Source organism: Monodelphis domestica, chromosome 2, assembly GCF_027887165.1.
Source record: "Monodelphis domestica isolate mMonDom1 chromosome 2, mMonDom1.pri, whole genome shotgun sequence".
Taxonomy (NCBI): domain Eukaryota; kingdom Metazoa; phylum Chordata; class Mammalia; order Didelphimorphia; family Didelphidae; genus Monodelphis; species Monodelphis domestica.
In genome coordinates this window covers 164,151,331-164,266,807 of record NC_077228.1, presented here as the reverse complement: position 1 = coordinate 164,266,807, position 115,477 = coordinate 164,151,331, and the positions used below count along the sequence as shown (strand labels likewise).

Sequence of the window (115,477 nt, the reverse complement as noted above, 5' to 3'; positions counted from 1 at the left end):
GTAGAAAGAGCAATAGATTTGTAGTCAGAAGATCTGAGTTCAAATCTCTTAATACTACTTATGTGATCTTGGGTAAGTCACTTAACCCTTTTGCCTCAGTAAATTCATTTATTTTTAAAATAAGTTTTTTAAATGTCTTTTGCTCTTTATATCACTATAGTTTCCCTCAGTATCCTTCCATCCTCTTTACAGAGAACTATTTCATAAATTTTTTAAAAGATGAAGACAAAGAAAAAGAGGGAAAAAATCACCACAACCAATTAGTACACTGGAAAACTCTCAAAACAGGTGCAGTGTGCAATACCTGTGGACCTCGGTTGTCTTCTCATATCTCTTTTTTTGAGCCAGTGCTTGTTTGTAATTTTGCAACACTCATTTTTGATCCATGTGTATAATTATTTCCATTTACATTATTGTAGATATTATTTTGTCTCTTACTTTTTTTCTGTATCGTCTTTCCATCTTCTCTATGGTTGTTATTTCTTACAGCAATCCATTTTAGTCTTGGTAAATTTAAATTTAAAATTGTGTGGAGAAAAGAAGAATGAAAGATAGCATGGAGCTTTGAGAAGAATATTGAAAGAGTCTGGACCCCTTCTCAGAATAATGATTTTTTTAAGTGCAAAAAATACAAGGGAAACCAATTATATTTAAATAGTCATCTGTCTATAGCTATACATAAATACAGAGACATATTTACACACACACATATATATGTTCATATATCACAGATTACAAAACCTTGATCTGGGGAATGGGGTTTCCTGTGCCAAAGGAACATGAAGAATATCAATAGAATTGCTTTGGTGAATGAATCAAATTGGAAAAAATACCATTTTTTATTTTTCAAAAATGTGCATTTTATATACATACATGCAAATACATATTTAAAACACATAGACTTTTATTGTCTCCTCTTCCTCAGCCACACTATTCTAAATTTTCTCCCTCCTCCATCCATCAAGAAGGCAAAAACAACAAAACTTATGACAAATCTGTATAATCAGGCACAAAAAAATTCGTTAGCCAGGTTTCCCCCCAAAAAAGCAAGGAAAAGGAAAAAATGCTTCAATCTGTATTCTGAATCTCTCAATTCTCTTATTGGAGACTGACAGCATGTTTCACCATGAATCCTTTGGAATCATGGGTTGATACGTTGATCAGTCATTGAGGAAAAAGATACCTTTTGTATGAGTTCAAATTCCTATGATATAATGAAAGGAGCACCAGGATCAGGAAACTTTGGTTTGATTATTGGCTTTGTTGTATTTTTATACTGTGACCCTATGGTCATACAGTCTTTCTGAGTCAGTTATTTATAAAGGAGGATGTTTGGCCAGATGATCTCAGATGGCCCTTCCAGTTCTATATCTATGGTCCCATGATTCCTTGCATGAGTACTCTCTGCCAGTGCATAGTAGATCTTTGCTTCCAAAGACTCACTTGTTACTTTTGGTCTCTTACTCTTGGAACTGGGGCCACTTCAGATTTTGCTGCTCAGACCCAGCTTTCCTACTGCATGGAACAGTCTTTGTTTTCAGTGCTGGGGGGAATTGCCCCTGTCCTACCTTTGGTTAGGGTGGGGGTTTGGAAGAGGCTCTCATTGATGACCCCTAAAGCTGTGACTTGGCTAAGTTCAGATAGTTAATGAGAAGCCAAGAGAACTGCAGTGTCTTTACTGCTGGCCAGTCTAATATTACTCTACACTGTCTACCAGACAATATATTTTAAGTAGCCTACATTCTGAAAGAACTTGAAATACGAGGTGATTAGGGTCCCTCATTTCACCGTATGCCAACCTCCACTGAAATTGGAGTGCTAGGTGGCACAGTAGAGTGCCAGACCTGGAGTCAGGAAGACCCAAGTTCAAACCTGGCCTCTGACTGTATTAGCTGTGTGACCCTAAGCAGGTCACTTAGCCTTTTCTGTTTCCTCATCTGTAAAATGAGCTAGAGAAGGAAATGGCAAAAGACTACAGTATCTTTGCCCAGAAACCCCAAATGGAGCCATGAGGAGTTGGACTCGACGAAAATGACTGAATGACCAGAAGCTTGTGTTGTTTCTTCCCTTCCATTTTGTTTGTCAGTTAGAGGTAAGATGGGATCTATAGTAGGATGGACTTCTTGAGGACTCAGCTGAATTAGTTTCATTCTCTGGGTTCTAAGACTTCTAGAATAAAGAGGCAGCATGATGTAGTAGATAAAACAAAGGACTGGAATTCAAAACATAAGGGATCCAGTTAAGTGCCTTATGTAAGGCACTATGCTAGGTGCTGAGGGATATGAAGACAGAAACAAGGCAAATTTTGCCCTCGAGGAGTTTACATCCTTTTTGAGAGATACTATGTGACCAGCTATGGATATATAGCTTCATTTTTCCTGGGCCTCAGTTTCCTCATCTGTTAAATAAAGGGCCTGGATAAGGCAACCTCTACGATCCCTATGATCATCTGTCATAATTTTATGATCAAACATTTTATTATTGTAAGCTTCTTGAAGGCAGGAACTCTTGTTTTTGGATCTCTAGCCTTTTTTTTTTTAAACCCATGCCTTCTGTTTTAGAAGTGATAGTACATATTAGTTACAAGGCAGAGCTAGGTAATTGGGGTAAGTGGCTTACCCAGGGACACACTGTGAGGAAGTGTCTGGGGCCAGATTTGAATCCAGGATTGCCCTTCTTTAGGTCTGGCTTTCTTTCCATGGAGCTACCTCACTGTATCCATAGTCTAGTCTTTGTTTTAAATGAATGAATGAATTGCATGACCTGCTCCTACCATCTCATGGAGAAATATGGTCTTTAAGGGTTTCAATGGTAGTCACAAGTCAGAGGAGGTATACCATGGAATGTACCTTTTGGGGACAGAATAGACTGGGGCTCCAGTTGTTTTAGTGTTGTGTCTGACAAGGCAACCAGAAAAACTGATGGCATCATAAATTGCATTCAGAAGAAGCATAGAAACCAGAAAGAGGGAGGTGATGATTTAATCCAATCCTTGCACATGCAAGGCACTGTGCTAAGTATTTGGGATACAAAGACAGAGAAATCAAAACTTGACCTCTAGGGAGCTTGCATTTTTCTAGACAAGCTTATAATCATTCCCTGGCTCTGGTCAGACCACATTTAGGTTGCTGTATCTAATTCTGGATACCTTCTCTTAGAAATAATAATGGCTGACATTTATGTAGCTCTTTAAGGTTGACAAAGTTCTTTAATATCTTAAATTGGGGCAGTTAGTAGCCACAGTAGATAGAGCACCAATCCTGGAGTTGGGAGGATCTGGATTCAAATTTGACCTCAGACTTTCCTAGCTATGTAACCCAGGATGTTACCTAACTTCAATTGCCTAGCCCTTACTACTCTTCTGTTTTAGAATTGATACTAAGGCAGAAGGTAAGGGTTAAGATATCTCATTTATTTCCAAAAGCAATAACAGAGGCAACAAAGTGTCATAGGTAGGGGCACTGGACTTTGAGTCAGGATGAGCTATGTTCAGGTTCTGCCTCCAACACTTAATAATGGTATGGCCCTGCAAATTGGAACTATACCCAAAGGGCGATAAAAGATTGCCTTCCCTATGATCCAGCCATAGCACTGCTGGGCTTGTACCCCAAAGAGATAATAAGGAAAAAGTCTTGACCAAGAATATTCATAGCTGTGCTCTTTGTGGTGGCCAAAAATTGGAAAATGAGGGGATGCCCTTCAATTGGGGAATGGCTGAACAAACTGTGGTATATGTTGGTGATGGAATACTATTGTGCTAAAAGGAATAATAAAGTGGAGGAATTCCATGGAGACTGGAACAACCTCCAGGAAGTGATGCAGAGCGAGAGGAGCAGAACCAGGAAAACATTGTACACAGAGACTGATACACTGTGGTACAATCAAACGTAATGGACTTCTCCATTAGGGTCAACACAACGTCCCTGAACATTCTGCAGGGATCCAGGAGAAAAAAACACTATCCACAAGAAAAGGACAAACAGTGGGAGTAAAAACACCGAAGAGAAGCAACAGCTTGACTACAGGGGTTGAGGGGACAGGAATGAGGAGAGACTCTAAATGAACACCCTAATGCAAATACCAACAAAATGGAAATGGGATTGAAGCAAGAACACATGTTGATACCCAGTGGAATCGTGCATTGGCTAGGGGAGGGGCGGGGGCAGAGGGGGAGGACAAGAAAAGGATCTTTGTTTCCAAGGAATATTATTTGAAAATAACCAAATAAAACAATGTTTAAATTGGAAAAAGAAAAGGAAACTAAAAAAAAAAATAATGGTATGGCCCTGGCAAAACTCTTGTGCTCTCTGTGACTTAGTTTCTTCATCCTTAAAGAGAATTGTAGTCGGCAGCCTCTAAGGTTCCTTCTACCTCTAAATCCATGAGCCTACGAATTCTGTGAAGTGTAATAGTTAAAGGAATTGTAGAGGATTGAAGAGGTATAGGGATAAGGAAGGTTTTGTAGCAGGGAATGGAGGAGTTGAAGGGATAGTGGGAATATGGATGCTGGTGAGGTAAAAGGAGAGATGCCCCCTGCTGAGAGGCTATCTTTGAAAAATGGAGTTCCCAAGAAATGGGCCAACTATGATAGCCTGAGGGGATGTCTTCTCTATTGATTGATGTTGAAGATACCCAGGACAGGTAAGCATGGACCCTCCCGAGGGGCAAGCTTCCCCTCCCCTGCCCCCAGGTCTCTCAGCAGGGGTCCAATAAGGACCATTTATGGTTGAATGGCTGTCCTTAGGTTCTGCTCCTTCTATATTCCCCTGACATGATAGTCCTCTTATCTGACTGTGGGTTATTTAACTCAAGATGAACTTAATAACAAGTTTGGATCGGGAAGGTATCAGGGTAGAGGGAAGAGGGGTTCCCTATATTTTGCCACTGATTGGGTTTGAGTCTCTCTCAGCTTTTGAACTGAGACCAGGCCTTGCAGGTTGGTGGAGGGTTCCTTTTATTCCTGTCTTTGCTAGTCTATGCTAGCTTTCTTAAGTTCAAAGTCTTTAGCATAGACAGCAAGAAGAAGAAAAAGGTTCTGACTTTCAGAGCTGGTTGGGCCTGCCTCTTTGGGCTACTGCCCTAAAGACTTGGCTTTAAGTTCAAACTGCTCCCCTTAAATCCTTTTGTTCGATGACACGATCACAGGAATCCAAGTAGAGCGAACAGTTGGGGAAAATCCAGGAATAGAGGTGCTTCTATCCAGAGACAGGGAGAGAGTGCTACTTCCAGTCCAAGGGCCAGGAAAGAGAGACCTCAAGAGCAACAGTCACTTTCCCAGTTGCCTCTCCCCCCTCCAACTGTCATCTTAGTCAATATCTTCAGTCCAACATTCCAACTGCTGTGTGTCTGTCTCCCCGCCCCCCCCTCCCCGCTGTCAGTGGCAGAAAGGACAAAAGCTTGATTCAGTTTTCCTTTCCACTATTGGCCCCTTTTTTTTGTTGTGACCTTCCCAAAGTCACTTATATTTATTATACTTACCAGACTACTAAATCTACTTTCTAACTACTCCCAAAATAATAAATTTTCCTTAATTACTCTATCACCATTCTATGCTAATCTTATCTAATCTAAGGAATTCTTTGCAGGAAAGTTTGGGTAAGGATAGTTTTAGGGTTTTACAATAAATTCAGTACGATAAATGTTTGAACAAAACCATTACAAAGAAATTTGAATCTTAATGCTAATACTACTTACTCTTGCTAAGTTAAACATTTTCCCCATTTTATTTATCTATAATTATTTGCAAACTATTTTGTCTATATATATTTCCATTAAACACAATTTCAGCATCAGCTTTATAATAAACAATTAAGTTTACTAATTATCTGCAAATGCATTTTAAGTCTATTTCTAAGTATAACTAACTGTCTATGCTATGCTTAACTTAACTTACTCCTACTCTATTCCCTACTTACAATTATTCTCTAAGTCCCTCGTCTAATCTATAACCTAATCTTATGTACACATATATACATGCTATGCTACTTATTTACAGACTCCATCACTATGTTACTAACCTAATTATAGCATATACATTATTTACAGAGATTATTTACAAAATTTGCACTTAATTTTAAAACAACCAAAATAATTCAGGTACAAATAAGATACAACTATTGGCTATCCAGTGACCATCATTTCTTGTTTGTAAAGCTTGTATATATTTTGTTAATTGACAATCTCCTCTGATCATTGCAATGTAAGCTGGTTTACAAGTCCTTCCTTGCCAAATTGTGCGTCTATATAGCGTCTCAAATGGAGAGATGTGCAGATTTCCACTGGGTCTTGTTCCAAGATGGAACAGAACTAATGGAAGAATGTCTGCCCATTTTAGGTGTTTTTATGCACAAAATTTACCTATTAATGTTTTGATGTTTTATTTAATCTCTCCACTTGCCCTGAACTTTGGGGATGATACGGTGTGTGGTATGTTGCTTGTATTCCTAGATTTTTATAAATTTCATTTAATATTGATTAAAGTCATTCCCATGGTTTGAGTCCAATTTTGTGGGAATCCCAAATCTAGGTATGATTTCTTTTAATAGGATTTTGACCACAAACGCTGTGTTGTTCTTTTTGGCAGGAAAAACTTCTGGCCTAGTGAGTCTGTCTATGATCTATGTCTATGATCCCAAGGCAATACTTAAACCCTTTGTCTTTTGGCATGCTGATAAAATCTATGTGTATGCATTCAAATGGAGTATATGTTAAGGGACAACCTCCTAACCCTTTGGCCTTATAAACTCCTTGATTGAATTGCATACAAATTTTATATTTTCGACAGACTTATGGCATAAGAGGACATTCCAGGTGCGGTCCAAAATTGTCTCACTGAATCAATCATGGCTTGGGTTCTATAGTATCCTTGTGCATGTATTGCATTGCATACATGATAGGATAACATACTAGGCAGGATGGGCTTGCCTCGTTGTGAAAACCATATGCCCCTCATTTGTTTGCCCATAAGTTCTTTATCCATGTTTGAATTTCTCGTTTGTTGTAGGTATCAGTTAAGATTGTCCTTTCAATTAGTGAGAAATTCAATACATGTAGAGGTCCTTCTCTAGCTCCAAATTTTGCTGTAATGTAGGCTCTGTGGTTTCCTAAGGACACATGATCTTTATTACCCATGTGTGATCTGCAGTGGATTATTGTCTCTTCCTTGGGCTGTTGTACAGCCTCAAGAAGTTGCATTAAGCCTTTGGCATATGCGATCTTTTTGCCTGCACTTGTCAAAAATCCTCTATGTTTCCAAATTTCTGCTGTGGCATGAATTACTGAGAATGCGTACTGGGAATCTGTGTAAATATTGATCTATTTATCTTTCCCAATTTGAAAAGCTTTTAATAAAGCAACTAGCTCTGCCTCTTGAGCACTCACATGCTTTGGTAAGGATGCATACCATAATGTCTCTGTTTGTGTTACTTCTGCTGCTCTGGTATACCTTTCCCTGTTAACTATCATGTTCGAACCATCTGTATGCATTTTGATTATGTTTGATGAACTGGGAATGGCTGGCATAAAGCTTTAGTTTATATCTCATGTCCACCCATATGACTGTCCCAGCATCATCTCCTGATTCCAGAGCCAAATTATCCATTGTCTCACCTGTTTCATGATGATAATTCACAGCTTCCGTCTCCATCCATGGCATTATCAGTATTTCGAGGATCATCCACATATCCTTAATAAACCACTAAATGTTCTTGATTGAAGAGTTTGTGCAACTGCTCCTCCATCTCCTGCTTCTCAGCAGTGGATTTCTGTAAGGAGTTCATAGCTTCTTCACCAAACTCTCATTTCAAGGTAGCATTGATTTTCTCTCCTGGACCCACTATCTCCCCTGGGATTGCCCATTCTTCACAGTCTTTCCTCTTGATTTCTATAAATTGTAAGATATTTTCCCCAGAATGAGGGTGAATGACTTTATTTCCACTGTTGTCCTTTTTCCACATAGTAATAATGAGATCTGCAGCATGGTTTTGGCCCCAATGTTCCAAAAGTCCCCGGCCTACCAATCCTGTCCAACCTGCTGGATTTCTAGGTTGACCATTTTCAATCTCATACAAACCATTCTGACTCTTTCGTTCAACACGTCCATCCTTTTTATGAAACTTAGGAGAAAAATTTCTTTCACTGATCTGTGGATCTGCCCACATGGGTCCAGTCAAGACAGAGACTGCAGTATATTCCACAGGATTATACTCCTGCCACTCAACAAATCAGCCCACCTTCTCATTGAGTACTTGACTATGTTCAACTTTTGAACCTGGATACGGTGATGTCCGAGCCTTGTGAGAATTCTCATCAGTACCATTTGAACCTGACATAATGACTGAGCTTAGATGGAATGAACATGATGAAAAGTAACTGTAGAGTGCCCCCCCCCCCACCAGGGGCCAGTCATGTATGACAGGCTCACACTGAGGAACAAGGTAGCTAAAGCTTGGGCCAGGCCACGTGCTGCCAACAGTGTCTTGGAGGCTTTCCAGAAAGCTAGGCTGCTGTGTCCTCCAGCTGCTGCTGTCGCCACTGCCGCCTCCCTAAAAAGGCTCTCAGTTATTTCTTAGTCTTTGGCATGCTGAGCTTTTGTATGATGTCCTCTACTCTTTTCTTAGAAATCTTTCTTGTCCCCTTTTTAAAGATGAATCCTAGATATTCAACTTTAGGCATAATCCATTGTAGCTTTGATTTGGAAACTTTGTGACCTTTCTTATATAGCTCTAGGAGGAGTTTTTATTGTCCTGGTAACAAACTTTAACAGATGGGGATGCAAGAAGAATGTCATTCACATAGTGCACAATTTTCCTTTTTTGAATTGGATGTTCTTTAAATCTTGTTGCAAGATTTGGCAAAATTGGACTATCACAGAAACCCATTGGTAATCTTCCCCATGTCACTGAATCCCATTCCAAGTGAAAGCAAAGATTTTTTTGGCTTTCCTTTGCAATTGGAATGCTAAAATAAGCACTACACAGATCAACAATGGTATAATATCTAGATTTACTTGGAATTTCTGGGATAGTTTTAGATGGTCTTAGAATGACTGCATGGGACTTTTTTACAAAGTTATTTACTACTCTTAAATCTTGAACCAGTCTCCACTGAATTTTTCCTTCAGAGTCACATGTTGCTTTCTTTATGGGTATGATTGGTGTGTTGTATTCTGAAACTGTTGGAATTAAAATGTTCTGATCTAACAAGCTTTGGATTATGGGGTTGATAGCAAATAGAGTAGAATGCTAAAAGAGAAGAAAAGCTTTCTAGCTATGAGGAGTATAAAAAGTAACCTTTTGTACATGTTATATTTAGGCATGGCTTAAACCAAATTAAATTACTGCATATTTTAAATTTATTCATAAAAAATCCTTATCTTCCATCTTAGAATCAATACTGTATATTGGTCCCAAGGCAAGGGATAGGCAATGGGGGTTAAGTGACTTGCTCAGGGTCACACAGCTAGGAAGTGTCTGAGGCCAGTTTTGAACCCAGGACCGCCTGACTCTAGGCTTGGCTCTCAATCTACTGAGCTACCCCGCTTCCCCCAAATTTATTCATTTTTAATATTCTTTTAAAGTTTTAAGTTCCAACTTCTCTCCCTCCCACCTTCCCATCACCCACTGAGAAGTCAAGCAAAATTATATCAATTAATTATATATGTGAAATCATACAAAACATATTTCTATCAAAAAAAGGCAAAAACTCATACTTCAGTTTACTCAGAATTTATTAGTTCTCTCTGTGGAGATAGATGGCAATTTAAAAATTATGAGTTCTTTGGAATTGTCTCAGACCATTATTGATCAGAGTAGCAAAGCCCACGGTTTAAAAAAAAATTTAGCTCTAAATTAAAAAAAAATTTGCTTTCTTCCTTAATTACATGTGAATTTTTTAAACATTAAAACTGTTTATAACATTTTAAAAACTTTTAAATTCTTTCTGTGGGGAAAATATTGCACAGAAAGGGTTTGAAATGTTGGAGTGAAGATTGATGGACAGAAAAGGCAGTTGGAGGAGGGAGGGATGACTGGGAAAGTGACAGTTGCTCTCTAGGTCTCTCTTTCCTGGCCCTTGGACTGGAAGTAGCACTCTCTCCCTGTCTCTGGATAGAAATACCTCTATTCCTGGATTTTTCCCAACTGTTTGCTCTACTTGGATTCCTGTGATCATGTCATCGAACAAAAGGATTTAAGGGGAGCAGTTTGAACTTAAGGCCAGTCTTTAGGGCAGTAGCCCAAAGAGGCAGGCCCAACCAGCTCTGAAGGTCAGATTCTCTTTTTCCTCTTGCTATCTACTGATAGAGACTTTGAACTTAAGAAAGCTAGCATAGATATAGGATAGAAAGGAATAAAAGAAACCCATCACACTCCTGTGAGGGCTGGTCTCAACTCAAAAGCTGAGAGAGACTCAAACCCAATCTGTAGCAAAGTATAGGACAAATCCCTATTCCCTCTAACCTGATACCTTCCTGCTTTGAATTTGTTATTAAATCATCTTTAGTTAATTAAATACAGTCAGATAATCTTTGAAAGGGTGAGGGGGGCCTGAGGGGAGAAAGAGTTTCTTAGGGGAGAAAATTCTCTGTAACTTCAAGTACGCTAAATCTTGAGGGGCCCATCTGTGCTTCTCCCCCTTTCATCTTGTAAGAAGAGTATTTTCTTTTTTTTTTTTATTAAACCCTTACCTTCCATCTTGGAGTCAATACTGTGTATTGGCTCCAAGGCAGAAGAGTGGTAAGGGCTAGGCAATGGGGGTCAAGTGACTTGCCCAGGGTCACACAGCTGGGAAGTGTCTGAGGCCAGATTTGAACCTAGGACCTCCCATCTCTAGGCCTGGTTCTCAATCCACTGAGCTACCCAGCTGCCCCCAGAAGAGTATTTTCTTACAATTCTTTCCCTCTCCTCGCCTTGAAAAGGCAAGCAATTTGATATGGATTTAATATGGGGCAGCTGGGTGGTGCAGTGGATGAAGCATTGGGCCTGGTGTCTGGAAGACCTGAGTTCAAATTTGACTTTAGACCCTTACTAGCTATGTGACACAAGGCAAATGATTTAACCCTGGTTGACTTAGTTTTTCCATCTGTAAAATGAACAGAAGAAGGAAATGATGAACCATTTTAGTATTTTTGCCAAGAAAACCCCAAATAGAGTCACAAAAAGTTGGGCATGTGTGAAGATTGGATTTGGTCTCTCCTGATTGTAACAATGAAGGTACTTAGCTCTTCCTTGATTGTGAAGATTAAATTGTCTATTTTTAGATTTTAATCCCCCCAAATGTAAGCACAATACTTACAGCTGAGTATGCAGATCTACCCATTTTGGATTTTAACTACAAAAAGGTATGAATACCCATTTCATACATTGAGTGGGAGGTCTGTGACCCACGTGTGAAAGAGTGGGCAGTCCTGGAGTGGAGCATCACCTGTGATTGATAGACATAAAAATTTAGGGGAAGTGACGCAAGAGAAAAAGATCTTTAAAAGTGGAAACAGAGATACACACAGATACACTTGGAGTGGAGAGAGATACTTGGAGTGAAGAGACACACTTGGAGTGAAAAGAGACAATAATATGTGAAGTCATGCAAAACTTATTTCCATATTAGTCATGTTGCAAAAAATGCCCACATAGACAAAACCCCACCCAAGAAAAATGAAGAAAGTAAAAAAATATATACCTTTATCTGCTTTCAGACTCTATCAGTTCTTTTTCTGGAGATGGATAGCATTTTTTAAAGTAAGTCCAAGTCATTCACAGTTGATCATTGTACCATATTGGAGCCTCTGTGAATGGTGTTCTGGTTTTGTTCATTTCACTTGGCATCAATTCATAGAAGTTTTCCCAGGGATTTCTGAAACCATCATTTGTCATTTCTTATAGCTCAATAGTATTCCATCACAATCCTATATCACAACTTGTTCAGCCATTCCCCATTTGCTGAACATATCCTCAATTTCCAATTCTTTGACACCATAAAAGAGCTACTATAAATATGTTTATACATATAAGTCTTTTTCTTTATCCATGGATATCTTTTGGATACTGTGTGAAGTAAAATATGTAGGGGACCTTAATCCCATGCACCCCAGTGGAAGGACATAGGAATCACAGAGTCATGTATACCCTGGTACAACCAGTACATGGGGGGGGGGGGCCTGTGTCCTCTAATGTTTCCATGGAGGGAGAAGCTATAGGTTTAAAAACCAGCAGGAGAGACAGAAAGCTCTCTTTACTCTGGACCAAGCTCTTGAACTAACTGGCTCTCTGGGCTTGTTCTCTGGCTGCTCTCTTATCTTACTGGACCATCTCTGACCTAAAGTTAGAAAGACTGAAATCTCTTTTTCTCTTTCTTTTTACTAATAGATGCTCATAAATATTTTATAACAATACAGGCCTAGTAGTGGTATTTCTGGGCCAAAGGATGTATGCAGTTTTATAGCCTGTTGGCATAATTCCAAATTGCCTTCCAGAGTGGTTGAATCAGTTCACAACTCCACCAACAATGCATTACTGTCACAAATTTGCCACATCCTTTCCAATATTTATCATTTTCCTTTACTGTCATATTGGCCAATCTGATAGATGTGAGGTGATACCTCAGAGTTGTTTTAATTTGTATTTCTCTAATCAAGAGTCATTTAGAACATTTTTTCATATGGCTATACATAGTTTTGACGTCTTCTAAAAACTGCTAGTTGTAGGGTTTTTGTAATGATTAAAATAGTTGGGGAATTAAATTGTAGTGATTAAAATAGTGGAAGACTTAAATTGTAGTAGATAAAAGAGTGGATGAGTAAATTGTGACCGCAGAAAATATGTTTTTACTACAGTGTCTTATTTTTAAATCAAATATAAGGTGGTCGCCAGGGAAATATTCCCAATTATGAATATACCCAAGTCAACTGGGTTTTATAGAGATTTTAATTAATTAATACAATGAGGAATTAAAGAAAGAGAGAAAGAGTAAGAAAGGAATAAGTATGAAGGGCCTTAAGCCAACATGGTCTAGACCTGAGTCTTAAGAGAGAGATCAGTCAGTCCTTAATCACTCACCACAAGATCTGTCCAAGCAAGGATTCTAGTGACACCAGGCCAGCATCATCTCAGCTGATTTCACCAGCTCAATCCTCAATCTGAATCTGAATGTGAATACGAATGTCCCTGAGAGAGTCCCGAGAGAGACCCTTCAAGGCAGCCTTTCCCAGCTGACTGTCCCGAGGGAGACCCGAGAGAGACAGAGTTTCCTCAGAGGGAGTTCCAGCCAGAGTCCTCCTCAAAGAGAGCTCCAGCCAGAGACTGTCCCAAGAGCCCGTTTCCAGAGCTCTCTCCCAACAGCCTCCTTAGAGATTGTTTTTTCTTCTTTTTAAGAGCTTGTCATTTCCTTATATAGGGAATTTTCTCCTATGTCACCTTCCTTAAGTTCTCTCATCTACCAATCACAGTAGACGTTTTTCAAAGGACAGACCATTCTTAGTTCACACCTGAGTAGACTAATCTTTTGAGTAATTCATACCTGAGTAGGCTAGAATCTCTGAGTAAGTTTTCACCTCTTTGCTCCTTGTAAGTTCACAAGTTGCCTGACCTTTATAGGTACTTAGCACCCCTTTGTATTATATCCCAAAATAGGCATGGCTTAAGAACTTTTTGGTCTTACTATAAGTATGGGTTTAAGTACTTTTCATTGTTCAGCAAAGAGTTTACAACTTTATCTTCCCCTAGGGCATGCTTAAGTATGGTGAAGTAGAGTTCTCACATTCCTGATCTAAGTACCTTCACTGCCCAAATGGGGAATGGTCTTAACCCAGCCTTATGAAGTAGGGTCTGGGGAATTTTTAAGGTTCACATTTTTTAGAAGGGACCAAAAAAATGTGTGATTTCTTTTGCTGATTTCATTTAGGAAACCCTGCTACCTTCTCTGAACTCATAAGAACCAGATATTTTGTGGGGCCAGTGGGACTTTCTTGCCAGCATGAGATTGGGCTAATGGAAGGATAGGCAAGGCTGTTTTGACACATCATATAAGCAACTGCTGATGAGGCTTGGGCTGGGTGGAGTCTAGTGTGATATCTCCTCTAACTGTAATTTCAATTCCAGCATCAGGCAGAAAATGAACACCTGGCATGTGGGTGTCCTTGGGTCTCTCCACCCCACCTCCCACATATTTTGCAGTTCTGGCCACAGTCCATCCTGTCTCCATATCTGAAACCTTCTACTTCCTGTTCAGTTAATTTCACATATATTTTTAAATGAGTTGAATAACCTCAAACAGGAAAAAAAAGTTGTGCTTAGACTTCAAAGTTACCCAGGCAGAACTAAGAACAATGGGTAGAACTTGCAAAGAAGCAAATTTAGACCCAATCAGGAAAAGCTTCTTAACCAAGATAAAGCTATCTTGGGAGACCATTGGAGGTCTTCAAGCAGTGGCTGCATGGCCACATAGTGGGGATTTATTTTTGTATGGGAATTGATCTAGTTGGTTAACTGGGTTTCTTCTAACTCTGAGAGGCTGTATTTCTATAATTTGGGGCCTCTCTTCCTGTCCTTTCTGAGCAGACTGAAGAAGGGAGAGTTACATTCAGGCTCTGGACCCTCTCCTTAGTGAGAACTGTTTCCTGAATCCTCATCCATCTCAAATGATCATTCTTATCTGGTCATATGCCCGGCACATCTTGAACTGTGGCTCTAGACTTGTAGAATAGAACTGGGACTTTGGAGGCCAGTCCCTCCCCTTCTTCATTTTTCAGAAGATGAAAGTAAAATCCAGAGAGATGCAAAACCTAAACAGCAAAGGTTTGGAATGCACACCTTCATCTTCACTTCCCAGAATCCTCCCCTCCCCCCTAGTTCCGTGTGGGTGCAAACTCCTCTATGACATCTTTCTCCTCTGTGAGACCTAGTTAGTTGTTAGTACTCTTTGCTTGCTTCCTCAAATTACTTTGTATTTATATTTCTGTGTACATGGTGCATTCCCCTTTGAGGCAGCTAGTTGGCAAAGTTGGCACAGTGGATTGAGTGCTTGGCCAGGAGTCAGAAAGACCTGCATTCAAATCTGGTCTTAGATATATTCTAGCTGTGTGACCCTGGGCAAGTTATTTAACCATATTTGCCTCCATTTCCTCATCTCAGGAAAGTCCCTTAACTTCTGTTTGTCTCATTTCTTCAATGAGGATAATTATAACACCTACCTCCCAGGGTTGTGGTGAGGATGGAATGAGATAATATTAGTAAAGCATTTAAAAATAGCAGGTATTTAATAAATGCTTATTTCCTTTTGAAATGTAAATTTCTGACATAATAACTTTTTTTTTTTGTCTTTGTGTCTCTAGCACCTAGAACAAAATTCTGAACTTATTAGATTTGTGATGGGGAACCTTTTGGAACTTTTTAGGGACCCCATGCCATGTCCCGTCAGACAGCGTGGCAATGTTTGCCCCCCATTGTGAGCCATGCCCAGTCCTCAACTGCATGCCCCACCCCCTGACTGCATGCAGGGAGGTGGCCACTGATACTGCATGAGGATACTGTTATGTGCAATTAGAGGAATACATCATGTAATAACTAAACTAAAGCTTGTATGGACCAAGCTGTTATAACTATAATTAATAATATTAATAACACCATGGTAATAGTTATTATAATTAGCTAAAGCTGTCAGGACCAAGCTGGTTTCAGGCCGTGGATTGAAGGCTGGATGCAGTCTAATACAAACTTGAATTTATTATGGAGTAGAGGTATGAAAAGGAAATCAGGAGGTTGGAATAAGGCAAGAAATCTATAAATCCCTAATACTAAAATGTCTAAATAATACAACCCCCCTACACTGGCTCCTCACAGAGTTTCTTCTTTTTCTACCAAGGTAGACACTACACTTAACTATACTCTCTGACTAAAGATGAAATTCTATCTTACTATCTTATCCTAAATTAAATTATAAAATCTTAAATTGATATGAACTCTTTATCTTCAAACACCTCTTTAAGATAATATGTTAAATCAATTTTCAAATATAACTGTCAGTTTCTCTTTACAGAGAAACTGACGCAGCTCCTCTCTCCCTCAACTCCAATGGTCCAACTGTCTGTGTCAGTTCACACAAAACAGCTCTCTAGCTCCCCTCGGGTTCTGAAGAGAAAGGCTTCAGTAAACACACTCTTTCTCTCAGCTCAGTATGAATCTCAAATCTCAAATCAAATTGTCTCAAATAACAAATCTTTGCTGTCAGAGAATAGATCCAGCCACCAACTGCCTCCAAAACAAATCAGAGAGACTGGACCCAGAACTCCCAACTGACTCTCTTTTATGCTAGGACTCTAAAAGAGCTCTCTGCAAGTTCTGTGGGTTCTCTCTGACCTGAAACCTGATCTTAATGAAAGCTAAATAAATTCTTATCACAACAATCATCATTTCCTTCCTGGAAGTGGCAGGGCTCCCAGTGCAATTTCTACACAGTGCATGAGTGATATTAAAAGGAAAAGGGTCTGTGACTTTTCAACCCTTATCAAAGCACTTATACTAGAAGGGGTCTTGATTAAATCTCTCCATCCTGAATGAGCATTATCCCCAGTTTGTTGGGCCTGGGGATATTCAAAGTGAAAGGCTGTTGCTAGAACTGGAGTAGATGCAAATTTCCTGGAAGTCTCAGGCATTTGGGAGGCCTTTGAGGCACCCAGCTAGGCTGTATTCAGCCCCTGCAACAGTGGACAGAGGCTAGAATGCCCCATTCCCTGCATTTGGGGTGGGCCAGCCAAGGCAGGGGCCTCTGCATGCCCATGGAGAGGCCCCTACATGCCATCTTTGGCACACTTGCCATAGATTCACCATCACAGGTCTAGATGATTATAATTCTCTATTTCACAGGACTTATAGGATCAATAAATGTTTGCTACATTTAATTTAAATAGCAGCAAAGCCAAATCTAGGTGCCAGATCTCATGTTTCCTAACTCATTGCTATTTCAGTGATTAGAGACTCTCTTTTCCTGATATTTTCTTGTCTCTCTTGTACTCTGAAGTCCTATGATTTTGGTTCTATTCTGGGAGATGAGCATGAGGGAGTCTGACACCAAATTGCTCCTTGTGGATCTAAAAGGACAAGGTGCTTCAGCCATACCTGGACCCTTGTTGGAAGGTGATGGTTTGGCGTTTCTACCTTGCACCATCTTTAATGTCATAATGATGTCAAATATCTTTTATGGGTTAGGGCCTTATTTGGTAGGTTGAATGGATAATAATAATGTTTGAGATTTGTATGATATTTTGTGATTTATTATAAAGTGCTTTCACACTGGTTATCTCATTGATCCATTGGGTATCTTGTAAGGTTAGGAAGGACAAGTATAATTATTCCCATTTGACAGATGAGGAAGTAGGAGCACAGAGTAGTGAAGCAACTTACTCAAGATCATATAGTTGTACAATCTAGGGATGTGCTGGAGCCAATTCCAAATGACTCATGAGAGCTGATTATTAAATTGTCAGTGTGAGAATTTAAATCTGGGAAAGCTACAATTTTTGGACTTGATTAATTGCTATGTCATTTGTCTCCATTTGAGAAAGAAATGGAGAATTTTTAATAATTCAAATTGAACTTAAAAGTGTGTTATGAATATATGCATTTTTAAATTAAAGGGCTGATTGTTAAACATTTACCAGAATACTTCCAGTTGTACCAAAACCTTGGTTTTCTGATTCCTACTCTGTGCTTCTTCAAATCCCACCCCTAACACTATAGTTATTTTTGTTATCGAGTCATTTCAGTCATGCCTGGCTCTTCATGACCCCGTTTGGTATTTTCTTGGCAAAGGTACTGGAGTGTTTGCCATTTCCTTCTCCAGCTTATTGTACAGATGAGGATCTGAGGCAGATATGTCTAAATGACTTGCTCAGGGTCCCAGAGCTAGTAATTTTCTGACTAGATTTGAGTTCATGAACATGAGTCTTCTTGATTCCAGGCCCAGTGCTCTATTTACTGTGCCACCTTGCTGCCCATTATTAGTTATGCTAGAATGATAAACACTTTACTTTTCTGAGCTTCAGTTTCCTCATTTATAAAATGGGGGAAAAGACACCTTTAGCATCCTCTTAGAAATGCAATGAGATTATTTGTGTAAAGTGAAGTAAAACTTAACATCAGCCATCTTTGTCATTTTATTATCATCTTTATATATTATTATTAATTAGATTTAAAACATTATGGTACCTATATACTATATTACTTATTATTATTATTTTATACTATATCCATGTCTTAGAATAAAGCAACTACTTTATCTCTGTAAAACTCTCTTTTTCCATTCCTAGAAACACAGAATCTCATAGTTTGATTCCCATCTAGGCTACCTCAAAACGGATCAGGAATTGTCTCCATGAACCTCTGACAAAGGTCACTCATCCTTCTGTTGAACACCTGCAAGGATGGGGAACCTACTACCTCTGGAGGCAGTCTTTTCCACTTTTAAACTAATTGGTGGAAGGTTTTTTCCTTACGCTGAGTTGAACTCTGCCTCTCTTCAACTTTTACTCAATGCTTCTAGTTCTACCCTTAAGGGTAAAGCAGGACAAGCCTAGGTCTTTCATATGACAGTCCTTCAAATGTCTGAGAAATCCTACATCACTAGTTGTTTCAATCAAACCTATGGAATGGATGTATTTATTAGTGCATACACTAATGGCTGGCCATTGAATGGCTTTATGAAAACTTCAACAGATTATCAATGCTAATTAATAATCAGGAAAGCAGCCTGGGAGTCAGGAAAATCCTGAGCCCACTCAGGGTCAGCCTCTGACACTCATTGGTCCTGGGCAAATTATCAAACCTCTCACTGATCTAGGTGACCCTTAAATCTCTCCCATGCAGAACAAGAGCTTATCTGCATTGGTAGAGGTGTGTTTTCCCACTAGGAGTTTCCTATATCAGTGATATCACAAATCCAGACCAAAAATAGAAAAGTATTTATATTCTTCTGGTGAATTCTATCTTATACCAAGAAATAAAAATACCATGTTGGTCCCCTACCCTATTTGTAATTTTGAGCATCCCTTGAGGTCTGTCAGTTCCTCAAAAGCAAGGGACCATGTTTCCTTTCCATCTATCCTTTCCACTGACAGTCCAGGCTTCCAGTTCAATGCCTTGTACCTCAGGAAAGGACACTAACTGACCTGGTAGTGGGACGGGGGGTACACACACACACACACACACACACAGAAAGAGAGACAGACAGAGAGACAGAGAGAAAGACAGAGAGACAGAGAGAGACAGAGAGAGACAGAGACAGAGAGGAAGGGAGGGAGAGGAGACAGTGGGCAAGAGACAGAGAGAAAGAGTTGTGAATAAAAAAAGCTATGGAGTAGTACTGAGCCCTGGTTTAGAATTTCAGTTGATCAGGATTCTAGTTGTGACTTTATCATTAACTAACTAACTATCCTTGGGCTGGCTGATAAAACAGCAACAACTCACATTTATATGGTGCTTTAAGATGCATAGAATGCTCCTCCCCCCACAACAATGCTATGACACAGGTGATTCAAGTATCATCCCTATTTTGTAGACTAGGAAACAGGCTCAAAGAGATTATATATTTTGAATTGCTTAAAGTCACACATAGTTAGGGAGTACCACAACTGAGATTTGAATCCAGATCTCCTGGATGCAAGCCTGGTTCTCATTCCATGTTGCTTTAAATGTCTAGGCTTTATTTTACTAACCTGTATAATGAGGGAGTTGGGCTAGAATCAGGGGTTCTTAACTTTTTTGTTTCATAGGTTCCTTTCATTGTGTGTCATAAAGCTCATAAACTCAGAATGTTTTAAAATTCATAATATAAATTACACAAGATTAAAAAGGAAATAACTTATACAAAACATCTCTTTCCATCTATATATATTTTAATGGTATTGTTATTTAATGGTATTATTTCCAACATTTGACTGGCTCCAGTTGTTATGGTTTTTGTTTCTGTCATTTAAGTTTTCTAAAGGATGGATAGTATTTTGCACATCATTTCAGTAATCTCTCTCTATATCTATAAAACCCATACTCCAAGTTCACAGACATTAGGGAAGAAGGTTTCACCTAGATGTTCTCTAAATTCCCTTCTGGGTTTGACCAAATTCTAATTCTATCTCAGACACCTTCCTAGAGAGATATGGTCATTCCCCCCTGTTCCCCCCAACAAACCCTTACCTTGTATCTTAGAATCAATACTGTATATTGGTTCCAAAGCAGAAGAGTGGTAAGGGCTAGGCAATGGGGGTTAAGTGACTTGCCCAGGGTCACACAGCTAGGAAGTGTCTGAGGCCAGATTTGAACCCAGGACTTTCTGTCTCTTGGCCTGACTCAATCCACTGAGCCACACCCAGCTGCCCCCTCATATGGTCATTATTGATGAGCTTCATACTGTGTCTCCATCCAATGAAATTTTATGCTATATTAGGAGGGTCAGATTGTCCTAGAGTAGGGTGAGGTGATAGTCCTGTTGTTCTCTGTATTGACCAGAACACAGCAAGGTTACTGTGTTCAGTTCTAGGTATCACATTTTTATTGTTCAGTTGTTCCAGTCATGTCTGACTCTTAGTGATTCTGTTTGGGGTTTTCTTGGAAAAGAAACTGGAGTGATTTGCCATTTCCTTCTCCAGCTCATTTTACATATGAAGAACCTGAGGCAAACAGTAAAATGTCTCACAGCTAGGAAGTGTCTGAGGTTGGATTTGAACTCAGGGAGCTGAGACTTCTGGAGTCTAGATCTGGCATTCTATCCATTCTGTCATCTAACTGTCTCTCACATTTTAGGAAGGACATTAATAAATTAGAAACTGTCTAGGAGAGAGTGGAATGGTGAAGGGCCTCTTGTCCATGCTATATTTATATAAGATGAAAGAATTGAGATCAAAGACATGGAGAAAAGAAGACTTTGTGGGGATGTGATAGCCCTCTTCAAGTATTTGAAGGGCTGTTAAATGAAGGAGAGAATAAGCTGGATCTCTGAGGGAAGAGCTAGAAAAAGGAGTAGAATTTACAATACCACTAGTAGGTCTGTATCCAAAGAAATTTTAAAAAATAGAGAAAAAGACTTATTTGTATAAAAATATTTATAGCAGTTTTCTGTGTTATCAAAGAATTGGAAATGAAGGGGACGTCCATCATTTGGGGAATGGCTGAATACTATTGTAATAGAACACTATGGTGCTATAAAAATGATGAGGGTGACTTTAGAAAAACTTGGAAAGACCTACATGAACTGATGAAAAGTAAAGTGAACAACCAGGAGAACATTGTTCACAGTAACAACAGTATTGTATGATGAAAAATTGTGAATGACTTTGTTAGCAATACAGTGATCCAATACAATCCCCAAGGACTCATGATGAAAAATGCCATCTGTTTCCAAAAAAATAACTGAAGAGAACTGAATACAGACTGAAACTTACTTTTTTCCCTTTCATTTTCTTTTGTTGGAGTTCTATGCCACAAACTGTCTGGTGTGGAAAATTTTTTAGGGAGACTCAAAATTAAAAAAAAAAGATTAAACACAGATTTTACATATAATTGAGAAAGAATATGTAAAAATTTAAAAAGTAATTTAATCTATATTTCATTGTATTTTTATTTTATGTATTGTATTTTTTGGGGGACAATTAGGTGGAGTATTGGGCCAAGAAGTCGGGAAGAATCATTTTCCTTAACTTCAAATCTGGTTTCAGACACTGTCTGTATGACCCTGATAAAGTCATTTAACCCTGTTTGCCTCAATTTCCTCATCTGTAAAATGAGCTAGAGAAGGAAATGGCAAATCACTTCAGTATCTTTACCAAGAAAACCCCAAATGGGGTCACAAAAAGTCAGATATGACTGAAACAGCTGGACAACAAATTGTATTTTTATTTATTTTGTCAAATATTTCTTAGTTAAATTTTTATCTAGTTCCTGCCATACTTAGTATTAGAGAGGAGCAGGCCATTGTATTTGACTCTTCTGGTCTAGATTATTTGTTCAGAAGTATGCTAATAGATATTTAACAACTGATTCTGAAAAAAGTGTGCCTGAACATATTTTAAGTTTCAATTGCATTATTCACATTTCCTCAGTTCCTTTCTTAAGTTTAGATAATCAATAATAAATTTAGCTCTGATTTGTAGCATTGTAAATTTTTGTAGAGTAAATGCTCATACAACAATCAGCTGTTGGCTAGGTCTAACCCCTTGTTTTTTTCCCATGAGGAAAGTGATTTGCTCAATTTCACATATGTGCAGTTTTAGAGACATGGACATACTTGTAAGGACCTCAAGGCTCAGTGGAATTTCTAGCACCATATTGAGGGGAAGATGTTTTTGGAAGAGTGTTCACCAAATATCAACTTCTTAAGTTCTCAAGAGCAAGTCATTGCTTCCTGTAGCCACTGATAAGACTGGTCCTGACTGGACTGCTCATTCATTTCGCCCACTCAGGTTGTGGACCCTCTTACCCTTAGCAGACCGTTTCATAAATTACTCTGGCCAAATGATTTATACAGTGGTCATCCTTCTGGTGGAGGATGTTGGATGGAACAGTAGATAGAGCACTGGCCCTGGCATCAGGAGGAACTGAGTTCAAATTTGACCTCAGATACTAGTTGTATAACCCTGGGCAAGTCACTTAACCTTGTTTGCCTCAGTTTCCTCATCTATAAAATGAGAAGGAAATGGCAAAACCACTCCACAAAAACTCCAAATGGGGCCAAGAAAAAACAACAATAACAACAACCTTCTGGTTGTAAAAATAGACCCGAATCCAGGACTTCAATCCCCAGAAATCCTTGTTCCACTTCCCCAGAATGCCCTCTAATCTCACTGAATTCTCACTTGGGCCGAGAGCGAGATGGGATATTTAAACCTGGTTGTGAATAGGCTTGGCCTCTTTTGGACTTCTGTTTTGGAGCAGACGTGTCTCTTTCATGATGTGAGGTTATCTTGTCTAGGCCTCTCTGGCCTAGGCATGTGCTTTCTTATTCTGTATTTTCTTTAATCCTTAACCTTTAATAGACCTCATAAAAATATAATACTCCTTGCAGAGAGAAACTAATTTCTATCTGCCTCAGTTTCCTTAAATTTTAATCTTTACATGGTAATGGGTATTTCTGAACCTGTCCAGATTGGTCATCATATGATCATATGTATAGAATTAGAAGGGACCTTAGATCTCAATAGTCCTCCCCTCTTCTTTTAAAGAGAAAACCAGAGCTCAGAACATATGAATGACTTACCCAAGGTCTCCCAGATGTTAAGTGGCAAAACCAAGAAGCAAATTCAGTTCATCTGACTGCAGGTGAAGCACTATTTCTACTACAAGGAAGGAGACACATTTATTAAGCATCTACAATGTGCCAGGTACTAGTTTTCTAAAAACTATCTCATTTAAAAAGCCTTAGCATGTAGGTGCCATTATTATCCTTATTTCATAGTGGAAAAAACTGAGGCAGACAATAATTAAGTGAGTTGCCGTGGGTCTCATAGCTAGGAAGTGTCTGATGTCTGATTTGAACTCTGGTCTTAACTCAGATCTGACCCTAAGACAGTGCATCACTTACATGCAGGCTCTCTAAACCAATATTTTTCAGCCTGCCAGGATCTATTAGAGCATGCATGCCACTAGCATAGACCTTGAGAATGCAGGATTATTTCTGTGTTATCAGGAGACTTGAAGAATAAGGAAGGAAGACTGTGCTTTGTGATAATCACAATTAAGTCATCATTCAGTGACTCAGATGCTGCCCACAACTGTATGTCTACTCTGCCTTTAATGCAGTTCCAGTCACAGAGCCAACATGCCACAAGCCTCAGCTTTCCTCCCTAGCTATTGCTTACTCTACCCTCTAAAGCAATGTGAGGGAGTCCCTTTGTCACCCTTGCTGGTCCCCACACCCAAGGGAAGTCCCTTTCTGTCTCTGAGGGAGAGCAGAGAATAGTGGGTGGTGAGGAAAGTACCCTAGAAGCAGCATGGTTTATAGGAAAGTATCCCGGGAGAGACAAAGTCCGAGTTCTTAGTTTTGCCATTAGTAAGTTATGTGAACGTGGGCTTCTTTGGCTCTCAGTTTCCTCATCAGAAAAAATGATAATAATAAATTCCTAACTGACTTCATAGGGATGTTGTGAGGCTAAAATAAAAAAGTGTTTCAAAAATGACAAAATACTTTACAGATGTCACGTATAAAATATACCTGCAGCTAGATGATGTAGTGGATAGAATGCTAGGCATAGAGACAGAAGGACTTGAGTTCAAATGTGATCTCAGATATTTACAAATTATATGACTTTGGGCAAATCACTTAAACCTGTTTGCCTCAGTTTCTTCACCTGTAAAGTGAGCTGGAAAAAGACATAGCAAACCATACCAGTATCTTTTTTAAGAAAACCCCATATGGGGTTATGAAGAGTCTGGCATGACTGAAACAACTCAATGACAAATAATAAATTAAGAATGTTGATCCTTAAAAATCTAAGAACAGGGGAAACTAGCTAGCACATTGGATAGACTGCCAGGCCTGAAGTTGGGAGGACCTGGGTTCAAATGTGACCTCAGATACATCCTTGCTGTGTGCTCCTGGGCAAGTCACTTAACCTAGCCTAGCCTAACCATTGCTGTTCTTCTGCTTTAGAATTGATACTGTCAGAAGGTAAGGGTTAAAAAAATTAAGAACACTTTTCAAATGATGTTATTTTGAACACATATTGAACACATGCTCTCTCTAAACTAAGTAGCATAATTTTTTTTTTAAACCCTTATCTTCTGTCTTGGAGCCATGAGATGTAGAGCTACTTTTTTGCTGAGACCATTTCCTCTCACCCAGTCCAGTGTAGCCCCATCCCTACAGATAGCCTAGTGATCCCACACCACCCTTTGCTTGAAAATGAGACAAATCACAGGGCTGAGAACAGGGGTCAGAAGATCTCTGTTCTAGTCCAGAGTATCTGTTTGTTGTAGGATCTTGGGCAAATCACTTAATATTTCAGAGCTTCGATTTCCTCATCTATAAAATGGGGTGAAGACAATTTGTTCTATCTATCTCCTAGAGGTGTTGGAAGCAAAGAACTCTGTAAATAGTCAAGGGTCACCTTCTCTCCATCAGTGAAGGTAGGTGGTCCAGCCCCAACTCCTTTCAGGGAATATATTTGGAGACCTCTTTGTCCTTGGAGGATATTGTAATGTGTGAGGCATTGCCAATTCTGACAATTACCGAGTCATTTGAGAAGACAATATTCCTCCCCCTAGTAAGCACAGAATGCCCAAATGGCCTACCTCTAGTTGCCAGGATCATATCTGTCATGAAGGCTTTAAATGACAGCAGCACCAACTGAGATTCTAATATGGGATGGGAATATTTTGAATTTGCTCCATTACCTGCCATTTTGGGATAAGGCAAAGGAACTGACCAATAGTTTGACTTTGGTCAGGACATGGGAACCAGAACTGAGGGATTTATGTACCCAGGTACCAGATCTGATCTACCTTTTACTTTTACCCTCATGACCCAGTGTTTTCAGAGGAAACAGCATGACCTGACTATCTTAACATAATCACCATCCTTCAGTATTGTAGTATACTGTGTGTACACACCAATAAGCACTATTTATATGCATAACTCAGATCCTTCCTCTTTCCTACAGCTAGCAAATTCTGCCTTCTCTTCTCCTAATCCTTGTGATTCAGAGTCACCATCAGCTGCATGGAAAACCCCCTCTTGTGATGCCATTTCTTCAATCTTTCATCTCCATTTATTTCAGCCCTGTCTCTACCTAATTTCTGGCCTCTCCTATCCTCTCTTCCCAGTGTTATAGATCTCCCTTTCCTTTGTTAAACAAAACCCAACTCCTTTAGAAGAAGGGGTACCAGTTTCTCAGATTCTATGCCAAACATTCTAATGAAGATCACATTATTTCCTCTACTTGCCACTGAGTGGAAAGAGAGTGTTAGAGAGGAGAAGATGTGCGGTGAGAAAGGTGGGGAAGGGCATGCTGTACTCTGCTTTTGAATACCTTTATCCTCCCACCCTTGTACCATTCACACCGATATGTGAATCTGAGTTACTAAGCTAACTCTACATCACTCCCACTACCTGGCTCCATTACTCCTTTGTTGTTGTGGTTCATGTGATTCAGGCATGTCTGACTCTTTGTGATATCATTGGCCATTTCCTTTTCCTGAATACTCTCTTTTTTTCTGGGGTTTCATGATTGTACCCTCTATTGTTTTCCCTCCTGTGTGTCTTGCTTTCCTTTGTTGACTCATCATTCAGATTGCATTCCCTACTTGTGACTGTACCCTCAAACTCTGCTTGGGGTGCTCTTCTTTTCTCTTTCTCTATTCTTTCTTTTGGTGACTGTATCAACTTCCTAGGGTTGTATTGATGAGTATATAGCACATGTGCCAGAAGGGTATGCTCCTCTCCCCCATCTTCACACACGCCTGAAAAATTTCTCACTTCACCTGTCCTTCTGCCCAGCAGCCCAATGAGAGCACTTCCTCACTCTCCTGTCTGGGGTAAGGTGGGGAGCTAATACATGTCATGAGGGTCTTGATTTAGGCCCTCAGTCTCTAAAAGGTTTGTCATTACTGTCCTTGGGTTTAATTATCATCTCTGTGATGATGACTTCCACAATTAATTATCCAGTTCTTCTCTTGAGCTCTAAGTCCACGTTGCTGTCTACCATACATTTCAAACTGTAGGTTTCCTAGACATTTCAAATTCAACTCTTCCAAAATAGAACTTATGACTTGGCCCTTTAAGTCCATCCCATGTCTAAAATTCACCATTTCTCTCAAGGGTATCATCATCTTTTCAGTCTCTCACATCCACAGTCTTGGTATCATTCTCAACTTCTTGTTCTCTCTCATTATTTATTTTTATATTTTATCTTGCCTTTCCTACCTTGATGACAGTGCTCAAATATCTTCCTTTTTCTATTCATATGCCACTGATTTAGTCCAGACCTTCATCACGTTTCACTTGGATTATTGAATTGTAGTCTTAATTGGCCTCCCTGAATCAATCTCTCCTCACTCCAGTTCTTTTACATAGCAATTGAAGTGATTTTTCTTAAGCATGGGTCTGACCATATTACTTTCCAACTCAATAAACTCCAATGGTTCCCTATTGCCACTAGAATGAATTATTAAAAAACTACTCTCATTGACTTTTTGTTTTTTAAAACTTTTATTAAAATTTTTCAAAATCTCATTGGCTTAAAAAAATCCTTACTTTCTATTTTAGAATCCATACTTAGCATCATTTCCAAGAGAGCAAGATAGAAGATTATAAGGTCTAGGCAATGGAGGTTCAGTGACTTGTCCAGGGTCACACAGCTAAGAAATATCTGAGGCCAGATTTGAAATCAAGATCTCCTATCTCTAGGGTGGCTTTCTATCCACTGTGCTACCTAGATGCCCCTTTCATTTACTTAAAAACAAACAAACAAACCAACCTTACCTTCTGTCTTAGAATCAATGCTCTGTATTAGTTCTAAGGCAAAAGAGTGGTAAAGGCTAGGCAATGGGGGTTAAGTGACTTGATTACAGACCCACAGCTAGGAAGTACCTGAATCCAAATTTGAAGCTAGGACCTCCTGTCTCTAGACTTGGTTTTCTATCTACTGAACCACCTAAATGCCCCTCTTATTGGATCTTAAATTTTTTCTCAGTTTGACCTTAACTTACCTTTTTGAGTTTCACATATTATTTTTCTTCTCAAATTCTGTGGCCTAACCAGAATAAATTTTGTGCTGTTTTTCCTTACATGGGACATTCCATATCCTATCTCAGTGACCTTGTGCTGATTGTTCCCTTTGCATGGAATGCATTCCCTTCTTGGCTCCTCTTTGTTGTTATTGTTCAGTTGTGTCTGACTCATCTTGACTCCATTTTTTTTTTTTGTAAAGATTCTGGCGTGATTTGCCATTTCCTTTTAGCTCATTTTATATTTGAGGAAACTGATGGGGAAAGGGTTAAATGATTTCTCTAGGCCACATAGCTAGTAAGTGTCTGAGACCAGATTTGAATTCAGAAAGATAAGTCTTCTTGACTGCAGATTTGGCACTCTGTCTGCCCCACCCAACTGCCTTTTCTTTTCTTTGTAGAATTCCTTACTTCCTCCAAGTTTTAGTTCAAGCAATCTGGGGAGCCATCATACCCTCACTGTCTGACAGAGTCGCAGTCTGGGAAATGGGGGCTGCAGAACAGCCTTCAGAAAAGATGAGGCACCCACTGAAACCCCTCTGTGTGACTTCTCCCTCTAACTTCTCTTAGTAATGGAATTGTTGTGATTATTGGTCTCTCCCCAATATAGGAGAAATAATATAAGAGCAAATATTTATAAGGTTAACATACACATATCCTACTTTAAACCCCCAGATTATCACCCTAAAAGGATTACATTCACAGAATTAAAACCTAAAGATCATAATCCATTACCCCTCCCTTTTGTCTCTTAGTAGAGGTACACTTAGATGTCCCACACCCACTGTTAGCCAAACACACAAGCTACTGACACACTTTACTGCTTTGTTATGTTTACAATAACCAGGCAACTTTGCCAAGTACCTTAATAAAACACGAGAAAAATGCAACTTGGAAATTGGGGAAAATTCCAATTCTGGTTTGTCTTAAATTACCCTCTAACCCCCTACCTAGCTATGAAATGTTTTGTTACCCATCTCCTAAGTAATTGTGATTGATTGTGAAAGCTGATCAAAAGCAACAATGATTCTCCTAGCTGGTCATTCCACAGGTCAGGAGGAATTAACCTCCAGATCACCCTATCCATGTCATTTATCTCCATTACAAACTTCTCTGTTGTAGCAACATAGTGAATGATCACAGAATGTTGATTAAGTGATTTGTTAATGTGTGACATATCCAATTATCTGTAGAAGATTATATATGTTGAAAAATGATTGTGTGCCAGAAAAGCATGTACTCACTGAAGCTATATAACAAACATAAACCCTGGGCTATGACACACTGAGTGATGCCTAAGCACAAGTCTGAGCACTCAGTCATCTCTCATCTCTTATTCACCTGACTGCTCCACCTAGACAGAAGGGCCCTCCTCCTTGAGAGACTGCAGGCTTGGCTCTCAAAAAAGCACTATCTTCTATTTGAAAATTTTCATGATCACAACTGCTAGTGCTTTCCCTCCCTAAACTACCTTGTATTTCTTTTGCATTTATCTGTGTATATGCGTATATGTATATGGACCAATCCATCATGATCATCAGATCCCCATTAGAATGTAAGATATTTGAAAGAAGAGACTGCTTCATTTTTCTTTGTATCCCAAGTACCCAACATAGAGCTTGGCATATGTGCTTAAAAAATTAACTGATTGAATAAAATCTTCTAGACTTGGACAGTCCCTTCTTCTTCCTCCTTTCCTATGATTTAGTGTTTAAAATATCAATTTTTTTGTTCTTTATAGGCCCTTGCTTCACTTGCCCCTGCTGGTTCCTGGCTTCTTTCATCAACTTGTCTATTTGCTGGTTTAGAGTTTCCCAACCTCTTTTTCAAGATCAATGTCTTTGATTTCCCCAAAGTCTTTCCCACTAAGGGTGCGGAATGACCAGGAAGTTATTAGGCAGTGGGTTGGGGTAGGACTGGGGAAGAGTGAGCTGGGGAATCCCTATGAGCCTTGGAGAAAATGGTGATTAGGCAGCACATCCACTTTGCAAGATTTGATGAGCTAATGATTTGATGACTGAGTTAGAGAAGACTTGCCTTAGTATTCTAAAAATCCCTTAGGACCTCAACTGGTACTCTATATAGCAATACAACTTTAGCTCACCTGTTGGTGTCATTGCGAGCTTCTTCCACACAGACAAAGGGTTCTTCAAATATAGAGAAGATCTCCCAGGCAAGGACTGAGTCAAAGTTAGACAGGCTCTTCTTGGGAAGATAGATATGTTGTCTGTCCTGATTAACCTTTTATGACTGGGTTTTGGATTTAAAATGCTCATTTTGCTACTTTTTTTTTTTTTGAGTTTTTGTCCTCTATCCCCTGAATGATGAGCATGATGATGCTTGGTATAGTACTCTTATAGTTACTGGAAAAACATGCAAGTAGTACTAGTTCTATAGTTTGCTCATTTCCTGGCTCAGAGGAAATGCAATAAATACTTATTGAATTGAATTGAATTACAAAGAAAAGCCACACAGCACTTCATATCAATCTTGTGAGGTTGGTTGGGCTAAGCATTATCTTGTCCATTTTAAAACTGAGGAAATTGAGACATAGATATTTTAAAAATTGCCTAAAATCATCCAGTGAGCAAGTAATAGAGTCAAGTTTTGAACCCACTGATGTCAAAATTTATCCATTTAGTCCTAACCTTTACCTGCATTTCCATTTGCCTCCTGGACATCTCCACTTGGCTATTATGCCAGAACCTTAAATTCTATATGTCCAAAATTGAACCATTATTTTCTCTTTAGTCCTGGCCCTTCTTTCCACCTTTTCTATTTCTCCGGAGGTCACCAGCATTCTCCAGCTCAGTTAGTTTTGAAACCCAGTGATTATTTCTTTTCTTTGCTCCTTACCACTCACTCCAATCAATTCTGCTGCTGTGGTATCTCATTCCCTTCCTCCCATGTCCCTATTACCACCCTAGTTAAATCCCTCATCATCTTTTGCCTGACCTACTATAGCATCCTTTTAATTTGTCTCTCTTTGCTGACCTATTGTCAAAGTAATCTTGAATCATAAATTTGGTTACTTTACTCCTTTTGTTTAATACTCTTCAATATTTTTCCATGGTCTATGGAATGAATACAAATTCCATGCTCTGGCATTCCAAGCAGTTCCTAATTTGGCTTCAGCCTATTTCTCCAACTGAATTTCAGGGTTCTTTCCTTCACACAGTCAGTCAAACTACTTCTTTTCACTTTCTTCTGCTTTGGCTAAACTGTAATTTCCCAATCTCATTCTGCCACTATCACATGACATCTTACATTCCTGGAATGGACCCTTCCAAGGCCATCTATTGACATCCTCTCCATGTTTCAAAGACTATTTCTTTCATGAGATTTTCCCTAATTTCCAGGACTCAACTCTTTCAAGACTCTGTTTGATCTTTTAAATATTCTTAGTAATTTCCTAGTTTAAAGATAGTTTAATAATAATAATAATAAACATAAACATTTCTGTAGTTCTTTTAAGTTTGCAATGGGCTTTATAAACAAGATCTCATTGTATTCTCACAGCAAGCCTGGGAAGTAAGTGCTATTATCATCACTATTTTACAGATGAGGAAACTGAGACAGACAGAGGTTAAGTGATTTGCCTAGGGTGGCACAGTTAGTGTCTGAAGTAAAATTTGAAGTCAGGTCTTTCTAATTCCAAGTTTGCATGTTTCAATGCATCAATCACTTGGCTGTTGGCAAATATTTGTGTATCCTCTATTTTTTAAATAGTTTTGAAGTCCTTTGAGGGTAGGCACATATTATTTAGTGTCCTTTTCATTCTTATAGTCCCATTCCTGTGACAGTCTCTTCCACATGTAAGGTGCTTAAAAAATATTTGTTAAAATAGACTTGAAAGAAGCAAGATGCATGACTGGTATAGAACTCCTAAAATTTTTTTTTAATTTAAAAATTCATTCATTTATTTATTTAATTTAGAATATTTCCCCATAGTTACATGATTCGTATTCTTTCTCTCCCCTCCTCCCTTCCCCCTTCCGTTAGCCAACAAGTAATTCAGCAGGGTTTTACATGTACCATTATCATATAACTCTTGAGCATTAGAACAAGGGACTATGACCTGGATTTTATTATTTACTAGTCACTTACATTTTCACTAGATTAATTCAAATTGATTCCTGAATAATAATTGTGAGGAACAATTTTGAAAAGTTCTATGTAAGTTGCTACCTACTAATTAAGAGGAAATCATAGAGACCTTTGACTGTTGCTTTAGTTTTACTCCAAAGTTTACCTATATGGATGGGACTCTTTCTTTTTCCTCCTGAGAGGTAATATGAGTACTGGAAACAGCACTGACTATGGAGTGAGAAGGCTTGCATCAGAATGGCTTCTGGGAAGATGGAAGACTGAGAGATCTCAGGAGAGATATTCTAAGTGACCCTTTTAATAGAAACTGTAATATCCTAAAAGAAGAAAAACTATCAGAACCTCAAAAGAAAATCATTTTTTTGAAACACTGAAAGAAATGACAAGAAAAATATATTCAAGAGAAAACAGCAAAGAAATTCCCCAGGATACAATACAATGAGAACCACAATGAAGGAACTGAAGGCAGAAATGAAAATAACAAAAAAAAGGAAATTAAAAAAAAGACATGAAAATAACAAAAATATGCCAAAATGAAGTAATCAGGAACTTGATTACAACTAAAACATTTCAGGACGTGATGATGATGAAATATCAACAGAAATAATAAAAATAGTTTTGTAATGAATTAATTCATTGGAAGACAACATAGAAGAGGGGTAACAGAAAAAGGGAAAAAATAAACCCTGGAAACAACTAGAAAAGAATTTGAAAAATATATATGGAGAAATGATGAAGAATGAAGAACAAGGAGAGAAAATTTAGGGATTTTTTTGCTTCTCCAAAATGGTGAAGAAAAGAATCTGACTACTGCATTTCCTGGAAGTCTTTCAGGATAATTGTTTGGAAATGTTGGAAAAACAAAAGAGATTATAAATAGATGAAAGTTGGAATGGTGCTAGTGAAATAAAAAATTCCCTTTTGAAAAAAAAAAGACCTGTATTAAATACTAGTTCAGCTACTTACTATTTATGTGACCTTGGGCAAGCTACTTAATATTTTTTAGGCCTGTTTCCTCATTTAAAAGAAATGAAGGAATTGGACAAAGTACTCTAAGGATGTTTTCAGCTCTATATCTTTGTTCCAATAATTGTGGTTTTCATTGGTGCTTAGCATGGTGTCATGCATACAGTAGACACTTAATAATTTTTTTTTACTTATTAATTATGACCCTAAACCACTTAGTCTCTCTGGGTCTTAATTTCTTCTAAAATGAGGGTGTTTAACATTCCACCTAAGTCTCAATCAGTCTTGGATTTTAATGGATATAATATATAACACAACATAAAAAGAAGTATGGTTTCTAGGATGGTTCCACTGTACTCTATCCTTGGCAGACCTTTGGAAGCTATACTTTAAGAAGGATAAAGATAAACTGGGGAATATAGATGGCAAGACAAAGGAAAATGGCCTTGAGTCTGTTGTGAAGATCAGCTGAAGGAAAATGGAGTATTTAGCCAGCAGTAGAGAAGACTGGGGAGATGGGATGTGATATCAATCCCCAAATATTTGCAGGGGTATCATTTGGAAGACCGATTAGACACTTTGCTCCAGAAAGTAAAATGAGGAGCAATGTATGGAAATTTCAAAAGGGGCCAATTTGGTTTCATTATCAGGTAAAATTTCCTCATAATTAGGACTATCCAACAATGGAAGTGACTCACAGTTATGATCCTGGGTGATCTTTTTAATTTCTCTGTGCTCAGTTTTCCCTTTATAAACTGGGGAGTAACAAGAATGTCCTGTTTTCTCTCTACTACCATTTCCACAGAGCTATGGAGATGAGATAACAGAGAAAGGAGGAAAGTAGTTTGAGCTCTTCAAAAGAAAGAGGCCACATAAAAGTAAGATGTTATTATCAGTAACAGGGCTTACAGTGCTATTCAGGTTTCAGTTTCTGGAATGGGGTAAACAAAGCTAGACAATTTTCTGGGTTTTTTTTTTTGGTTGTTGTTCCTTGAACTGTAAACCCTGTAACTGTGACATTAAAAATAAACAAATCCAAACTATGCTTTGAATCTCTGACACCTGGCACAGTGCTTAGTAAATGTTTGTTATTGTTACTGTTTTTTTTTTTAATTCTCCTGTTGAAAGGGAACAGTATGTTTTGTTGATCTCTAAAAACACAAGCTCACAGGACTGTGCCTTCTGATCTGGGGGCCTCTTGATCCTCAGAACTCTGATATGACTGCCTTTCAGGCAATCACTCAAGACCAGAACTTTCATTCTTTCTTTCTTCTTGCCTTAACTCCCTCTAGCTATTTTAAGCTGATCGTATCTAAACTAGACAGGAGGTTAAAAAAAAAACAAAAATGAAAAAGAGAAACTATTTCTAACTAGGGTGAGAATTGGGTGCCCTGGTTCTGGGCTGGCATTGGGATTATATTTGGATTGTGCACTGAGCACAGGTTGGAGAGAAATGATGCTTGAGCAAATGGGTCATTGATGAGAAGTGAAATTATGCTCCATTTACAAGGCATCTCCACTCTTCTCCCACCACAGCTTTCCACCTCAAAGCATTTGAGAATACTCAGTGAAATCACTGAGCATTTTGGGTAGTGGAGATTGTGACTTGGTGGTGGTAGAGGGTCATGATGCTCCTTTCTCATAGACTAAAAAAGTACTTAATGAACTGTAATGCATGACTAGGAGAATGGAGGGGAAAACAGAAGAAGGAAGTGAACAATGACTCACAAAAGACAGCGGAGAACTCTCCCCTTCCCTCTTCTTTCTAAAGGGTTACTTTCCACCCTGCTCATTATATTTCAAGCTTTCCTTTCCAATAAATTAACATCTTCCTTTTGTGAGAAGGGTTTATTTCCCCCCTTAGCCATTTCACACTGTGGGGTCCTTCCTTCCCATCCTTGTCTTCCTCCTTTACTCTGATTAATTCTCTTTTCCTTCTCAGTGGTTCATTTTAAGAGAATTTCCAGAAACTGAAGGGAAGTTAATATAGTCCAGATGTCTTAAATTCATCAGCTTCAGTCAGTAAAGAATTAGGAAGCAAGTAAAAAATAGTTGAGTTATTGAAAAGGTAGTCATACAACCCTTCTGCTAAGATTCTTACACTTTACTCTCAAGTTGACATTTAGCATTTTCATCTAATTTATATATATATATGCAAAATAATTATATATTCATCTGATTTACATGTAATTCTGATAGTCTCAGTTTTTTTTTTGCTTTATCAAACCATAACAGATTATTAGGACCCAATAAGAAAAGGAGAAAGATGAAGGCTCAACAACAGGTATCTGGACCAGTGATAAACTGGACGGATAAGGAAAAGTCTGAAAAAAAGTTCCTGGGAGGAAGGAATGAACATATATAAATGATCTCTATGGTTTCTTACATGTTTAGTTCCTATAATCTTTTAAAAGACTTTAATGAAGGGCAAGATGGCTTAGTGGATTGAGAGCCAGGTCTGGAGATGAGAGATCCTGGGTTCAAATTTGGCCTTAGACATCTCCTAGCTGTGTAACCCTGGGCAAGCCACTTAACCTCAAATGCCTAGCTCTTACCACTCTTCTGCCTTTGAACCAATACTTAGTATTGATTCTAAGATGAAAGGTAAGGATTAAAAAAAGACTTCAATAAAAATAATTTAAAATAAGTTTAGCCTTCTGAAGAGGTAAGTTCCAATTATCTTGAAAATTCTTAGAAGGCGCATTTCCCTCTATTACCTCATCTTTGTCCCTTAAATGAGGAGTTACTGGGATTATTTTGTACTTTTGATAAAGAAGAATTAATTTTCATCCTAAATTTGATTCCATGCATTGAGGGAAATAAATATTTTCATTTGACTTCTGCTGTGTCTTCAGGTTCAATATATGTGAAAGAGTTTTTGTCATTTTTGTCATCCAAAATATCCTATGTCCTCCGACCATTTCCCAACTTCTATCATTAGCATAATCATTCTAATCATCTAGGCATAAAACTTTTGAGTCACTGATGATTCCCATAGTCTTTAGTCCCAAGTCACCAAGATTCTTATTTTCTCAAAGTCTCCTTGTCTATTTGAAATGTGGACTGTTCTCATCAACTCATGCCTGGATTAATATCATAGACCCTAACTGGTCTCCTAGAAAATTTAAAGTTTCTGAATTTTCCATATTTTTAATCCATTATGTATTTCCATCGCCTTAAATTCATCTTCTTAAAACATTACTTTGACAATTTGAATCAGTTCAACAGTATATCAAACACCCTGTGTTTAGGGTAGAGTCCCAGGCTAGGTTCTAAAGATACAAAATATGGATAAAATATTATCCTTCCTTTCATGGAATTTAGTCTCGTGGGGGAGGGGTGGTAAGTTACAAATGCTGATAATTATGTTACATGACAGGTGTATTAGAAAGGTACAGAAGAAAGTCCTACATGAAGTTTGAAAGGGAAGATAATTTTAGACCAGTAGGATCAGGACAAACTTCCCAGAATCAGTGGTATTTGGGTAGATCATGGAGAATATTTAGAAATTCAAAAGACAAAAGGAGAGAGGAGGGAGGGTATTCCAGATATTGAGAATGACCTGTTTGAAGGTATAAAGGTGCAAGACAGACAAGAGGAGGCAAGGGATAGACAATAGTCTAATTTGACTGTAGTATAGAGTACTTGAAGGAGAGTAATATGGAATAAGACTAGAAAAGTAGGATGGTCCCAGGTTATAGAGAGCCTGGAATATCATGTCAGAGGACTTTGAATTCTACAGGGCCATGGTGACAAACCTATGGCATACATGCCAGATGGGGCACTCAGAGCCCTCTCTGTGGGTAAGGGCACTATTGCCCCAGCACAGAGTTCACCAGAGTTCCTTACTAGAAAGCCAGAGGGAGTTGGGGTTGGGCTGTTCTTCTCCCCCTCTCCACCCATGCCTGAGGATACCATATCACCCGCCCCTCTAAAAGCTTCACCATCACTTCTACAGGGTATGTGATAGGGAGCCAGGGAAAAATTCTGAGCAAAGGAGCAATGAGACTATGTAAAAAGGAAGATTACTTTAGTAGCTATCTGAAGGATAAGACTTATGGCAGGGGTACTTAACTTGTGGTTTGTGAACTTATTTTCAAAATATTATGATAGCTATATTTCAATAAAGTTGGTTTCCATTTTACTCCTATATATTTTGTTTTCTTCATTTAAGAATATCTTTCTAGGAATGGTTCCATAGACTTCATAATGCCTTTAAAGGGGTCAATGACATGAAAAAAAGTTAAGAAAGAAGAGATTATGGACATGGGAAGATCTTTAGTAAGCTATTGCAGGAACCTAGGGAGGTAGTAAGTAATGAGATCTTGCATATTTGTGATGGTGATGAGAACAGAGAGAAAGAGATGATTGTGAGAGTTATTATGGAGAAAGAATCAATAGAAACTAGTGACAACTTGGACATTTGAGTTAAGGGTCAAAGACACCACCAAATTTCAAACATGGGAGATAAGATGAATGGTGGCATTATTGATGGAAATAGTGAAATCAGAGAGAGAGGAATGGACTTTTAAGGAAAGATGATAAAAAGTTTAATTTTGGGCAGAATTTAAAGCATTGGTGGGATATATATATATATATATATATATATATATATATATATATATAAGCAAAATGCTCTGTAGTCAGCTGGAGTTACAGTTAGGACTCAAAAGAAAGGTAAGGCTGGAGATTTGGTGGTTGTCTATGGAATTACGAATGTCTACTGAATAATGAATGAATTAAAAAATGTATTAAGTCATTACTATGTGCATAGCACTGTGTTAAGTGTCCGATAAACAAATAGAAAAGTAGGAAAGAACCTGCATTCAAAGAACTTAATTCTATTTTTAAAAAATTATTTTAATTTATTTTATTAAATAAATTACATGTAAAAAAATTGTAATGAAAAGAATTGAGTTCCAAATTCTCTCCTTCCCTCCCTCCTGTCCCACCCCACTTCTTGAGAACAAAAGCAATTTGATAGTGATTATATATGTGAAGTCAAACAAAGCATATTTCCATATTAACCATGTTGTAAAAGAAAATACAAACAAAACAATAAAAATAAAGAAACTAGAAAAGAATTATATTTCAATCTATAATCAAAGGCAATTATTTCCAGGAACTCACATTCTAAAAGAGAAGACAGTACATTTGGAATGTTTCACTTGTGTCAGATGGAGAGGTTCTGTGGTCCTTAGGGGACAGTGGCCAAGCAAGTGGTAATGATTTTTCTTTAATATGTGTGTGTACGCACACATACAAATATCTGTTTTCAATGCTGAATCCTTTGACAATGTCAAGGACTTTGGTAGTCAGAATGTTGTTTTCTGGGTCTTCTACCTGCAGGAGCAGTTGCCTGACTACATCTCTGCAAAGGCTGCTTTCCAGGATAATGCCTGAGGGCACTGGGCTAGAAGCATTGCTAGTGAATTCTGGGTTGTTTCCAATGGGGTCTGAAGGGAGATTGTGGTCAAGAGAGTGGTAAAGGTTTGACTTGCCTGACACATGGTGTCTTCCATATCTCTCCCAGGGTGTTCTGCTGCCTCAGTGAGGCTAGTTTACCTGCCTTATGTGTGGTAGTTCAGGAAATGTTTGGCTTCTTCTCCACAGGAGTTGTTCCCTGGAGGGTGACTTTGAGTAGTGGGCTAGAAGTAGGACTGATGGTTTGTGGGGCATCTCCATTCCCAGGGCTTTTGTGCCCATCTTCTCCTTGGTGGCAGTTGGCACAGGTCTGGAAGCTGGTCCAGTGTTTGGGGGCCCTACTATTTCCAGATCTCTTTGGTTCAGGGTCTTGAGTTGTCTCCATTGAATTTGAGGTGAGATGGTGATAAAGGTGGTGATGATTTGGCATCTACTGCCTCCTCTCTCTCTCTGGTGTGGTGCCCTGCTACTTCAGCTAGTCTGGCTTGCCTAAAGAAAACAAACAAATAAATGTAAGTAAAGTCCAAATTCCTCACCTTACACCTTATGACCTTTCCTAAATTGGTCTCATCTTTCTTTTTCTATGACATTTCTCACCATTTCTCTTTGTGAACCTTTTGCTTCAGTCAGACTACCACCTTATTATCCCCAATACAGTATACTCATCTTTGCTCCAATTTCCTATGCCTCTCACCTCCTTTTGGTTTATGACAGGCTTATCCCCATTTCAAGACCCATTTGAAAGACCTACTTCCCCAGTGGTTTCTCATAACCTTTTCAAGACCTTCCTCTTCTCCAAAGTCCCATGGACTCATTGTTTCTACTACCCCAAAATCATTTAACTTTTTATGATCATACCCCACTAGCCTGGAAGTTCTATGAGAACAGCAATTGTATCTTCTTGGAATCTCTCAAAAGCTTTAGACTGAAGGTTTATTATTTGATTGATTGATTTTGATTGGTTTACTTTATGATTTACACAATTTGTATTTCCTACAGAACTGAGAAAATAGAAGATGGGGTGGGGTGGGGTGGGGTGGTGGTCATGTTCCAGGATCAGGTGTTGCCCCAACAGACATGGCAGAAACTTAAGGAGGAGAGGTAGTCCAAAGTGATAGGAAGGGCTTTATTGAGGTCTTTATTGACTGTAGAGTCCAAAATCTGAGAGAATATAAAAAGGGACATCATTTTTGACTTTGTATTTCCCACAACTAACAGCTTGGCATGTATTATGCACTTAATAAATACTTGTTGAATGACTGAAGCTGGATAGGGGTGGCAATTGTACCTGATAATGGGCCTAATGGCTTATGTGAATTGAAGGTTTGACTAGGGTATAAAACTGTTTCAGTGGATGGAAGAGATTGTGAGTGGAGGAAGATAAGAGGTTGTAAGAAAATAGAGGGAACCTCAAGCTTGAAATAAAACATCCTATTTATATAGCATTTTACACTTTGCAAAATATCTCCCATTTGTAGCATGAATGATCAAGGAGATTTCCTGGATTTGATGATCACCCACCCCAGAATTCCCATGGAGCTGGGCATGCATGTAGGTTCTTATTGCTTTGTAGATACAGTTACTGTTGTTGTTAAGGTTGGGAGAGAGGGAAAGAAATCCCCTCTCCTTGCTGAAGTCTAAAGGAGAGCCGGTGTTGGCTATATCTTGACAAAGAGGTCGCCTCAAAAGAGGCCAGAAAGGAAGGGACAGAGAATAAATATTTATATTGCCCTACTATGTGCCAGGCACTGCTCTGTAGTTGTCTGTCCTTCACTGTTAGAGAAGACCAATGACATCATGAGAGTGATGTTTTGACTTGCAAATGAATTGGATTTAAATGAAGCTGACTTACACAAAGCTATCAGTCTCACTCTTTTCCAGACTCAGTGGCAAAACAAAAGTCAAGATGACTGGTAATGGTCAGGATGCAGTGGATGACCTTGGTATCTTTGATGTCTGACCAAGCTTTAGGCATTCCACAGTGCCTGCTTCAGCCACCTTCATGGCCACTGGGACAAATTTTTCTCATCTACCCATTCCTCTGGGAAAAATCTTCACATGATTGGGGTAGACATCCCCCTAAATAACTAATGGGATTGAGGCTTATCAGTTACCTTCAACCTGGTTTATTCTGTCTATATGCAAGGATAGTTTTGACAGGGTGTGGCTGCTATGAATACTACAGCTTCCTAGATAGAGTCCCAGGTGAGAGATGTACACTAAAGGTGATCCCTCAAACCTGAGATGCTAGTCCTTCCTGAGCCTCCCATACACCTAAGAGTATGTGCTAAGTGCTTTTACAAATATTATTCCATCTGATCCCCACAACAACTTTACCAAAAATAGCCTTTTCTCAATTCTTATAGGCCACAAAAAAAGTGGCTTTTCTTGGCTCAATAGCTAATCCTCTTTGCACAGCTCACAGTCACAGGGACACACAAGAACTAAACAGGAACCTCTGGTCATGCATAGCCTTTAGCCAGAATACAAAGCATGTATTCCTTCCCATGGAGTCAAAGCATATCTACCCAGCTCTGTGAAAGTTGCCCCAATTGAGCAGATCGAGGGCTTCCCCATGATTATTCTCATTATACACAAATTATCTCATTTTATCCTCCCACAGCCCTTCGAAGTAGGGACTGCATCTATTTTTACCCTCCATTTTACAGACAAGGAAAGAGGAGCTAAGAGACTTGCCCATGATTGCAGAGGTAGTACGTGTCAGAGGCCCGAGTTGAATTCCTGTGTTCTCATTTCTAAGTTCAGTTTTCTTTTCAGCCCACTTTGCAGTTTTGATGAGGTCTAGCCACACCAAGGTGAAGTGGAACTCATGATTAATGTGAAGAGGAGGAGGTCTTTACAATTTTGAAGGCCAAGGAAACAGGAGGCCGGGGTACATAAAAGCTCACTAATGGGGATGTCAGAGTCTCTGAGGGGAATTCCTTGGTATGAAGGGAAGAAAAAGAATTCATACCAGGTTCTGTAGTCACCAAGGTGGAAATGCGTCTTAGAAACCACAGTCAACAGAAGCACTTGGAAGAGGAGAGTAGATTTCAAAGGATGAAAGCAGAAGGAAGGCAGAATATTGGCTCAGAAATGACACTTCTCATGGAGGAGAAGACCGGTTCTCCACTTTTCTCACTGAATGGGTAGGAGTGGGAGATGGCAAGACAAATAGGTGAGAAGGTGACTGGGATGCAGAGAAGTCTTCATGGAAGAATGATGATTTCTGGGTCCCCTGGTTCCATGGTGTTCTCAATGGGGAGCAGTTTCTGGTTCTTTTGAATCCTACTCATCTTGACTTCCATCAGTTAATTTGACAAAGAAAAAGTCGTTCAATAGTCCTGCTATCTGAAATGTATCTTGGCTCAGCATTGAAGAGATATTTCTTGGTTTAATTTCTGGGAATGAAGCCATTCCTTCAGTAGGAGAACCTAGATATCATGGTTTATTTTTGAAGACAGGGAGGATAATGCTAGCTCTCCAGAGTTTGCTTTTAGTTAGCAAGAAAAGTTGCTGGGTTTCCCATCATATGGAGGGCAACTTTTTCCATGGATAAGTCTGCCATCCCTTCCTTGCTAGAGTGGAGAGGTAGAGTGAGGCAGATATTATAGGATAATAGAATTAAGAGCTGGAAGGGACCTCAAAACATCCAATCCACCTCCTTCTTTTAGAGATGAGGAAACATTTCTGGAGGAATGAAATGATACTCTTGCTTGGTTCTTTAGATGTCTTTGCCAGAAGGAGTTTCAGGAAGAATGGCTGCATTCTTCTGGAAGAAAGAGGAAGACACATGAAATATTAATAGGAAGCAGGAACAATGTAATTCTGATCCCACTTGTTCTTTCATAGCAAGAGAAATATAGAGTCAAAGATAGATGGTATAGACCGTTGAAATGTGTAGCTGAAGTAGTAAAATATATCAACCAGGAAATGTATGATTGAGAGATGAGATTAGTTGGTCATGTAGCAAAAATGGGGGAAATCAGGCAGAAATTTTCATTGGCCTTCCCTCTCATTGGTATTCTGGTGAAGTTAATGAATCTTTTCACTTCTCAATGTTCATTTCAATTCATCTGAAGAGCATTTAGGTTGCTGATTGACTTGCTTTTCAGTTCTTTTATGAATAAATTCCAAGAAGACAGTCTGAGGCTGGGGAACATGGGCTTCTTAATACATTAGCACATTGACAAAGATGCTTTCCTTCAGTGCCACAGACTGTCATTGATCCCATTTTATTGATGGATAAATTAAGACTAGAGAGGGAACATGATTTATCAAAGATCATATGATGAAGATGTAAGTTGACTCAAGTCTACAGTCTCTACTACATTTTCTAGATAACATTGAGGGTAGGGAAGAAAAAGTTTTTTTTGTTTTGCTTTTTATTGGGGGATTTTTACAAAACTTTCCATCCCTCTCTGCCATATGATTGTTGAAGTTGCAGTACATATTTCTCAACCTTCTTTCCCCACAATGACACATGTGATGGCTTGGTGTTAACATAGTTCTCATAAGCTCACACAAACAGATTTAGTCAGAAATCTTTATCACAAGATAGATAAACATGGATCCTATGCAATATTATTTGGTTCAGGTTGCATTTAACCTAGAATACACTTCATAATAGCATTATAAACAAGGTACTTGTTTAATAAAAAAAACGCTGGTGGTTGAATCAGAAGACTTGGGTTCTAATTTTGGCTCAGTATGACTTCAGGCAAATTATTGGCCCTGTCAGTTTTATCATACATAAAATGAAGATAATTTTTGTACTACTGATTTCATAGGAGTTGTGATGGTCAAATGGGGTAATGGATTTGGAATATTTAATAACCATTAATAGATAATACTTCAGTATAACCATGGCTTTGTCATTATGGGTCATTCTTCCACTGGTGCTAAACACAAATCGTTCTGCTCAACTCTCATCCATTTTCTCCCATGAGTCTTCTGCATAGGTTATACTCAATGTACTAGAGGTCTTTGCCTGGGTCTTGCAATATTCTATAGCTATTAGTGCAATACTCAGACTATCTTTAGAATATTTCCTGCTTTTGCTATATGACCTGCAGACTTCCTTTTCTGATCATTTATTTCCTGGGTGATACTTTTTTCCCACTGAGAATAACATTGTTTATTATTACTAAAAAACACATTTTGTCTTAGATTCAACATTAAGTATTGATTCCAAGGCAGAAGAGCAGTAAGAGCTAAGCAATTGGGGTTAAGGGACTTGTCCAGGGTCATATAGCTAGGAAATATCTGAAGCCAGATTTGATTTCATCTTCCTGACTCTAGGGTTAGTGCTCTATCCATGGTGCTATCTAGTTGCCCCAATAACATAATTTATTAATAAGGGCATGCTCTCTACTAATAAAGGATCATTCAAGATCATGGATAGCTCTTTCAAAGAACCTTGCTCTGTGAGCCTTGACCCTCTCTTTCATAGGGAGAAATGTCTCTCTGATTGATCTGACAGTCCTTCCTTTGGAACTCCATTGGCAGTCCTGATTGGTGAATATTTTGAAAAAGAAAGTGGACTTAAAGATCTCAACTCCATCTCCATTACTTTATTACAGGTGGAGTGGAGTGGTATTTTTTTCAGGTGGGTAAGTCCTACTGCTTCACCCTATTAGGGAAATGTAGCCAAATTGCTCTTCTCTGTTATAAGAAATTGAATGTCAGGGAGCTTATTGCAAACCAGCTTCTTTTAGCAATCTTGGACAGAAAAATATAAGTTGTCTGGATCATGTTTTCAGTGGTTCTTTCCCCTATTGTGGACCTCATCATCCCAAATCTAGGTGATATGTTTAGTAAGTACAAAGAGGGCATATGCCTTCAAATGCTTTAGGGAGAGTGCTCTTATTTATAGATAAAAAAGAATGTCTGCTCCTTGACAAACAAAAGACAAAAACCCTCTTCTATTTAGGAATAATTACCTTAGCTTGGGAACTGCCTAGCCTTGGGAGGCTAGAGTTTGGGAAAATTAATGGTTTCATATAGAAATATTGCTAATAAATAAGACAATTCAATGTTAATTTTTCGCAATTCCTCCCTCTGATATGTTGGAGGACACGGTATGAATCACAGATACGACATTTATAAATTTCAGGGCTCACTTATCAGGATACAAAAAGACCTGAAGGCACTATCCATTTCATGGAGGGTTTAACTGTGAGGCTTGAGTGTTTTTTAACATGATGTTAAAAAGTAATTGATTGATGAATTGACAGAAAGCTGTTAGGAGATGCTCTCCTCTGGCAAGTGGGTCTTACAAACAAAGGAAATAGCATTGCATGGGGAAGAAATGAAAGGAATGGATAACCCAACCCCTTCTATTATTATTATTATTTTTTTTAAAACCCTTACCTTCCGTCTTGGAGTCAATACTGTGTATTGGCTCCAAGGCAGAAGAGTGGTAAGGTCTAGGCAATGGGGGTCAAGTGACTTGCCTAGGGTCACACAGCTGGGAAGTGGCTGAGGCCGGATTTGAACCTACCAACCCCTTCTATTATAATGAGAAGAGGTTAGGAATTTTACCTACTGTTATAGTTCTCAAGCAAAAACTTAAATAGATCTCTTCAATTTTCTCCTTTAAAATATAGTCAATTAAATGTTTGATGAGTTTTAACATTATCAATAGTATTATATATTATATATTTATTATATTAAACAATATAATAAAATGTATATCAAAACACATTATTATATTAACATAATAAAATATATTAATATATTGGGTATACATTATATATTTATATATATAATATATTATATTTATGTTATCACATCATTATATATTATATTACAGTCAGTATTACATAACAACAAATTGTTTCATCATTTTCATAAAGTTTAGTCAAATAATTTTAGAATGAAATAATGCTTCAGAATTAGATTTAGAACTAAAATTAGAATAAACGTTCAGAACAATGATGTTTGAGAATGTTATAACACATGATTATCAAGGCCGATAAAATAACTTCACAATTTTCCAGATGTGCACATATAATGTATATATTTCTATTCACCTTCTTTTAAAAATTTAATTTATAAGCTAACACCATTCATATTAAAGAGTAGCTGCTATTCTACAGCACATCTTTATAACAGTTTACCATATTTTACATTATCATAAACAATATTATGAAATTGAAATATGAAACAAAGTCCATTACCAATTTTCAAATAACCTTAGGCAAAATTGCTTCAACTTAATATATTTTGCATTTTTATATCCCATATAAAATCCTGTATAAAGTTATCCATTATGAAGTAACTACATTCCATTAAATCAGTAATAATAAGGGGCAGTTAGGTGGTTCAGTGGATTGAAAGCCAGGACCAGAGATTGGAGATCCTGGGTTCAAATCTTGTCTCAGATACTTCCTAGCAGACCCTGGGCAAGTCACTTAACCCCCATTTCCCAGCCCTTACCATTATTCTACCTTAGAACCAATACATAGTATTGATTCTAAAATGGAAAGTAAGACTTATTTTGAAAAAAATTATTAAAAAATAGTGAACATTTATATAGTGCTAACTATGTAATCCTAACAAGAACTCTGGGAATTGGGTGCTAATATTTCCATTTTTTCCCTTTAGATAGAGGTGAAGTCACACAGTTATACCTTCTCAAACTAGATTTTGACTCAAACTGAATCCATGCATTTCCTAGCACTATCATTTTAATGACAAAATTTATTAATATTAATTGTTTTAACAATGAGTTCAGATTTACCAAAATTATAGCCCAATAGAACACACTTTTCACACAAAATCTAGTAAGATTACATATAAGTATAAGATTCAGTACCAAATTAAAGCTGGATTTATAATCACTAATGAAATTTAAATCTGTTTATCCAAGGGCCATTTACTATTAGTTAAAAATTGAATCTGTTTTCTTTCATATCCTGATATGATCCTTCTCTTAATAATCACATCCTGGATTGTCTATAGACATAACCCTTTACTCCATTGATTTCTAATTTCTTTTAGCCATTTTTTTTCTTATCTGCCTTTCTAACTTTGGTCAGAGTTACAAAGGGAAGGGAGACCCTTTCATTTTAAAAACTTTTTGGTTCTACTCCAAGTTTTCCCCAAATTTTCTAGTTGTCTTTCCTCCCTGTTTGTTATGAAAATCTATCCCTATTATCTACAACCAGCCTGGACTTAGAGGTAGTGGGGGTGGAGTAGATTATCCCACCTGACTGGAAGTTTACATAAGTTGATTACCCCCCTTCTGTTTTTTGGGAGTTTTTTCTAAGTCTCCTTTTCCATTCCTAATTTTTTACCTCTTTATGTTATCCTGAGGGCATACAGCTTTGCCAATTTGAATTTACACCTGCTATTATTAGATTTGCTTAAAGTCTGTTGGGCTGAATATAATAAACCATTGCCATTTCGTGTCCTAATTTTTTAAAAATTTCTAACCCTTGCAGAGAAACTCTAAGAAAGTCTAATCTGATTCTGACAGACTGGCCATCCTGAAACCCTTCAGTGGGTTCATAGGACAAAAAAAATTTTTTTAAAGTGATTCTTAATTTGTATGATAAAATAGAGCACTGAAGATAATAATAACCAACATTCATCTAGTGTCTGATATACATTATGGGACAAAGCCCTGTTAAATGAAAATTCCATGCAAATGACTTCACAGGACAAATTGACTACCTGAAGCTTATCTAATTTCACCTGTAGCTCTGATTGAAAAGTTAGACAGGATGATTAGAGATCAAAATTGTATTTCACTCAATCTATGGTTTTTAAAAATATTATTTTTTCCAGATTACATGTTGATACAATTTTTAATACTTGATTTCTGACATTTTTTGATCCATACTCTCTCTCTACCTTTTCCTTCCCCACCTTCCCAAGACAGTAGGTAATATAGTTGTACATATGTTATCATACAAAACATATTTCCATATTTGCTATTTTGTAGAGGACACAAATCACTTACACTAGAGAAAAACTCAATACTACCTTGATATAGAGAGCTGGACTGGATAACCTCCAAAATGGCTTCTAATTCTAAATCTATGAAGTTATTAAGTGACTTGGCATTAAGTGGCAATATTGGGATACAAACCCAATCCCTCTGACTTCAGATTCTCTTAAAATAATACCCATATTAATTATCAACAACTAATCATTTCATATTTGAAAATTAGACAAAATGTCTAGACATTTGCTGTTCTATTTTTCAATGAAGTCTTGTTTACTACTTCAGGTGGGTTTTGGTGTGTTTTTTCTTCCTTTTTTGAAGCAACTGTTTTATATTAGTTCATTTTTTTGTTTGGAAATGGTGATATCTGATCACATTTGTTCCTTTATCCTTTCCCCATTTTGTGGTACAATAGCTTGGAATTGTTCTAATTCATCTTCATATGATCTTTTTATCTTTCTTCTTTCTTCTAATTTAGTACTGATTCTAGCATTTGCATTAACAAGTTGATGGTCTGGCTGTAGGCTAAACCCTAAAATGAGAAGCTTTTCTCCCTTAAAGACAAGGACAGATTAGAAGCATCTGCCCTATCATCAAGGTCACCTCAAGTGAGTTCTGACTCAGACTTTTTCTCTATTATTTGTATACAAGACTGATTTGGCTGATAGGAGGAAATCTGTTCAACAATATATCTCTCAATGTGATGGCTTATAAAATTCCTTTCCCTGGACCTTATCCAAATTATATGAGAAAAACACAATTCAGCAGATAAGAATAAATAGTATATACCTTTTTAGACGACTGGATGGTAGAGTAAATCGTGAGGGAATTTTTTCGTTCTGAGACATTAGAACTTTCAGCATTTTCCTGTAAAAGAAAAAAAAAGCCTGTTTAGGTTATAAGGAATAAGATAACAGTGGCATTTACATATGGATTTCAGATTTCCTGGATAGGTGGTATGACAAAAGTGGAGAATTATTTGAATCAGTGGGAAATGTTATATTCCAGACCTTCTCTGTGTGCCCTAAAAAACCCCAGAATTTCTTGAGTCTTAAACTTTGTAAGTCTTTGGGGGATCAGGAATGGAGAAGGAAATGAAATGCCTCCTATAAATAGTCCACAATGGGTCAATGAAGGGACTAATAGGAGAAAACAGGAGTAGCAGTAGTAGGAAGAAAGGCAGCATAGCTGTAGTGGAAAGTACATAAGGTTTCTTGTTCATTATTTCCTCATCACCCATCATCCATGATACTAGTTTTTAGAGTTTTCATTTATCTCTTCAAATGAAGATGACTATATCACTATCCTTTACTCATTATATCCTCCCAGAGGACATAAGCTTCTTGAGGACAAGAACTATTTTTCATTTTGTCTTTGTTATGCTGGTCTCTTGGTGTAGTAGATCCTTAATTTTGTTAGTTTGGATTAAATTTTACCTTCTCTAGTTTCTGTACCTTGTAGGCTCTTAATGAATATTTAGTGCATTATAGATAGATGAATGAATGAATGAATGAATGAATATGGGCTACTTGAAAATAGCACATATAAAGCAAGAGGACAAGAAGCTGAATGAGTCCTGGTAAATTCATCTCTCCTTGGGTTATTCCTTTCCTAATATGATGTATTCCTGCCTCTTCCTTAGGCTAATTCAGTAACTAGGATCAAGTTGCCTAAAGAGGAGGCAAATGAATTCCATATCATTCAGTTCTTCAACATTCTTATCCAGGTGAAATCTGTTCAAAATGAATATTATTTTAAAAAATTAATATGGTGGCTGCGATATCTGAAGCAAATGAGTTTGAACCCCATGAAAGTTGTAACCTTTCTGAGCCTTAGATATGTCTTTAAGACTTAGATACTAAGTCATAGGAAGGCTAGGAAATTTACACACCAAAGAAATCACAGATCCTTGATGAATGTCATTTAAGTTACTTAATTGGGAAGAAATATCATAGTTGAATAATATAATGCCTAGAGGGTCTGTATGAAAGGGCATGTTCTTACTAAGTCCTGTAAAAGATAATCTAATTAAGCAATTTCAGTTTATACTCATTGTGTTATGCCTCTGTATAACTGTATATTCTCTGTATGTAACCCTATTAGATAATCAGTATTGTAATGATAAGCTATAGTCATAATAGATTTAACAGTAAGAAATAATTTCAATGATTAAGTGAGTAAGTAATTTTTTTTATTTTGTTTTTTTTGTTTATGAGTATTAATAATCAGTAATTATAGTGTATTTAAAATAAATAATAGAATTCTCTGTAGATATTCTTGCCAAGGGAGTTTGGGCATGCCTTCAGCATCCTGGAACACATCCTAGAGTTTACAAGGTAGCAAAGTCTCACTATCTCATTTGCTCTGAAGCTACAGAATAACATTGCCTATCCTCATTGTTACCAAATATAGAACGGAGGGGTATGAGATATGAAAAGATCTGACCTTCTTGCCAAGAAAGACTTTATTGTCAAGAAGGTGTCAGCTTTCAGGAGAAAATTGGACCTTCATAAGAAAAATCCCACCTGGTAGACCTTCATGGCAAGAAGGTACCACACCTTCCAAGGGAAAAATAGGCTTCTTGCCAAGAAAGACCCCACTTGCTAGACTGCACCTAGACTGAATTTGTGTAATGTAGCTTGGGTATAAATATACTTCAAAGCTCAGTCTCAGGTTATATTAGGGTGGCCTGCAGACTACTACTACTAATAGTAGTAGTAGTCTCTCAGTAACCGAGGATGACGATTGTCTTTGTGCGTTTTCATCTATGATAGATGAGTGTGCACAAAGACACGTGTGTGTGAAGGAGATTTAAGTGGAAAAGCCGATGCACAGAGACAGTCCCACTCTCTCGTCCTTGGAAGCCTGGGTCCAGTGGCACGAAAAGTCGTTACACCTGGAGACTTCTTCAGCTGCATTGGATGGCCGTGTTGTCTTTTGTGCTCCAACACGCCCTAAGCACTCCACAGTGCTTTGCTGCATCGCCATCTCAACCGTTGAACCTTCTTATTGGTTTCTTCCGTCTGTTCAGCAGAAGCAGTCTTCACATGCTGGGTGAGCAAAGCCCTGGTTCACCAGGGGTCGACGACCCGATGGCTACCCTCACAAGGTTTAGCCGGCCTGTCGAAGCCGTTGCCCGGGGTGTGGCCGCTGCTGCATGCTAGCAGCTACTGGGAGCCACAAGTGAGAGCTGGGTGTCAGGTGGGGGTCAGAGGCTGGAGAGCTACCCTAGAAGGGCACGACAAGCCCTCCATACCAGAGATACTACCCCTCTCTGAACACCCCATATTTTGTATTTGAACCCTAGACTTCAATCCCCAGAAGTCCTTGGTATTTCCCAGAATTCCCTATAATCTCATCTGAGTCTCCACCTGGGCGAGATCACAATGAGTATTTAACTGGCTCTCTGCCTCAGATGCTCTCTTCCATTGAAGTGATGTAGTGGGTAAGCTAAGCATGAGGGTTTCGAATGGGCTAATCAGCCCTAGGCTCATGTTTTCCTTATTTTGTATTTTTTTATTCCTTGATTTCTAATAATCCTTAATAAACCTCATAAAATATAATATTTCTATTACTAGAGACTAAAATTAATTTTTACATCATTCTTCACTTCCCATCTTAAACCAATGGGGAAAAAAATTAAAGGACAGACTGATATTATGTTTACACTGTGGCAACCTCCTCCTAGGCCCATCTGCCATTAATATTCCTATACTACTTTAAGCATTCTCCTCACAACCCTATGGAGTATTATTATTCCAGTTTTACAGATGAAGAAACAGACTCAGAGACATATAGGGATCTGCCACACATGCAAGGACTAGCATCCAATCCTAGACTGCAACCCAGGTGTTCGAACTCTAGAACCAACTCTTCCTACTTCCTATACTATAATGACTAACAAGTTCTTAAAATAGTTTTAATTCTTATACTAATTTGTGCTGAAACTCTTTCCCACCATCCCTATTGAACTAGTGTGCCTTTTTTATATATAAGACAATAGTCTTATCTGGCTATCTATAAATATGATTAAATGTGGCTGAGGCTCATAGCTTGTTGATATCTGATTGATATACAGATGGGTCATAATAAAATTCAGTTTCACTTAGAAGTTTGCTTCCAGGATTTTTCTTTTATAATTGTTAAATTCTCTCTCGAAGGATGCCTTCCAATTACTTTGTATGTGGTTTGCAAATGCCTATTTATTTATATGTTGCCTTTTCCTTTAGAATATAAGCACTTTTTTTAACCCTTAATTTCTGTCTTGGAAGCAATACTTCCAAGGCAGAAGAGTGGTAAGGGCTAGGCAATGGGGATCAAGTGACTTGCCTAGGGTCACACAGCTAGGAAGTGTCTGAGGCCATATTTGAACCTAGGATCTCCTGCCTCTAGGCCTGCCTCTCAATCCACTGAGTTACCCCACTGCCCCCTAGAATATAAGCACTTTAAAGGCTGTTTTTGCTTCTCTTTGTATGCCTGGCACTTAGCACAATCCCTGTCAAATAGTAAGGGCTTAATAGATAGATATTTGTCGAACTACAAAACAATAGCAAATGAATGTTGCCTAATTATAAAGAACAGGCTTGTTATAAGAGTATATAAAGAGACTTGTATAAAAGAGACTTGAGAAAAATACTTCCCCCCTCCTTCACTTCATATGCGGAGTGTGTGTGTATGCATGTGTGTAACAGCCTATGGGTGTGGAATAACAAATATTTCTGATTTTTTTGGGATTGTGTTGAGTAATTTTGCTGGCTTTTTTTCCTTCTTTTTATTTTAAATAAATTCTTTTTTATAAGACATCTCTCAAATGAGAGAGAAATATACAGGGGACAACTTAGACAATGTAAAATAAAAATATATCAACACAAATCTACTTTTTAAATGCTGCTTGTTTGATTCTAGGAGCGGATTCTACTTAACATTTATTAAATATTTATTACAAGCATTTCACAGGGTACTTCATGTTTTTTTTAGCTAGAGGAAATATCTGCTTTTTCACTTTCCAGAGGAATCCCTGGAATTCTAGAAACCTGATCTCTGCTAGGTTCTGAAAGGAACTTCTGGTACATAACCTAGAGCAGTGATGGCAAGACAAAATAACCACAGTTTCATGGAATGTCAAAGCTGGAAGGAACCTCAGAAAGCATGGAATCCTGGGATCATCTGTCTAGAACTTGGGAGGGACTTTGGAGGCTACCTTTTGCAAGTTTTTTATAAGAAGAAATGGAGACTTAAAGAGAGTTGGTCATAGTCACATAGCTAGTAAGTGGCAAGATATGGGAGGAGAAGGAGAAAATGCTGTCCTTGTCCTCAAGGAGCTTATAATGTAGTTGGGAGGAGACATAACACTTATGAAGCAGTCAGCAGAATCCCAAAAGGAAGCATATAATCATATTTAAAACTATGTGGTACAAACTAGAAGCTCTATAGGAAATCTGGGGAGGGGTCAGGGTAAATTGCAGTAGTCTCAAGGGACTTTGCTGTCTAATGTACATGATCTAGGTCTAGGATACCTTGGAGTGTGCTCTCCCTGTTCCATTTCCTTTGCTAGTTGGCTGAATTAATAATATGATTTTGTTAAGAGGTGTCAGTTGGATGGCTGAAAGGACTTACCCGGTTTGGATGATTCACTTGTGCATATACTGTGACACTCTCCGTGGTAGTCTCTGTTGACACAAAGGACTGGATCAACAACACAAAGACTTTCTGATCCATCAACAAAACATCCTACAGTCTTGAAGACTTCCTACCCAAAGGGCATTGGGTCTAGAGTCAAAAGAAAACTTGACTTGAAATCCGGGCTCTGACATTTACTGTTGCATGACTCTGGGCAAGTCACTGAATTTCTCTAAGTCTCAGTTTTTCTATATGTGGAACAGAGATGATAATGATACTTGTACCACCTCTGCCTCATAGCTCTATTGTAAGAAAAGTGCTTTGCAAACCTTTAGGTACTATATAAGTATAGTATGCCATCTATATGTTTAAAAGGGATAGCTAGGTGGCTCATTGGATAAAGTACTAGCCCTGGAGTCCAGAGGACTCATCTTCCTAAATTTAAACTTGGTCTAAGACATTTACTAGTTGCGTGACCTGAGGCAAGTCACTTAACCCTCTTTGCCTCAGTTTACTCATCTGTAAAATGAGCTGGAGAAGGGAATGACAAATCACTCCAGTGTCTTTGAATCCCAAATGAAGTCATGAAGAGTTAGACATAACCAAAATGACTGAACAATAACCACCAAAGTTTGATAAGTGTGCCATCTATGATTTTACCCAAATTATACATAAAAATGTTGATGGGAACATGACCAAAGATGTAATCTTGGTCATGCCACTAGAGACCTTCCTCTATTTAATATCAGTTGATCTTTTAGGGTACTACCATTCAAATAGCTACAAATCCATGGAAATGTTCTGTCATCCAATCTATATTTCTTCATTTTTTATACTTAAGGATTTTGTGACTTTGTCAAAAGGCTTGCTAAAATCCAGGTACATTTTTCTCTCTCCAAGTTCTCATTTCATGAAGCTAGATATAGACATATGAGACTCTGAGCTAAGAATAACTAGTTCTGAGTGAGGTGGAATAGGGCTCTGTGGTTCTCATGTGATGTATTTCTCCTGATATACCCCAGAATAATTTCCACACAATTACATGTGACTCAGAGGCATTCTGTTAGCTGTGTCACTAACATTTCCAAGTCCTCATTAAGTGATTCTCTAATTGTGGCTTGGAACAAAGAGTTAGATAGGTATGTTCTCTGCCCTCTAGGATAATGGCCTAGATAGGTGTGTTGGTTCACCATGAGTGGACTCCAGGGGGATCTCTTTTGGTTCTGTTCTAAACTTATTGACTATATTTAAATTAGTGGCAGGATATTCTCCAATATATTTCCATTCCTTTTTTCCCCCCTTATATTTCCAAGAGCTGGTGTATTCATTGAATCTCAGAGCAGGAAGGAATCTCAGAAGTCATAAAATCATAGATTTTGAGCTGAAAGGGACTTTACAAGCCATAAATTCCAATTCCTTCCTTTTACAGATGAGATAACAAAGACTTACCATGGGGCATAAACTAGTAAGTATCAGAGTAGGATTTGTACCCATGTTTCTCTGACTCCAAATCCAAGCTCCTTTCTACTACCCCATAGATCATTTAGTCCTATATGTCCTGAATAAAAAGACCTTCTATAGCATCTCAAACAAATGGTCTTCAGCCTATATTTGAAGATTTTGAATGGTAGAAAATTCATTGCCTCTTGAGGCCAACCATTCCTCCTCTGTTTGAAGCTCTGAAATGCATTGTGATTCCTTTGGTGGTAGGCTGTGATCCTGGAGCAGCTATGTCTCTCAGTTCCTTATTGGGTGGGAATAGAGACACTACAATGCAGTCCAAGTATTTAGTAGTATGTATTCCATGTTGCTCCAGAAATGCAGGGATAACACATTCTGAGAGTATTGCTATTCTGGACCTTCTTGTGTTGAATTATCAGAGGAATAAGGGAAGAAGACGACTCTAGAAGCATCTCCCAACATTCCTGTCATGGACTGACTTAACCATCAATGATCACTGGGCAGCTAATGATATCATAATGACAGATTAAAACTATTGCAATGTCAAAGAGTGGCAGAGTTGGAAGGATTTTTTCTTAATGCCTGGGGAAAATTGAGGGAATTGAGGGGATTCAGCCAGCAGTTAATTGTGAGAACTGAGTGAACCACACTGATTCCATCTTGTGACTCAATTCTGGAGCAAGCTCTGTTCTAGAAAATTATGAGTCCAGTCCAACGTCTGTCTTCTGAGAAAATTTTATTCAGTTGTGGGAACTGGGAGAAAATGGTATTTCTTTGTTCAAATCTAGACATATATAGGTAGGAAACTGGACCACTTCTAACTGCTGCTTGGAGATACTTAATTAAGGCCCTAAGATTATGCCAACTAGAAACTCAGATCCCAAGATTAATACCAGGAATTTTCACAATTGTCTATTTCAAGTAACCTGCAATCAGACCCCAAACTTATCAGTGAATGGTTTTTGCTTTGTTCCTTTGATTTTTTACAGTTACTAGTGGGGAGTGGATCACCTTTTTTTCTGCATTCAGGAAATTGTACCTGTTTACTTTCCCCCTCCCGACTTTGAAAGTCCCTAATCATTCCTCAAATTAGAAATCAGATGTCCTAATGTGTTTTCCTTTTAATTAATTAGTCTCATTTGAATAATTCTTTATGATTGATAAAGGCCTGTCTTCCCCTGTTTTTAGGTCTGATTTATTAGGCAATTAGCATGCATTGCTTAATAAATAGAAATTCTTAGAAGCTCACACCTTTGTTTCCTCAGTCATTTCATCTTTCATCTACCATAGGTTTTAAGTTTCCTCATCAGCAGAGCAGAGAAGATAAATCTGCTCCTATTTGGGAGTATGTGACTGAAGAGAAACCAATTTCTCTTCTCTTCTCTTCTCTTCTCTTCTCTTCTCTTCTCTTCTCTTCTCTTCTCTTCTCTTCTCTTCTCTTCTCTTCTCTTCTCTTCTCTTCTCTTCTCTTCTCTTCTCTTCTCTTCTCTTCTCTTCTCTTCTTTTCTTTTCTTCTCTTAGGGCAGGATCCAGACTTATATGTAGCTCCCAGTTTGGAGATTCCTTCTACCACTGCAGATCAACACCTGGACTGTAATTTATACTTTTAGTTGTCTGAAGACACTGAGAAGTTAAAATATTTTCCTATTGTCACACAACTATTAAGTGTTATAGGATTTAAAACTAGTTTTTTTAAGCCCCCTACCTTCTGTCTTAGAATTAATATTAAGTACTGGTTCCAAGGCAGAAGAGTGGGAAGGGCTAGGCAGTTGGAGTTAAGTGACTTGCCCAGGGTCATATAACTAGGAAGTGTTCAAAGTCAAATCTGAACCCAGGTCTCCCCATCTCCACGCCTGGCTCTCTATCTACTGAATCACCTAGTTGCTCCCAAACCAGGTTTTATTGACAACAAAATTCTTTCCCTTTGCCATTAGTACTGACACTGTGTACTAAAGTCTTTGGTACTATGATCTCATGATCCTCTACCTACAGAGTACCTCCTTCTGCCTCTTTCATTCCCTTGTTCCACTAGGCAACAATTCAGTAGTTCTTCCTAAGAGGGTCAATCCAAGTAACTCAGAATCTTGTAACTTACCTTGTTGCAGAATGTGATCATTAAAGACCTGGAAGAAACCTGAAAAGATAAATCCAGAGATTGAAGAAAATAGATAGCTAGACAGATAGACAAATAGATAAAGTACCCTCTTCCCTAATTAAATATCTCTTGCACAGGATGGGAAGGAAGGCAGGGTGGAAAGGTGAGACAGAGTATGCTGGACAAAAAAGTCCCATGTTTCATGGGATGTCTGTCCAAGGGAGAGAAAGGATGATTCCAATTTTCAATAGTCATTGTGAGTCCCAGAAACCATATGAACAGAGGAGTCAATTTATGAGTTTATTCTGTGAATTATTCAGGGGGATGTATGGGGAGAGAAGACCCAAGATTGGTCCCTAAATCAGATTGATAGGTTTCATTTGGGGGTAATATAGACATGAATGTAGAGCCAGGACCTACATCACTGAAATCCTGAAATATTCTGGGAAAACCAACTAGTAATACAGGTTATAGAAACTCATCTTTTAAGGAAATCTTACCTTCTCCTTTTTTCTTCCAAATAAACACCGCCACTATGATGAAGAAAGCTATGCTCAGCAAAACTAGAATTATAAGTCCTATTCCTATAATCCAAGCTGATGTTCCTTGAGGATCTGGAAAGGAAAAGATAATATAAGTGGTATTTTAGACACTAAGCTGCCTCTGGAATTTTCTCCCTCTGAAGCTGACCATCTTGGTGATGTGGACAGGTTGTATTAGGGATGGTGGTGAGTAGGAAGCACATATCAGGTAGAGTTAACCTGGTGGTACCTGGGCAGAGCTAGGAGATGTGTTGTTCCTCCTGAGATCCTTGTCTTTGAGTTCTGTGTGCTGAAAGGCTATGGGTTTGTGGAGGTTAGGGAAAAAGATATTGGGGCAGAGAAGAGAATAGGGTTGGGAACACAAAACCTGCAATGTACTTGCTCTGTTCTGTTGGGTTCTGTGTTTAGGGAGCTCTGGGAAGCACTATGGGCAGTAGAAAGAGTATTAGATTTAGAGGCTTGAATTCAAAGCCTAATCTTCAACTTCTCAGGCATATGACCCCAGGCAAATCATTGAATCTTTCTGTGTTTTGTTTTGCTCATCTGTAGAAAGAAGAAGAGAGGTGGAGTTGAGGTTGAAATGGCTGATCTCTAAGGTTCTTTCTCTCTAAATCCTATGATGCTATGATAATCACTTTTTTTGAAGGATAGATTGGGAAGGAGGTCAAACTGTTTCCTAGAGATGTTCAGGACTTCCCCTGAGACTCCTGAAGAGACAGGAAGGGTTACCTGTACAGAGCTCCATAGAAAGATTTGCCCGGACACTGTGATTGCTGACAGGATTTTTGACTCTGCAGATTAAATTAGGCTCACTTTCCCCAGATCTCCAGGAGACTGTGAGGATGGGTCCCTCTTGGAGGATCTCCTCCTCTACACCTTTCAGAGATATCCAGTTGTAAGTCACATTTTTCTCTTCCTTTTTCATATGACACAGCAGGCTGATGTTACAGGTACCATTCTTAGACAGTGTATCATTTACTATAACTTGAGGTTTGCTCAGTTCCTCTGTGTAGGGAGAAAAGACATGACATTGAGGACAGTAGATTAGCACTGTATAATAAATAACTCCATTACTCCATGGCATAAGTATTCTTCCTGATTCCTTTGGAGTAGGATACTATCTCCCTGTGAAGGTTCTATGAATGGCTATATATCGTAAGATAGGTTTAGGAATTAATGACTAGGGGCCTGAGAGTTTGCTGCTACCAATGTTTTACCAAGGAGTGGTATGGCAGAGGGATCCAGAGTATACCAGAAGACCAGAGTAACCAGATCAGAATAACCAGAAGAGAAGACAGAAGGAGGAAGAAGAAGAAAGTTGAAGCTAGGATAGTTTGTAGTGAAAGTGGAGATTTCTCCAGAGATTAGGCTTGAAGACTAGAGAGGGTCATTTTACCTGGCTGGAGCCATCACTAAGAAATTTTACATTTAGGGTGGCTCCACAAACCATGATGAGATCTAGCAGCATGGAAGGTGACCTCAGTTGGAAATAGTGTGGGTGGAGAGGAGTAAAAAACTATTAAAAGGAAGAAATGGAAAGGAGATAGGGTGGGGAGGAAAGAAATCTTGGGACATCACAAGGGGAGGCTTCTTTTGCTCTCCCCAAGGAAGCAGACTATTTGGCAATCTATTTTAATCAATTATTCTTTATAGCTGCTAATGTCAGTTAACCCTGCCCCACCAACCCTCTTTTTTTAAAATCCTGGTCATTTTTAGATGTGCTGTATTGCTTAGTGCAGCATAGTTAAACCCCTCTTCCTAACTCAAGTCTTACTTAGCAGAAAAACAGTTGAAAAAAGTGATTGATAAAGTGACCACCTCCAATAATTTTACATTCCATTCTCATAGTTCCCTTACTGTAGACCGAGACAAAGGAATTATGGCTTGTTATCTCTTCTCTAGGTAATGGTTCTTACAGTCAGTTTGCACCCAGACCATTGTGTTCTTCTTCATTAATATTATTGCAGTTGTGCATATTGTTATTTTTATTCAGATAATTTTCTTAACAGTTGACAACATCCAAGAAACTTGGTTATTACTCAGTAAGTGGTGGTGGTAGTAATTTGGCAACTTTTACTGCAAATTATCCACAGAACCAGAAGGAACATTTTGTCCAATTTTGTCATTTTACAGAGGAAGGGACTGAAGTCCTAGAGAGAACAAGCAATGTGATCAAGTTCTCCTAGGAAGGCTCTTTGAAGGAAATTGAGAGGACCTAAGGTGAAGTCAAATGGAACACAAATCTCAGACTCAGACTGTTAGAAATGGAAGGGACCTTAGAGCCACTTGGTACAAGTACTCTTTTATAAAGGAGGAAACTGAGGCACTGAGTGTCAGAGTAGGGACACTTCTAGTGAACTTAAAAATAGATTATTGAAAGATCTTATCCTTTGGGGGAATAGAAGCATGAGCTCCTCCAAGTAGCAGTCCCTTGTCTCATGACTGAAGACAAATAACTGAGCAGCGAATGGGACCCCTTGGTCATTCCAGGTACACTCAGACCCCAAGCTCACCCATGTCTCTGGAATATGAAACATTCAGATATATTTTTTTAACCATTCCCTAATACATGAGTACCCTTTTAGTTCCAAGATTTTGATTACTAAAAAAAGATGCTATAAATATTTTATATATATGAATTCTTTTCCTCTGTCTTTGATCTCTTTGGAGGTATATACCTAGTTGTGGTATCATTTTGTCAAAGGGTATGTATATTTTATTACTTTTTGGCCAGAATTCCAAATTGCTTTCTGAAATAGCTGAACCAATTTAAGGCTTCACCTACAATGAATTAGTGAGTGTGTTTCCTTGCCTCCCACTTAATATTTATCATGTTCCTTTTTTTGGTTATTTTTGTCAATCTGATGGGCTTGAGGTAGAACCCCAGAGCTCCTTTAATTTGTATTTTTCTAATTTTTAGTGATTTGGAATTTTTTTTGAAATATGGCTGTTGATAGCATGATTTCTTTCTTTGAAAACTGCCAGTTCATATATTTTGACCATTTATCTTGTAGTAAATGGCTCTTGTTCTTATAAATTTGAGTCAATTTCTTATATATAACATATATGTGTATATTAGATATGAGATCTTTATCAGATAAACTTGCAAAGACTTTCCCTAGTTCCTTGTTTCTCTTCTAATTTGAACTGTATTGGTTTTCTTTGTGTAACAACATTTTAGCTTTACAAATTCAAAACTGCCCATTTTATCTACTCTGATTCTATCTACCCATTATTTGGTTATGAACTCTTTGCTACTACAGATTTTGGTTTCTTCTTTATTCCTCTAATTCATTTATAATGTCACCCATTATGTCTAATTCATTTCCAAATATATCTGCCACTCCCCATAAAGCCCTTTCTTATAACAAATCCTTAAAAAAAAGAGAAACAAAGACTGCTCAGTAAAACTAACAAATGCATCAACTATATGAAAGTATTTGCAATATTCTACATTCATAGTCCCCCATTCTTGCAAATGAAGGAGGGAGAGCAGAATACATTTCTTTTTCAAAGTAATAGCAAGAAACTAATCTTAATGTTTATGCACAAGGAAGACTGGATTGCTATCCCCCTAATACATATTAGTTCTTTGACCTTAGGCAAGACACATCCTCTCAGTGCTTCCCAGGCCACTCTCTAAGACCACACATTATAAAATAGATGCCCATGTGCATTGGCACAGAATTTTCTCATCAGGATTTCCTTGTTTAAAAAAAACAACAACTTTATTGAGACAATCATACTGAAGACATTATAATTATATATAGTTAAGCTTCATATTGTGACTTACCATAAACATGTAGTTTGTAATTTTGAATTAAGGGTTCAGATGGAAAGGAATTCTCGAAGGTTATTTGCCCCTTATAGTAATTTTCATCTTTTATTTTTAAATTATTGATTTGCAAGGAGTAGTTTGATTTGAGAATTTCTAGTCGATGATCATATTGAGGATCAGTCACTATGAAAGTGATGTTCTGTCCATTTATTTGGACAGTGGCAATAGAATTACTAGAAAGCCAGACAATGTTTCGAATCTTCTTGTCTGATGTGATCCTCAAGGGAAGAATGACTGACTTTCCCACAGTCCCTATCACCATCAATGGGACTTCGTTCTCTTTGGAGACTGCTTCCCCTGTAGACAGACATAATCAAAAAATTATAGTGACGGTCTCCCTTCCATTCTCCCCTCTCATTCTCTGTTCCCCTCTAAAACTTATGGATTATGGATGTAATGGGCAGAGATAGGTTTGGGGCACAGAGTTTTGGTTTGGCTTTGATGACAGTAATTGTAGAAACCCCATCTCCACTTTAAATAAATAGGAGCCACTGGTCTATATTTTTATTTGACTTATTTGTGTTTCTCATAATTTCCTCTCTTCCCTTGATCCCGGTGTCAACCTCTATGTCATTTAAATTTTTAAAAAGAATAATTAGAATTTATGTAGCATTTCAAGGTTTACAAAGCACTTTATACATGCTATATCATTTGCTCCTCTTAAGATTTTGAGGGAATTGAGTGCATTGGAGCAGCAACTAGTAGTGGGAACTGCAGGAATTGAGTGAACCACGCAGACTCTATTTTGTGACTTAATTCTGGAGCTAATTCAATTCCCTTTCTATCCAATTATGGGTCTCATCCAACTTCTGTCTTTTGAGAAAATTTTAATTGTGGGAATTGAGAGAAAACTGTACTTCACTGTTTAAACTCAGCTCTGCAGGGCTGGGAACCTAAACTACCCTCACTTGATGTTGAGACCTTTTACTGAGAACCTAGGTTATGCTGATTAGAAAGTGGGTCAGATCCAAAGACTGATGCAGGGAGTTTTCTCACAATTGTACATCCTAGGCAACTCAGATGTCATATCTGAAAATAGACCCCATACTATCAATCAGTTATTGTTTTCATATTCCTTTGATTGATACTTGTGGGGAACGGGACACCTCTTTTTCTAAATTCAGGAAACTGTACCTGCTCATGCTCACCTCCCAACTTGAAAGTCTCTAATTTTCCCTCTAATTAGAAATCAGATGACCTATTGTATTGTTTCATTTTAATTAATTGTTCTTATTTGATTATTTTTAGTGTATAAAAATCTTTCTACCCCTGTGTTCAAGGTCTAGCCCTAAGGTGAGGAAGGGACCTGTTCTTAATTTGTTAGGTGATTGGTATGCATTGATTAATAAACTGACATGATTGGAAGATCAAACCTTTATTTCCTCAGTTATTTCTTCTTTCACCTGCCACATTTGGGAAATAGATGTTATAATTATCCTCATTTTATTGATGAAGAAACTGAAACAGAGAGAAGGTAGGTGACCTGCCTGGAGTGACCCAGCTAATTAAGTGTCTGAGGCAGGATTTGAGCCCACATCTTTCTGGGCTAAATCTAATGTTCTTTGTACTGGACCACCTACATACTACATACTGATCACATTTGGTACCTCTACTTCTTGATTCCCTAGGAATGAGGTATGAGGCAAGAACAACATTGGCATCAGAGATAACTACTGATTAATTTCAATTTAATTGCAATTTATTGAACATCTACTGTGTACCCAGCATTATTCTAGGGGCTGTGGAGAGTAGAAATGACAACATCCTTGTTTCAAGCTGAGGCTAGAAGAATAGCATACATGAAACACATGGGAAAAATTCTAAGGCAGTATCTTAGTTAATGTATGAAAGAAACATAAATACTGATGAAATTTAAAGTACAGCCAAGTTCACTATGGTCTGTGATTAGTCATAGAAGGCCTCTTGGATGGATGAATCATGAATTGGTCTAAAGGAAAATGAAAAATTGGTGCTGGGCAAAAGAAAAGAGGAGAAAATTCACCATGATCCTTTGTTCCTCCAGTCACTGAACATTTTCTTAGCAAAGGGCTTATTCAGTGAAAAGAAGAGTCAATCATTGCCCTTAAGACAGGCTCTTTGGACTGGATGTTACTAAAGTCTTGGAAAGGCCAGAAATGAAAACTGAGGGCTAAGCCATTGACACATACTGGCTGTTATTCTGAACTAGTCATTCAACCCCTTAGTACTCTAGGCAACCATATGAAACCATAAGTTGAAAAGAAGGTATCTATCTACTTTGATACAGGAAGTTTCCTTGTCTAGGATTTCCCTGTATCAAAGAAACCAAAGCTCTAGTCTCTAACCTGATTCTAATCATTGATTTCCTTCATTCTCTACCATACACAAGGCACTGAAAGAGATACAAAAAGAAAAGACAATGCCTCTGCCACTGAGGAGCTCATAATGTAGGTGATAACATATGGGCACATATAATATGGATGGTATACAAGAGAAGGATAAAGGGTTCTAAGAACAGCTGAGGGAGTCATCACATCAAGCCAGAGGAATCAAAGACGGTTTTACAGAAGAGATGACATTTGAGTTGGTCTTTGGAGGACAAATAGAGTTGGGCCTTCCTTTTAAGTATGGGGTACAGTGTGATCAAAGGTGAAAAGCAAAGGAGAAGGAAAAGAAATTCCTATAACTGAGGGACTCAGGGAAGGTTTTGTTGAAATGGTGGTACTCGATATGAACTTAGAAGGAAGAAAAAGAATGAGATCAAGATGCAGAAGGATTGAATTCTAGGCATGGGTGGCACTTTATGAGTGTGAATGAAGGCTGGAAAAGGAATGTTTGGGGAAGACCCAATAATAATTCACTATAGATTTTATGAGGGAGTAATGTAAAGTAAGTTTGAATAGGTAGATTGATGCCAGATTATTCAGGGCCTTGAATACTTGGCTAAGGAATTTGCATTTTAATCTGGAAAAAATAGAATGGTGGAAATTAAGTTAGGACGAACTAACTTTGATGATAAGTTATATCATAATTTTTCAGGGGGTAGTTATGGTTAAACCAGACTTTTCCCCCTTCCCCTTTTATTTTAATGTTTTTAGTTGTTTCTTGTCTCCTCACATAATAGGAGTACTTAAAAATGCCAATGGATAGATTTGGGAATGGATTCAATAAATAACACCTTGTCTTCTCATCAAATCAAATGCTGAAAAACACAAATAAAATCATGGACTGGGGAAACTTGATAACATATGGCAGCCTATGTCAAAATGAGAACATTTTAGCATCCCCCCCTCCAGTTATCAATTGAATTTATGTGTTGTACTTAACTAACATTTGGTTGATAATGGAGTTGGGAACACCACAGAATGGATAAGAATATCTTTCATACAAGGAAGGTTTGAGAAAACTAACCAAAGTGTTTATGGCCCAGTCATTAGTGGTTTTAAATATACTTCAATAAATTTGATTCTGGATATGAAGGTTTCATGTATGGGTTGTATTTTTCATTTCTCTGGTGTGCTGACAGATTTGTCACATTGAGAATGCATTTGCCACTATGTGATGAGATATGGACAGGACCAACTATTCACTTCTCCAGTTTCTGAAAGTAAATCCCACAAACCCATAATGCTTAGGAGTAGTCATCTAATTTTTTCATGAAGAGTTCCAATAATGAGGAGCCTATTTTTTTTTTTCCAGTGGCAGCCTGCTCTATATTTGGATAGCTCTAATTATTATGTTTCATATCCAGTTTAAGTAGAAACTATTACGTATTGATTCCAGATTTGGCCTCTTAGGTTAATCAATACTCTAATCTCTCTACCAACCAACAATTTTCAAATAAGGATCAAATATACTTAGCATGCTTTCTCTTCCACATGTTAAAAAAATCCTAATTTCTGTCAACCAATTCTCATATAGCATTATCTGAGAGCATGGAAGTAGGAACTGAGGAGGTATTTATGGAGATATGTGAAGTCTTGCAAATGGCATTGTGAGGACTGGGAAATAGAGCTGATAGATAAAAGGTCTATTGAGAAACAGTTAAGTTCAGCTGAAGTTTTGAGGCATCAGTTTATAATGGTGAGAATTAGCCCAGCATTGTGACTTTTCTTAGCAATGATCTGGGTGCTGAGGACACAGAGATGAAAAATAATAGTATTTAGCATGAATATATTTTAGTATAATAGAGGAGCATATGTATAAATAGATAAGCATGATATCAAATAGAGAAAAGATCCAGAAAAAATGCCCTAAGAAGGTTTGAGGAATAAGGGATTCCATTCAATTGGTAGAATCAGGGATAAGTAGTATTCTAAGCAGGTAATTAGCTAAGTACAAAACATCCTTGAGGGACTAATTTGACTTATCCAAGTTGGGTGAAGATTAGACCTCAACTTGTCAATTTGAACTCAGAAAACCTGAGGACTCCACTTAAAAGTCAGTTGAGAAGCTGAGGTTCTAGTTTAAGCCTGCCAGAGCCAAGCATTTATTTCTGTAGATTTGATGGGGACATAAAAAAATTCCTGAATCTTTAGGTTTGTAGGGAATTCAGGAGTCATATAATCTCAACCCACCCTGAATAGAGTTTTCCCACAATATTCCTGAAAAGTGGTCTTTTGGCCTTTGCTTAAAGACATTTAGAGAATAGGAGCCCACTACATTCAGAGGCTGCCCATTCTACTTGTAGATAGCTCTAATTTTTAGGAATTTTTTCCTTACATTAAACCTCTCTTTTCCTCATTTGAATTTCCATAGGTTTCTTCTAGTTATACCCTCTGTGGCCAAGCCAAATAAGTTCAGTCCCTCTTCTAGGTGAAAGCCCTTCAAATCAACTTAAGAAGAGATGCTAGAAAAGTCAGTTTCTAGAGATTGTAGGATGTGACATGTAAAGATAGAACTATCAGCTGTTAATGGGGTTTTAGTGGGTATTACACCTCCACATGAAGGGAGAGTTGTTCCAGAAGGTCCAAAAAATTACTTAAATTTGTGGAAGTGGCACGAAGAGAGAGAGGACTTGCAAACCAGGTCATGCAAGAAACTAGGCTGGGGACCTGTCTGTCAATCAAGATGAAGATTCCAAATGGAATGTTCCCAGGAGGAGTCAGTTGAAGCTGTCCAAGAGAGGAGAAACTAGGATTCTGTCTCTCTCTCTGGGGTTGAAGCTGACTAAGAGAGGAGAAACTGGGATTCTGTCTCTCTGGGGGTTGACTGACCAAGAGAGATTTCCTTGGTTTCTGGCTAAAGAGGGAAGAAACAGAACTGATCCCTATTAGCTTCTGTCCCTGGCTGAAGGACCCTTGTGGCTTTGCTTTGGGCTCTCTGTCCAAAGGGGAGAGACTGATTTTTCCTGATCTAGGCAGAGAGAGACCTTGGTAGTTTTTGAAAGAGTCTGGAGTTAGGCTGAGAGACCTTTGTGGCTTTGTGAATTGAAAGAAGAAAAGAAGACTTAACAGTTATCCTCCATCTCTCTGACTGTCCTCCTGTCACAGCTGTGACTTCCCAAACCCTCATAATCTTCATTTTAGATTAGGGAAACCCTCATCCCTCTCACCTCAGTTTCCTTGTTCTGTTATCCCAATAAACCCTTTACCTGAGAAAAGAAAGGAAGAAGTTTTTCCTCATATATATCAGTCAACTCAGGGGGGAGGGGCAAAGCCACAAGTTTCAGAAGAAACTGGGAGGGAGAGGGTGGAAAAGGGAGGGAGTGAAGGGAGGAGGAGGTTAAGAAAACTATTGATTCATTAGCCATCAAATAGTGATCAATAGGCAGCTCCAGAGTAATCCCCTATAGCAGTATCAATCTCTCTAGCAGTGTCTCTCATCTCTATCTCCATTGTAACTAAGCAGCCTCAGGAGTCCTCATACTAGCCACTCTCTAGTCACAAGGCAGAGTATCCAGTCAACAACCAGACATACTTTCCACACAGATCATCTTTTTATTATAATAAAAAGTTATTTTTTTATTTTTTATTTTATATAAATATAAATATATTTTATATAAATCTCTCTCTCTCTTTAAAATATAAAATATAAAAAGCACCCCATATATTAAAAAAAAGCACCCCAAGTCTGACTGTACCCCACGATCCTTCATCAGTGTGTCTTTTGACAAATGGAGATAGAAGAAATAGTGAAAATGAGGCTGCAGTTGAAAAATAATAGAAAAACTTGGGAAATAGTGAAAATTCAGTGCAAGAAGGTGACTGTGAATGATAACCATTGCAATAAAGCAAGAGAAAAGCTGAGACAGATTAAAGAAAATGAGGAAGAAATTAAGGAAATAGCAACTCAAATAGTAAATGAGATGAAAGACTTTGAAATTAATGACTTTGAAATCATTCACTCAGATCATTCTTAGAGAACTTTTTCCAGTGTAGAGTGGATAATGGGACTGAATAAAAAGAAAGAAAGAGTCACAAAATCTCAAGCTAAAATTTGTGACTGATAGAGACACATAATTTCAATTCCCTAAAGGTTACTGTTGCTAATGACAATGCTTTAAAAACATTCACAGATGAAGTCCCACCAAACTTAGTTAATTTTGTAAATAGCTTTATGGCACAGGTACCCTTAGAAAATACGTCTAATTTGAATCCAGAAGCTAGTACCTTCCATCCAGTACTGAGTGATATAGTTGCCATTCACAAAAAACACAAATAAAGCTTACTTGTATGCATGAAGAAAACACATGTAACCTTACTTGCAGACATGAAGAAAGATTGATAAATTCTGGCATTCATGAAGATTCTATCTTACTTCCATGCAAAAGTAACTTTCACTCTTGCTTGCACATACATGTAAAAATCTCACATGAATTCATGTTCGTGGTTTGTTCAAGTGTTCCCGGTTCCTGACTGATTTTACCAGTGGATACTGATTTGAAGAACACTTCTTCAATCAAAACTGGGTGATGGCAACTGGCATGCAGATCAGATGAAGGACCAGAGAGGAAGAGAGAGTTTCTACAAGCAACATGAATGGACATGGAAGGACTTTGGAAATTTGAAATTTTGGAACTTTTGACCATGAGGATATATAAGAATGTGTCATACATGTGAACATCACATATATATGCATGCACATCCTACATAGCAAGGGAAGATATTTCATGGAATGGGTAGGTATACTACAAGCATAGTTGCATGACAACAAAAGACACACTGATGAAAATTTCTGTGGAAAATTCAAACAGTTAAAGATATTTCTTTTCTGCATGAGTTTACACAGAAATTTAGAATGATGTACATAGGGAAATCTGTACCAAGTAACTAATGAACTAATTTTTGAATAGTTTATTAATATTCTAACTACTAACATAGTGACAGCCTAGTGAATTTAAGTCTTAAGAAAATAGACATAGATGTTCTGAAGTATAGCAGTAGATTGCATCATAATGGTAGATTAGCATTTGTTAGTAGTAGAATATTTTACTTAGTGATTGTATAGACATTAGGAAATAGGACATTTGCATATTCTTAATGTTAGTGGAATTGTTGAGATGATTTGAACGTTGTTAATTGATTTGTTGTGATGTAAAAAAATATGTTCATGTAATTCCCTTCCCTAAACCATTTTCCTATAACCCATTCTTAGCTTAGCACTGGGTAGGCAGAATAGCTAGGATGAGTTAGGATTTTGTTATTTTGGGGGGTAAGAGAATATTTAAGATAAGCACAGGGTGAAGAATAGATAATTAGAATTATTATACAGGTAAGTATCATTGAAAAAAATGCAAGTTGCAATTTTTGTTAAATAAAAGGGGGGATTGTGAAAGAGAAATTAAGAGAGAGAGAGGATTTTCAGGACAATCCAGGCATGCAGACCAAGGTGAAGGACCTGATCTGCAAAAATCAAGGTGAAGATTCCAAATGGAATGTTCCCAGGAGGAGGCAGTTGAAGCTGACCAAGAGGGAGAAAAACTGGGACTTTGATTCCTTTCTCTGGGGGTGACTGACCAAGAAAGGAGGGAAAAACTGGGACTTTGGCTCTGGGTTTTTTTCTGACCAAGGGAGGCAAGCCTGGCTGAAGGGGAAAGAAGCTGAACTGATCCTATTAGCTTCTATTCCAGGCTGAAGGACCCTTAAAGGGGGGGGGGGAGAGACTTCTGGAGTTAGGCTGAGAGACCTTGGTGGTTTTGTGAATTGAGATTTAAGAGTTATCCTCCATCTCTCTGACTGTCCCCCTGTCACAGTTGTGACTTTCCAAACCCTCATAATCTTCATTTTAGATTAGGAAACTCTCATCCCTCTCACCTCAGTTTCCTTGTCCTGTTATCCCAATAAATCCCTTACCTGAGAAAAGAAAGGAAGCGTTTCCTCATAAATATCATAGTCCATTCAGGGGGGAGGGGTGAAGCCACAAGCTTCAGAAGAAACTGGGAAGGAGAGGGTGGAAGAAGGGAGGGAGTGAAGGGAGGAGGAAATTAGGAAATATATTGATCTGCTAGTCATCAGTAGAGATCAGTAGGCAAACCCCAGTGCATTCCCCTGTAGCAGCACCTCTCAGTGTCTCTCAAAGTCCATCTATCCCCATTGTAACTAGGTACCCTCAAGCGTCCCCCTACTAGCAGCTCTCTAGCAGCCAGAATATCCAGTTACAACAACCAGAAACAGTTTCCATCACAGATTATCATTTATTACAAATTAAGAAGGTGCCTAAGCTCATGACAACAAAGCACATGGGGTTGGGTCTCATGCCATTGACATCTGACATAATGATTGGAAAAAGTCCAACAAGAATTCCTAGAAGAGATAAAAAATATTCAAAATAAAGTAACAGTGGTAGATGAAAAGTTAGGTTAAAAAAAAGGGAAGAAAATGATGGCAGAAAAAATCAACAGTGTGGTAAAAGAGGCACAAAAAGCACTGAAGAAAACTACCTCTTAAAAAAACAGATTTGACCAAATGAAAAAAAGAGGCAAAAAAAAAATCTCACTGCATAAAATAATTCATTAAAGATTAGAATTAAGCAAGTGGAATCTAATGACTCTCCAAGACATCAAGCAACAATAAAACAAAGTCAAAAGAATTAAAAAAGTAGATGACATAAAATATCTTACAGAATAACAACTGTTCTGCAAAATAGAGTGAGAAAAGATAATTTAGGGATTATTGGATTACCTGAAAACCATGATCAAGGAAAGAACTAAGATATCTTATTTCAAGAAATATGAAAGCAAGAAAGACAAAGAAAGGAAGGAAGGAAGAAAGAGAAAGAAAGAAAGAAAGAAAGAAAGTAAAGAAGCAAGGAAGGAAGGGAGGGAGGAGGAAGGAAGTTACCAAAGAAAACTGACTCGGTATTTTAGAACTAGATAGTAAAGTAGAAATGGAAAGAATCTACTGATCATCTCTTGAAAAAGATCCCTAAATGAAAACCCCTAGAAATCTTGTAGTCAAATTCCAGAGTTCTAGATTAAAAAGAGAATATCTCAAGCAACCAGAAGGAGATTATTCATATTCTATGGAGAAATAGTAAATATTACTGATTTAGCAGATTCTACATGAAAGGAGTAGAGGACTTGGAATATGATATTCCAGAAGGCAAAAGAGCTGAGATTATAACAAATATCACCTACCCAGCATAAATCTTCCCAGAAAAAAGTGAATGTTTAATGAAATAGAGAACTTTCAAGTATTCTTGATGAAAAAACTAGAAGTAAATAGAAAATTTGACTTTCAAATATAGAATTCCAGAAGACCATAAAGAGGTAAACAAGAATGACACTCCATAAAGGACTCAATAAATAAGGTAAACATGAAGGTAATAAACATGAAAGACAAATCATAAGGGATTCATATTTTTCTGTATGGGAAGACAATACATTTATCTTCTCAGAACTTTATTGTTATTAGGACAGTTAGAAGAATTAAACATGAAAAGAGTATGAAAGTGAGTAGATTATATTAGTATGATATAGAAAAATGAATAGGCAAGAAAGAGTTGTACTGGGGAAACGGGTAAAGGAGAGGAAGAATAAGGGAAATTAATTTCCATTAAAGAGGTGCACAAAGAAGAATTTTTACAGTGGAGAGGAAAGGCTGGAGGTGGGGCAGACAATACTTGAACTTCACTCACATCTAATTGGTTAAAAAATGGAAAAAATATGTTTATATATTCAACTGGTAATAGGAGCAAAACATTTTAAAGACAGGACAGGAATGAGAGAGAGAGAAAGAGAGAGAGAGAGAGAGAGAGAGAGAGAGAGAGAGAGAGAGAGAGAGAGAGAGAGAGAGAGAGAGAGGATAATTAGAAGAAAATAGGATGTTGGGAAATGCAAAGTTAGTAATTATAACCGGGAATGTGAATGAGTTATGACAAGCAGAGAGAACAGAATGGATTAAAAACCAGAATCCAACAATAAACTAATAAACTTTAAAAAAAAATTTTTTTTAAAAACCCTTACCTTCCGTCTTGGAGTCAATACTGTGTATTGACTCCAAGGCAGAAGAGTGGTAAGGGCTAGGCAATGGGGGTCAAGTGACTTGCCCAGGGTCACACAGCTAGGAAGTGGCTGAGGCCAGATTTGAACCTAGGACCTCCCGTCTCTAGGCCTGGTTCTCAATCCACTGAGCTACCCAGCTGCCCCCACTAATAAACTTTTTTATAAGATACATAATGAAATAGAGAGTCACAAACAGAGTTAAAATAAAGGACTGGAGCAGAATTTATCATGCTTCAGCTGAAATAAAAGAGGCAGGGATAGCAAAAATGACCTCAGAAAAAGCAAGAGCAAAAGCAGACCTAATTACAAGAGATAATCAAGGAAACTATATTGTGCTAAGAGCTAGCATAGGCCATGAGGTAATTAATATCAATATTAAACATGTATGCACAAGATAGCCTAGCATTCAAATTCTTTTTTTTTTTAAACCCTTACCTTCCATCTTGGACAATACTGTATTGGCTCCAAGGCAGAAGAGTGGTAAGGGCTAGGTAATGGGGGTCAAGTGACTTGCAGGGTCACACAGCTAGGAAGTGGCTGAGGCCAGATTTGAACCTAGGACCTCCCGTCTCTAGGCCTGGTTCTCAATCCACTGAGCTAACCAGCTGCCCCCCATTCAAATTCTTAAAGGAAAAGTTAAATGAATTACACAAGGAAATACTAAAATTATACTAGTGGGAGACCTCAACTTTCTGCTCCAGAACAAGAGAAATCTAACCATAAAATAAGATAGATGTAAAGAAGATGAAAGAATCTTAGGGAAGTTAATTATGATAGATTTCTCAAGGAAATCAAATGGGAATAGAAAAAGTATACTTTTTCTCAATTGTACATGGCACCTTTACAAAAACTAATCATGTATTAGGGCATAAAAACCTCATAATTAAAAGCAGAAAAGCAGAAATAATAAGTCCACCCTTTTCAGATCATACTGCAATATAAATTACACTTGATAAAAGATTATAGAGAAATAGATTAAAAGATATTTGGAACTAAATAATCTAATCCTAAAGATGAAGGTGTCAAAGAACAAGTTATAGATACAATCAATAATTTCATTAAAGAAAATGACAATGAGAAAAACTTCCAAAATTTGTGGAATGCAGCTAAAGCAGTAGTTAGGGGGAAATTTATATTTCTAAATGTGTACATCAGTAAAAGAGAAAAAGAAAAGATCAATGAACTGGGCATGCAACTAAAAAAAAGCTAGAAAAAAATAAAACTTCCAATTAAACCCCAAAATGGAAATCTCAAAAATCAAATGAAATATTAAAAAAATTGAAAGTAAAAAATATATTGGAGCTGGCTTTATGAAAAAAACCCACCAACAACAAAACCCCAAACACAACCTCCTAGTAAAAGGGATTAACCATTAGTTCATAGACTTAAAAAAAAGAAAGCTCAGTTACTAGTATCAGAAATGAAAAAGGGTGAATGCACCACCATTATAAAACACTTTTTACATAAATATAGATCTAAACAATTAGAGAATTATGAATTGCTCATAGGTAGATCAAGCCAATATAATAAAAATAGAATTAATTCCTGTCTTAATTTATTTATTCAGTGCCATACCAACCAAACTGCCAAAGAATTATTTTATAGAACTAGAAAAAATAATAACAAAATATGTCTGGATGAACAAAAGGAAATCTGTTTTAAAAAGGTGAAGAAATGTTGTCCAGAAATTCCAAGAAAGCTATATTAAAAAGCTGTAATTGTCACATGAAATACTGGTTAAGAAACAGTGCTGGATCAACAGAATAGTTAGGTATTGTTATATTAAAAACTTATAGGGAAGGTTTTAGGGAAAGGTTTCAGGGAAGGGTAATAGAAGATAACAATAATAAAATATATAAGACTTCTGGGTAAACATGGCTGCAATCTAGATGCGAATCACTTCCTCTCCCCCGGCACCTAACGAAATAGACTACCTCAAAAGAGTATAAAAATCATCCTTGGAAGAATGGAGGGACTCCCCAGTAGGTCACAGCAATGAAGGTACGTGGGATTTGAACATTTCCACACTATAAGAAGGAGAAAAAGTGTGCACAAAAATGTGAACTGAGCTGCCTTCCCCCACCTTACTTACGGAACCAGAGTAGGGGCCAGCGCGCTCACTGGAGACAGCAAGTGAGTGAGGAATGTCTCTGTCTGGGGAGGCACAACAGGGGTCTTTGGGATTTAATGAGGACTGCCAGGGAACTACTCCTCAGGGCGGTTTCACTGGAGAACCCTGCTCACTGGAGAACATGGAGACTGTGAACACTATGGAGACTCTAGAAACTGTAAAAACTGCCTGAGGCCAAAGCTCCGCTCCTCACTTTAGTGAGGGGGGGCATGCTAGGGTACTTGGAAACTGACAGGGGCTACCAGGGAACTACCCCTCAGAGGGGAAACTCCTGGGTACCAGAGAGAAGAAACCTCAGAGCAAGGGGGCAGGAGGGCACACTAACAAAAAAAGCTGGGAAGAACCAGCCTGAGGCAAAAAGCACCACCACTTAAATCCACAGAAAACCCGCCCATATCACCCAGACCTCCGACCAAAAAGGAAAGGGAAAACCACCAAAGGGATGGCTCACACTGCCCAAGATCAACCCTCTAAGAAAAAAGGGGAGAAAGTGACTATTGAAAACTTTTACGGGGGGAAAATCCAAGCTACAGACGAAAAAGAGGATGCAATTCAAACAAAATCAAAATATGCTCCCCAAAATGGAAATTATCCACAAGCTCTGGAAGAATTAAAAATGGAGCTTATCCAAAAGATGGAAACCTTCTGGCAAGAAAAATGGGGAAAAATTCAGAAAGAGGTCAACAGCCTGACAGACAAGAACTCAAAATTGGAGAAAGATCTGGAAGCCTCAAACAAAAAGGCAGACCAAAATGAAAAGCAAAATCAGTCCTTAAAGATCAGAATTAAGCAACTGGAAGACAATGATCTTGCAAATCAGCAAGAATTAATGAAGCAAAGTTAAAAAATTAATGAATTAGAAGAAAACATAAAATATCTCACTGACAAGGTGACAGACCAGGAAAACAGAGGAAGGAGAGACAACTTGAGAATCATTGGTCTACCTGAAAAACCAGAGATAAACAAAAATCTCGATGCCATACTACAAGAAACCATCGACGAAAATTGCCCTGATGTTCTCAAGCAAGGAGGCAAAATAGAAATAGAAAGGGTTCATAGAACACCCTCTATACTAAATCTCCAAAGACAACCCCCCAGAATGTAACTGCCAAATTCAAGAGCTTCCAAGCTAAGGGGAAAATCTTACAGGAAACTAAGAAAGGAAACTTCAGATACAGAGGAACACCAATAAGGATTACACAAGACCTAGCAGCTAACATGCTAAGAAACCACAAAGCCTGGAACATGATATTCAGAAAGGCAAGAGAACTGGGTCTTCAACCAAGAATCAGCTACCCATCAAAACTGACTATATACTTCCAGGGGAAAGTATGGGCATTCAACAAAATAGAAGATTTCCAAGTATTTGCAAAGAAAAGACCAGAACTCTGTGGTAAGTTTGACATCCAAACACAAAGAGCAAGAGAAACATGAAAAGGTAAATATGAAAGAAAGGGAAAAGGAAAAAAAAGTGTTTTTTTTTCTTTTATTCAAACTCTCTTCTATAAGGGCTATAATTACATTAAATCATATATACTAACATATGGGGGAAATGTTATCTGTAACTTTCAAAAATGGTATGCATTAATACAGTAATCAAAAGAATCACTCATAGGGAAAGATTGGGGTATTAACATGATTTGGAGGGAAAAAACAACAAGAAAAAGGGAGGGGGGATCAATGATAGTACTAAGATATACTTGAAGAAATAGAAATAAATTAAATGGAATAATCTTTGTCACACAAAGATGCACACGGGAAGGGGAGGGGAAGAATTCTCTTAAAAGAAGGAGAGGAAAAGAGTGCTAATTGTTATTACTTAAACCTTACTCTCAGTGAAATCATCTCTGAGAGGGAAGAGCATCTAGATCCATTGGGATCTTGAATTCTATTTTATCCAACAGGCTAAGGGAGAAGGGAAAACTAATGGGCACTGGGGGGAGGGGAAGGAGTACAAAAAGAGAGGGAAGGAGAGGGGGGGAAAGGAAGGGAACTAAAAGGGAGGGGCCAGAAAAGGAAGCACAACAAAGGAGGGGACTAGGGGGATTGATTTAAAATAAACCACTGGTTTAAAAGGTTATAGCAAAAGAAGAAAGGTCAGAATTAGGGGAGGATATCAAAATGTTGGGGAATTCACAAATGACAATCATAACATTGAACGTGAATGAGATGAACTCACCCATAAAACGTAGATGAATAGCAGAGTCGATTAGAAGCCAAAATCCTACCATATGTTGTCTTCAAGAAACACACATGAGGTGGGTAGATACTCACAAGGTCATAATCAAAGGTTGGAGTAAGACCTATTGGGCCTCAAAAAAGAAGGCAGGAGTAGAAATCATGATATCTGACAAAGCCAAAGCAAAAATAGACCTGATTAAAAGGGATAGGAAAGGTAAATACATTCTGATAAAGGGAGTATAGACAATGAGGAAATATCACTAATCAACATGTATGCACCAAATGGTATAGCACCCAAATTTCTAATGGAGAAACCAGGAGAATTGAAGGAGGAAATAGATATTAAAACTATACTAGTGAGAGATCTGAACCAACCACTATCAAATTTAGACAAATCAAATAAAAAAATAAATAAATAAGAGGTAAAAGAGGTGAATGAAATCCTAGAAAAAAATAGTTAATAGATATATGGAGAAAAATAAATAGGGACAAAAAGGAATACACCTTCTTTTCAGCAGCACATGGCATATTCACAAAGATTGACCATACACTAGATCATAAAAACATGGCATACAAATGCAGAAAAGCAGAAATAATTAATGCAACCTTTTCAGATCATAAGGCAATAAAAATAATGATCAGTAAGGGTACATGGAGACAAAAATAAAAAATCAATTGGAAATTAAATAATATGATGCTCCAAAATTGGTTAGAGAACAAATCATAGAAACAATTAATAATTTCATTGAAGAAAATGACAATGGTGAGACATCCTTTCCAACCTTATGGGATGCAGCCAAATCAGTACTCAGAGGAACATTCATATCCTTGAGTGCATATATTAACAAATTAGGGAGGGCAGAGATCAATGAATTGGACATGCAAATCAAAAAACTTGAAAGCGAACAAATTAATCCCCCCCCAGAAGAAAACCAAATTAGAAATCCTAAAAATTAAGGGAGAAATTAATAAAATTGAAAGTGATAGAACTATTGAACTAATAAATAAGACAAGAAGCTGGTACTTTGAAAAAACAAACAAAATAGACAAAATACTGGTCAATCTAATTAAAAAAAGGAGAGAAGAAAAGCAAATTAATTTCATTTCATCATAGATGAAAAGGGGGACTGTACCTCCAATGAAGAAGAAATTAAGGCAATCATTAAAAACTTCTTTGCCCAATTATATGGCAATGAATATAATACAAATTGCCTAGACCAACAGAAGAAGAAATAGAATTCTTAAATAATCCCATATCAGAAAAAGAAATCCAACAGGCCATCAAAGAACTCCCTAAGAAAAAATCCCCAGGGCCAGATGGATTCACAAGTGAATTCTATCAAACATTCAAAGAACAGCTAATCCCAATACTATATAAACTATTTGGCATAATAAGCAAAGAGGGAGTTCTACCAAATTACTTTTATGATACAAATATGGTACTGATTCCAAAACCAGGCAGGTAAAAAATGGAGAAAGAAAACTATAGACTAATCTCCCTAATGAACATAGATGCAAAAATCTTAAACAGGATACTAGCAAAAAGACTTCAGCAAGAGATCAGGAGGGTCAGGTTATTCACTATGATCAAGTAGGATTTTTACCAGGAATGCAGGGCTGGTTCAATAATAGGAAAGCCATCCACATAATTAACCATTATTAACAAGCAAACCAACAAAAATCACATGATTATCTCAATAGATGCAGAAAAAGCCTTTGATAAAATACAACACCCATTCCTACTAAAAACACTAGAAAGCATAGGAATAGAAGGGTCATTCCTAAAAATAATAAACAGTATATATCTAAAACCATCAGCTAATATCATCTGCAATGGGGATAAACTAAATCCATTCCCATTAAGATCAGGAGTGAAACAAGGATGCCCATTATCACCTCTATTATTTGACATTGTATTAGAAACACTAGCAGTAGCAATTAGAGAAGAAAAAGAAATTGAAGGCATCAAAATAGGCAAGGAGGAGACCAAGTTATCGCTCTTTGCAGATGACATGATGGTCTACTTAAAGAATCCTAGAGATTCAACCAAAAAGCTAATCGAAATAATCAACAAATTTAGCAAAGTTGCAGGATACAAAATAAACCTGCATAAGTCATCAGCATTACTAAATATTTCCAACACAGCTCAGAAGCAAGAATTAGAAAGAGAAATCCCATTCAAAATCACCTTAGACAAAATAAAATACCTAGTAATCTATCTCCCGAGACAAACACAGGAACTATATGAACACAACTACATAACACTCTCCACACAACTAAAACTAGACTTGAGCAATTGGAAAAACATTAACTGCTCATGGGTAGAACAAGCCAATATAATAAAAATGACCATCCTACCCAAACTTACCTATCTATTTAGTGTTATACCCATTGAACTTCCAAAAAATATTTTTTACTGAATTAGAAAAAAACCATAACAAAGTTCATTTGGAAGAACAAAGGATCAAAGATATCCAGGGAAATAATGAAAAAAAAAATACAAAGGAAGGTGGCCTTGCAGTCCCAGATCTCAAACTCTATTATAAAGCAGTGGTCATCAAAACAATTTGGTACTGACTAAGAGACAGAAAGGAGGATCAGTGGAATACACTTGGGGTAAATGACCTCAGCAAGACAGTCTATGACAAACCCAAAGACCCCAGCGTTTGGGACAAAAATCCACTATTTGACAAAAACTGCTGGGAAAACTGGAAGACAGTGAGGGAGAGAATAGGTCTGGATCAACACCTCACACCTTACACCAAGATAAACTCAGAATGAGTGAATGACTTGAACATAAAGAAGGAAACAATAAGTAAATGTGAGCACAGAATAGTATACATGTCAGACCTATGGGAAGGGAAGGACTTTAAAACCAAGCAAGACATAGAAAGAGTCACAAAATGTAAAATAAACAATTTTGATTACATCAAATTAAAAAAGTTTTTGTACAAACAAAACCAATGTAACCAAAATTAGAAGGGAAGCAACAAATTGAGAAACAATCTTCATAACAAAAACCTCTGACAAAGGTCTAATTACTCAAATTTATGAAGAGCTAAATCAATTGTACAAAAAAATCAAGCCATTCTCCAATTTATAAATGGGCAAGGGACATGAACAGGCAGTTTTCAGCCAAAGAAATCAAAACTATTAATAAGCACATGAAAAAGTGCTCTAAATCTCTTATAATCAGAGAGATGGAAATCAAAACAACTCTGAGGTATCACCTCACTCCTAGCAGATTGGCTAACATGACAGCTATGGAATGTAATGAATGCTGGAGGGGATGTGGCAAAGTAGGGACACTAATTCATTGCTGGTGGAGTTGTGAATTGATCCAGCCATTCTGGAGGGCAATTTGGAACTATGCCCAAAGGGTGATAAAAGACTGCCTGCCCTTTGATCCAGCTATAGCACTGCTGGGTTTGTACCCCAAAGAGATAATGGACACAAAGACTTGTACAAGAATATTCATAGCTGCACTCTTTGTGGTGGCCAAAAATTGGAAAATGAGGGGATGCCCTTCAATTGGGGAATGGCTGAACAAATTATGGTATATGTTGGTAATGGAATACTATTTTGCTAAAAGGAATAATAAAGTGGAGGAATTCCATGGAGACTGGAACGACCTCCAGGAAGTGATGCAGAGTGAAATGAGCAGAGCTAGAAGAACATTGTACACAGAGACTGATACACTGTGGTACAATCGAACATCATGGACTTCTCCATTAGTGGCAATGCAATGTCCCAGAAAAATCCGCAGGGATCAAGGAGAAAAAAACACTACCCTCAAGCAGAGGATAAATGGTGGGAGTAAAAACACCGAGGAAAGGCAACAGCTTTTCTACAGGGGTGGAGAGGATATGATTGAGGAGAGACTCTAAATGAACACCTTAATGAAAATACCAACAACATGGAAAAGAGTTCGGACTGAGGACACATGTGATACCCAGAGGAATCACGCATCGCCATGGGGAGGGATAGTGGTGGTAGGGGGAGAGAAAAAGAAAATGACCTTTGTTTCTAATGAATAATGTTTGAAAATGACCAAATAAAATACTGTTTAAAAGGAAAAAAAATAATAAAATATATAACAGGGGTTTATTTAATTAAATAAGGATAAAGGGAATTGGAAGGGAATTTAGGGAAGTACTACTACTATTAACCCACCCAAATATTAAACCTAAAATCTTAACTAAAACTAAAATACAAGGGGTTAGTAATGTCCACAGGGCCAGATTCTCACAAACTTGAGATGGTTGGGTCAAACAGCAGGATGAAGGTGTAGTGTCCTCACAATGTCCAAAAAGGGAGAAGGTTCTCACCATTCACAATGTTTATCAATGCGAAGGGGAACATTCACTCAACCTTTTTGATAATCCAAAGTCCTTGGCAGTTCCTCAAATAGTTTCTTCAGGGAGATCACTAGGCCACACCTTCCAGTCTGACTAGCTATAGAGAGATTTTCTAACTGCCTTAGAATCCTGACCCAACCAAAGTCTGTGGAATCTTGATCTTGCACCATCCCAGGCTGCCTGCCTGCATTGCTATGCCCTGCTAGAAATCCTTTCCTACATTCCCCCCTTTGCACAAAACTGAAATCATGTTAAAAACACTATTTTGGCATTTGTGCACTTAACCATACTTACATATTTCCTAAACTAAAATTTCTTCCTAAAATAATAAACAACCTACACACAACTATTTTATTCTATCTAATACTATCCTATTCTAGGGATTTAATCAAGGAAAGGAAAAAGGGGAAAAATATATAATGAACAATTACTAAGTTCAAAATACAGATCAAACATATACAAAAGTACAAGCAAATAACATCAAAATCAAAATGCAGATACAAATATAGGCAAACATCAAACTCTCATCAGCTAATACAGAACATTCTACTACTATTATATTACATTAACATCAAACGTAGAGAAAAATTTTGAAAATTACACTAAATACAACATTGCATAAGTTTTATATTGAAAATCAAACCAAACCTTAAACTCACTTATGCAAATACATGTAACAATAGATATGTGATACACATATATACATATAATATATACATGTAAGCTATACATATGCATAAATATACGTATATGCACTTCATATTTATACATATTTATACATATTACATATATACATATAAATAAACTCTAATACAATTAATTTACAATCCTATTATATACACTATTTATATATATTTACATATCTATTGTGACAGAGGCTGGCACTAAAGAAAAAGTGCCAGACTGAAGAGTATGTGAAATTGATCACCTCGATGGGGGAGGGGCCCCAGGAGTGGAATCGGAAGGAGGAAAAGTCTCTGGCGGAGAGAGCAATGAGGCTCTCAGTCTGGAGAGTTGGGAAAAAGACTTTCTCCTGAGGGTTATCCATTTTTCCTGCTGGTGACTGGAAATCTTTCCCCCCAACACTTCCCAATTGAAGGGACTTCTGAAGAGAAACCTGAGCAGTCTTTACTTCAGCTCCTATTGCCCAGGGATGAGTCAACCTGACTTTCTCTCAGGGGGCTCAGGCTGTCAAGGCCTGAGTTGCCCCCAAACTAGAGGAGGGAGGAAAAGGATTTAGATAGCGACAGGGACCCCTTCTCCCCACTTTCCTTTTCCCATTCTTCCCTGCCCATTATTCCTTTTGTATTAACTGATTGAGTTAACATTAAAAGTTATTTGTTCCCCAAACTGAGTGTGAGTGAATGGATGAAGGGGAGACCTTTTGAATTAGAGTAGTGGAAGGGGGACAAGAGTGAATTGGGGAGAGCAGCTTTAGCTAAGGAGGGAAGACAGAAGGGGGAAAATCTTCAAACCCCATCTCCTCTCTCTGAGCCAACCCATTAGTTCTGCTGTCTCCCCTGCTTTGAGAAGGGGGTTCTCCTCTCTTTCCCCTCTCCATACTGAAAATCCAAATTTCCCACTGGGGTACAAAACTTCCCCTTTTTATCTTTTTTAAGACACTATTTACAATTTTATTTGCTAGATGATGTCATATGTTATTTGTGTTGTGTGATGTATGATGTAGTGCAAGTCAGTATCTAATTTTCTTATCTATTTAATCCTACTTAACCAATCCCTATCTTAAAAATCCTTCTAACTAGATTTCTATACTTAAACTAAATCTAAGTATCTAACTACATTTTGTTAGTAACTAACTTATCTATACCTAAGTATAAAAAATGTTAGTATCCTAAGTATACATTGTTTCACTCATTTAAGTAGTGATTCAATGTAACCTAACCATATTTATGTTTTGTTTTTATGTTTTGTTGTGTGTTATTTTTGCTATGTTATATTGTTTTGCTAGTGTAATGTCAGTGTTACTGTTATGTTACTGTTGCATGCAATATATACTTACTACTACTTTGGATCTTTCCTTCTCTGCTCATCTCCTCTTGCTTGAAGAATTCTTCTTCTGTAATTCCATAGTAATAAATATATTTGTGTTTGTGTGTGAATAAGTGTTATGTTATTTTGTGCTATAATACATTACCCCAAAATATCAATTCATTATTCCATTAATCCTGTGATCCTCTTCATTGCAAATTTCTCAATCTTTAAATTTTAAAATTTTCAGTCTTTTATTAATGTTCATTAATTCCTGAATTCTTCTCTTCATCCTCATTGTCCTCTTCTATTCTCTTCCGCAGGAATGGTCCTCTCCTTACTGATCTTTTTGATTGAAGTCTCAATTTGACTCACGATTCTAACTTTCTACAATCTCTTCTTTCTCATTTTCTTCTTTGGATGATTTGTACATTTTCATTATTTATACCATGTGCTAATCTGACATGTGAACAATGATACCATGAATCTCTACCCAAAATTTTTATTGAAAATGGAGAAACTAACACAACAGTGTAAGGACCTAACCAATTCTTTTGTGTTGCTGATGTTTTCGCAAAAATTTTTATATATACCATATCTCCTGGTTTGTAATTATGGAGAGAATAATCCAAAGGACCAGTTTGAATTAATACCCCCATATCATGTAATTCTTTGAAACTTTGTTATAAAGCCCTTAAGTAAGAAGAAAGTTGACAATTTCCTCCTAAGAGAGATGTATAGACTGTCTTACAAGTTTTTGCCTGTAGTGGAGCATGTCCAAAGAGCATTTCATAGGATGATATATGTAAATCTGTTCTTGGTCTTGTACATAGGTAAAACAAAACTATGGGAAGAATCTCTGGCCATTTGAGATGAGTTTCAACACAGATATTCCCCACCACAGTCTTGAGTTCCCTATTTACATGCTTCACCTGACCTGAACTTTGTGGGTGATAAGGAATATGATATTTTGGTGTCATTCTCATTTCAGGACTCTTTTCAGGATGTCTTGGGTGAAATGAGATCCCTTATCAGAGTCTATGGTTAGTGGTACTTCAAATCTAGATATAATTTCCTCATTCAACACTTTCACCACAAAGCTAGTTGTATTTGTATTTGATGGAAAAGCTTCAAGCTATTTGGTCAATCTGTCAACAATTGCCAGACAAAACTTGTATCTTTCAGCTTTTGGCATGCTGATGTAATCAATTTTCAGACTCTCAAATGAACAATCTGCTAAAGGTCTACCACCTAATGCAATACATGTTAGTAAATGGTCATACTAATCTAATATTTGATAAAACCAAAGACCCAAGCTTTGGAGGCAAGAACTCAACATTTAAAAAAAATTGCTGGAAAAACTGTAAAGTAGTTTGAAAGAAACTAAACATAGAATAACATTTATATCTTTTACCAAGATAAAATCAAAATCGATAAATTATTTAGGCAGAAAGATTATTGTCATAAGTAAATTAGGGAAGCATGGAAAGATGTACTCATCAGATCTATGAATAAGGGAAAGGCTTATGGCCAAACAAGATATAGAGGGGAATATGGAAAATAAAAATAGATAATTTTGATTACATGAAGTTAAAAAGTTTTTGCATAAAACAAAACCAATGTAAACAAAATTAGAGGAAAAAAGGAAATTGGGGCAATTTTTTTATAGTAGGTTGCTTTGATAAGGGTCTTATATCTCAGATATAAAGGAACTGAGCCAAATTTATAAAAGTAAGAGCCATTCCCCAGTTGATAAATCATAAAAGTATATGACTGGCAATTTTCAGAGGAGGAAATAAAAACTATTAACAATTACATGAAAAAAAAAGAGAAATGCAAATTCAAGCAACTCTGAGATACAACCTCACATTTATCATATTGGCCAACATGATGCAAAAGGAAAATGACAAAAGTTAGAGGGAATATAGAAGACTTGGATTACTAATTCACTGATGATGGACTTGTGAACTAGTCCAACCATTCTAGAGAACAATTTGGAACTATGCCCAAAGGGCAACAAAACTATGCATACCTTTTGACACAGAAATACCTCTATCTGAGATATTTTTTTTTAAAGGAAAAGGACCCATATTACAAAAATATTTATAGCAACTCATTTTGTGGTATCAAAGAATTGCAAATTAAAGAGAATCAATTGGGGAATGGTTGAACAAGTTGTGATATATGATTGTGATGGAGCAATATTGTGCTATAAGAAATGATGTGTAGAATGGTTTCAGAGAATCCTGGGAAGATCTATACGAACTTATTCAAAGTGAAGTGAGCAGAACACGAAGGCTGCTGTACACATTAACAGCAATATTGTAAGGGTGATCAAGAAAATGATCTAAGACAATTTCAAAGGATTCATGATGAAAGATGCCCTCCACCTGTAGAGAAAGAACTGATGAAATGAGTGCAGAAGAATATTTATTTATTTTTATTGTTTTATTTAATTTGTGTTTTTTTTTCATAAAACAGCTAAAATGGATATATATTTTGCTTGACTTTGTATAATTGTTATAAAATTGTTTGATTTCTCAAAGAGGGGAGATAGGTGGGAGGGCAGGAGATTATTTAGAATTCAAAACAAGAAAATGAGTATTAAATTTTTCACATGTAATTATGAAATGTTTAATGAAATAAAAATAATTTAAAAAGAGAAATCCATACAAAGATGAACTAGGTTGAGGATTTGCTATTTAACAATTCTGCTTGGGAAATTTTGGGGAAGAGTACTTATACTTGCATCTTACACTTATACTATATGCCCCATGAAGTTCCAGGTGGATGATAGCTTTAACCACAAAAGAGATGGAAGAAAATGGAATAAAATATTTATCTCAGTTTTGGATGTGATTTTTTTTTCAGTTCAATAAACAGAAGACATTATTTATGACAATAGAAATTTGCTTGATTATGTTAAAATAAAAATTTTCTGTATAACAAAAACTATTGTAATTAAGAAAAATAAAAATAAATTGTGAAATATGATAGGAAATCATGTCAGATAATAACATCTAAAATATGTTAGGATTTATTTTGAGGTCCCTGAGATGACTCCTAGGACACAATAGATTGTCAAAGAAAATGAACAATTATAGTAAACACAAATTGATAATAATGAAGAAGACTCAATCTTACTAATGACCAAAGAAACACAAATTTAAAAGAAATTAGGTAGACCTCATATTTATCAAATTGACAAAAGTAATAATAGCCTGATTTTCAACCAAGCCAAATCAAGGAGGAACATCCCTGGGTGGTATGTTGCCTATGGAAATTGATTCCAAATTGGTGTAGAGATTAATGACCTCTGTTTGTTCAAATACTTTCATGGCAGCACGTAATTGCAAAAAACTTTTAATAACTTGAATGATCCATATGGGGTGGGAAATGTGTTGATTAGCTTCCAGGTATGTTGCTTCAAAAAAGTGTTGGTAGTGCCCTGAGACAGCACCACAAGCAGAAGAAGTGGGGGAAGTGAACTGAGTGTGGTGAATGATGCTTCTGAGACAGAATCAGATGATTTGTAGAATAGCAACAAAAGAGTTGCAAGAGAGTTCTTGAACTACACTAATGAGCAACAAGGAGACATGGCAACAATATGGACTAGCCATCTCAGACTTAAATAGTTTCCATAATAGTCAATGTTTGGGTTTACTCCTCTACATCATGGTATTGCCTCCCAAAATTACTGTGTAATCCAGTAGCACCCTCATCAGTCTTTTATTGTGTTCCCATGCTCCTTCCTTCTACCTCAGCACTAGGTCACACAAATTACCTTGAGGATTCAGACAAACCTCAGAAAGATACTGAAATCTCCAGAATAGGGGTAAAAAAAAAAAGAGCAGTCAAAGCTATTGGTTGCTGTTGGCTTTCTTGAAGACAATGTAAAGACTTCAAATGAGATTATGAATTAAAACTGTACATAAGAGTAAACTATTGTTACTCACTTCATTGGATTTGTAATTTCTCCAATGTAGGCATGCCCTCATCTAACACAGATCATGAACCCACTGTAACTTAACAGATACAAAAGATCATAGATTTAGAGGAAGAAAGGAAGGAAACCAGCATTTATTAAGTGCTTAATATATTCCAGACTGTGCAAAGAGTCCTCAGAGAATATTCAGACACACATATCTATATCTATATATATAGAGAGAGAGAATTTTAAGGTTTACAAAGCATTTGTCTCACAATAACTCTATCAGGTAAGTACTCAGAACATTATTACCACAATTCTCACTTTATAGAGTAAAAAACTGACCCCAAGGAGTTTAAGTGATTTGCTCAACTATTAGTTATTATAGATAACTTTCATATAGCATTTTATGGTTTACAAAGTATTTTAAATATATCATTTTATCCTTAAAATAGCCCTGGGATGTAGATACTATTACTATCCCCATTCTATAGGTGAGGAGGCTAAGAGAAAGAAAAAGAGATTGTGACCATGGGTACAAACCTAGGTATTCAAGGCAGGATTTGAACTAAGATTTTCCTGATGACAAATCAGTAATCTGTAGCTATAGAATAAAGCCTATAAGTCACCCTTTCTTTACACAGTGCCTACCATATAGTAAATACTTGATAGTACTTTTCATTTGATTGATTCTGGCTTCTACTCTCTCTTATCCTTGTCCCCCATAAGACATTCTTTATGAATTGCCCTGGGCAAAAAATCTTACCATTCTGTATCTATCTTGAATGTGATTTTGAATTTGGATTGGTCCTTGGACAAAAATATCCAGTGACCAAGCCAAATGTGAAGCCCTTCTAGATTAGTAGGGCCATATAGAGCTGATGCTCAGCTAGCACAATCTTTAAGAAAACAGAGTTACAATGGAACTGCTTGTCGGATTTGGGAGCGGGGAGTAGAGAGCGGGGGAGGAGGGGATTATGAATCATGTAACCATGGAAAAATAGTCTAAAGAAAAAAAGAAAACAGGGTTATCTTCATTCCATGTTGAAATTGGTGTGACTACTCAAGAGCATGGCACTGATTCTGTTCCCTAGACACCGACAACAGGGATATCCTTTGATTGGCTGGGGCTCTGAGGTTGTAGCAGAGGTGTAGCAGTTCAATTTTACCCTGTTTTTGATTTTTAAATGCCTTGCAAATTTGCCTTTTTGCTACTCATCTTTTTCACTACTCCAACCTTGGATTAATTATACCACCAACTTTAACCACATTTACTTACATACTGCTGAATGTTGGTCTCCATTAGCAGATTGTTCCTTTGATCAGCCCCTTTCACTATTCTTTCCTCACAGTGGTTTTTCCAGATCTTCTCTTCTCAAAACATTTATATCACTGTCTTCCTCAATACCTGTCAGCTCATTGAAAAATGGAGGGCTACGTTTCTTTTAAATTTGATATTTCAAATCACCTCAGCATTATTCCCATTCTCCCCATCCTTCCTATATTTGTTTCAGTCTAAGAAGTTCTTGATACCAATCTTTTTATTTGTGCCCTTAATTTTATCAACTATCATCTCTTTTAGCAGCTTTTCCTTTGACCATCCCCACTTGCTTGCTAATTTTCAACCCGTTTATTCATTTATTCCTTTCTTAATGCCTTCAAACATGCTCAGAATTCTTCATCCTTAAACTCCACTCAAACATCTCTTCAAGCTTTTATTCTCCCTTTCACAGGCAAACTCCTAGAAAAAAATAACTATACCAATTCTGTGTGTGTGCATGCGTGATGGACTCCTAAGGCAGTGTGAAGGAACCTGTATATTCCTTCCCAGAGAAATGCTTTAAATGCATAAAATAAAATATGTAGAACCAATTGTGTCAAAATATATTTATCAAAACATTAAAAAAATACATATCCCAAAGGCTTAGAACCTCTAATATATTCTGTTGCTTCCACACTTTCTCATCTTTCACTCTCATTTCAACCTCTGTATTCTGTCTTCTGTCCCCATTTCTTGATGAAAGTGCTTTCTGAAAGGTCACTAATGACTTCCTTTTGCTAAATGTAGTCTTTTTAAGGTTAAATTTTGCTAAATTCAGTAAGCCAGTCCTTGATTTCTTTGATTTCTTTTTGGCATTTGATACTGTTGACTACCACCTTCTGGTAGACACTTGTTCCTTCCTAGGTTTTCCTGATGCTGCTCTGTTATTCTCTTCCTACCTATTCAATTACTCCTTCCCAGGCACTATATTCAGTCTCTCTATCAGTATCTTGTCCCCTACGAGTAGGTAAATGTCAGGGTTCTGTACTGGGAACTCTCCTTTCCCTTTTCTATATTCCATTCTTTCTATTGACAATATTTTCAGCTCTTATATATGCAATTACTTCTCTGCTCAAATGACTCCCTTATCTACATATGTGAGCCTCATCTCTTTCCTGGGTTCTGGCTGAGAACTGCCAATTGCCTGCTTGATGTTCTGTGTGCAACTTATCCACAATACATCCCTCCCAAAACCTCATTATGCACCCTCTAATTACTTCCATCTTACAGCTTTCCGATTTCTGTTGAAGGCATCACTATTCTTACAGATGAGTTTTGAACCTCCAAGTGATCCTTTCTTTACTCACTGTCAGCCATATAATAAACACTTAATAACTACTTCTTGGTTGATTGATCCTGCCTTCTTTACTCTCCCTCTCCACCCTATATCTAATCAGTTGCCAAATCAGTTTTACCACCTCAATATATCTTGTATTCTTCCCCTTCTTCTTAAACCACTATCACTTTCCTCACCTCTAGTCTCAGCTCTCATTGCCCCTTTACTAAACTATTGCAATAACTTCCCATTTGGTCTCCCTACAACCAGTTTTGTGCCCTCTCCAATCTATCTTCTATAGCAGTGATAGCAAACCTATGGCATGGGTGCTAAAGATGGCACATAGAACTCTCTCTGTGGGCCCCTGACTGCCCTCCCTCCCCACCCCACCCCCAGAATTCATTATTAGAAAGGGAGAGGGACTCTGGTAGAACTGCTCCCTTTCCCCTCTCCTGATGAGGAGTGCCTGATGACATTTTCTCACATCACCTATTCTCTCTGCCCAGCAGTCCAATGGGAGTGCTTTCTCCCTCCCTTGTATGGGTTAAGGGGTCCAGGGCACTCCTGGCACTTGGTTGTGGGAAGGGGAAATGGCACATGGTCTATGGGGGGGGTGGCAGGCACAATACTTGGTCTGGGGAGTGGGGTCTGGTACTCTGTCTCTAAAAGATTCACAATCACTGTTCTATAGTTTCCAAACTGATATTCCTAAAACATACATATGATTATGCTCTGTATTCTAGCCAAACAGGCCTGCTTGTTGTTTCTCACACATGATATTCAGGGTCCTTACTTCTGTGACATTAATTTTTCTGTCTCTGATGGACATTTTAGGCATTTTATGCCTGAAATGCTCTTCCTCCTTCTTACCTCTGATTTTTAGAATGCCTAATCTTCTCCAAAACTTAGCTCTAGTGTCAGTTCTTTCTTATATGAGATCTCAACTAATTCTTCCAGTTATTAGTGTCTTGGGAAAAATAAATATTGAATTTTATTTATTATTTTTAATATTTCTCTGGGAAATAATTCATTTCCCCTAAACTCCTTGGTTCTCTAAGGTGAGGCTGAGATAGTCCAGGTTTCAAGACTGGATCTAAGCTTCAATAGATCTCTGACATTCAGTTTCTTAATATGCCGAAGTGGGCCTGATGTTTCCCTTATTTGGATAAAGACCCACTTTCCCTGTGATGAAGGAATGGTAGAGGAGTTGAGATCTCTAAGTTCATCTCCTTTTTTGAAATATCTATCAATTGGTACTTCGAGAGGAGGTCCAAAGGTTTAACTGTCAGGCCAATCAGAAATAGAACACAATTTCCTATAAAAGAGAGAGTGTCAGAACTCACAAAGCATCTTTTGCATGAGAGATGAATTCAAGGATCCATTCTTTGTTAACAGGCTTCATGCCATGTTAACAAACTGTTATTTCTTGGGGGAAATGGACTCATATAATTTATTGGTTAAAAACAGTCCCCTCATTCATTTAATCCCCATATTTTGAAAAATCTAATAGCTATCATTTATACAATCTCCACATGTAGCCCTCTATCAATTATGTAACCCAACAGCAATGTGTTTATCTGTGAACATGTGGTTTTCCTTTTGTAAACTAACTCTTGTAAGCTCCCTGAGTATTATCTCATTTTTGTGTTCATATCCCTAGTGTCTCTCAGAGGTTTTGGAACAGAGTAGGAACTAAATAAATGTCTATTGATCAAGCAACTAACTATCCAAGCAGCTGGGTTACTCAATAGATAGAACTCTGGGCCTAGAGTCAGGAAGACCTGAGTTCAAATTTGGCCTCAGACACTTACTGGCTGTGTGTCCTTGGGCAAAACACAATCTTAATCTACTGGAGAAGGAAATGGCCAACCACTCTAGTATCTTTGTCAAGAAAACTCCATGGAAAGTAGTGGTCTATGGAATCTCAAAGACTTGGACATGACAGAACTGAACAACAACAAAAAAAAGCAGCTACTACAATCTTTAGACACTGAAGAGGTCTCAGGAGACCAAGATATTTATGACAAGAATAGTGGTGGGTAGGTAACTAAATATCAGTCACACATGTAGTTTTAATCTACTAGATAAAATGAAAAAAAAAAGCAGAAGATAATTAGCTAAAAAGTAAGGAAAAGGAGATATCCCAGATCATTTGGTATTCTCTCTCCACACCTTCTTTTTTTAAAATCTAGCATTTATAGTAGCATTTTAAGGTTTACAAAATGCTTTAAAAATATTATCTCTTTTTCCCAGTGGAATTATGTGTTAGCTACAGGAAGGCGGTGGGGGGAGGGGAGGGAAAGAATATGATTCTTGTAACCAAGGCAAAAATGTTCTAAATTGACTAAATAAAATTTTCAAACAATATTATCTCTTTTGATTCTTGCAATAACACTGGGTGGGAGGTGCTATTATTATCTCCATTTTACACTTGAGAAAACTGAAACAGACAGAGGTCTAGTGACTTGTCTAGGGATACGTAGCTAGTAATGTCCTCAGATATTCTTTACTCTTGGTCCAGTTATTAGTACCCATGGTGCTACTCAGTTACTCTATATTCTATATTCTCAGAGTGCATGGCATAGCTTTAATAGAGGAACAGGAGATCTGAAACAGCTTGATGACAGAATGGATTTCTGTTATTCAAGAACCAGCCTAGCTAAGCTTACTTAGAACTTCCTGGAAATACATTAGCTTCATGAATTTTGGGGCATCAACAACTTCTGATGAAGTTACTGAATTATATATTAGTTAATAAGCTTCTTTCTATAAGGTGCCTTTTTTTTTTTTGTGCCAGACACTGTGCTAGGCACTGGGGATACGAAGAGAAAAATGAAAGAATAGAGAGGTTTTGTTCTACATAAAGATCAAAGCCATGCTAAGGAGATCACAAGTTGCTGAAATAAGAAATCTGCTACAATTACAATTAATGATCTTTATTAATCGCTCCTGGAGTTAGAATTTCTAGGTCTCACTGCTCAACTAATATAGCCTATTCCAGAGACAATCAGACTCATTCATTCAGAGCAGCCTCTCCTTGTATGACTCTGGGTTCCATGGATACCAGCTTCCCCTTACTCTCAAAAGCACAATCCCTTTGGAAGTTGAGCACAATTAAAATGACTAACTTCATTCCATCTCAGTGATGTTCTTTTATAGCTAAGGCTGAGAGTCATAGCTCTTTGACACAAAACCAATTTAATGATCAGGACAGGACAAACTGCCTAAAAGGACACTGGTGGGGAGCTTCCTTATTGCAAGTAGAGAGTTTAGTCTCCAAAAATATCCCAAATGGCACTTACCTATGTGCAGATAGAGGATGACTGTGAGCCATTTCAGCAGCTGGTTCATGATCCTGCACCTCAGTGTGAGCCCCAGCCTGAGGCTCTCAGCCAAACTGTATTTCTTAAATTGTGCCATGAATAGGAAGTGAGATCTAGTTTCTATTTCCTGTGACAATTGCATCTGTAGAGGCGGAGAGACAGGGTTTTTAGGGAGGAAGGGGCCCTTAGATCTTAGGCTAGTCAGTAACTCAACAACTCAACAGGTAAATATTGGCTATTATGTGCCAAGCACTGTGGAGATACAAAAAAAGACAAAATACAGTCCCTGCTCTTCAGGAGTTCACAATCATGTGTGTGAAAATATGCAAACAACTATGTATATACAAATCATATAGAGAGGAAATCTTATAGCAAAAATGCTAGCAATGGGGAAGACCTGGAAAATTTTTTTTTTTAAATAAAAGGCAAGGTTGTTTTGAAGAAAGTCATAGAAACTAGGAAGTGGAGGTGAGGGGGAGAGCATTCAAATCATGGACAACAACCAGTGAAAACCAGAGCCTGGGAAATAAAGCCCAAGAGTCATGTGTGAGGAGCATCAATTAAGCCTGTATTGACCTAAAGAGTATCTGGAGGAAAGGAAAGTATAAGAAGACTGGAAAGGGAGGAAGGGGCAAAGTCATGAAGGGCTTTAAATGATAACATAGTGAAGGAGGTCAGAACAACCTCCCTCTGGGGGCCAGGGGTAAATTCCTAGGCCCAAGTCAGCCTAACCGCTGGTCAGACACTCCCTGCAGTGTGAAAGCCCACAGCCCCTTAGCCAGCTGCAACTGCCGACCTGAAACAACCTGTTATTCACATCCGGATCCTCCTATGCTTATGCTATAAAAGATGTTCCCCCAGCCAAGTCAGCACGGCTTCTTCTTTGGAGCAGCCCTAGGGTGATAGCACGCTAGAAATAAACGGTGATCCCTTGCTTACTTGCATTGTCTCTGTCTCCATTCCTGGGGGATTTTCTCGAACCATACAATAGAACCTTCTATTTTATCATGAAGGTAATGGTGAGCTATTGGAGCTTTTATAGGACCATGACCTGATTAAACTGGTGCTAGGAATATCACTATCATAGGAAGTGGATGATGGGCTGAAGTGGGAAGACACTTGAGGCAGGAAGACCAATCAGAACCTTTTTCAATAATCTAGGCATGAGGTAATAAGGATTTCTGTCAAAGTGGAGGTTGTGTGAGTAGAAGGAATTGTGTGAGAGAAGTCATGAAAGGAGAAATGACAAAGCATGGCAGCAGATTGGATATGTGGAATGAGTCAATAAGTCAGTCAAAAACATTATGTGCCTACTCTGTTCTAGGAACTTCACTAAGTAAGCACTGAGGATACAAAGGAAGATAAAAGACAGTCTTGTCCTAAGGAGTATTCGGTTTATTGATATGTAGATGATACAAAGGGAACAAGTACATTACAAACCATAGACATATATTGGATACAAAGATGAGAGTGAGGCGTTGAGGTCAAGAGAGAATTTAGAGTTAGATACAGAGATCTGGGAATCATTTCTATACAGCTAATCACTGAACCCATAGAAAGTGATGAAATCACCACATAGAAGAGGGCCCAGGGAACACTTATGAATCGTGGGCCTCACAACACTGAAACAAAGGAGACAGAATGAGTGGTCAGAGAGGAAGGAGAAGAAACAGGAGAAAACAATGTCACAAAAATGTATAAAGGAGAAAGTATCCAGGAGAAGAAGGTGATCAATAGTGCCAAAGTTTGCAGAGTTCAAGAAAAATAAATATTGAGAAAAAAGCATAGAATTTGACAATTAAATGAATATTATTCACCTTGGAGAGAGCAGTGACAATTAAATGATGAGACAGAAAATTCCAGAGGATTTAGAATTTAGTGAGAGGAGAAGTGGAAGCAGTCAGTGTAACCACCTTTCTCAAGAGATATCCCAGAAAGGTCTCCTTGGAATAGTGTATCTAAGTATGGACAGAGAAGACTCATTAGTTAAGAGATTAAATCTAGGCAGTGTGGGGTGCTAAAATTATCTGACATTTAGATAGTGCTTTAAAGCTTTTGATCCTTAAACAATGCAATGAGGTAGATACTTCAAATTCTATTTTGCAGGTGAATAAATTAAGACTCAGTGAGGTTGTCTGACTTGCCCATAATCATTATATAATAAATGTCAGAGAAAGATTCAAATCTAGATCTGTCTGAATCCAAATTCAGTGTTCCTTCTCCTAGACATGTCTATCCTATTGCCCACTGCTATGAATAAAAGGCAGTCACCTCCCCTGCCCCTTCCTTCTTCACTCCTGGAGCTGACAAGCAATTCCATTGGGTTATACATGTATCATTGTTCAAAACCCATTTCCATGTTATTCATATTTGTAGTAGAGTGATCTTTTAACATCAAAACCCTAATCATATCCCCAGTGAACTACATGATTGATCATATGTTTTTATTCTGTGTTTCTGTTCCTACAGTTCTTTCTCTGGATGTGGATAGTGTTCTTTCTCATAAATTCCTCTAGATTATCCTGAGTCATTGCATTGCTGCTAGTAGAAAAGTCTGTTACATTCAATTGTGCCATAATGTATCAGTCTCTGTGTACAATGTCCTCCTGGTTCTACTCCTTTTGCTCTGCATCAATTCCTGGGGGTCTTTCCAGTTTACGTGGAATTCCTCCAGTTCATCATTTCTTTCAGCACAATTGTATTCCATCACCATCAGAAACCACAATTTATTCAGCCATTCCCTAATTGATGGACATCCCCTTGTTTTCCAGTTTTTTGCCACTACAAAGGGCGAAGTTACGAATATTTTTGTACAAGTATTTTTCCCTATTATCCCTTTGGTATACAAACCCACCATTGGTATGACCGGATTTTAAAGCCCTTTGGGAGCAGTTTCAAATTGCTCTCCAGAATGGTTGGATCAATTCACAACTTCACCAGCAGTGTATTAGTGCCCCAATTTTGCCACATTCCCCCCAACATTTATTATTTTCCTTTATTGTCATATTGGCCAATCTGCTAGGTGTGAGATAATACCTCGGAGTTGTTTTGATTTGCATTTCTCTAATTATGAGAGATTTAGAACACTTTTTCATGTGCTCATTGATAGTTTTGATTTCTTTATCTGAAAACTGCCTGTTCATGTCCCTTGCCCATTTGTCAATTGGGGAATGGCTTGATTTTTTTGTACAATTGACTTAGTTCATTATATATTTTGGAGATTAAATCTTCGTCAGAGAGTTTTTTTTATTTCTTTTTTTTTTAAATTTTATATTTTATTTGATCATTTCCAAGCATTATTCATTAAAGACAAAGATCATTTTCTTTTCCTCCCCCCCACCCCCCATAGCCGATGCGTGATTCCACTGGGTATCACATGTGTTCTTGATTCGAACTCATTGCCATGTTGTTAATATTTGCATTAGAGTGTTCGTTTAGAGTCTCTCCTCTGTCATGTCCCCTCAACCGCTGTAGTCAGGCAGTTGCTTTTCCTCGGTGTTTCTACTCCCACAGTTTATCCTCTGCTTATGAGTAGTGTTTTTTCTCCTAGATCCCTGCAGATTGTTCAGGGACATTACACTGCCACTAATGGAGAAGTCCATTATGTTAGATTATACCACAGTGTATTAGTCTCTGTGTACAATGTTCTCCTGGTTCTGCTCCTCTCGCTCTGCATCACTTCCTGGAGGTTGTTCCAGTCTCCATGGAATTTCCCCACTTTATTATTCCTTTTAGCCCAATAGTATTCCATCACCAGCATATACCACAATTTGTTCAGCCATTCCCCAATTGATGGGCATCCCCTCGTTTTCCAAGTTTTGGCCACCACAAAGAGCGCAGCTATGAATATTCTTGTACAAGTCTTTTTTTCCCACTATCTCTTTGGGGTACAGACCCAGCAGTGCTATGGCTGGATCAAAAGGTAGACATTCTTTTGTTGCCCTTTGGGCATAGTTCCAAATTGCCCTCCAGAATGGTTGGATCAGTTCACAACTCCACCAGCAATGAATTAATGTCCCTACTTTGCCACATCCCCTCCAGCATTCATTACTTTCCTTTGCTATCATGTTAGCCAATCTGCTAGGTGTGAGGTGATACCTCAGAGTTGTTTTGATTTGCATCTCTCTGATTATAAGAGATTTAGAACACTTCTTCATATGCTTATTAATAGTTTTGATTTCTTTATCTGAGAACTGCCTATCCATGTCCCTTGCCCATTTATCAATTGGAGAATGGCTTGATTTTTTGTACAATTGATTTAGCTCTTTAAAAATTTGAGTAATTAAACCTTTGTCAGAGGTTTCTATGAAGATTTTTTCCCCAATTTGTTGTTTCCCTTCTGATTTTAGTTACATTGGTTTTGTTTGTACAAAAGCTTTTTAATTTGATGTAGTCAAAATTATTTATTTTACATTTTGTGATTCTTTCTATATCTTGCTTGGTTTTAAAGTCTTTCCCCTCCCAAAGTTCTGACATGTATACTATTCTGTTTACCCAATTTACTTATGGTTTCCTTCTTTATGTTTAAGGTCATTCACCCATTTTGAATTTATCTTGGTGTAAGGTGTGAGGTGTTGATCTATTCCTAATCTCTCCCACACTGTCTTCCAATTTTCCCAGCAGTTTTTATTGAATAGTGGATTTTTGTCCCAAAAGCTGGGATCTTTGGGTTTATCGTATACTGTCTTGCTGAGGTCGCTTGCCCCCAGTCTATTCCACTGATCCTCCTTTCTGTCTCTTAGTCAGTACCAAATTGTTTTGATGACTGCTGCTTTGTAATATAGTTTAAGGTCGGGGACTGCAAGGCCCCCCTCATTTGTGTTTTTTTTTCATTATTTCCCTGGATATCCTTGATCTTTTGTTATTCCAAATGAACTTTGTTATGGTTTTTTCTAAATCAGTAAAGAAATTTTTTGGGAGTTCCATGGGTATGGCACTAAATAGATAAATAAGTTTGGGTAGGATGGTCATTTTTATTATATTGGCTTGTTCTACCCATGAGCAGTTAATGTTTTTCCAATTGCTGAAGTCTAGTTTTAGTTGTGTGGAGAGTGTTTTGTAGTTGTGTTCATATAGTTCCTGTGTTTGTCTCGGGAGATAGATTCCTAGGTATTTTATTTTGTCTAAGGTGATTTTGAATGGGATTTCTCTTTCTAGTTTTTGCTGCTGAGCTGTGTTGGAGATATATAGAAATGCTGATGACTTATATGGGTTTATTTTGTATCCTGCAACTTTGCTAAAATTTTTGATTATTTCAATTAGCTTTTTGGTTGAATCTCTAGGATTCTTTAAGTAGACCATCATGTCATCTGCAAAGAGTGATAACTTGGTCTCCTCCTTGCCTATTTTGATGCCTTCAATTTCTTTTTCTTCTCTAATTGCTACTGCTAGTGTTTCTAGTACAATGTCAAATAGTAGAGGTGATAATGGGCATCCTTGTTTCACTCCTGATCTTATTGGGAATGCATCTAGTTTATCCCCATTGCAGATGATATTAGCTGATGGTTTTAGATATATACTGTTTATTATTTTTAGGAATGACCCTTCTATTTCTATGCTTTCTAGTGTTTTTAGTAGGAATGGGTGTTGTATTTTATCAAAGGCTTTTTCTGCATCTATTGAAATAATCATGTGGTTCTTATTGGTTTGCTTGTTGATGTGGTCAATTGTGGATGGTTTTCCTAATATTGAACCAGCCCTGCAACCCTGGTATAAATCCTACTTGATCATTGTGGATGACCCTTCTGATCACTTGCTGGAGTCTTTTTGCTAGTATCCTATTTAAGATTTTTGCATCTATATTCATTAGGGAGATTGGCCTATAGTTTTCTTTCTCTGTTTTTGACCTGCCTGGTTTTGGAATCAGTACCATGTTTGTGTCATAAAAGGAGTTTGGTAGAACTCCCTCTTTGCTTATTATGCCAAATAATTTGTATAGTATTGGGATTAACTGTTCTCTGAATGTTTGATAGAATTCACTGGTGAATCCATCAGGCCCTGGGGATTTTTTCTTAAGAAGTTCTTTGATGGCTTGTTGGATTTCATTTTCTGATATGGGATTATTTAAGAATTCTATTTCTTCTTCTGTTAGTCTAGGCAGTTTGTATTTTTGTATATATTCATCCATATCACCTAAATTGGTGTATTTATTGCCATATAATTGGGCAAAGTAATTTTTAATGATTGCCTTCATTTCCTCTTCATCGGAGGTGATGTCCCCCTTTTCATCTTTGATGCTGTTAATTTGCTTTTCTTCCTTTTTTTAATTAGATTGACCAGTACTTTGTCTATTTTGTTTGTTTTTTCAAAGTACCAGCTTCTTGTCTTATTTATTAGTTCAAAAGTTCTACCACTTTCGATTTTATTAATTTCTCCCTTAATTTTTAGGATTTCTAGTTTGGTTTTCTGCTGAGGGTTTTTAATTTGGTCGCTTTCGAGTTTTTTAATTTGCATTTCCAATTCATTGATCTCTGCTCTCCCTAGTTTGCTCATATATGCACTCGGGGATATGAATTTACCTCTGATTACTGTTTTGGCTGCACCCCAAAAGGTTTGAAAGGATGTCTCGCCATTGTCATTTTCCTCGATGAAATTATTAATTGTTTCTATGATTTCTTCTCTAACTAAATGATTTTGGAGTATCATATTGTTTAATTTCCAATTAGGTTTTGATTTGGTTTTCCATGTACCATTACTGATCATTATTTTTATTGCCTTGTGATCTGAAAAGGCTGCATTTATTATTTCTGCTTTTTTGCATTTGTGTGCCATGTTTCTGTGACCTAATGTATGGTCTCTCTTTGTGAATGTGCCATGTGGTGCTGAGAAGAAGGTGTATTCCTTTTTATCCCTATTTATTTTTCTCCATATGTCTATTAATTCTAATTTTTCTAAGATTTCATTAACTTCTTTTACCTCTTTCTTATTTATTTTTTGATTTGATTTATCTAAATTTGATAATGGTTGGTTTAAGTCTCCCACTAATATGGTTTTACTGTCTATTTCTTCCTTCAATTCTCCTAGTTTCTCCATTAGAAATTTGGGTGCTATATTATTTGGTGCACACATGCTGATTAGTGATATTTCCTCATTATCTAAAGTCCCTTTTAACAAAATATAATTACCTTCCCTATCCCTTTTGATCAGGTCTATTTTTGCTTTGGCTTTATCAAATATCATGATTACCACTCCTGCCTACTTTCTGTTAGTTGTGGCCCAGAAGGTCTTCCTCCATCCTTTAATTCTGACCTTGTGGGTGTCTACCCGCCTCATGTGTGTTTCTTGAAGACAACAACATATGGTAGGGTTTTGGATTCTAATCCATTCTGCTATTCATCTACATTTTATGGGTGAGTTCATCCCATTCACATTTAAATTATGACTGTCACTTGTGGACTCCCTGGCATTTTTATATCCTTCCCTAATTCTAACCTTTCTTCTTCAGATCTTCCTTTTAGTCCAGTGATTTACTTTAAATCAGTCCCCCTTGTCCCCTCTCTTGATATGTTTCCCTTTCTAGTCCCTCTCTTTTTGTTCCCTCCCCTCCCCCCTCTTCTTCCCTCCCTTTTTTGTGTTCCCTTCCCCCTACCCCCCTTTGGTTTTCCCTTTTCCCTTCCCTTGTTGGGTAAGATAGAATTCAAGATCCCAATGGATCTGAATGTTCTTCCCTCTCAGAGTTGATTTCCCTGAGAGTAAGTTTTAAGTAAAAACTCTCTTCCTCTCCTTCTTATAGGAGTTTTCTTCCCCTCCCCTTCCCATGTGAATCTTTGTGTGAGAAGGATTATTCTATTTGGTCTTTCTTTTCCCCCTATTTACACATTACATTTCCCCCACATGTTAGTATACATAGATTGATATAAATGTAGTCCTTATAGAAGAGAGTTTGAGTAAAAGAAAAAGATAACATTTTTCTCCTTTTCCCTTTCCTTAATATTTACCTTTTCAGGTATTCCATGCTCTTTGTTTTTTGATATTGAACTTTCCACAGAGCTCTGGTCTTTTCTTTGCAAAAACTTGGAAATCTTCTATTTTGTTGAATGCCCATACTTTCCCTTGGAAGTATATAGTCAGTTTTGCTGGATAGCTGATACTTGGTTGAAGACCCAGCTCTCTTGCCTTTCTGAAAATCATGTTCCATGCTTTACGATCATTCAGAGTGGAACTTGCAAGGTCTTGTGTGACCCTGATTGGCAGTCCTTTATATCTAAATTGTCTTTTTCTGGCTTCTTGTAGGATTTTTTCTTTTGTTTGAAAGCTTTGGAATTTGGCAATTACATTCCTGGGAGTTGTCTTTTGGGCATTTAGTTTAGAGGGTGTTCTGTGAGCTCTGTCAGTGGCTATATTGCCCCCTTGTTCTAGAATCTCTGGGCAATTTTCTTTGATTATCTCTTGTATCACGATGTCGAGTTTGCTGTTTATTTCTGGCTTTTCTGGAAGTCCAATTATTCTTAAATTATATCTTCTTCCTCTATTTTCCAAGTCTGTCACTTTGTCAGTGAGATATTTTATGTTCTCTTCTAATTTCTTGGTCTTTTGGCTTTGCTTTATTAATTCTTGCTCGTTGTCTTCGAGTTGCCTGATTCTGACTTTTAAAGCCGGGTTTTCCTTTTCACTTTGGTCAAACTGGTTTTGTAGATGCGTGAATTTCTTTTGCATTATTTCCCACTTTTCCTCCCAGAGGGCTTCCATCTTTTTGATCCTTTCTGATTCAAATTCTTCATGGGTTTATGGAGAGTTTCCATTTCCTTTGGAAGGTTTCAGAGCATTTGCTTGTGTTTCCTCTTCTATCTCCTCTGTATTTTGTATTTTTGCTCCATAAAATGTGTCCAAAGTCGCCCCCTTCTTCTTGTTTTTCTTGGAATTTGGGGGCTTTTGTGCTTCTGTGGAGTTTGCCATCTCTATCTGAGTGGGGGGGATTAGCTTTTCTTATCTCTGTCTGGAGTTCAGAGGTTTTAGCCCTAGGCAGATTGTCCGTTCTATGCAGTTGTTGTTCTGTCTTCCTGGGGAAGCCAGGAATTGCTGGTGTTTCCGTGTTACTGCCCTCCTTGGTTCCCTCCTGATGCTTCTCTGTTGCCTTACTTCCATGCTCTGAGCCTGGCTTGGCCCTTTCCGCAGGGTGTTTGTTTCTGTGCCTTAGCCGGCCAGATGAGCCAGCACTCTGACGGGGGAGGGGCCGCGGCTTCCTGGAGCTCTGAGGGCTCCTGATAAGATTAGCTTTCGCTGCGTTGAACTGAGTATGCCTTGAGGCAGGGACCTTCCAGGAGACTCGGATGGAGGGATCCAGCCAGGGGGTTACAAGCTCCCCCCCCTCTGTTTCCCTGCTGTCTGTGTTGGGTTCCCGCTCGTCTGAGTCAGGTTGTTTTCAGGAAGAGGCCTTCAGAATAGCAGGCCCTGAGGCTCTGAGGCTCCCTCTGCTGCCTTGGACTTGGAGCTCTGGGTTGGGGGGGATTGATCCTGGGACCTTCCTTCTGCCTACCCCTTAGGTCCGAGTGATCTTGGGTTCTGGATTTTGGGGGGGCGTACCTTTTGATCCAGGTCCAGGAGGAGGATTTCTGGGGTCTATGCTATGTAAACCTCAAAATTCCTTAGACTTATAAATGTTGGAAATTTCACCATTGGGATATTTCATAGTTGGAAAATTTCTTACTGATAGTCTATTGGAATGGGAACCCCATTGGCATGGGAGGTTCCTTCTCTTCCCTTCTTCAGATTACTTTAGGACAGAAACCTTTTGCTGAACAATGGAAAGGACTTTGACCTATGCTTAAGCATAGAACAGGAATTTCTTTGAGTCATGATTGATTTTAGAATTGATACAATGGAGATACTTGGAATCAATCTCCACCCTATTCAGTCCTAACAGGATTGAGTAAGGGCTGCAGCCTAGATCAAAATTTAATTATTCCAATCTCTACCCTACTCAGGTTAACAGGATTTAGAAAGGGCTGTAGCAAAGGAGCAAAGATTTAATCATTTGAAAATATGACCTTCAACAGACATGTGCAAAGCCTCTGGGCGGTCCTGGGTTAAGCTAGAGCCTCCATTGGCACAGGGAAATTGATGGACAGTGATTGGTAGATGTGAGAACTGAGGGGAGGCAACTTGGATGGTTTCCTTAAAGATCAGGGGGGTCTGGAGTCTCGAGGAGGTTGAGAAGTTGGTCGGTGTGGTTCATGTGGGCTCTGAGAAGCTTGCTCTGAAGGAAGCTGAAAGTGGGGGCCTCTGAGACTGTTTCTCCATTTTGGTCACGTGAGTAATAGGGACTGATCTTTTTTCTTTGCCCCAGCTATCTAAGGGCTTGGGCCTTTTGGCCCAGCCTAAACAGAAGGGGTATTTAAGCCCTATTCCCTTCTCTCCCTTTTTCTCTCTCTCTATCTCTAATTCCTTTCTTCCTCCTATTATAATTAAACTCCATAAAAGATTTACTGCTGACTTGAGTTTTCATTTAGGAATTACATAGCTGAATTCCTTGGCGACCTTAAATTAATATATATCAGTCTTTTAAAGTGATTCCCTTGTAACAGCTATTGATTGTTTTGAATTTTGGTGCCCTAGGAGCATATAGTTTGAGTTTGGTAGGGAAGGGTTTCCGGAGATCTGAACTTTAGCTTTCTCTAAGCCACCATCTTGACCAGAAGTCCAGAGAGTTTTGTTATAAAAATGTTCTTCTAATTTTGATTGCATTGGTTTTGTTTGTACAAATACCTTTTAACTTGATTTAATCAAAGTCATTCATTTTACATTTTATAATGTTCTCTATCTCTTTCTTGGTCTTAAGTTCCTTCCTTTCCCACAGTTCAGACAGGTATACTATTCTATGTTGACCTAATTTATTTATGATTTCACTGTTTATATTTAAGTAATTTACCCATTTTGAATTTATCTTGGTATAAGATGGTGGAAGATATTGATTTAAACCTAATTTTTCCCATACTGTTTTCCAATTTTCCCAGCAGTTTTTTTTTATCAAAGAGTGATTTCTTATCCCAAAAGCTGGGGTCTTTGGGTTTATTGAACACTAGCTTGCTGAGGTAATTTACCCCTAGTCTATTCCATTGATCCACCCTTTTGTCTCTTAGCCAGTACCATATTATTTTGATAAACACTGCTTTATAGTACAATTTAAGATCTGGTACAGCTAGGCCTCCATCCTTCACTTTTTTTCCCATTATTTCTCTTGATATTCTTGATCTTTTGTTCTTCCAGATGAACTTTGTTATCATTTTTTCTACTTCTATAAAAAAGTTTTTTTTGTGTGTGGTTTGATAGGTATGGCACTGAATAAGCAAATTAATTTGGGTAGAATTGTCATTTTTTAATATTTTATCTCATCCTACCCATGAGCAATGGTTTTCCAGTTATTTAGATCTAATTATAATTGTGTGAAAACTGTTTTGTAGTTGTGTTCTTCATAAATACTTTATATTGTCTAGAGTGATTTTAAATGGAGTTTCTCTTCTTAACTCCTGCTGCTGAGTTTTGTTGGAAATATATAGAAATGCTGATGATTTATGTGGGTTTATCCTATACCTTTCAACTTTACTAAATTTATTATTTCCACTAATCTTTTAGTTGATTTTCTATTATTCTTTAAGTATACCATCATATCATCTACAAAGAGTAATAGCTTAGTTTCCTCATTGCCTACTTTAATCCCTTAAATTTCTTTTTCTTCTCTAATTTCTACTGCTAGCATTTCAATAATGGACATCCTTGTTTCACTCCTGATCTTATTGGGAAGGCTTCTAACTTCTCTCCATTGCAGATGATACTTGCTGATGGTTTAAAATATATCCCGTGTATTATTTTGAGAAATGGCCCTTCTATTCCTATGCTTTCTAGTGTTTTCAAAAGGAATGGGTATTGTATTTTGTCAAAGGCTTTTTTTCTGCATCAAGATAATTATGTGATCTATTAGTTTGATTATTGATATGGTCAATTATGTGGATGTCTTTCCTAATATTAAACCATCCTTTGGTATAAATTCCACCTGGTCATAGTGGATAATCCTTGTAATAACTTGTTATAGTCCTTTTGCTAGTATTTTATTTAGGATTTTTGCATCTATGTTCATTAAGGGGATTGGTCTGCAGTTTTCTTCCTCTGTTTTTGGTCTGCCTGACTTTGGAATCAATACCATATTTGTGTCATAAAAAGAATTTGGTAAGACTCTTTTGCTTATTTTGTCAAATAATTTGTATAGTATTGGGATTATTTGTCCTTTAAATGTTTGATAGAATTCACTTGTGAATCCATCTGGCCCTGGAGTTTTTTTCTTTTTTCTGAGATGGGATTATTTAAGCATTATATTTCCTCTTTTGTTAATCTAGGTAATTTGTATTTTTGTAAATATTCACCCATTTCACCTAGATTGTCATATTTATTGCCATATAATTGGGAAAAATAGTTCTTAATAATTACCTTAATTTTCTTTTCATTATATGATCATAATCAGCTTACTTCTCTACCCTCTTTTTTTTTAAAAACCCTTACCTACCATCTTGGAATCAATACTGTGTAATGGTTCCAAGGCAGAAGAATGGTAAGGTCCAGGCAATGGGGCTTAAGTGACTTGCCCAGGGTCACATAGTTGGAAAGTGTCTGAGGCCAAATTTGAACCTAGGACCTCCCATCCCTAGGCCTGGCTCTCAATCCTCTGAGCTACCCTGCTGCCCCCCTACCCTCTTTCTGAGTAAACTCCTTCTATCTTCTATACTACTAAAAGTAATTTTTCCGTAATCACAGAAATCTTTCTATGTATACATACAAACATTTTGATCTTAATGAGTCTCTTAAAGTTTCTCTTTCTTATTTACCTTTTTGGGCTTCTCTTGCATCTCATATTTGGACTTCAAATTTTTTATTTAGGTTTGGCTAATTCCTCAGGAATGTTTGAATATTTTCTATCTTATCGAAATGTCCATTTTCCCCCCTGAAAGAATATACAATTTTGCTGGATAGGTGACTCTGGGTTGTCAACCCAAATCTTTTGCCTTCCTGAATATCATATCCCATGCTTTTCTTTAATGTAGAAGCCACTAGGCCTTGTGTGATCCTGATTATGGCTCCCTGATATTTGGATAGTTTCTTTCTGGCTGCTTGATCTAGTGGCTTGGTCTAGTCGCTCTTGAATTTAGCTATTATGTTCCTGGAAGTTGTCATTTGAGGATTTCTTTCTGGAGGTGATTTTTGAATTCTTTCATTTTTAATTTTATTTTCTTGTTCAAGGATCTCTGGGCAATTATCTTTGATAATTTTTTGTAATATGATATTCAAGTGTTCTTGTTTTTTGATTGTGGTTTTCAGGTAGTCCAATAATACTCAAATTGTCTCTTTTAGATCTATTTCCTAGGTCAGTTTCTTTTTCAATAAGATATTTCATATTTTCCTCTATTTTTTTTGTTCCTTTGATTCTGCTTTATTGTTTCTTGATTTCTCACAAAATCACTATTTTCTAGATGATTAAATCTGATTTTAAGGCCTGCTTTTTCTCTCTCAGTTTTTGGTTATCCTTTTTCAATTGGCCCATTTCTTCTTGTATCCCTTTCATTTCTTTTCCCCACTTATTGGCTTTTGAAATCCATTTAGAGTTCTTTCAGAATCAGTGTCAAATTCATATTTTTCTTTTGGATGCTGCATGTGTTTCCTTTACTTTCACTGTCTCCTTTTGTGTCTGTATCTTGCTTTTTGTCTCCATAAAAATTCTTTAGAGTTAGGTGCTTTTTTTTGTTTGCTCATTTTCCTATCTAATTATAGGGAGGCTTGGGAGGATGATGTGATGGTCTGAGGGCTGAGAGCTCTGATAGTCCTCTCTCCCTGCTGATTCAATTGACCCTTGTGATGCTGATAGCTTAAAGACTTACCTCAGGCTTAAGTGTAAGCTTTTGATCTTACTCTGATCTTGATCAAGTCAGGGACTGATTGAATTCTAGTCATAGGTTTAGTCTCAAGTTTTTGTTCTCACTGTGTAATTGATCCAATCAGACATGTCCTTGATTGTCCTGTCTCAGAACTTTGCCCTGAGCTTTAGGAAAAAAGATCAGTACTTAGTACTTAGTACTATCATCCACCCCAAAGTGTGAATTAAGTCCTTGTCCCAAGCCCAGACTAGAATTACCTGGGCTGGGGCTCTAGACTTCTCTACAGGTTTGAAATTTCAAGGGGTATGGGTTGGCTTGTACCTCTATTTGCTTAGGCAGGATCTCAGGGTATGGATGTTGGCTCAGGCATAGGTTCCTGAACATTGGACAGCAGGTATGGGGTGGAGGGTTAGTGGCTCATTCTTTCTTCCTTGATACAGCTTCTTGCTGGATCTCTTCTCCTCTCACCCCAGTGCCCCAGATGTTCATTGCCTATTTTTTTTATTGAAAGTTGTTTCACTTTGTCTCCTTATTGGTTCTTTCACACCTGTATTTGTTTTATGGAGATATTTTAATCATTGGTTGGAGAGGATTCTCATGGCAGCATAGAGCTACTGAGGATTACTCCCATCATGTTGGCTGTCTTTAAACTTTCAATAACTTGCCTCCTGGTACTTAAAATTCTTTTACTTTGGACAAAGACAACAAAGATTAAAAATTTTTAATAACAGAATCAATGTTCTGTTAAGACCATTTCTATTTATACTGTTACACTAATGCTCTCCTTTTGGATGACATGTTTTAGTATGTAAATTTTACAAAAGGAGTCACAATGCAACAAAATTAAAATGTCAGAAGGAAATTCAGAAACTGCAATGAAAATTAACATGGCCTGAAATAAAGTGATCTTTGTGAGATTTAAAATGGTTGAGGTCTTAAACTGTAGTGATTAAAATAGTGGAAGATATAAATTGTGATAGATATAAGAGAGGGTGAGTAAATTTGACCGCAGAAATGTGTTTCACTACAGTGTCTTGGGTTTAAAATCAAATATAAGGTGGTCGCCAGGGAAATATTCCCAATTATTCAAATACCCAAGTCAATTGGGTTTTATAGAGATTTTAATTAACAATACAATGAGTAATCAAAGAAAGAGAGAGAGAGTAAGAAAGGAATAAGTATGAAGGGCCTCAAGCCAATATGGCCTAGACCTGAGTCTTAAAAGAGAAATCAGTCAGTTTTTAACACTCACCACAAGGTCTGACTAAACAAGGATTCTAGTAACACCAGGCCAGCGTCCTTCCTCAAAGAGTCTTCCAGCCAGAGATTGTTTCAAAGGGCCTCTCTCAAGAGCCTCCAGAGCTCCTACCCCAGAGGGACAGAGCCCCTCAGAGGAGCTCCTCAAGGAGCTCTCCTTCAGAATGAGAGTCAGAAATCGAGATCACTGAATGAGATCCAAGCTCTTATTTTTAAGGGCAAAATCTCCTCTGTCACCTCCCCTAAGTCCTTACATCTACCAATCACTGTAGATGTTTCTAAAGGACCGCCCATTTTGAATTCACAGCTGAGTAGTTTTAATCTCTTTAGTAAGTCAGGAAAAAATGCTGCTGTGTCGACAAATTTCATTAGAAGAAACCTCTGAATAAGTTATCACCCTTTTAGGTTTAAGTAGTTTACAAGTTGCCCCACCTTTATAGGTACTTAGTATCCCATTGTATCAATTCTAAAATAGTCATGACTCAAAGAACTTCCTGTCCCTTCCATAAGCATGGATCAAAGTACTTTTATTGTTTAGCAAGCAGTTTTCTGTCCTAAAGCAGTCTTAAGTAGGGTGGAGCAGGGACACTCCCATAGCTAGGAGCCCCCACACTCAAGTAGAGTTCTCACCATCTGCTAGGGAATTTTTTTAAGTAGAATATTCCCCAATGGGGGAAACCCCTAACATTCATAAGTCTGAGAAATTTTGAGGTTTACATCTTGTTTATTCATTTCAAAGTAGTACCGTGGAGTTATTCCACAATCAGAGATTAGTGGCAAGGTGCCTCAGATTACTATAGTGTTTGCAATAATCCCCACATATAGTTTTAAGTTGAAGAAGGAAGCCAATTCTGATTTTGAATTTTCAATAATTTCTATTCTATACTATTTATAGTGCTGTATATTCAATCTTATGCCATTGTATTAATGTACTATAGGGACCGACCTGCAGTTCCTATATAATTTATCTATGGATGGTGACCTGAGAAGGAGAATGGAGGCTAGAGGAATATGGATGTGAGATAGATAAGGCAGTCAGAGGAAGAGACACAGGAATAAAGATTCAGAGACCACAAGTTAAAATACCTGAGGAGTTGCGAGCTCCTCCGTAGTTACCTCTCTTGTGGAAGCTAACAAAGTGGAGAAATTATAAGTATGAGGAACAAGAGCACATGCGTGGAGCAGAGGACTCTGGGACATTCCCCATGGACCAGGTGGTCAAGGGATTAATGGGAGATGTGCGGGGCAGCTGCACTGTGTAAGTCAGTCAGACATGAGGAACATAATAGGCCATAGCAAGATAAGATTGTAAGAGGCAAGAGGGAAAGCAAGCACTGTGAGAGCAAGAGGTGTAAGAGAAGAGAGGGCTTGCACATGTTCCCCATCCTTTATTGGAGACCTTAGGAATATCAAGTGGGAGGTGATTAATGAATGAGTGACATGATATAGGTTTTTACATTGGTAGCATTGACAATGATGGAATCTAAGAGGAGGAGATTAATCCAACCTGCGCTTTGTAACTGTGGCTGTCAATGCCCAGCCCAGGAATTTGCTTGTCCTTTGCTCTGGTCCTTAGGATTGCCCCTTGTAACTTGACCATGAGTCTTGGTATATGAATACATAAGATACAATATCAATACATCAATCATATTTCCAATATGCTAACATGCCTGGTATGCTACAAATAATGCCAAATTATGTCAACCATGATGTATATCCTCATGATACCAATGCTTGTTCACAATGTTGTGAATTTAAAAAATATTTTTCTCATTATTATTGTATTTTTTAACCTTACATTTCTTTTTTCTTTTCTTTTTTTTTAACCCTTAACCTTCTATCTTGGAATCAATACTGTGTATTGGTTCCAAGGCAGAAGAGTGGTAAGGGCTAGGCAATGGGGGTCAAGTGACTTACCCAGGGTCACACAGCTGGGAAGTGTCTGAGGCCAGATTTGAACCTAAGACCTCCCATCTCTAGGTCTGGCTCTCAATCCACTGTGCTACCCAACTGCCCCCCTTACATTTATTTCTGAATATATCTCCTACTTCCCCAACCCAGTGAATATTACCTTGTAACAGAGATTTAAAAAGAAAGAGAAAAAAGTAGTTTAATACAATTAACACATTAATATGTGTCTGACAGCAAATGTGATGGTTAATTATGCTAATAACTGATGATATTATTATTCTCTATTAAAAGAGAACAGACTAGACAAAGGAAGCATTGGAGTAGCATTATATTTCCTGTGATGGAATTCATGAACCAGGGAGACATAATGCAAAACTTTTAGGTAAAGATTAATGGAGTGGAAATTGAAAGGGATATTGTGGTGGGAGTATACTATTCTCAACTTGGCCTGAAGGAGGATAATCAGTTTAGGAACCAGAGCACATCTGGCATGGTAGCTTGATGTAGTTGTGATACTGTAGGACATCTGTAGAAGCTCTTTAGCAGTAAAAATCAGGAGGGAAAATATTAAAAAGGTATTTTGGTTTGAGTAAAACAATTTTGCCCTGGACAGAATGAGTAAATGGATAATGAATTTAGGAAACAAATCACAAATCTAGCACTGGATGATAATATACTTGTAATGGAACATCTGAGTTATCAATATTACTTGTAGGAATTCATAATTTATAAAAGCCAGAGCAATCAAAAATTAATTACCAGTTTAAAAAATATCATTCCTCAAAGTGTGGAGGAAGTAACTACTGATCTTTCTCTGATTTTGATAAATAGTGTAGTTAAAGCAGAAATGATGGGAATCCCAAGAGGAAGTAACCATTCTATTTTGAGTTTATGACAGATGAAGAAGGGAAAGTAGGGCATTGTTGCACCCTGGATTTTGAGAGAATGAATTTCAAGAGACCCTAACAGTAGCGATCCAGACACTCACTTAACTCAATTTTAAATGCTGAGTCCTTTACTATCTTCTAAAATACTTTCTCATTCTCCATTTGAACTGTTTGTGGTTCAGGACTCACCATTTCAGATAAGCATATTTAGTCTAGGGCTTCTTCATGTTCCATACCATTTTAAAACCTAGATTACAGGCTTAAAACCTACTTGCTCACATAGCAGGACATTAAGTTACCACACTTAATTTATAACTAGCATGCCATTAACCCCAAAGGATCTGTACTTGGAGATATCTTTCCTTATTTGTGAGTAACTCTGGAAGTTCATACCTCGTCATAGTAAGAACAATGACTCTGAAATTCAAGGTCTAGGACCAAAGAAGCTTTATTTTTTTTTAATTATTTTTAATTTTAAATATTCTTTTTAAAAATTCTAAATTCCATATTCCCTCCTTCCCTTTCATCCCTCCCCATGTACTGAAAAGACAAACAATATGAAATCAATTATACATATGAAATCATGTAATGTATTTCCATATTAGTCATATTGCAGAAAAAGCAAAAAAAAGAAGAGACAAAGAAACAAAGAAGTAAGGAAGGAAGAAAGGAAGGGAGGAAAGAAGGAAGAAAGAAAGAAGGAAAGGAAGGAAAGAGGGAAGGGAGGAAGGAAGAAAGAAGGAATGAAGGAAGGAAGGAAGGAAGGAAGGAAGGAAGGAAGGAAGGAAGGAAGGAAGGAAGGAAGGAAGGAAGGAAGTTGCTAACTGTGGTGTAATACAGATGGTGGCTACAGAATATTTGAATTGTGTCTTTTTGCCTACTTGCAATACTTTCTCCTTGACCTGAGAGCTTTGGTATTTGGCTATAATATTACTGGAAGTTTTCATTTTGGGATCTTTTTCAGAAAATTATCCATGGATTCTTTCAATGTTCCTTGATAATTTCTTTCAATATGATATTTAAGCTCTTTTTTTAAATCATGGCTTTAAGGTGGTCCAATAATTCTTAGATTATACCTCTTGGGTCTATATCCCAGGTCAATTTTTTCTCCAGTGAGATATTTTAAATTTTCTTCTTATATTTCATTCTTTTGATTTTGTTTTAATGTTTCTTGAAGTCTCATAGTCATTACCTTTCTTTCTTTTATTTATTTTTTCAGTTACATGTAGAAACCAATTTTGACAATTGTTTTCTGACATTTTAGGATTCACATTTCCTCTCTCACTCCCTTACCCTGACTCCCAAGACGATAAACTGTCTGATATAGGTTATACCAGTATTTTCATACAATACATATTTCCATATTACTCATGCTGTGACAAAAGATATATCACACATACAATAAAGAAAACTCACAAAGGAAATAAAGTGGAAGAAGTCATCAATTTTTTATTGATTAATTTTAGTTGTTAAGGAATTATTTTCTTCAGTGAACTTTCAAAACTCCTTTTCCACTTAGTCAATTCTGCTTTTCACAAAGTTCTATTCTTTGGTGAATTTTTGTGTCTCTTTTACCATTAAGCAATTCTGTTTTTTAAGACATTATTTTTAGTGCCTCTTTTATCAAGCTCTTAATTCCTTTTTCATAATTTTGTTTCATCATTCATTTATTTTCCCAATTTTTCCTCTACCAGTGTTTAATGCTTCCAGGAATTCTTGCTGGCTTTGGGACCAGTTAGCATTTTCCTTTGAGGGTTTATTTGTAACTATTTTTTACATCATTGTCTTTTTCTAAGTGTATGTCTCAGTATTCACTACTGTAGTTAATTTCTCTGTTCAAGTTCTTTGTTTTCTTTTTTTTCAGGCTATTTTTTTGGCTTTGAACTTTATATTAAAATTAGGCTTTGCTCACATGAGGGTGGGGAGACATTGTTCTAAACTTTAGATTTTTTTTTTTTTTGTGCTGCTAGTTTTAGAGCTAGTTCTAGAGGGGTGTCTATAAGTTTTTGCTGCTTCCAAGGTGTTTTTATCATGGGAGAGTTGTAATCACTGCTCTTGTGATCTGTGCTCTGGTGCTGTGCTTTACCTAGGAAGGGCCCCTGCTTCCCTGCAGCAATAAACACTAGTGTTCCACTGGGCCCTGGAAGAGTGACCAGGTCCTCAGCTCTCCTACAGACATAAGTTCTAGAACTCCTCTTGGCCCTGTAATTCTGACCAGAATGCCTACTCCCTTGTGACCAACTACCAACATTCCTCTCTGTCCTGGAACTGAGCTCCAGTACCGTGTATGGGCAATAGAGTTGCTTGCTCAGTGCCAGTAAAAGGTGCCCTTTAATCTCTTTCTTTGTTTTTTTTTTTAAACCCTTACCTTCTGACTTAGAATCAATACTGTGTATTGACTCCAAGGCAGAAGAGTGGTAAGGGCTAGGCAATGGGGGTCAAGTGACTTGCCCAGGGTCACACATCTGGGAAGAGTCTGAGGCCAAATTTGAACCTAGGACCTCCCATCTCTAGGCCTGGCTCTCAATCCACTGAGCTACCCTACTGCCCCCAAAAGGGGCTCTCAACCCACTTAGCCACCCAGCTTCCCCCTCATCTCTTTCTGATTGTTGTCTAATCCCTTTACTGTGTCTCTGCTGAGAACCCCTAAAGCTGCTGCTCTCTCCCATTTCTGGAATACTTTATTTCCTCCTCTCCAACTACTGACCTCCTTACCTTCTTTTAATTCTTAGTTAAAATCCTACCTCCTGCAGGAAGACTTTCTTACCCCTCTTAATTTGAGGGCCTTTTCTCTGTTAATTATCTCCTTTTTATAATTTTATTTCTTTGCATGTTGTCTCCCCAATTAGATTTTAAGTTCCTTGAGGGCAGGGGCTGTCTTTTGTTTGTTTTGTATTGCCAGCACTTAGCACAGTGCTTGGTATGTACTTAATATTTGTGGATTAAATGATTGACATATACAAAATAAATATAAATTGACTTATGGGGGAAGGAACTAGCAAGTAGAGAAGTCAAGATAGGCCTTACATAGGAGGTAGTATTTAAGTTGAGTAAAAAAATAGACTTTTGGAGACTGAGACAAGAAGAAAGTACATTCCAAGCATGAGTGATAGTCAGTACAAAAACTCAGAGGAAAGAGATAGAGTGTCATGTATAAGGAAAGGTCTAAAGGTTAATTAGGCTAGATCACAATGTTTATGGGAGGAAAGTAATGTGTAATAATTCTAGAAAGGTAAGATTTTTTTTCAAACCCTTACATTCCATCCAAGGCAGAAGAGTGGTAAGGGCTAGGCAATGGTGGTCAAGTGACTTACCCAGGGTCACACAGCTGGGAAGTGTCTGAGGCCAGATTTGAACCTAGGACTATCCAGTCTCTAAGTCTGGCTCTCAATCCACTGAGCTACCCAGCTGCCCCCAAAAGGTAAGATTTTAAAGTATGAATGAGTTTCCTCAGACTATTTGAGGATAGATTGGCTTCATATTTGTATACCCAGTCCTAGTAAATGACCTGCCATATAATAAATGATTAGTAAAGGCTTACTGATTAAACTGAATATTAACATTGCATCTCTGATATTTATTACTAATGTGACCTTGAACAAACCACATTCTCCCTGAGCCTAATTATTTTTCACATTTAAGATGGAGTTGAACTAAATATGTTCTAAGATCTCTTTTAGCTGTAAACCAATGAGTCCAGGTTGAATGTTAAATTCTTGTACCTTGTAGTTATAACTAAGACCAATGGTCTCTCTTCCCACATTTGTGGCAACAATAGTATTATTTTTAAAATTTTTATTTAATTGATTAATTAAGAAAAATTTTCCATGGTCACAAGCTTCATGTTCTTTCTCTCCCTTCCTCCCGTCCCTCTCCCATGTGCAAATCCACTGGGTTTTACAATGTGTCAAACAATAGTATTTTTCTAGTGTAATAGAGAGAATGTTAAACTTGGAGTTTGAAGACCTGAGTTCTAGTTCCTACTCTGAAACTTACTGGTGAATCATTTGTGTATACCATAAAAGGAAACAAATAAAGAAGGAAACAAACATTTATTAACTGTCTACTATGTAACAGGCACTGGGCTAAAGACTTTACACATAATATCTTATTTGATTCTTAAACAATTCAACTGAAATAGGAATAGAGGGACAGTATGAACAAAAAGAAAGGAAAGAAAAGTCTAGTTAAGAACTGAATCTTAGAAGAAGATTGACAATAAAAAGTATTATTCCTTTTTTTAACCCTTACCTTCTGTTTTAGAATGGATACTGAGTATTATTTCTAAGGCAAGTAGAGTGGTAAGGGATAGGCAATTGGGTTTAAATGACTTGCCCAGAGTCACACAGCTAAGAAGTGTCTGAGTTCAGATTGGAAACTAGTACCTCCCATATCCAAGTCTGGATCTCTACCCAATGAGCCACCTGGGTACTATTATTTTTTTTAAACTGAGTGTTGGTTACAAGAACAAAGATGGATATGGGTTAGGCAATTAAGTGACTTGCCCAGGGTCACATAGCTAAGAAGTGTCTGAGGCTAACTATTCTTTGTTCTAAGTTGAAACCACATTGTATGTGACCTCAAACTGGTCATTCAAATGTTAGTAATTAGTGAGTAAATATGTTATTATTTTAATATAGCCTTTCAGCATTAGATGTTTCATCTCACCTTTCTCAATTATTCATGCCTCTAGATAACCTCACTGTGTGCCCTAACAACATATGCCATGAAATCATGGTACTGGTGGCAGCTCCTAAAATTGCAGGGATTACATCCAGAAGGTAATTAATAGGTCCACCTAGACTTTCCAATCCAACCCTATTAACTGAGGACAATTGTCATACTTGAGAACCCATAATTCCACTCCCTTCCTTTTCCATGTCTTGTCAGCAGCTCAGCGGACTCCTGGCCTTTGTTGGTTGAGCTCTCTCTTTCTTTGGCAATTATAACCACCAGCATGTAATGGTTTCTCTCTGTTCTTGACCCTATTATGTCTAAAACTCACCTTGTATTGATATCAGTTTCACAATAGCAATATACACTCAAGCCAATAATTCTCAGAACAATAATAACATCTTTCCTGCAGCAAGGGAGGAAAATAAAATCCTGTGAAGTAGGCAATGTGAGTATCCTTATTGCATTATATATATGAGGAAAATAAGCTTCAAAGATGCAGCTAGGTAGCACAGTAAATAGAGCAATAGCTTGGAGTCAGGAAGAGATGAGTTTAAATCCTACCACAGACATTTACTAACTGTGTAACTTTGGGCAAGACACTTCGCCTCTGCTTCAGTTTCCTCATTTGTAAGAAGGCAAGAGTAATAGTGTTGTAGGGGAGCTTGAGGTGAAACCCTTGGGTTTGGTAAGGGTACATCCCTCACAGGGAGCAGACAAGTCTTATTGCTGTAACTCGGTTGGCTCCAGGTGTGGAGAGGACTTGGCTGGGGATGGGTGAGGTGATAGTATCAGGTAGTGGAAATATAAATATAAATATAAATATAAATATAAATATAAATATATGATTGGGAGTGGGTCAGGAAATGGAAGTGGCCTCAGGCTTGAACACAGAGAGTAAGGTGGGGGTTTGGGAGCTAAAGGGTGAGGGAAGGAAATAGGTGAACTTGGAAGAGGGGATCCTGAAGTGGACGTTGCTTCTGTAGAGGCTGAGGAGGGAGGCTTTGGTTGTACTTCAGCTGAAGGAGGAGTCCCCATTTCATCCTCCTTCAGGGAGTCAAGGTGACCTTTGAAGGCTATATTGTCTAGCATATCCTCCTGAGAACTTTCCCCAATAGGGGTCAGCAAGGGTGTGATAAGGCACCTTATCTTATAGGCATCTTATCTTATAGGCCTTCCTAAGGTCTGGGTTCTGACTAAATTTAATGAAGGCTGAAATATAGGGAATGACTGTCCATTTTCCTTCCCTCCAG

The 115,477-nt window shown here is 37.6% G+C and overlaps 1 protein-coding gene and 1 pseudogene across 1 annotated transcript; both read right to left on the bottom strand.

Moving 5' to 3' along the window:
- Positions 1-7,453: 7,453 nt before the first annotated feature.
- On the bottom strand, positions 7,454-8,345 carry LOC103101026 (ADP-ribose pyrophosphatase, mitochondrial-like; annotated as a pseudogene).
- A 32,179-nt stretch (positions 8,346-40,524) lies between these two features.
- On the bottom strand, positions 40,525-91,717 carry LOC100619394 (SLAM family member 9-like). Its single transcript, XM_016430271.2, has 8 exons — positions 91,616-91,717; positions 60,662-61,003; positions 57,598-57,873; positions 56,827-56,940; positions 56,327-56,365; positions 52,768-52,820; positions 47,941-48,018; positions 40,525-41,970 (listed from the first exon to the last, which is right to left on the bottom strand). Exons 1-8 carry the CDS (start codon positions 91,662-91,664, stop codon positions 41,923-41,925), a joined length of 999 nt encoding a protein of 332 aa, XP_016285757.2. The 5' UTR covers positions 91,665-91,717; the 3' UTR covers positions 40,525-41,922.
- Between the last annotated feature and the right edge of the window lie 23,760 nt (positions 91,718-115,477).

Coding starts and splice junctions, on each gene's coding strand:
- LOC100619394 (XM_016430271.2), bottom strand. CDS start 91,664: ATGAACCAGCTGCTGAAATGGCTCACAGTCATCCTCTATCTGCACATA. Junction 61,004..91,615: donor CATCCTCTATCTGCACATAG/GTAAGTGCCATT, acceptor GTCTGTCTACAG/GGGAAGCAGTCTCCAAAGAG. Junction 56,366..56,826: donor TTGGAAGAAAAAAGGAGAAG/GTAAGATTTCCT, acceptor TTATCTTTTCAG/GTTTCTTCCAGGTCTTTAAT.